The 144,179-nt window shown below is 36.2% G+C and overlaps 1 protein-coding gene across 7 annotated transcripts; it reads right to left on the bottom strand.

Annotated features, from left to right (window-relative positions):
• Positions 1 to 41,070: 41,070 nt before the first annotated feature.
• GABRG2 (gamma-aminobutyric acid type A receptor subunit gamma2) lies at positions 41,071 to 110,042 on the bottom strand. 7 transcript variants are annotated; one of them, XM_059825654.1, is made up of 12 exons: positions 86,829 to 86,982; positions 85,102 to 85,169; positions 83,909 to 84,129; positions 79,448 to 79,530; positions 78,630 to 78,767; positions 58,935 to 58,956; positions 56,928 to 56,937; positions 53,273 to 53,279; positions 46,967 to 47,119; positions 44,706 to 44,911; positions 42,818 to 42,841; positions 41,071 to 41,346 (listed from the first exon to the last, which is right to left on the bottom strand). In XM_059825654.1, exons 2-12 carry the CDS (start codon positions 85,141 to 85,143, stop codon positions 41,071 to 41,073), a joined length of 1,182 nt encoding a protein of 393 aa, XP_059681637.1. In that variant the 5' UTR covers positions 85,144 to 85,169; positions 86,829 to 86,982. The 7 variants fall into 7 exon arrangements, with proteins under 7 accessions (XP_059681637.1, XP_059681636.1, XP_059681638.1 ...); XM_059825653.1 differs by lacking the exons at positions 53,273 to 53,279; positions 56,928 to 56,937; positions 58,935 to 58,956 and adding an exon at positions 109,945 to 110,042 and having other exon boundaries at positions 86,829 to 86,977; XM_059825655.1 differs by lacking the exons at positions 42,818 to 42,841; positions 53,273 to 53,279; positions 56,928 to 56,937; positions 58,935 to 58,956 and adding an exon at positions 43,283 to 43,306 and having other exon boundaries at positions 41,071 to 41,342; positions 44,702 to 44,911.
• Positions 110,043 to 144,179: the final 34,137 nt, after the last annotated feature.

The raw sequence follows: 144,179 nt of genomic DNA, 5'->3' as shown, positions 1-144,179 counted from the left end.
TACACCAGTGTAAAAACAGTGAGGATGATATGTATGGAAGGATTAATTTTTATTACTATGTAGCGCTTATGGTTAAAATGCCTTAAGAGTTAGGTGAGGGACAAGTAATACAGAACCATCACAAAGAATAGCGAGGTGCCATCAGTTTTACTCGAATTTTCATCCATGAGGTGGCAAAAGGGATGTGTGGTGTGGGGAGCCTTTAACACAAAGAATCTCAGTAACAGAAGACTAGTATGTAAGTGTTGCCGTGTCCTGTACAATGTCAGTTGATACAGTAAGCTAAATATGTGGTGCAATACAAGGCGAATACCAGTAGTCATGGAAGCAGGAATAAAAGCATGAAAAACACCAAGAGACTTAGAGAAGCGTTATCTGTGAGGGGTAAAAAATAAGAGCTGAAAAGCAAGTTGAACAGTCAGAGAAAGTGCAGAGTACCAAATAAAATCCAGTAGCTCACAAGCCTATATAATAGATAGCAGTAATTGTGAACTTAATGAAAGTGTCACCATCTCAAACAATCAGACTAATAAATACAAGTTAGAGTTTTAAGGTGCACCAAACTACAACGCAAAATTATCTGCTAATAAGATGCAACTAAATCATATACTGGAGTAAAGAACATTCAGGAAGATATTACAAAAACTAAAATGAAAAGCAAAGTGCCATTTGTCCCAGTAAGAAATGACAGGTTTTTGACTAAGACCAAATTTGTATTCAGGAAAAAAAACCTTGGTGCAGGTAAATTATATTTGCTTATTCAAGCTCCTCTTTGTAAAATTTCCAAATCTATGTAAAATTTCCATGATAGTATACACTAAAATCATTTTCATTTGGTTATTAAATAATGAAAATTACTTCTATTGGAGTCTGGGAAGGTGGAGCTTAATTAGGAAGCTATTATATTCCATTTAATTATCAGGAAAAACTTTTAATAATCTGATTTATGTAAAATATATCAGCCTGTATGCACAGTGCCATTTTTACAGGGCAAATAAAGACATATTAATGTCTCTTTGTTAGTGTAAATAGTTTAACAATGTTTTTACAAAAACTGGTTTTGTTTGCTAAAGTAATGAAGTTCTAACCAGGAAATGGCAATCAAAGAAGAAGGAAAAGCTTACTAGTATCTAGATTTGTGGCCTCTATTCCCCTATATTAACTAAATCACTTGGATGTATAAGTGGAATAATTTTAAATACGAAGGGCAATACAGAGGAATTCCCCTAAATGCCTTTTATGTTTTAATGGTACTAAAATGATTTCTTTAGAATGAAGTCTAGCTCCATTAGAGACAAATCTTTAGTTTTTAATGAATCTGCTATTGATCAACCTGAAAGGATTGAGCCAAACATTGAAACAATTGTCTCTATGTTTGCAGGTCCACATTTTTGTATGCTTCTAGCTTGGGTACCACTGCCTTTGTCTTCTTCACAAATGTGCAACTTTATTATTGTAGGTTAGTGTATCCTTCAAAAATTAGAAGTTTGAAGCTTTGGCATATTTTGGCCAGTGTTTGTTTTAAGTTGCTGACAGAAATAATTCGCTACTTTTTTTTAAGAAAGATTAATTTTAATCTTTTGAAAAGTTAAATTTTTTTTTTAATTTATGGCATTGAGGTTGTAATAGGAGATCTGAGTCATCAAAAAATCTTTGATTATATTGTGGTGAATTAGACTTGCTTAATTGCTCTGACACTGGACAGGAACAGAGGAGCTAGCAGTTCTTTTCCTTAGTCTTTTTTCAGTTCAACTGGTCAGCCACAAATGAAAGTACACTTGGACTGTAAAATGAGCAATAAAAATATTATCTCTTGATAGCTGTTAAATTCTTCCTCTGGAATCTGCCATATTGTGATAAACATGGCAGGAGCAGAATCAATTATAACACCTTTCAGAAAAATGTCAGATTTCAGAGATAAATATGAATATTCAGAGGGTGGGGTAAATTTACATTAGAAAACTTATTTTCTGGTACTTCCTTTTCATATCAGTGTAGGCAGGATTGGAATGATGGCAGCTGTCACGAAGCTTACCTACTATGGGGATATGATCTGATGAAAATGAGTATGTTCAGTGACTTCTATGACTTCGGCTTGAGGAGTCTTTGATCATAAATTGTAATTGCAATTAATTACTTATAGGTCTATAAATTTGTAACTATTGCTGTTCTGAAAAAAATATTCAGTACTTTAATAATAAGAGATTCAATGTGATATGTATCACAATTAGCATAAAATAATTCTGGAAAAAATCAGCTATATGACTAGAAAAATAACCTATAAGATATGCACTGATAAGATCCAAAATTCAACTTCAGGTATTATCCTGATTGAAAGTGAACCTTGTCAGCTATTTTACAGGCAAGGAAGTTGTCCATTAAAAGGGTGATAAATTTAGCAGTGGTTCACAGGAGTAAATCACTTACAGTGAGGGCAGCACTGAGTCTTCAGGAGCTTTGTCAGCTGCTCATGGTCTAGGATCATTTTTACTCTTGCTTCTGAAGCAAGTAATGCCTATATGCTTTATATCATGTATATCCATATTATCCTTATCAGAGACATTGTGAAGCAATCAGCTAATTGCATCTGAGTATGAAAGAAGAGGTCTTAAGGAATGAATTCTTTTGTAAATATCTTTGCTAGGTAAAACAATGAAGTGTGAGAAACACTGACTCATAGACCTTGACAAGAACAGTGATCAAACCTGCCATGACTGGGATTTTCACAATGTGTGGACTCTTTGTGTAATCAAGATTGCACTCCCACTACAGCATTAGGACAATTCAGTTTTGAAAAAACAGTAAGTCACAAGATACAAATTACTGAAAAACAGAATTTTTCATGCCAGTGCTTACAGGACTACATACTTAAAAGTCTAAGCAGTTAATACTGTTTGATAGCAGTGATGCATTCTAGCCTTAGCATGTGATTCTCACTGCACTATTAGCATATGCCTTCGAGCTTTACCTATTTCAAGAACATGTAATAATAAGTTCAGGCCACTGTAACTTTGCCTTTGACATTTATTTATTTTTTTTTGACTGCATATTTCATTGAGTTTACAAGTAACTGTACGTTCTCTTCCACTTTGTGTCCCTGTCCTCAGGGTTTCTGCCCTTTTACCATGCTCCAGCAGTAACTTATTACATTGCTATGAGTTCCACATTTTAGATTTCTACTGCCTGAATAATATTTAGGCAATTGCCCCTCTGATGCCTGTATGTCTTCACTAGAATAATGTGTGTGCCCCAAGTAGAAGTGAATAAACAATATATGAGCAAGAAGGAAAGTTTTCAGTTTTGAACAGGAGCAAATACCGCAGAGGCAGTCAGTCATAAAGTGGGAGGCTAAACATCACCAGTGGGATGTTGCCATTTTTTGACACCTTTTTTACCTCTCAGGTAGGAAACTTGCAAGAAACCTCAGAGAGATCACAGACAAAAGCTAAGGTAGTTTATCTGGAATAAGCTGGGAGGTAGAGATTTTTGGAAATGCCTAGAAGTAAAGATTCTAATCAACAAATCTCTTTAAAAAGATTTGACCTAACATACATTTCATGAACTAAAATATGTGGGTGAAAAAAGAAAAAATATTGCCAGAGCCATGCTGCAAAACCTACTGAGACTTTCCAAAGATAGGAGATTTGCATCACGCTTTGTAAAATTTTGTGGAGGTAAATTTGATCTGACAAACAATTTATTAAAACTTGGAATACCATGTCTCTCACTCAGAATAGCTGCAGTCAAATTAAGACACAGCTTTGGTAGGTATCATTTATTAATTCCAGGGGACCTATGAGTAGAAGCAGAAAGAAAATGGGACTGTGGAGAGAAGTTGCTTCCATACAAAACAGAGTAAATTTTACAAAGTGTAGAATTTCATTTTCTCTAAAGAGTTTCTGAGAACAATGTTTTTCATGAAAGCTAGAGTCATTTTTTTTGGCTTGCAAGCAGTTGAAAGCATGTTTTTCCATGATTTGGGGTTTTTTCGGCTGGCTGGTTGTTAGAAAATTCCTTATCAGTTAGTACTGCTTTGCACAAAGAATGTGGGCCTGCCTGCCTGCATACTACCATTCATTCAGGGAGGATACTACTCATTTTCTTAAGAGGTGTATTCAGCCAACTGTTTGTATTAAGTTGGAGAACTGAGGGAAAATAGATTTATTTTGCAGAAAGAATAGTTGTTAGCTGGGAGTTTTCACTCTATTTCCAGTGCAACCTTTTAAAATTAATATTTTGGTGCTGATTTTCCACTGACGTAAATGTAGTTGAGCTGTCTTCCCTGGATCTACACTGCTTTCTGGTAGCACAGTGTCTGGCGTGTGGTATGCACATCCTAAATGCATAGATTTATGCTCTTCAATAGTCAGTTTCTTAATTTCTTTCAATGTGTCCATTATTTCTATGTGGAAAAAAATAACAGGATTCTACTTTGTACATAATGTGAGGTACATAATGATTTTGAAATTCTACTTCCAATTAAAAGAAAGGTACAGAAGCCCTTTGCTGAAGAGTTCTTTATGGTAAAATGCAAAACTGCTCACGCAGTAGCTATTAAAGTTGACGTGATTATTGCAGAGCGTTGTCTCTTCTGCAGTGTTGAATAAACTGTTCTCCATCTCTTTAATTGTTCTTGTTTAAATCTTGCCACCCAACTGTTCATATAGATTTTGTACTGTACTGGATAATGTTTTGTCACCCTTTTTATTTGATTTTTCTTCATCAAATTGTTTTTTTGGGGTTCTGTTGTTTTTTAACAAAGAACCCCAACCCCCCTTATTTCTTGAAAAATTGATTTCTGGCCCCCTCAGATAAATTCTAATCGGAGTTATCTGTTTTAAAAAAAAAAATTACAATACAGTATACCACTGAAATATGTGAGTTTCAGTATTAATATCAGTGTTCTCAGAATCAGGAATTAAATGATACTAATAATATGTTTGCCTGAGATCCCAGGAGCTAAACAGGATGAGAATGACTAACCTTGCACTAGCTGTAAAAGTAATTAATACTACAAGATACCATACCTGATTTGAAAGGATTTCTATTACCTAGATATCAACTGGGTAACGAGTCAAATAAACCCAAGCTAGAAATGCTTTGTACTGAACTTAGTACTCATACTGAACTTTTAGTTCTTGGAAACAGATACTTGTGTTGCAAAGCACTTAAAAATGTGAAACAATTATTTCAGTAAGGCGGAACTGACTATGAATAATAAAAAAAATTTGCCAACACTGATGTGAATTATTTAGGCCCTGGGGAGTGTGTTTACATAGCAGAGGACAGGGTACTGCAGATGATTTTAACAAATCTAAGATAGCCAAGAAACACTGGACCACATTCTCTTTGTTAGGCAAAACCTTTATTGTGTTAGCAACCAGGGCAGTTGGTAAGTTAGATGTTACTGTAGAAATGAGTTATAGGAAGAAAGAAGCTTGGAATACTTAGTGGCTTAAATTTAAACCATAAAAGCAAGTACAATAAATGAAAGCAAAAGAAAAACACAATCCACATAAAAATGGGACGTATAGCTTCATGAGGATGTTCTTGGAGTTAAAAACCTCCACCTGAACAACAGTCACATTCAGTTAAAGTTTTTAAGGGGGCGGGGGGGAATAAGTACAACATAAGTATGGAATGAGTCAGTGCTAGCCAATGGGAAAAGTGGATGATCCGCTCTTGAGGGGGATGACATTGGTCATGACTCAAGTGTCTGAAATGCTGAGCTTCTGTTTAAACTCTGATTTTAATAGGGAAAACAATGACAAGAAATTGAGCTTTTAGGCCACGGTCTGAAACCTACTGACTTTGACGAAATCTTGCTTATTAATTTGAATGTGTGCTGAATTAGCCTCAGGGTAAATAAACATGAAGACCTAAAAAAAGCGTGTATGAATTGTAGCATGTCAGCCTGGTCATATACAAATGAATAGGACAGGACCTAGTTTATTAACTCACCGTACCTCTTTCTCACCTATTGACCATTTATATCCTTAGTTACCAGATATAATGAAGTAAGCAGGACACTGTACTTGACAAATGAATATTCATGAGGACATGACTCATGTTTTTTAACAATTTATATTAAGGAACATAGAGGATGGTGCCTGAATTTGTAAAGGTATTATGCAGTTCTATGACTTGGAGTACTTCCTGATGATAATGCTCATAGACATAGAAGAACACCACCACCTGCTCTTGAGAAGAGTGCCCTGCTTCTAGTGGCTCTCTTACTGTATTTTGATTACAGTCTAAACTTTTTAAAACTTACTTGTCTTCTAGTTGTCTGTTTTGTATTTTTGCGCAACTTTTGCTCAGAAAAATAAAATAGAAGAATTAAATAAGTTACCTGAATTTAAAAACAAAGATGCCTTTCTCCTCGTTGCTTCAAATGTAAGTTGTGTAGGACTCCTTTCTCCAACCCAAAAACATTAAGTGGAGAACAAGCTCTCCATGTCAAAACCTTACCCTCTTTACACAGAAACACCTAACTCCCTTTCAGATGCAAATGCTGTCACTAATGAAAGGCAGTTAATTTTCTTGTAGTGATTTATCACAGAGTCTGACTATTAACCATCAGGGAATGAGGAACAGTGAGAAACTTGTGATGATATAAAAGTGGCAGCTGTGTAGGTCTTTGGGTTTTTTCCTTTTTTTCTAAATGATAATATTCTGAGAGAAATGGAGACTGGCTGCACTTGTGAAATTGTTCCCTAGATTTTCTGATTTATTAGATGTATGTTACCAGAGAGTTCAAGAATCTAAAAGAAGAAAAACAACAAAATAAAGCATTACTTTTCAATGGGAACTTGTGGGTGGGGAAGAACACCTGCTTTTATTTCTAGAGTAGGGCAGGGGTAGAAGGGGAGTGGCTCAAGGCTATGAGAAATTTTGCAGTAGAACTGGAACACAAATCCAGGTTAGTACCTCTAACACATGTCTAAATCAATTGTCATTCCACTTTCTTCTGTTAATCTGTTGCCACAGCCTTACCCATCAGCATTTGGTTGCTTACATTGAAAAGCACATTAAAGTACATTACCAATTACATTTCTCATTATTTTCCCCTAATATTTTTTTTCTACTTGGCAGATCTGTTGTCTCACAGGTTGTCTGTATCTTGTTTGTTTTTTGGCAGAATTGGTTGTTCATCAAATAAGTCACTGGGAATTTTTTCTTCTGTATTGCCTGTTCCATCTGAGAGAACCTTCCTTCTGCATGTTCCACCAATTGATATTAGATGTTGAGCAACATTAGTGTTTAGCTGGTTGTATCAGGCATACTCATTTGGGGATTTTCAGTTACTCTGTTAGAAATCTTAGCTCCATTGTCTGTTTAATTTAGATTGTAAAGTCCATTGAGAAGGAATTGTACATCTTCTGGATATTCCATATCATTATCTGTAAGATTGGTCATCAACAAATAAAATCAAGAGTGTGCTTACCAATAATAACACTATGTTGCTGTTATTTGCAGTAGCCTGATACAGCTATTCTTTTCTAACTGATCCCCTTTTTTTCCCATCCCAGGAAACTGATTTTAAACTGATTTTGCTAGTCAAGCTACAGTTCAACAAAACTTACTTCTTTAACTTTAAATAGCAAAAAGGAAGGGGAAATGCCATTATTCCTTCTTAAATCAGAATATATCAAGTCTATTTACCTTAATCCATGACTATGAATCTCTATTCCTGTTATTGACTGGTAACTCACATGTATAGGGAAAACGCCTGCAAGTAAGCGCTCATCCATGAAGCAGGCTATTCCCTACTTTCCTACCTGGCTCACAGCCAGACAGAACTTGAAAAAAGGCTGCCCCAACTTGGCCACCTGTCAAACCTCCTACTTTATTGACTGTTGTAAGATAAATCTCCAAAGCATATTTAGTTTGCAAATGCAACTGGCATTGCATCTTGCTCTGTGGGCATTTTAAACCCATTGTTTTGTTCTATGTGAAAATGTTTTCTATTGCTTATGACAATCATTAATGTTTTATGATGTGCTGCGTTTATTTGCTTAATGTTATTCCAAATCTTTTCTAAACAGCCCTGAATCAGGCATGCCTGACTTCCTGGAATGCTGACAAATATCAGTGTTCATGGGTGGTTAACTAGGCAATGAGCTATTCACAACCCAAGTGTGGAACATACTGTATTTTTGAAAGGCATGAGAACAAATGTATTTCTCTCTCATGTAATACAGTATGTAAATTAGATTTATAGCTGGCAATAGCAGAAATAGATTAATTGGTATGGCAAATACAAGCTAAGCTTTTCTTAAGCTTTGGGCAGGGGCAGAGCATGGCAAAATGGCTTGTTTTCCAACAGAGAATTTCTGTTACACCTGGTAAATAAGTTGGTAAGTTAAGGGTCACTTGTAATGCGCCAGGATGTATAGGTGGTCTTGTATGTATTATACCTGCACTACAGCACCTGTGACAGACTGGAAGTTGGGTAAACTGCTTCTTTACCAGTTATATGAAATCCTACTTTACTCATGTGGAAGGATTTCTTTGCTTCTTTGGTCTCTTTGAATCTTTCTACAGCACAGCTCTAATTTGAATCTTCCTGGGTAATGATGGTGACTAATATATATTTCAATAATGTCTTTATTTCCTGAATTGACAGAAATATCTGAGATTAAAAATGAGTAATGAGGTACATCATTTAAACTGAGAATATGCTCTGTGAGAATGGATACAGTCATGAGAAGTTCACGTGTTTATTCTGGTGAACTTACTGCTTAAAAGCTGGGAATTCACCTAAGAAAAAATATATACCTGAAGTTGTATTTAAAAAAGAAAGTAAAAGAAATCAAAACAAACTCTGTGCTGGTATAGTTGGCATATATTTAAGATTTGAGATCTTGGTTCCCAACCAACCAGACAGTAGAGACTGGTGCAGCTTATAGCAGTCTTGTCCTTGAGAACACATCTTCCTACAATAACCAGAGTGTGTGGCAAAAGGTAATGGCATGGTCAGGTCTTAGTGCAGAAGCAGACTTAGAGAAAGCAGTAATGTAGTAAAGCTATGGGTTTTGTCAGTGACACAGGCTGCTGAGCTGAATTCGGGGTTATTGACTGAGGCTCAGTATCTTGCAGAGCAGAAGCACATGAGTGCGTGTACATAGCCCTTCACATACTAAATTCCCTGACCTCTTAAAATGTACAATTTTAAAGTAGCTTGCAGCATGTAATTTTACAAAAGAAAGGTTTATTATTATTATTTTTAGAAGCACTGTATTGACTTTGCTGCAGGCAATAGGTAGAAGGGTAATGGCACTGTGTCTCAAGAAAAGATTGTTAGCATTCAGTTAGAGTAAATGATTGCTGTTAGCATTCAGCTGGAATAAATGATTACTGCTAAGAGACAGCTATATTGCAAGGTCTTCAGCTGTTCTGTTTCAGAGTTACTGCATATAGTTGAAGAGCCTTCCAAAATCTTGCATTCAGTCTTCCAGAAGTGTTATCAGAATTTCAGATTTCAACTTTTCTGGGGGAGTGAAGGGGGGGGGGGCAGGAAATCTATGCGTTTGAATATTTGGAATAAAGAAAAAGCTATAGTAACTTCAGCAGCCTGAGAAACAATTAGTGCTCTAGACAGTTGCTTATGAAACAATCCGTTATATGTGGATTAGAGGAGAAAAAGATGGTGAGAGGTTAAGGGAGACATGTTTGCTTGTGCCTTTTTAAATGTGATACCAAATGCAATCGGCCACCTACAGACAGAATTCATTAATACCAAATTTTTTTTAATGTTGGAACAGCAGGAATTTACTGAAAATAATTGGGGAAAAAAAAAAGACCATTTAACTCCTTTTATAGAAAAGCTTTCTTTCAAAAGCTGCTATGAATTTAGGAAAAATATAGCTCTCATATAGTCATCTGAAGAAAAGGGGAAGAATGGTGGCCTAATCCTAACAAAAAATACAAAACAAGATAATGTTAAGTTATATTATCATGAGGCTGGAGAGTCACTTTGTGTTGTCTCATTTACTGGGAATGATGGCTTCTAAAGATTTCAGTGAACACACAAAATATAATCACATGGCCCTTTCAGCTTTAATCATGCAGGTAGAATGCACAGTCTTTTACAAACTGATTTTTCAGACCTTTCAAAATGTACACCTTTAGCTCAGCTTCTAGTGTAAGATTTAAAAAAAAGAAAGGGTTGGACAAAGGCAGTGGCTGTTGAGAGTGGCAGTCTGCCAGAGGGGATGATGGTTTTCCACCTGACTTTGTCTGTGTAGAATGAACCTGATTTTTCCAACAGTATAATCTGCCTAAACATCCAGTGCCCAGCTCCTGTCCATGTCCTGGTGCTGCTGATAGTGCAGGACAGAGCCAGAGCTCCTATTCAGAGCTGGAGGGTGGCTTCTCCCAGAAGCTGCCCATGTGACATCAGAAGCAAAGGGCACTGTTCACTGATTCTCCTAGCAGCAGCAGGAAGAGCAAGGAGCAAGGGACTGCTGAAAACTCTTGATCTGGTTCTGCCAGCAGGATTTGAATAGTAAAGTCCACAGTATCACTTACACGTGTTTTCTATAGTTACGTTGCTGTCTACTTGAAACCATTCTGAATCTAGGTCCTGTTTCTTTAGCTGTCTCTGCACAGGCTGTGATCAAAAAACCTCAGCTGTGTGGAGCCCTGGGAAGAACTGAAAGTAGACTTTTTGAACATACGTATATCTGAAAGAACACTTCAGGCTTGCAGGAGGCAAGATAGGAAAGAATAATGCAGGAATTCTTTAATAATTCAATATATGATTTGGTTTGACAATCTGTCAAATTTGAGGATTTTCCATTACCGTTAAGGGACAAAATTATTCTTTTGAACTCTGCAAGAAAAATAACAATGGTGTACACAAAAATGCAATTGTCATTCAGAGCTACTTCAGTGTACATGCTTATTTAAACTTCCTTACACAAGAAAATCTTGCCTGTTAACAGCTGTTGGTTTTACTGATTAACTTTCTGCATTTCGTTGTAAGAGTTCTTTTTCTATATTTAAGATTAAAATTCTTCTCCAGCTAAAAAAGTGGGTTTTTAAAATTTTTTTATTCTTCTTTAAAAACAACACAATGAATGTGCTTATAAAGGAGATGATAAGGTATCCAGCTAAGTTCACACAAGTATTCTTACTTCTACATCCAGCTTGCAGCATTAGGAAGGTAGGGAGAGTTGACTCCTTTCTGCAGCTCTACAAGTATGAGAAGGCAGACATTTTAGATACTGTCTTGTGCCTCCTCAAAACCAGGTATGGTATCTATAAGAAAAGGTAATGGTTCAAAAGCCTTTGTGAGTGTGCAAAATGTGTTACACACTGATTGGCTTATTCAAGAAAGATGATTGCCAGTTATTCAGATTTAATTTTAGGGCACCAGGAAAAAAACCCAAACCTTTCTTATCTTCACGTAATAGTTACAAGAACCCTAATGCAATCTATGTTGGTGTGCTCTTCAATAGGTTTTGAGCCCAGCAATTGATATACTGAATATGTCCTAAGTTTATAGCAAGCTCCTGAGAAAGAGTTGTAGTGTAGAAATGAATATAGGGTTATGAGTGAACAGTGCTTCACTGAAACACTGCCTTGCTGAGTCAACTAGAGGTAAAATTTTTTTGCATCCTGAAGGCAAAACATACTGCTTCAGACATAGGCATCAAAACAATGTACACAAAGGCAAGGTCATACATAGTGAGGACCACAGATCCTGATAGTTCTATTAAACTGTTCAAATTCAAAAAGCATAAGGCCAGATTTTTTGACTCAATGGAATTACTCTGTTCCCGGTTTCCAGTATATCCACAAAATTAGTTTTCATTTCAGGTAACCCATAGGATGTATTTAATTGCCTTTTTTCTGTCTTGAGTGGTAACAGCTGTTGCCTATGAGGGTTTTTTGGTTTTTTTTTTCAGGAAAAAAAACCAGAAAACCCACACAAAGACACAATTCAGGTGGGAATCAGAAACTCACTGTTCATTCTTAGTGCTTGGAGAAGTCATCTGCTGGAATCAAAGTGTCTGGTTGTGTGTGAGGCCTGACCAATGTGGTGTTGACATTACTGGGTGCAGTGATTAAGTAATCAATCTTGCTTTAGATACAAACCCAGAGGTATGCTAAGAGCATACTTATGATGTTGAGTAGTGGAGCATAACTGATGAACTAACATATCTATTCTACCACTGTGAAAGACATTTTAAAAAAAACGGCTATTTCCCTAGGCCCCCAGCTTGCAATGTTCTCTTCATAATGTTGGGGGTGTGGGGTGTGGGTTTTTTGCGGGTTGGTTTTTTTGAGGAGTACTAGGTACTATGATTCACTTGACAATTTGCATTTGCTCTGTTGCAAAAATCTTATAGTTAGATTTGAGGAAGACTTTTTTTTCCTGGTCTGTATCCTTTATGGTAGCTTGTTATGTGTGGTCAAGTAAGTCGTTTGCCATAAAGAGCAGACCAGAACTGAATGAAGTTGACTTTATAAATTAATAAACAGTATATGGATGCCAACATCATGTCTGTGTGAAGTTGGACTCCCAATTAAGAGATTGACTGGTTTTTTTATATACATACTTTCTATCATTTGATGGTAGATACATGGGTTTTATCTGGAACTTCTTGACAGAGAATAAGGTGAACTCTACCTTGCAAATAAGTAGGAGTGCAGGTTAGAATGACTAATGACTCACCTAAACAGTCAAATACTGAGATACCACATTGATAGCAGCAAGTACATTTGAAAATGTAAACTATGTATAAATGAGCAAACACACCAGCAAGAACTGTACTGTCCTGTTATGAATAGCATAATCTGTGAGCCAGTTATCTGCATTCTCCTGTGCACATTATGAAATAACTAACTAGTAAGAAGTCTCACAACTGGAAGTATGCAGCCTTGTCTGTACATGCTTTATGGATAATTTGGCAATGTACAGATAGATGAGAAAAATGTACACATCAAAATATTCTAAAGCATCTATTAGTTTTAAACAAATAGATTTTTTGAATTCAAGGTGAAATGTGATGGACAGGAGGGATTCAACATTTGTATAAAACATTTCCTCTTTAATAATCATTTTGGACACAAGTTTACTGCTGACTGCAGCACTGGCCCCCAGATTTAGTGAAAGACTTTTAAAGAAACAAAATAATTTTTAAGTAGTTTTCTTGTGTGCTAGTATGGAGTCTTGCAAGACAGATTTATCCACTTCAAATTAGATTATTCCATTTCCCTTCTCTTCTTAAATGGGAATGGTTTTTAATTTTTTTATTGGATTATGAAACGTTTGAATTTAACCTGCTTATAACACAGATGAGTCTTAGAAGTAAGACTTATGGTAAGGTTACTTTCCAATCTGTGATAGCTATGGGCACTACACAAGGCATAGATTTAGACCAACTCTGTTCCATCTGTACCATCAGAGAACTATGAGTGATGGATGTGTAAGCTAAACTAGAAAATGTAACATAAACATCATCTTTAAGTTGTGTTAGTATAAGGTGCTAGAAAAATGACTGAAACTTTTATTTGTTCACAGAAGATTAAAAAAAAAATAAGTCTGACAGCTTGCAATGTCAAAAATAAACCAAAACTACACCACTCTATAAGGCACCTGAGGAAGAAAAGGTACGTGTTATCTGGTAGCGATAGCAGTTCTGTTAGAGAGTTAATTAGAAGTGATGTATGTATACTTATATAGAGAGATCCTTACTGTTCTATGAAGAGGAACTGTATTTTCAACTGTATTTTGTTTTAAAAAATAAGATTCTTATTTTTGTCTAGTGTAAAACTCTAAAAAATACTTACAGAAGTAATGGACTGGTATACAAATGGCCTCAAACTGCACAGCAGATTTTTCATATGACAGATATACTACAAAATAGGCATGGTCCTGACCGAACAGGATTTATGACTGTGAAGGTCAGCTAACTTTGTAATAGTTTCTCTCTAATTTGAAATTTATTGTGCTTATCTAGGTTGCTCTGACTTCCAGATGGATTATAAATGGCAGTGTACAGATGTTCTCCCAGCTTGTAATGCACATTACCTTTTAGGTTATTCTAATGTAATTAATAGAGGTGTAAAACTATTACAAGATCAGTATCGAAGAGTGTTGATTCTAGAATTTCCTTCCTCATCAGTCCAAATACAGATCAAGAAGGTATTCTTTTTACAGACAGCACGAAGAATAGGAGGGTAAAGATGCATTGACTTGACATTTAAACACTTAATAATGCATTTGCAATTGGTAGCCTTGTTGGCAACCAGGTTTCTCCCAGACAGCCACAGTCTCTAGTTCAGTTGCCCCAAACAGAGAAAACCAACATAGAATAAATTAGCTGTGACTGATGCATCTGAATTTGCATATCATACTCTGTCTAACAGGACTTGCAAGTGGTTGCTTCTGTAAGCAATGAGCACCCAGATATTCTAACTCAGGAAATCACTGATATGAGAGCTGCAACTGATTTCCATATTATTAAACCAAGAGATATTTTGTAATGCCATAAAATTCATCTAGCCTGTCTAGATATTATTTGTTCATAATCACAATGGCTTTGTTATGGACTCTTAGAAAACAGCTAAGGAAGTGTAACATTGCCTCTCTTAGTGAATTGCTTTCTTATCAACTGAAACTGTGTTCTGCTGGCACCACTGCCCCTAATGGATCAGAAATAGTGTGGATTATTGTATTGGCTTTGGCTGGCATAGAATCAATTTTCTTCATAGCCTCATAGCAGCTACTATTTTTTGGATTTGTGCTGCAAACAGTGTTGATAATACAGGGATGTTTTTGTTATTGCTGAGCAGGGCTTACACAGAGTCAAGGACTTTACTGCTTCTCCCACCAACCCCACCAGTGAGTAGCTGGGAGTGCACAAGAAGTTGGGAGAGGACACAGCTGGGACAGCTGACCCCAACTGACTAAAGGGATATCCCGTACTGTATGATGTCACACTCAGCAATAAAAGCTGGGGGAAGAAGAAGGAAAGGGAGGGATGTTCGGAGTGATGGCGTTTGTCTTCCCAAGTAAGCATTACATGTGACGGACCCCTGCTTTCCTGGAGGTGGCTGAACACCTGCCTGCTGATGGGAAGCAGTGAATGAATTCCTTGTTTTGCTTTGCTTGTGCATGTGGCTTTTGCTTTACCTATTTAACTGTCTTTATATCAGCCCATGAGTTTTCTCACTTTTACCCTTCTGATTCTCTCCCCATCCCACTGCGGGGGAGTGAGCGAGCAGCTGTGTAGTGCTTGGTTGCTGGCCGGCTTAAACCCCAACAATTACGCAGGTAGCTACATTGTGCAGGTCTTTCTGGGGATCCTGAGTGGAAATAAGTAGTATTATGTTGACTTTGGCTGGCAATGACTAGGGAAGTTATGATGACATTGGTAGCTTGACAGCACACAAGCTATGCTGCAGCTTTTTGGAGTGAGATCTGGTTAGACTTCCAGGGAATCCCACTGCACTTAACATAGACACCTGAAAACAGAATCCAGACTTCTCAGGTGTAACCTAGCAGTCTGATAATCATAGATCACAATGAGCTATTTTTCCATTTGGATCATGTAAGAAGATGAGTTTAAAGACAGTGTGTGTGTCGGAGGAGTTGTTTGTCTGTTCCTAGTTAGGAATATGAAGAATTTGCTCTTATGCACTATTACAGTCGGAGTTGCTGGTCTGGTTATGGAACAAACTGATCTATAGCTATGAAGGAAACCATCATTTGTCATATGGGTAAAAGCTGCAGCTCAGTAATGAAGTTGAGAAAAAAAGGGGAAAGTAGAAGAACATTTCTACAAGTAGAGTTCAACCACTAGAGCTGTTAAAGCAGCAATAATTACATATTTATATGTACTTTGAAAGAACTGTTCTTTTTCCCAGTATTCAGCAAATACTTTTCCCAATGTTCAGCAAAGCAGTGAGAGAGGAAGAAACACAGGTAGAAGCAGTGAGCTAGAAGTGATGGTACTAAGGAAGTATAAAGTTTTGTAGACGACAATAATAAAAATAAAATGCAATAACTACTTTCCTAATGTTATTTTCCCAAATGACACAGGAAAAATACTGGATTTTGAGCATTGGGGTAGTGGATCATTGGGTCACATGGGCTAGATTGTTCCAAGGCAACTCAGAAGTAAACGCACACGCAAAGAATATCCAAGGAGTCTTGATGTGAAGTAAATGTAGAATATTAAGTAGATTTGGACAAAATCTGCTTACATATAAGAAACACAAACCCATTGTAAGTTTCTATTCTAATTTTTATTAAATAGGGGACAGTACATGAAAACACTAAAGTATCATGGTTTGATCTGATCCAAGAGAAATGTCAGAACAAGTTACAGAAAAATATTTTTATACCTTAAGTTTTTCCATTCCTTATCTTGTAACTAAAGTTTTATTCCATTTTGGAACCTGCAGAAATCATTTAAGGCAGTTTTCTTAAAAGTCCTTTAATACCAGCATGAATCTATTTAACTGTAAAACAGTTCCAGAGAACATGTGTTTTATGAAGATAATACCTAGACATGCCAAAAAAGTTTAATGATGTTATAAAACATTTCTTGACTGTTAATTTTATAATTTTGTAAGGTTTATGCTAATGCTGCTCTACCAGGATCCTCCTATGTACAAAGAGATTTAGAAACTTACTGACTTTGTGTCAGAGTAAATATTTGGTGGTGAATGAATAGGCTGGCTATGTTCTTGTCATAATGGGTATCAGTAATGGTGGCAGACAAAGTTTAGTGTTTTCATAGCACAGCACTGAAGGTTATTCTAATGTACATAAACTCATTTATTCCTTATTTTTAAAACTTGAGCTGATTCATAAACTATAGAGTATAAGGAAAAAGCAGAGCCAGTGAAGAGAATGAATAGACAGGACACAGTGATGTGCTGTAAGAATGCTATGGGGCTGCTATACAACTGGCTTTCAAACAGAAGTAGGTTTCTAACTGAGGAAAAAAACAAAGCAAAACCAAACAAAACAAACCCAAAACCCCCAGACTGCATCCTAAAGAGAGTACTGTGATAGAGGGGTTGGAGTCTGTTGTGGTTTAACCCCAGCTGGCAACTAAGCACCACACAGCTGCTTGCTCACTCCCCCCCAGTGGGATGGGGGAGAGAATCGAAGGGTAAAAGAGAGAACTCATGGGCTGAGATAAAGACAGTTTAATAGGTAAAGCAAAAGCCATGCACTCAAGTGAAGCAAAACAAGGAATTCATTCACTGCTTCCCATCAGCAGGCAGGTGTTCAGCCATCTCCAGGAAAGCAGGGGTCCATCACATGTAATGGTTACTTGGGAAGACAAACGCCATCACTCCGAATGTCCTCCCTTTCCTTCTTCCCCCAGCTTTATATGCTGAGCATGATGTCATATGGTATGGGACATCCCTTTGGTCAGTTGGGGTCAGCTGTCCCAGCTGTGTCCTCTCCCAACTTCTTGTGCACCCCCAGCCTGCTCACTGGTGGGGTTGGTGGGAGAAGCAGTGAAGTCTTTGACTCTGTTTAAGCACTGGTCAGCAGTAACTAAAACATCCCTGTATTATCAACACTGTTAGCAGCACAAATCCAAAACACAGCCCCATACTAGCTGCTATGAAGAAAATTAACTCTGCCCCAGCCAAAACCAGCACAGTCTCTTAGTAACATACATTATATAGGTAGGAGAAATAAGTAATTTTATGATTTAGAGGTAATGCCATGTTGCTTCTGCAAGCTAAGAGAGAAACCAGATCCATGAGCACCTATAGTCAAGGAAACACATAAAATTCAATCATTTTAGTGGGAAGCTGTTGTACCATTACAGTAAAAGTGTAAAAACCCAGCAGCTATGAATAACAAGAGAAGGAAGGGGAATAAATCATGTGACATGTTATAATAATGCAATTCTATGTGGGATTAGGGATTATAATGATGTTACTATCTCGATTTAAAAAAAATTACGTTCTTAACTGGAAAAGATACACTAGTACAATAGTACTGTTCCAGGAACAGGAAGCTCCTCTTCTTATTTTCCTTTTTTCATGTGTTTTTTTTAGTACCTTAGCTGAATGTACCACTAATCATTGAATCTACTTGGGCTTATTGCAGTGCCCATGGTTTATATTATAAATGCTTTATTTTATTTCATTGCGTTTAATTAAGCTTGGTTTATAGAAAAGGCCTATGTTCTCATTAATATTTTCACACAGGTCCTCTCAAAGTAAAAGAAGTTTCCTCAGATTCTTCAAATACCCCAGGGTAGGAAGCTTCTGAAGTCCATTCACAATACCAGTCTCTAGAGGAGAGTACAGAAGTATCCTTTCCCATTATGTGCATTAACAAAAATTCCGAGATTAGGAAAGACTGAAAAACTCATCATTGTCATTGGGCTGAAGGTAACAGAGCAGGGAATGGGAAGGAAGAAATGCAATACCGTTGCACTAAGAAAGAATGAAAGGTGAAAGTTGTGAAACAGTAGATTGATAAGACATTTAGTCTAATTGTGACATGGCTTTCAATAATACAAACTATCTAATGCTGCTCTGCACTACTAAACTTAGCACCTCATTAGTACTGTTGGTACTGTTAACATTTAAACAGGAGATTCCTAGCAGGAAAGTCTCTTTAGGCAATCTTAATCTCTCATGTGATGGGATAGGAGTTTATATTGTGACAGGGTGACTGGGGACTCAGTTTGATTTGACTTCCCAAATATGTTGATACGCTTTCTCATAACCAAAAACTGAAGTGAAGGTGCACCAGATAGCATTTAAACTAATATTATTTGCTACTTGCTAGAAATACTTAAGCTTTGTTATTGAAAACTAAAGTCCCAGCTCAACTTCTGTAATTTAACAGCATTCTCCCCTGGAACTTGCCTGATACGTGGCATTTTCCAGAGGCAAAATAATTACTCTTCAGAATTACTTTTATCTACCTCGGGAACAGAAGTTATCAGTGGCAGAGATGAGTCAGTATTGAAAGCAGTGAATGAGCAGGTATTAGCAACTGGGAATTTGCCACAATACTCCCTGTTTCACTGTTACTTTATGTTAACAGAGGATGCCCAGACCTTTGCCCCAACATGTAACTGCAGTTCCTGCAAGGAGATTCAGGGCATTGTCATACCTGTTGGATTTTAACCATTTTGTGTTTCTCAATAAGAACAACTGGGAATTTACCTTGAAAGAGAAACAAAACCAGAGATATATAAATATACTAATATATATGTATATAAAATATGCTATGTAATATATAACATACTACATAAATACATAATTTCTCATATTTTTAATGCTTGCCTACCATTTCTTTTTTCTGTTCACTTTTCTCTAATGTTCAAGATAAGAAACTTAATGTTTACTCATTAGATTTAAATGCTAAGCCAAAAGTCCACAGAAATGCATTTGCAATTGAAATGTAATTTGCAGCAAAGAGAATGATCTCACTTTAAGCAGTATTGGTTATTTATATGAACCACCTAATCAGAAATTTTAAAAATGACATTGCATTACTTATTTTATTAACAACTCATACATATTTTGAACATGAAGCACTAGTGATAACTACTCCAAATGAGATTCATAGACTCAGGCTTGTTTGCTAAGGGGTAGGATCGAACATTTCAATTGATAGAGAAAATCTCAGGCAGCTTGAGAAGGATAAGAGGAAAGGAGGAGGACTATCTTTATAGGTTGTAATAGCTCTCAAGAAATTGATTAAGAATTTACAAGCTCAAGTTGGCTAACTATGCTTGTTCTGTAGGAAAACAGGAAACTTCAAATTAAAATTTGCAATAGGACTTCAAACCCCACATTAGGCTGCGGTGGCTGCTAGCAACTTTTTTTGCCATCATTAGCCACTAGATCCAGTTATAGGAAATGCTCTGCCAGGAGGGAGGAGAGACAGCCAGCCAAACTGTTGCCAGTGATCATGCCTTTTTCCTTGATAAGGAGTAAGGAGACAAGCAGAGGCCACTCATTTGCTCTTGGTAGTTAGGAAAGTAACTTTTTTCTTCTTTTCTTTCTACTCCTTCTACTATTCTTTTTCTCTATCCTCCTACTTGAAGCTCCGAGAACTGATTTGGAATTTGACCTGTGATTAGGGATAAGGAAAGAGTTGGTCTTTTCTGTGTCCAGGCAGCCTGTATTATAGCTAGCTGTCAGTGTCTCAGTTGGAGGACCATATCCACATTTAGCTATTGTCCCTCGAGGAAGACACGGACCAAGTGCAGAGATCTAGGAGAGATCTTATAAAATCATAGAATCATTTAGGTAGGTTGGAAAAGACCTTTAAGATCATCAAGTCCAACCTTAAACCTACCACTGCAAAGTCCACCACTAAACCATGTTCCTAAGTGCCTCATCCACATGTCTTTTAAATACTGCCAGGGATGGTGACTCAACCACCTCCCTGGGCAGCCTGTTCCAATGTCTGACAACCCTTTCAGTGAATATGTTTTTCCTCATAGCCAGTCTAAACCTCCCCTGGCACAACCTGAGGTCACTTTCTGTTGTCCTTTCACTTGTCACTTGGGAGAAGAGACCAACACCCACCTCTCTGCAACCCCCTTTCAGGTAGTTGTAGAGAGCGATGAGGTCTCCCCTCAGCCTCCTCTTCTCCAGACTGAACAACCCCAGTTCCCTCAGCCGCTCCTCATCAGACTTGTGCTCCAGACCCCTCACCAGCTTCATCACCCTTCTCTGGACACACTCCAGCACATCAGTGTCCTTCTTGTAGTGAGGGGCCCAAAACTGAACACAGTATTCGAGGTGCGGCCTCACCAGCGCCGAGTACAGAGGCACGATCACCTCCCTACTCCTGCTGGCCACACTATTTCTGATACAGGCCAGGATGCCGTTGGCCTTCTTGGCCACCTGGGCACACTGCTGGCTCATACTCAGCCGGCTGTTGATCTTGGATCTCAAAAAACCAGAAACTAAACCACTGACCTGTACAATTTAGAGTGACTAAATAAAAGAGTAGGGAATTTTTTCAACTTAAAGATTAAGATGACAAATTCTCCAAAGTCACAGGGAGTTATGAGCTTAAAATATGGAAGTGGAGTTTCAGATTTGATGAGAGAAATTTTTTTAAGACCAAAAAAATGAAGCATAGAAATGCAGTGTCTTTGGATTTTCCATTACTGCCAATCTTTAAGAACAAACTAGATAAAAATTTCTTGGAATTACATAGCTAGACATAGATGATCCTGCTTTGGGGCAGGAGAACAGATTCTATAACTTAGAAATCCCTTCTTCCCTTACTTTTTTTACTATTTATGACTCTAATGTTGATTTCGTTGTCATAGCTTTGGTCAGCCTAAATGAGGAGAAAGACATTGGGGTGTTTTCCTGCTTTGCTTTGTTCTTTATCAAAACAATGAAATGCTTTCTCTATGCCTTAAAGGAAGCAAGTTTATTAGAAACTTTAACAGAGGTTTGCTATCTGTCAGCAGAAGTAATCTAATACCAAAGGATAACTTTACAGAAAGAGTTATGTTCAAACACATAGAAAAAGCTTTTGAATGCATGCCTCTGAACTTGTTATATATTGTGTGAAGATGTAGATGGTTTGAAAGGAGACAACTAGTATTCCTGAAGACCCTCTTTCTCCCAAATGCATGGTGATATTTATGAGGCAATGGGAGTAAAGATGCTTAGGCTTTCTTCCTGATATGTCTGTTTGCCAGTAAGTGAATTTTAGTGCTAACATAACTGCTCTGAAGTTGGCAGCTACATCTGTGTACCCATAGACTGTACCAGCTATGGTCATCTTGGTGCTATGTGGGAAGATGTATGAGTGGACTAGCAAAAAGCTATCTTTTATGATAATGAAGTGTAACAGTTTGGGAAAATGCCTTTCTCTGGAGTTGTCTGGACTGAAAACAAGCCAGGCACATCAAAGGAACTAAATCCCTGACTAGGGGTTTGAAAGATAGGTCTGGGCACACAGAGGAGCAAGAACCTGGCAAACATGGAAGGGAATGAAAGTCTAACAGATAATGTCCAAAAAAACTATGTTTGAGAATGGACACCTTTTTCTAGATTTCAGTTACTGCTATACTGAATGCTTTCTCTTAGAGGGGTTTCAGAATTCTTGAGAAGGTAACTCTAGTAAAATCATCAGTTTTCGTCAAAAGGTTGAATTTAGTATCATTTTTGGGTTATGCACAGTATTTTTGTCTGTGAAAGCAGAAGTCAGAAGTGATGCTTGAATTGAAAATACTCAGTAGCAGTGCAATGAGGGAGAGATCTAAATAAGCCTCCCTCCCCAAAATTAAACATTAAAAAATACATATTCCAGAGGACTTGGTTTTAAATCTCTGTTTCATTTGCTTGTGCTAATTCTGGGAAAATGGATAAAAAGAGAACTTGGAAAACAAGTTAGAAAACTGACTTGCTATGTTATTTGCAGTAGTTCTTACTGCAGAGAAGCAAATAGGAAAACTGTTTCTCTACTAATCCAGTATGTTTTGCTGAGCTTCCATTTAGATCTACAAGCCTTTCTCTTGTCAGCAATGTATAATCTTTAGTGTGTTTGTGCTACTGTGTAAGGGCGTTGTACTTAATCAGTTAGGGCAACATAATTCTAACCCAATCTTCTGGGATTTTAAAATTTTTTTCTTTAAATTTTCTCATAGCTTCTTTTTTTTCACCCCAAAATCACACCCTATTCTTTTCATCCAATAGTTTTTCATTCATATCCATTCCATTATAAAAGTATTTTAGGCAACTTTCCAGAAATATTTTAGATTTTTTTTTTGGCAGTTCTTATTAGAGATAATTTCTCCATCAGGTGCCTTTCTTCTATCCTGCATCAGCAATAATTTTTAATACCTAACTGTTACTGGGCACTTGGCCCAAAACTTCTTTTGGTTACTCTAGTGACCTGGATTTCAAATCTGAAGGCAGTAGAAGCTGTGGGGCTCAGAAGCTATGAAAAATGACAACGAAATTAGCTAGATTGAACATAATAGTCTTAAACTTTCATCTGCAAAAAGAATTTCAATTTTGTCTCCAAAAACACTGCAGTGACTTGTCTTTCTGACTACGGTCCATTTTGCAGTGTGAGTTCCAGGCAAGGCACCAGCAGACTTGTCAATACTCTCCTGCCCTTTCTAGGTCACTGCCAGCCCAGTAACTTGCGTTTTTTCAGTCCTTCTCTAACGGATTCGTGCAGCTAATTACAAAGGGCCATTTTCCTGGACCACAGCCAGAGTGTGAAGCTTTCTGAAAACCACTTTTCCATATGTATCTGAACTTTTTCCTCCCAAAGGGTGAGGACTGTGAAGTTTGCTGTTCATCCTCAGAGCAGATGGTAGCAGTGCCAATTTCTATCGGACCAACTTACATGAACCCTGACATGGAGGATCAGTCCTTTGGAATGAAAGGTTAATTAAATTTCTTATGCTTTTGAGTCCTACTTTTTCTAATGACAGTGCTGATTTAGACTCACTGCAAATTCAAATAAACCCAACTTGCCTGCAGCAGCACTTACCATGTATCTCCATTATCATTCAGAGTTCTAAAAGCCAGACTGCAATTCAGCTTGAGCTATTTTATTCTATTTTCTAGTGAAAAGTAGCCTTCAAGTTTGAAATATTCACACTGTGTGAGGCAACTTTGGGCCGGCAGAGATACTATAGAGGCATGTCTTGCGTCAGCAAAACGCTTGATCTGTAGTAGGAATTAAGGAGAGAATATGGTTAAAACCTTTTTGAGTATATTTTTTTTGGCTTGAAAATGGAGACAAAAAGAATAGTAGATTTGCGTTCAGTTGTATTTCCTTACAGAATATGATAATATTTTGGAAAGAGAAGACTGAACTGGCTACTCCCTACAACTTGGTTTTTATTTGAACATAATGCCGGTTCGCTAAGGCTTCTAACAGGAGTATAATTGTTGATTTAAGTTTTCAGCTATAAGCCTTTGAAAGACCTATGTTAGACTCTCAATGCACTTTCCATGGGATTGGGAGTATGGGGACACAGTTGAGAAATCTCACCATTTTCCTTCTGGAAATTTTGGGAAGATTTTACTCTGACATCAACAGAAATGAAAGCAAGCTTCTAAACCGTAAGTTTTGGTAGAAGTCATAACCCATCATAGCCTGCTTGTTTCTAGAGGGAGCTCAGTCTTATGAGAGATGACGGCTCATTTTATGATGGCTGTAAGAGGTTTTTGTCTTGCGCTGCATTTCCACTTAGCTGCTGAGATTCCCATCTCCATTGTTTTGAGAGGACTCAAGTGTTTGTGTAATAATTGCCACTGTTTCCAACACAGCACATTAATGTAGCCTAAGTCAGTACCTATTTACTGTGTGATGATTCAATAGTTACTTCATAAACAGCTGAAAAGTCTCTGCAGTGGTAAAAAGAAATTTTCTAAGAAAGGTAGAGATAGAGAGAGCCAGAGAGGAGAATTTCCCAGAATAAGCTGTTTCTCACTGATGAGTGAAATCCTTGAGTAACTTTATGATCTTGATGTAATGTCGATGTTGCTACTGTGAGGTCTGTGAATTATGAATTCTCAGTAAATCCATGTCTTGCACTTCTCCACTCTAAATCTATCCCTGATATTTGGTTTTTTTCCAATTAATTCAATGCTAGCAGATTTTAAGAGCAGAATGGACTACAGTGAACCTATGAATGAAATCTGATGCTTTTCCTAACTTAATGAATAATTTTGGGATAAAAATTTCTTCAAGAGAAAAAAAAATGGTGTCTTATTGCTCTGGCTTAAGGAAAGTAAAAATATATAGAAAATAGAAAAACATCAATGTTTTAAAAATGAAACATTACAAATTTTTGTTCTGGAGACAATTGAAATGAATTCTTAAATTTATTTATTTTCAGTAGTGCTTCAAAACAGATAAAAATATGTATACAAAATACTTAATACACATATAGGAGCTCTAAGATTACACATTTTGTAAAAGAACCTACTGAAAATAATTTACAAATTGTAGACAGAGACAATACTTGTCTACCTGTTGCATTTGGCTGTGAATACAATTTGCATACTTTCAACCTGAATAATCATCAACCTGAATAATCACAAGAAATTAATCTTTGGGATTTGGACAAACTGCTTTGTTACAAAAGTTGTAAAAGATTCCCTGTTGCCTTTTAGGTAGGAAATGTTTTTTTTGTTTTTCTTTAAAAATTAAATGTTAAAAATGAGGTGTTTTTTGTTTCAAGACTACTTAGACTCCCTACAGCCATATCTTAATTTTTTAAGTTTCCAAACAGCTGTTACAATAGAAGGACTAAAAGTCAATAGCTGAATTACAGGGGATGGATAATGAAGTCCTTATCCTGAATTTAATAGGTATATGCTGTTCTCCAGTCTAGATAACTTTTAGTGTTTCAGATGTTTCTAAGAGAAGTATTAACAACTTCTTTGTAGAGTAGAAAGGGATGTAAAATATCACCTGACTGTCTTCCTTTTTCTGGCATAATAGCTACTATCCTGAAACAGGCACTAACCTCAGAGTAATGAAATAATAGGGCTATATGGTGTACAATTCCCTTTTCAGAAAAAGCAAATTGGAGCTTCATGAGTAGGGTTAATATGTAGTGGGGAAAAACAGTTTCTAAATATTTTGAATTTTAACTAGAATACTATATGCACCATATTTGCCTTTCACATACTGCCTCTTCATAATCTCTTTTGCAAATGTGATTTGGTTTGTGTGAATGCTGATTAAATGCAAATTTGTAGTACTAAGATTTGTGTAATCAAAACATGATTTTAACAAGTAGAAATAGTTTACAAAGGTCAGATCACACAATCAGGAACAGAATCAATCTAATCTGAGTTTGATGGTCACAGTGAAAGGACTGAATACTTGAATAATCCAATACACATTTTGAGAGTTCTTTATAGGTTGAAATGCACAACTTGTAAAGAATTGATAAAACATCAACAGTTTTGAGAGAGAAAAAGAGTAAATCAATTAAACGAATTGTTATCACAGTGTTTGTGTATGGCTGTTCCATTCATAATGTCACCACAGAATTTATTTGATGATGTGTATTTAAGGAAAGGGATTTTCATTTTTTTTCAGTTGTGCTTTTTAGGTAAGGTTGCCTACATTAAGATTGGAGAAGCTAGAAAAAAAATAAGCTGTCATGAGTTTACTAAATCAACTTATTTTCAAAGCAAGTAATTAATGTGCAATACACACAGAGTTTTAGGTTAGTTCTAACAGCAAGTTAGAACACCCAACATTTTCTTGTTGGTATTGGATATTGAAAACTAACTCAATAATTAACAACAATTTATCAAATGATTTTAATAATTTACATTTACAGTGGCAATTGATGCCATTTAGTTGCATCATTGATCTTGTGTAATATAACTATAACCCATTATAATCTGAGAAATGTGTTAATTGTATTTATAGTAATATTTTTTCCTTGGGCATTTGTGTATTTAAATGACTCAAAAGTTTAGACTCTTAATGGCTACCGCAGTTGTAGGCTCAAAAAGGAGAAGCAGATAAGGAGCAATCCACTAATCCTCCAAACTGGAGAGTTAGAAAAAGGTTTGCAAACTTCTATATTCCTAATCAGATTACTGTCTATGCTAAGAACTTTCAGATATATGTGGTCTTTTAGTTTGATTCAAAGTAGACCATGATAAACTTAAGGTATCTTAGACTGTTGGAGAGTGCTCTCTGTGCAGGTTGATGATTCAGGTTACTATTCAGCCAGAGACCTTGGAGTAGAAAGGCGTGTAGAGTCAGACCCCTCTATATTTAGCACTATTAAATTACAATACAGTGGAGCAATGGTTATGACCTGCTGATGTTTTGTTCAGGAGAAAACTGAAAACAAATATATCTGCAACATTAGAAACTGATGTCAAAGCTTCAGGGAGTTGCGGAAGTATAGAGAGAAAGATGTAAAACAAAACCACAGGGTCTTTGAAACTATCACTCAAAATGATCCTTCATGCTTCTGTAAAAGGAAATAGTATTTGAGACAGTGGTGGGTAAAGTGAGGTTTCCTCCCAGTTGTAGGAGGTTGTCACCCCAAACAGATGAATGCCATAGTGCAACAACTTTTCCAAATCCCAGTGGAAGAAATAGGAGGAAACATTCCATCCAACCTCAGGGAACAGCTATGGTATTTTTAGGAAATAGAGCCATGGGATCCAAAAGAATCAAAACAGATGGTCTTGCAATCTCTCAACACTCCTAGGGTTTTTAGCACCCATACTATAAAGTGGAGAAGCAACCAACAAGATCTACAACTTGGAAATGAAATTATTAAAATCACTGTAGACAGACTGAAAAAGTTGGCTTGAGACAGCTCACCTTTTATTCTGTGTGGCCACAGTACACAACTGCTAATGTTCCACTGCACACAGAATCATTAAGGTTGGAAAAGACCTGTAAGATCATGAAGTCCAACCATCAACCTAACACCACCATGCCCACCTTCCAAGCTTCAAGGTGATTTTGAGTAGAAAGCAGATCAGGGATTTTGACTGGTAAGCATATGATATAACCTGATCTATTTTCTGCTATTAGTGAGACTTAACATGATTCCATTCTGACCTAGGGTACATGCAGGGTTGAAGTACACTATCAGTAGGCCTGGTAAGATCATAACTCCTGGTGGAAGTGGGAAGTCTTAGGTTTCCATGTATTGTGACAGACCACTGTTATGGTCTAATGTATGTGGGAGCTCCTCATAGTTTTTAAGTGCGTTACGTGAGGTACAAGGCTCTGTATCACATTGCCTTAAAGATACTTCCTCTCCAGATTTGCACATTCAGACATGGCGTGTCCTAGCACGCTTTTATCCACAATAAAGCTTTGTTTGCCTCTCTTTCCCCCCCATGAACTTTATTAGAGCTCTGTATGACTAAGACACCAAGAAAAGGGAAATGAACTTGCACTGCCTAATTGATAGCATTGTGAATAATTTTAGGACTCACAATGTGTCATTCTTTACTCCCAGGGAAAATTACAAGGGCTGCAGAATCTGTTAAAAAACACTCATTTATTCAGGAGCATTTGCAAAAAATATTAACTGCTCCCCTGTGAGGGATAACAAGATTTTTCACATATTTTTAATTAAACTGAAAGCTTCCACATTTGCATAATAGTCTGGTTTGCTTGCTTGCATACTCTTTTTGCTCTTTTTAATTATTTTTATTTCTTATGCAAGAATCCTCTTCACACCTTCTCTTTGCTCTCTAAGCAGTTTGTTTTTCACAGTTTGATCTTCTCTGACAGCTTTCTTTGCTGTGTTTTCAGTGCATAAAGAGCAAAACATACATTTCAGTCTCAATGACTTTCATTTTGGATTAGGAAAACTGAAATACAAAGTAAGAACAAATATAAAATCTTCATGAGAGAGAAAGCAAAGAATCTGTGAGATCTGTAGTTTAAAAACCTCTGTAAAACTTTTCATCTTTAATCCTCTTAAAATGCTGTCACTGGCTCACAGGCAGGTGGAGACGTTTTTCATTTTATGGCATAGAAAGGGGAGATTTGTGATTAAGGCATAGAGTGGGTCTCAAAGTATTCTAGTTCAGTTTACATCTTTTGATATAAACTTTGTAGGGGTGTCGGTTTAGGCTTCACACTGCCTGTATCTTTTCTCTTCCTGTTCTCTGTAATGATAGCATTCCTCTATCTATTTAGATGTTGTAAACTCAAAAATGCTGTCTGTTGCACCCGAACTGTTAACTTTGCTGTAATCTGAAATTTAGGCCTGATAAATGTTATACAATAACTCCAGTTCAGGGTTGCAGTTGTGCATGTGCCTAATGCCTTTGGAAAGTCAGACTAAGACATACTCGGTGTATGTCTCCATTCGTTCACCTAAACTGATGCTGAAGAAGGAAAACATAGAGTACATTTCAGAGAAATTATATGTACCAAACAATGTATCTATTAGCAATATGAAATCTGCATAGTGCAAACATGAAGCAAATATCTCTTCAGTGATGTGAGAAGGATGGGGATATGTTTATATTTCAGTGTGTTGCTAACTCTGAACTATAAGGACAAATAAATATACATCTTTTTGATGCCATGCAGACAGCAGTGGCTATTTCAAGGGCAACTTCAGTAGAATTTGAAATGCATATCAACATTTTAAAACACTCTTATTGGAAATTATTATTTTTACTCATGTTATCTGACCTGAAGGTAATTTATTTTGATGTTGTTCACATTTAGTTGTTGTGGGTTTTATGCTGTTCAACTCCTCATGAACTAGGTTCCTTTTCAGCTAAGAGTAACATGCCTCATTTTATTTTAGCCTGATTTTTGTGCACTGGGAAGCTATGCAAGCACTCACACAGTATTCAGTCTTCTAGACTTACAGTATCAGTCAAGTGAAGATTTCTGCACCAGTAAAAAAAGTGAATTTGTGATGGTTTGGCAAACAAAACAGTTTATTTTTTTTCCAACTTATGAAACTAGCAAGTTGGTTTTTAATTACCTGTTAAGCAGCCTTAAATGGTGCTTGAAAGCCATCTGATATCACTTGCTTACAATTTTAATATCTGTAGGAAAGGAGAGCTGTGTCTCAAGCTGACTTTTCGCTTCATCCAGAGCCTGTAAAATAGGCCCAGGAGGAAAAGAATCAACCAAAAGAGTGGAAAAAGAGAAGCAAGAAAAGGCTTGAACAAATGGCCATTGCATTTACCACCAAGAGTAGCACCATCAGAGAAGTTCTTGGTAGGAAGAATTGCTTGGCAGTGTGAACCAATTTATCTGCTTTTTGCTTGCAGATCATGGAGTCTGTATAGGAGGAAGGCTCTGTGCAGATGTACAGAATTGCTGCAATTGCTCTGTCTCCCTGATTCTTTTGTCATTTTGTCTTAGAAGGTATAGGAACTGAGTCATCCTCCTATTGTCCAGTGGGTTTACTTTCATTTCATGTTTTTATTCTTCTTCGAAAAAAGGTTTCAGAAATACGTTTTCTGTTCATCATTGCCTCCACATATGCATTTCAGTCTTAAAATGAGCAAACTCAGGGGATGTGAATAAAAATTTTCAGCTCAGCTGTAGAGTACGCATCCTTGGTTTCTATGGTAGCAAAAGGAATTTCTTAGATGATTGTCTGTACAAATTGATTTAAGGTTCAATTTATGTTATTAGCTGAGCGTGACTGCTTAGAGAAGGATTCTGGGTTTAGCTGTGGTTTCTTGAAACAGAAAAATCTTAATTTTATGTAACAATATTAGTCAATGGTTAAGGAATCATTATGGGGGTCATAGAGACGAAACCCTGGGATTTTCACTGCCCATGGGTGTGTTGTTCTGACATGCGAGATCATACTTGCCTTCTAGCAGCCAAAAATTAAGATCATTAATTTTGTAAGAGTAATAAATAAGCTGAAAGAGCCTGGGTATAGGCTAGAAGTTGCTATAGGTTTTGTTAACATGAGGTAAAGGGGCTTTTTAGATTCAAAAGAGAAGGAATAATGCAGTGTATCTTTAGATGTCATCCCCCAACCTGCAAAAAAAAAACCCAAACCAAAAACCATTTGAGACAAGTAGGGCTGCTGCTGTCTTGAGGTGACATTCATAGTGCTTCCCTCCTTAATGGGGTTAGGCAGTTTGCTAGACAGTTTGCAAATGCAAAGCAATGTTTCAGCTACTCTCAGAACATATCCAGGTAGCATGATGTTTCACATAGAATATTTGGGTAATGTTTACAAATATCATAAACCGGAACCCTTTTTTGCTTTCAGTATTTACTGCAAAATATGTAGTTTGATAAAACCAAAGATTACTTAAGAAGATGGTATACTCAATGATATCTTTAATGTTAAGTGGTAGAGCAAACACTTTAAAGGTGTGAGTGAGACACACACTAATGAATATTGTTGCCTTTTTATGCACCTTAATATTTAGTTTTATATAAGGAAATGTGGCAAGGAGAGAATGTATCACTGAACTGATAATTTTTTAATTCTGTACCTCTTCAATGGTCTGAGAAGAGGAAAAAATACTCATTAACTTATAAAGAACCTTGTAAGAGTCTCCTACGTTTCTCTTTTTATGCTGATCTATGTACCTCTGTTGCCATCTATGTATATCTGTGAGTTTGGGTGTAGTCAGCAAAATCCCTGACAAAATGCACCAAGTCACAACAAACAGATGGTTCTGTAGTTTTGGGGGCCATTTCTGCTAACACAGATTACAATATTCTCCTGCAGTTGCGTGATTGTGTGGTAGATCTCAGCAGGGATTTCTTTGATACCTCTAAGCTTATGTAGTTGGGCATGTGGGAACTTAGACTAATGACAAAAACGGGCATGTAGCAGAAAGTGACTAGGTCCTTTATCAGTTTAAAAGCCTTTTTTGTTTGCCACATATGACAATGAAATGTCAGTGTTTTCTCTACAAAAGCTCTGGAGAAAATGTGAAAATATGAATTCTGAGGATCACATAGACGACTAAGTGGTAACTCTCCAAGTTACATGGGTTTTTTAGTGTTCTAACTTCTCTCTTCAAGTTTTGGTTGTCTAAGCATACTAAGGAGCAGGTAAAATGAGATTCATTTTTTAAAAAAATAAAGTTTATGTTTAAGGAAAGCTTTAGAGAGATGATTGTCTTTTTCTGAACAAGATACAATGAAATAAAAATATAGATCTACAGAGCTAAGTACAGATGCTAACTTACCTTCAGGTGGGGATATATCTGTGACATAACTCTCCAATGGATCTGATTTTTGAATAGTAATATATTTCAAATTATAGGACAAGGGGAATGTAAACTTTTTCAAGTGTATTAACTCTTAAAAATGTAGCTAGTGAGTTATAAAATTTATGGGTCCCATTATTTTACCATATTTGCAGAGAGATGTATTTTCTTTTGCCTGCTTTCTTTTCACTTTCATTTCCTATGCAATTGTTTTCATTTTTTCTTAGTAAGTAAAGGACTCCTTTTGTATTTTAACTCTTTGAAAAGCATATTATTCCTCATAACTGATAATAATTGCCGAGCATCTTCAGAAAATGGCTATTGCTGTTTAGAATAAAACGCATTCTGTTTTTCTATAGCATGAATGATTTTGATTAGCAATTTGATTAGTATTTTGCTTGCTACCTATGAATTAAACAGAGCTTTAAAAGTTAATAAGATTTTTGTTACTAAAATTGAAAAACTGGTACTTTCCTTTTCTGTTTCAAAATGTTCATTGAACACATTTTCTAGGCAACATCAGAATAACAATCCATTTATTGGAACTGTGACAAATTGTTCAGACAGGGTTAGGATTATTTGACTGTACTAGTACTCAAAATGATGTAGAGATCTAATGTACTTCTCATAAAGACCATCATGACCAATCCTACCACGATTAGTTTTCTAAATTACTAGCTTCTTAATTTTCTAAGATTTTTAGTAAAAAAAAAATAAAGAACAGGAACTGGACTGCCAATACTTTTATCTTTCTTTACCTAGAAAAGTTAACTGCAGTGTTAATTTCAAGTTTTTATATTTTAAAAGTTCCCCAAATACCACTTTTCAGGCCTATGCGTGTTTTTTTTTTTCCTAAAAGACAAGGTAAAATAAGGGCATCTTTCAAAAGGAGCATCTTCTCACATTGAATTCTTCCTTTGCACCACATATGAATTCAAGTGTGCTGAGGGCTAGCTCCTTCTGTGCCTAGTTGCCAGGGAGAGCAGGAGGGAAGGTAGAAGGAGCAATAAAATAATACTTTGCATTTATTTGGCAAAATCCTCAGAAGAATTTTTACAATTATCTCAAAGGTGCATGGGATGTAAACTTCAACCTGTTTACATAATCAGAGCCTATGTGCATTAACTGCCTAGCATTATTGGTTGTTCCTCTTTGTACAGGTAGGAAAAAACAACTCTGGTGACTAAACTATATGCTCGCATAATGAGCTTGTATCCAGCTCATCCCCTAGGAAATTCCCTAGGAAATTTTACCACAGCATATCTTATTTCAGGTTTGGGATGAATTTTAAGACTTCTCAGAAAGATCAGTGTTTTATCCTTCAATTCCCTGTAAAGGACAAAATCATACAAAAAAAAGTGGGTCAAATGATTCTCAAAATTCAGAGATCTTGAGCAGAGCTAACCACTTCAATTTTACTGGGGAGGTATCCTGTATTTTTGTTCACTTCACAACAGCTCTAAATTATGCAATTACATAGATGATGTATGCTACCATTTACACTTCGGCAAATTTTGGTCCCAACATTACTAAAAGGAGCAGGCAGAAGCTAAACAACAGTGGTGTAGAGTAATTAACCAAAAACTTATGAGTCTTAAAATTACATGTAGAAACCAACATCAGTTTATGAATAGCTATTACTAGATAATAACACTGAATCATGATTAAATTCTGTTTATCATTGATGCTGTACCATTCTAATCATATTACTTTCTCTACATTATGCTTTTACATGCTGCCCCGAACTTGTGTCACTGCATTGGCTTAAAAACACTGGACCAGCAAACATAAGTGAGAAAGCCCCAGTAGCACTTGAGTAATAATTCAATAAGGCAACGCACAGGATATGCTAGTGGAACACACAGCTGCTTACACAAGCTGTAGCACACTTAAAGATAATCATTTTTCCATGATCTAAATTCCTTCCTGGGCAGGTGAGAAGGCTCTTTAGAGGATTTTGGAAGAAAGCTATGTTTTTGGTTAAAAGAATCTCACAAATTTTGAGTTCTGTTCAGTCCTACCCTCAGATATATTTGGGAACTTGGGTTTGTTTCTTTGCACACAAATGATAGGGTATGAGGTCAACGACAGCTGGAAGGAAGAACTGCCCTACCTTTTCTTTAAAGTAAACGCTCCAAAGGACAGAAAAGGCTTTCAATGCCTAAAAATGTTATTTTATTAAAACACAGACTAATGTACTAGAATAAGATGACTCTTCAAATACAGAAATTTCTGATCAACTATGGCAGATCACACGCAGTAGTTTGAAACAAGTCTCTCCATGCGTATTAGGAGTTTGCAAGGTGGTTTCTTTGACACAGTGCTTTCTACTCTACAGATCTTGGATAGATTTGTGATTTGAGCTTATGTGTATCCCCATGTAGCATTCCCGCAGGGAAACCAACTGTTTTGGTGGTTTGGACCGGTCTGTCCAAATGCTCCATGGGACCTAGAGGGGTGCAGAACAAATAGACAGTCGCAATCCCTGTTGCTCACTCACCTTTGTGACAAAGTCTAACTTAGGATGCTTCTACAGTAAATTTAAAAGTAACCAAACTATTCTGACGAATCAAAATTAGAGGTGTACTTGATATTTTTTGTAGTTTGTTTTAATACAGATATTTTCTTCTTTTTATTCTTGAGACTTGATGTTTCTTCTGTATCCCAAGTGTTTGGGCTGAAGAGCAAATGTTTTGATTCGAACATTGTAACATATAGTAAACTACCTTCTCTCATCCCTGTACAGTCTGTACCTGTGATTCTCTGACATTGAGACTCTCCCAAGGGCCAGCCAGGGTATGCTCAGCTATTGTATATCTTTCCAAAAGAGACGCTGAAGACTCCTAAGAAACGGGCAAAGCTACTGACACCAGGGAGGGCAGCCAAAAAATGCTCATGAATTGTTACTTGGGGTTTGAAGGAATTAATGACAGCTGTTTCATTGTGACCATTGTCTTTGCTTTCCAGAAATATTTGAGGAGTTTCAGCGTCTGTAGACAGCATCCTCAGGTGCTTGACACCAGCAGGAGTGCTGCTATATGGTGAGGGTATGGCTTTAGTGTGATTTATGCTACACCTAGATATTGTCAGGGTTTGCCGATTGTGCGAATATGGGTATTCTGTTGGCTATTACAACTCAGTGTAGAGAGACTGGGCCTTAAAGAGAGCTGGCATCAGCTCTCCTGAAAACAAGTAAAATGCAAGCTTGAATTTAGCAATAGGTCAGTCTTACCTCTTTTTAGCTTCCTAGTATTGAGTCCATTAACTTTACAAGTTCACCTGCAGTTTCTTTAAAAGTGATAGTTTTCAAATTACAGTAATCTTTCAGAGTCGAAATGGAATCACAAGTTTGGGTGAAGTTGTGAGGATGGTGATTTATGGGACAGAAGCATTACACATGCAAGAAAGATCCAGAGCTGCTAGATCAGCAGGAAAGCTATCAAATTCTGGTCAATGTTCAGTGAGGACAAAGGAATTGGAAAGAGCAAAAGGAAAATGCCTTTTTCTACAAGAAATCTCACTGTGGCAGCAGATTAAATAGCATTCATATAAGTAGAACCAGAATGAGAAGCAGTAAAACCTGTGAAATCTGAATAGATTGGTGAGATTATAGAATTGCTGAAATTGGCAGTCTAGTCTTTCACTTCTGGTCTTAAGGGAAACACAAATGAATTCTGAGAATTTATGAATATGCATTGTTTTGTCGATACAAACATGCAGACATTTATTTTTGTTTAGTAAAGGCGTGGTAAATTTACATGTTGGTTTTTTTCTTCTTTAATACAGCAAAGTATCTATCTATGCTAAATACTCTCTAGCAGGTCTATCTGACTTTCAAGCAGTTTATAACCTCATCTACTATTTTTATAGTCATCTTGTAAATATATTAGCTGAATAGATGTCTCTGTATGCCTGTGTCTCATTTTAGGAATGAAATGAGAAGTCTTGCTTTGCAGTTTTTTTGGGGGAGGTTTTTTGTTTGGTTGGCTTGGTTTGGTTTTTTTTTCTTTTCTTTTCTTTTCCTGTGGGTAAATTAAGGTTAGGCTTCTCGCAGCCAAATGTGAGAAAAGAATCTATAGTTAGGCTTATAGCATATACCTGAAAATTCTAAAGAGAATGATGGCTAATTAAACTTCATCAGATATAGATTTCAATATGCCAGTATCAAAACGCATGAGTCTGGAAAGATCAGTATTTCTAATATTTTTCATACTGGTTATATTAAAGCTATATTAATATTTTCTCATTTTTTATTTTCCCTTTTCTCATTTTGATAATCAAAATGAAATTTATGTGAATCCAAATGAGAAAATCTTACCCAGTTTTATCATACTGTACTTTTTTCCTACAAGAAAGGCAACCTTTTTTATTTTTTTCTGAACTAATTCAACATTCTGCAATGAATTATTCAAATGGGTTTGCTGACTTGTAAGCAAAGATTTTAGTTCATGTCTGTTATTCAAGATCTTTTAAAGTTCATGAACTTTCTTTTACATATTCAACAGATATGTTTTTCATTGTAAATCTTGACTTTAAAGAGAAAAACAGAGTCATGTTTGAGTAGGAATTCTAAATATATTCATCTATAGGATCCTTCTAAATAAGGAGGGAAAGTGCATTGGCTTTTAATTTTTATAAATGGAACAATAGATCTCTCATGGGTATATTAAACTGATTTACCTGTGAAGCTTTTCATAAGATTTACTTAAATTGTTTCTGCTAAAAAACTGAAATTTTTTTTGAAAGACAACACTTACATTTTAAAATGTCACTTTTTGCCCATGGCGTTAATTAAGTTTCAGTAGATGGCTCCTTTATATTTTTACTTCTCTCTTTGTGTTCATACTTAATATTGGATACTGCCTTGGATCCCTTAGCTCAACATAACAGGCTTTATTCTTCCAGCTGCAGAAGCCCATAAACAGGCTTTATTTTTCCACTAAGTCCTCGTCTTGGACCTAGCTATTCATTTCCAAATAACATTAACTTTCTGCCACAGCATCACCAAAATCTGGTTCTTCATCCATGTAGATGAAGCCTGAACCCTAAACGTGCTCTATTCAGTTCAGAGAACCGACACCTTTATTATTCTGGCCTTGACAATTATTATATTTTCTGTGGATCATATTGCCTCTGAATTCCTCCTCTTAGCCTGGTGCTTTGGGCTGTCTCTTTAGTCCATTAACATACATAATTCTTACATAATTAAGAAAATTCTTTTGTTTGCTTCTCTAATGCAGTTCTCAGCTGCAGGCTGGATAGAGCAGATCAGCTCAATACTAACTTCAGCTTCTGTGTCATAGTCATGCCTTAGTTTCATTCCTCAACTACCAGCTTCTCCCACAAAGACTTCCTTACTTAGTCTTGCCTTTACTCTGTAGTGTGAGAAACACTTCAGCAAACCTGAAAAAAATCCCTTGCTTATCCTCTTTCAAATCCCAATTTACAGCTCATCTCTACTATGACCTTATAAAACCCAGACTTTGTGGTAAGGCAGATAATCTGAAACTGTATTTTCCCAATTCTTTTTTGGTTCAATGTAAAGTAATGCTATCTACTAAAATTAATGCAGTTAAAGCTTTTTTGTCCCATTTCTCACATTATTCATTTGCTTGAGTATTTTATAACTACTCTTTTTCCTTTTTCTACAAGTGTTTTTAGACTGAAGGGCTTTGAGGGCACAAGAGGAAGGAGGTTCAAATATTTCGACCTCCAATATATGCCAATATTTGCTGCTATAGCTGTATCATTGAAACTGTTACACGTAGTGTATTTGACCAATCCATTCATGTTAGATAGGTTTATGTGACTGTGGGAAAATGAGGTAAAAATGAGCAGATTAAAAAAAGACCCCTTGCTTTTTTTTTTCTTTTTGTGTGCGTACATAATCTGTGCTGGGAACTGCACCTTTAGGAGCTTTAGCATTTTGTATTGTACAAAGGCTAAAGTTATTTATTACTCGCTGGTTAAAATATAGTCTTTTGTGGTTGCCTAACATTGAAAATAGGGGAACTATTGTTGAGTCACATTATCTCTCTGAATACCAGCTCTTTATTTACAAACTGGGGTTTGTAAATGTTATAAATGTGTAAAGATTTATAAATGCTTTGAGGGTGTTCTCTTTTAATATGTATATATGACATAATCCCTGGGACAACAATGCCTTGGCTCAGTCAGGACATCTACATACTCTTGGAATATAAATAGCAAATAAATAATTGCGCCACTAGTGTATACTTGACAAAACTCTTAATGACCATCTGAACATCCTCAGATATATCCCAGAGCAGTAATAGCTATTTGCAATGTGATGAGCTTGAAAACATTTTAACAAGTCTGTTGAATCAGTAGTGAGTTTCTTACCTAGAATGCAACTGGGAGAGCTAATATGTATAGTGTATATATTAATATAACATTTCATATAATATGTATATTTGAATATGTCCATATAGATAGGTTTCTGAGCACTTTTCTTCTGAATAATAACCTTCATCATACACAAACACTATTTTGCTTGCTATTTTGTTTTCTGTGGTGGAAGTCTGGCTTTACAATACAAAAGTCACCTTTTGATTCTGTGCTGAATAGCTAATATAATCTCTATTCAGAGGAACACTATACTTTTTGTTTAGTCAGCACTAGATTGTGCTTTGGTGTCATTTTCTCACTGGGAATCACATGTTTCTCCATGAACTGCCCTTTTGAATCTCATCCATTTTCCCCAGGATGAAATGACAATTCACCTGAGTAAGTGTGGCAGGAGCTGAGGTATTGGGTAATGACTGATTAAGGGCTTATTTACTTTACTTTGTGTAGTGATATATGGTGAGAAAAGTTCACTCAACTCCTTAACTACAGGTGTGGCATGCTCTTCTGTTTTGTGTGGTTTGCATTATTGAGATGGCAGTATATTGATCTTCAATTAAACTTCTCCATTGCTGGAAGGAGGCCAACTTGCACAGGTGAGGGACCTCATAATTTGTTCCTCATTGCATCTGATTCTTCAGTGTCACAGGCTTTCTATAGGCACATGTAATATGATGGCTAAACTAGAATAAAGTACTTGGTGTCACTGAATCCTTAATTTCACAGACCTTGATAAAAAAAAATCTAAATAGGTTAACTGAAATGCACTTGGACTGAGGGAATTAAAGGGCTGGTTTTGGCTGAGGTTCATAATTATATGTATAAAACGTATTTGGTAGCAGGGAAAACATCAAGGTAAAAATTGAAATCTTAAATGTATAACATCAGCTCCTCTTATTAACTGCAAGGAACTAACAGAAAGCTGTTAAATCCCTGACCACTGAAAAAAAAAATAATTAGTGATCTGCCTGGCACCAGCTGAAACATGTTTCCATGTGAAAGATGATTGACACCCATTCAGGGAGTGGAGACACTCTCTACTTTAAGAAGATAAAGAAAGGTTATCTCCCTTTATTAGGATATCTCCAGTTGAGTGACTTTTTAATTTTTTTTTTAACGAATGAGATAATCTTCAAAATGGTTTTAAAGATATAGTCTCCATCCTTGAAAGTTATGTGGGTGAGCCATTTGACTACAAAATTAGGCAATGCAGAGCGTTATGAGGATTATAATCACTTATATTTAGGCAGCTGATGAATCAAACTAGTCAAGCAGTCTAGTCCTTGAAGCATGTTTTTAAGAAACTAATCACAAGAAAACTGTAATTGAGTGCAGCAGTTTTATTGAAAAAGTCCACAGGTGTGTGCAATTCCTTTATTAAAATGTTTTCAAATACATCAGACAAGGAGCAATTGATGATAGTTATTCGTTTTTTTGCATTTTTATTTCTAAAACTATACAAACATTGGAAAACTTTCCTTTTCCTCCATTTTAGCTATTAATAATTTTGTAATGATAAGTTATATATCTCCCTTCTGCAATCTGCAAGCCCCCTTTCCTGGAAGTGACATTTTACATCTTTGACAATTAAAAAAAAGGTCAGTCATATTTACATGTGCTTAAGGTTGCATAATTGAGCATCATACGGGTTCTGAAAACCAGTGGATAAATGATTTTCAAGATTCACCCAGGTGGGCTGAAGGTTTTAAATACACATAAACTGCATACATGTGATTTAGTAGCCAAGACACCTTTTGTTCCCTTTTATTTTCAAGGCTATCTATAAACTGTGTGTGCTAGCCATGGTAAAGGTTTGTTTTAGTAAAGGTACTCACAGAGTGAAAAGCAACACTGACAACAACTATTGCTGATCAAGGACATGGATGGGCAGAAAATTGTATGTGTATATATAATACAAAAATCTAATGTTTTAAAATGAACTTGAAGCTTTTATGTAAAAATAATGTCTAGAATAAAAACTATTTCCTGGCCTGGATTAAAGAAAAAAAAAAGCCCACAAACACTTGTGTAAGGAAAAAAAGTAGAGCTCAACATGGGAAAAGAACAATAGAAGCACATGGATTAAATTGGGAAGCTGATCTTGTAGTGTATAATTACTGGAAATTCAGTTGAAATATAGCAACATTGTCAATGGAAAATGAAGGCTACAACTGCAGCAGACACATACAGTACACTTTATCAGCTATTATATTAGCCATACAGATTTGTCTACATGTTATTTATTTGAATCCTTAAGGCTTCTCTAATGTCTTACATGAAAGTGCTGTCTGCTTGGATCTTCCATGCATGAGGGAAAGGCGTAATTTTTCAAGGAAAAAAAAAATTGTCCACATTTCAATTACAATAGCACATCCAGAGACACAAAATAAAAGACAAAACTTTATGGTACCTTTGTTTCATTTATTTTGGCCTCCAAAAGATGCATGCACTAGACTTTAGGTACTACAAGGTATTGAAATATTTACAGCATTGTACATGTGCTCTTAAAGGGATGGCAAAGGGAAAGGTCTATTTTTATCTTGGTGGAAGTAGAAGTTACTTTCCTAGCTTAATAATACCTATTCAAAGTGAAAGATGACTCTTCTGAAAAGAAAAGCCCACAGAGAATAAAGCTATAGCATAATTATAACTAATGTTAACAAACTGTACAGCACTTTACCTGGGAATTCTCCTCTCTCTCACTTCTGTTTTGAAATAGCAGTATCAACTATTAAGTGATGTTTCCATGCTCCCCTTGCCCTGTCTGCTCTGTTTCTCTCTATTCCAGTAGGTATAGCTGTATATTACCTGTTTATATGATTTTTATTTCAAATTATTTTGGCATGTTGAACGGATGTTTAATTCACACCTGATGGCAATTTTTGGACAAATGATATGATTGATATTTACTGGGTTATGGCACTAAAGAATTCAGATCACTATAAAGCGCATCGGAAATACTTCAAGTGGACTTAGGAAACCATCTCTCTAAGAAATTCAGTGAGTAAGGCTCATATCACTGATTTCCTTCTGCTTTTAAAGGTAAAGGTATGATACCCAATACACCAGGTTAAACAAACAGAAGGCAGTTGGGAAGAAGATGCGGGCATAGGAGTCCATTTTGGCAATGCGGATATGTATTCTTCCATGCCTCCATGCTCCTGTTCGACAATCCTCAAAGCAGCAAAAAAAACTGGCACAGTCCTTGCCATCAAGACACTCATACCCGTATTCTTCATCCCTTTCTTGCAGGTGTGTAGCATTGTTCATTTGAATAGTAGCTGATCGAGGCCGGATGTCAATTGTAGGTGCCTAAGGTGGAGTGGCAAAAAAAGAAAAAGATGGCAGGAGGGAGAGACTCTGTTATTATCACCAGACCAACAGGGAAATAGGGACTAATGGGCAACATGTGACTGATGGTTCTGCATGGGGTACATGGGAAATTGCTGAGGAGTTCTAATAGTAATATTACCTTGAACTTATTAAAATCAGTTGTATTGTACACTTTAACTTTATGGAAAGCAGCACAAATCAATGTAAAGTTAACAGCTGTGAACAATTAGCTTTAAAGCCAAACTAAGTCAACATTAGAGGTTAAAGGAAACATTCAGGAATGTAATTGATGGTGTTTTTAATTTCTTTTGTGTTTTATATTTTACATAGCTCCTTGATATTTGAAGGCAATTTGTGTATTGCACATGGAAGGAACTGAAATAATCAATTGGAAATGCAGGATTTTAATATAGGGCTGGCTCGTGTTGAGACAGGAGCAAATGCATATATAGGAAAAAAGGCAAAAACTGGGTCTTTTGAATAAGGTTAGGAGAATCTCAGTAAGACTGCAATTGTTTAAAAATATATAGTTCACAGTCTACTAATGTACACCAACTAGAAGGTTCAACATGTTCCATATAGTAGCTATACATATGTATACATATATATTTGGAATTAATTGAGCAAATTAAACATTTAAAACACATTTGAGCACTTGGCGAACACTAGGATGGCAGGCATTGAAATTTCCTGATGATAGTTGTTAGGGTAACATACTGATAATTCCATTCCATAAGTCTGTAAATTTCTTGGCTTTTATTTTATCTGGTTTCTTTTTTTCCCCTGTTGTGTTTTGAGTTGTTTTTTGTTTGGTTTTTTTTTTTGTGAAATCTCTGCATTTCTGAATGAAGGTAAGGTTTAGATGTGAAACACAGCTAGATATATTTGCTTATTTGCTAGGAGTGTGTTGATCCAGTGACAGCATTAAAATTATATTTGCATATTAAACCCTTTCAAAACTCTGTTTTGCATAAGGAACAGAATTTGAGTAATTCATGAAAACATTGAATTTTGTTCAGGTCAACATCAGAACAGATTTGCGTTTATAATTTGGAGTGAAATCACAAAGGTTAAAAAGGCAGGGTTAGAGTTGAGTTCTAAAAGGGTGTATTGCAGGTTTCTGGTGTAGCTGGTGCTATTGGATCCCATGGCAAACTGAGAAAGAGAGGAGCAGAAATGTTTTAACTCAATTCATGTGATCCAATAATGTTGGTCACTCTTGAACTTATATAAGTTCAGAACCATAGTGAATCAGTATTTGGGCTGCTGAATCAACTCTACAAATTGTTTAGAAATATATAACCATTCTACTGAATTAGGAAGTTACCTTGAGTAGAATGCTTAGATGTCTCATTAAAACAAAAACCCAACAAAACACCACTCTCATACGCTCTAATAGTTAAATTCAGCAGTCGCATGCAGTGAATTTCCATTCCAAAAAGCATTATACCTTGAAGGAAAACATCCGAAGAAGCTTTCATTTTGTAGACAGAAAAGAGAATCAGAGGGGTTTGTTTTAAATTAAAGAAAGAAAGGAAAGAAAGAAAGAGACAAAAATAATGTAAATTAAAAATATATTTCTAAAACATAGTAAGTCAAAAAGAACAAAATTTATAGAAAGGTTGGGATAATAGCAATTTAAACAGATATCTGTAATATCAAACTCCCGCACTTTTGACTTGCCACTGTCTTATAACTACATCTGGGCCAAAGACATAAGATACCAAACTCCATTTAGGTGTTTTCATATTCCCAAGGGATTCCAATTTTTTATGATGAACTGTTTTGAAAAGAGACCATTGACAGTTTATAAAAACACTTTTTAGAAAAAATTCTTTTTACCTGCAGACTGGGTCCTGGACACTCTACTTCTAAGTTTTTTTTAGACTCTGTGATTAGGATTCAGGCAGTCATTTATAGTTCTGTGTGTCCCCAAATGCTTTCAGATAAGTAATGTAAAGAACAAGTACTCTGCCCTTATATGGATATCTTTAAGTGAGACAATTTGAGGTGGTTAATCTTTGCTCCTTTAATTGACTGTGAAAGACATACATGCACACAGACAGCCTTTTATTTCTGCCTAAGACAGGCCAGGCCAGGACGCATCACCCTCCAGAAGTGCCTCTTTGAGTGAGGCCTATGATCAAATCCAACCTTAGCATACCTGATGTTTGGTCAGAATTCTTCCTTTATAATCTTATAGATGTTTTTCTGGCTGTTTATCCACTACAGAGTACAGCATTTTAAATTATGTTTCTTTTTTAGAATTTACTTCTCAACAGCCTTTAAAGTAGGAATTATAGTAATCATGTGTAATAAAAGGTTCTTTAATTACTGTTTTTTCTGTATTCTTTTTGTGCTGTAAGTTATAACTAAAAGAGGAATATCTTCAAAAGTCCTTGAAGATTTTAGCAGAGCAAATCCAAGTGACTTCATTATTTCCTAGATGCCTGAAACGGATTTGAAAATACTCTCCATTAATGTAAAACACTTGTTCTTCGCATTTTTCACAGGCATATTTGGGTTTTTTTGTAGACAATTAGGCTACTTTTCCTTCTAAGATTTTACACTAATTCTTTTCACCTCAAGGATTCTAGACCACAGACTTTTCAGCTCAGTTGCAAAAGGCAAGGAGAAATCTGTCCTGGACAAAATAAGCAGCAAAATTTTTCCCAATCTGGGCAAAACCCCAAACCCCTACTGAGGGTATTTCCAGGATTTTTTTATTGTGCCTATTATATAAATTTTTTTTTTTATTGTGCAGCATGCATCCATAAGTAACATTGTAAACTGCTAGCCAAATCACTTTCTAAGGGAGAGAAGTAGATAAAGGAGGTAAGAAATACATGAAAAAGAAGATAAGGAAACAATGAAAAGGAAACAGATGCTTAAGGGGAAATTAGAAAAAGCACACTCCATAGTTTGAATATAAAAGTTAAACTGTAGTCTTAATAATAAGAAAAACAGTCATGTCAGTAATATGGGCATAAGTTAATGGCAGAGAATAAAGCTAAGACAGGGAAACTGACAGTTTTACCATAAAGGTGACAGCAAGAGCTCTATCTATAACATAAATAATGTTTTTGGTGATAGTTGTGGTTTGCAGAACACTTTGGTTAAAAGGATCCTTATTCTAAGAAATTAGTTTCTGGCATCCAGACAACTAATCTATGAGCTTTTCATTCTCAAGGTGAATGTTTGCACGCCTATTAATACAAAGGAAGAATATATGTGTAATAGCAAAGTCTGAAAAGACAGTGCAAGCATAAAGAGGGATTTAAATGCTCTCTCAGAAAACCTAATTGAATTTTAGACTTTGCTGGTAAAAAGATACATACGGGATTTTTCTTCTTTTTGTCTTTATCCTTGCTTGGCTTTCTGTTGCTGACAAAGTAGTGCAAAGTTCCATATTCCACCAGTGCAGAGAAAACAAAAATAAAGCAGACTGACACAAAAAGATCCATTGCTGTCACATAGGAGACTTTGGGAAGAGATTTACGAGCAATTGTACTTAGGGTGGTCATTGTCAGGACAGTTGTAATACCTGGTAGATAGAAAACAACAGAAATATTATTGCTTCAAGCAACAAACTGATTTTGCCAGTTATCTCTCTGACTGGTTTTGAAGTATGCCTGGAGTTCAAATATATAGCAAAGATATTAAACAGCACATCCCAGCAGTGAAGTGTGGATTCAATGAGAGCTTTGAGGATTAACAGGGGGTATAAAACATTTTTGCCTGGTCACTGCAAGTGCTGCTCTACAGAATACTTTAGTTAGATGGATTCTTATTCTAAGAAATTTAAATTAGTTTTTTAGTTTTGTAGTTTACTTCTAGGGGGCCTTTATTTTCAATTGAGAAATCTAGTTTTAGGGTTCATGTGTTCAAACCCTTAAACAGAGCTAGAGAGAAGAGAACTTGGGTCAGAGTGAGAAAATCATGGTGGAGAACAAAAATTGCTTTGCTTTATTTTTCAAAGTAACCTCAAGACCAATCTCAAACTTTTTGTGCTGTTGGGATAAGTCTTGCTTATTTTTAATTGCTGGGTAAAGATACCCACGTCAGTAAGAGACACACTTGCAGCCATTATGAGGTAGAAATTAATGAAAATTCTTAAGAAAGCACGTAATCCAGAAGGAACCTCAGGATAAAATGTGTGTAGATTTGTATGTGTGCTACATAAAGAAATAAAACTGTTTTGTTTCTCTTGCCTAAATGCATTCTAGTTGTATGCAAATTATCTGCTGCTTGTTATTTAAGCATGCAAGAAACCCTTGCACATGAAGCTGGAAGGGAGAGTCTCTCAGGGCTCTTTATAATAGTAACACTGTGAGGTCAGATTTCTCTCTGTGCTGGAGCAGTATCTCTTCTGGCCTTCATAATGACTGTAGTCTCTAACTGAGAAGTCGTGTGACATGCCTTACCATCCCTTCTCCTTTCAGAACATTATTCCCTGTACTGTGATGTGAAGAACATGAAAAATGCATCACAACAGTTAAAATCATCACATTTTATATGGCAAATTTCATACCACTGGTTTTATGTCTTCAGTGGTACAAATAGACTAATTCTCAACAGAGGGACCAGTCTGTTTTGTATATCCAAGTAAAATTTAAAATAACAGCTGAATGCCTTTATTAATTTTATACTTCTTTAAAGCAGATTTTATAACCTCTTTTTAGAGAGCACATGAAAATGGCTATAAAACACTTAAAATTTTCTGTTATGGAAACCACTGGTCCTCTATTCCCGGGTTTCTTTCAAGGGAGTTCTGGAGTGAAATTGCTGTCCCTCATTTTGCACTCCAGTGCTCTGTGCTGTAGTTCTGTGAAGAAATGAAAATGTAGAAGGAAAACCTAAAATGATTCTCGCTTGTGTGGATTTAATGCAGAAGTAGAATATGTGTTTAACTTGCTCTAGTTGAATGTTTCTACTTTGCTAATTCTTACAGGTACTGCTGCTTTGCACAAACAAGGTTAATTTGGTCCCTCTTCTAGTTTATTTGTGGAACAGTGGCTAAATGTGTAGAAATTGCTGATTCTGATTAGTTGCATGTCACACTTTCATGTGTAGGATTTTAAATACCACCACATTCGGTTGATTTTGTGCCCTGGAGGCTGCATTTGATTGTTGGTCCCTAAAGTAGAAGTCAGGGTACTACATTCTCCCCTTTTTCCCCCACTATGGCACACAGACAGCCAGAAAGATTGATTCCTTCTTGGTATATATTTCATTTGTATTGCTAATCACTGTGATATGGATGTAGAGCAAATAAAACTAATGGGTCCCTGCGTCTAATCCAGCAATGTTTCCCCATCCTCTTGATGTTTATAAAAAATACTGCTGTCATCAAAAAAGATGCAAAAGTTTTTATTGTAGGCAATCTACAATACTCAGAGTTAGGATCTGACATAGTAAAAAAGAAGAGATGCAAATATGGTTTAGGCTGTGTTATTCCTTGGAAAAGTCTGCATCCCTCTAAATGAGGAGAGCTCATGTGGAATTGTCTCTCCTCTTACATTTACAAACTGGTGACCCACAGAGGTGTCAATTAAACATTGTAATGCTTGAATAAAACCAGGAAGAAAAAACAACTCACCCAGTGATGTTCTGGCTGGAACTGCATCCTTATTAATCCAGAAAGAGACCCAGGACAACACAACAATAAGTGTGCAGGGAATGTAGGTCTGAATAGTGAAATAACCCATTCTCCTGCTCAGGTTAAAGTAAACAGACATGACTACATAGTCTCCTGTAAAAGAAAAGCATACTGAGATAGAATAATATGTTAAAAAACTAGCATAGAATTGCTATATAATAGTGTTTTCCTATTCTGTGTCTGGGGTATATATATTAAACTGATTCACCAGATATACTGATGGCAAATACATGCATACCTCTTCTTCAACACTGATATTGCTCAAGGACTGATGCATTTTCCACATTATCAAAGTAAACAGTCTTGCAGGTTCACTTAGGTATCTTTCACTTTAAGATTTCAAGGGTAACCTTCCTTGCATACCACAGCAAGCTTCTTTCTACCCAAGTCATTCCTCATAACTTGCAAACGCCTGGTATAGTTCTCTTATAGCAACTGAGTGAGTGGTGGTGGTGGTCTGGCTAATCTCCAGTCACCATGCTGTCCCTGTTAGGATGCTCTCAGCTCTGCTCTCAAATAATGCATGCTTTCAGATGTACTTTCTAAATTATTCAGGTTCTCAACTATTCTTCAGGGCTAGGCTGTGTCAATAATTAATTTTTCATTTGCCTGCAGATCTTCTGTTGTATTATCTCTTCTAAAAGGATTTGAACCCACATCTCTTAAGTGCCCAAAAAAGCCAGGCTATACATACTCTAGTGTGCATAACATATCATTCCTATTCAATAGTTTTGTGATTCTTTTTCCAGGTTTTTTCCCCTCTCAAACTACTAAGTAAATTCCATCTGGATTCAGGAATACATCAAAAACTGAAGCTAGTTCTCATCTTTACTTCAGATTATAGCACTCCTGGGAAATCTTGATTGCAAAAGAACTACAGAACCCCAGGCTACAAAAGACTTCATTGCAATTCAGTGAAATGCAGTCCAGAGAAATCTTAAACTGAAACAGAATAGGATTTGCAAATTTAGAGTGAGATAGTTTTCCAGCATTATCAAAGAGACTCTGTGGCTAATGTGTATTCTGCTTAGATCAGTACCTTTAGTTAACATTGAGTTCCCTGTTTTCAGGCATAATTAAAATTTTCATTTCCCCCAGAATAATCCCTTTGAACCTGGTCACAGAAGAAACTTCAGAGATCATTTTTCAGCTGGTGCTTCTTTGTTATATTATTTTTTTCAATGTGAGTGTCCATATTCCAGGGATTAACTGGTTTTAATTTAATTATTTTATGTTATAATTAAACCAAAAACTTAAACCACACATATATAATTTGTTTTTTACAAGGAGATGGGGCTGAATATGAGCAACCAATTTTAATAACTACAGTCTGATTATCCACTTAACTCACAGATAATTTTGCATTATATGTGGATCTTCTTCATATATTAAAAAAAACCAAAAAACACACAACTGATCAAGAACACTGTAAAATTGAAGCCATAAAAATTACAGTATGACTAATTCTTCATCTTTCTCAATCATGTATTAACTTCCTGAGAAGTGATTATTTTTGTCAGTTTGGGGAATTAACTTTTTTATTCATTCACCTTCATATATGCTATTAATAGCATTGGAATTTCAAAATTGGGGTATTTTTACTGTTATTCTATGGTAGAGGTTTCTTTAAGCAGTAGTTGTATTACTTCTATGCAAACAGTTTTAAGGAGAAGGCTGTTTTCATGCTCAGTGTTATTATATTACTGTAATGAGACAAAAAATTACTAGAAGAAGGAGGTGAAATATAAACCTGAACATAGAAATGAACATAAAAAAAGTAAAAAAGATCAGCACAAAATTGAAATTAAAAAAAAATCAGATGTTTTCTTTCTGTTATTGCATCTTTTTCTGAAGCTGCAACTGCTATAGACTCTTTTGAAGGAGCTGAACAGATAAATCAGATCCTAGGTAACTACTTTTTCCATATTTTTTTGTTCTGTACTTGGGCAGGTCTTTTTGCCCAACTATTTTGGTAGTTTTAGTACTCTTGCCTTGTAGAATCTTTTATTCAAAAGAACAAAAAATATCAGAATCTAGTACACAAGCCAGCACTTTCTTACAGGTATTAGAGTCAAATCCAAAACTCAGCACCTATGCTGAGAAAACAAACAGATAAATCCAGATGACCTAGGCCAAGGCATACTGCAAAGACTTCAGGCATTGTCCTTGTTCAGTAACAGTGTATGCAAACCAAGCCAAATTGTGGTGGGGTTAACATATGAATATACACATATGTGTATATAGAGAAAGTAGCCTTAGTCCTTCCGTTTTATACACTGTTTCCACATACATTGTTTTATCATGTTTTTTCTAGAAAGCTTGGTGGTGATCATCTGGTCTCCATGGAGATTTCTTTGGATTTTTCCCTTAATGCAAGGAGTGGGGTTTTTTATGGAGTAAGCTACTACAGTGATTTTACAGTATTTTATGCATTATTTTAAAATAAAAATATTTTTGTTCAAAATGTAATGCATAAGAGCTTTTAAAATGCTAACTAACTTGTAAAAGCCTCAGTCCCTTCAGCAGCAATGAAACATTACTTTGAATTCTCTGTCATCTCAAAGATGCACTTCGGAGAACAATCTATTTTCGTAGAGCAACAGCAGTGTCCTGTCACAGAGCATTTGCTACAAAAACTGGAGACATTCCAGGTGGAATTGTTTTAGATGTAATTGAACACAATTCCCTCTGCTTTTTTTTGCTTTTTTTTTTAATACTGGACTTCTTAACCAATTATGCTTAGAAATAGCATATCTCTACTAACATGTTCCAAAAAGTTAAAAAGTGATGTCATTGTTCTAGATTTTGTTCAATGCTCACAAATATTATAGTACCTTCCTTTATGTAAAGGCTTTCTTTCCTAACGGATGTATGTGTAAAAAAATCCAAAACACTCCAGAATGATATCCATAGGAAACACTGTATCAGCTCCTGATATTTATAGACAAAGTCCCTGGAATTATTCTGGCAGACCTTTTTTTTTTGTGCCTTGTAGAATTGGAAACATGAAAGCTCAAGGAAATAAGAGACCATATATACTTTACATGGGTTTTAAGCTTTCTACTAATGGAGAAGTTAAATCAGAGGAAGTAAAAACTTCAGTGTCAAGTGTAACTTGCCAGGCAGTGTGGAGTTGACCAGTCTGAAGAATCATTGAAGGAGGCATAAATTCTTTTAAATTACATGTTGCTGTCTAATCTGAAAGCCTGCTGGTGCTGCAGACACTGTTGCATTGTGGAGTAAATTCCACTATTTCAGAGATGTGGTTTTTTATTTCTTACCTTCCTTGGTTGGGATTTTGGGAGGTGGGACGTACTGATGATTTTTTTCAAAGTAAGAGTGAGAATACAAATATAAGTTAGGAAATGCTAAGACAAGGCAGGCCAATAATTCAGTAATGTATTGAATATCTCTTCTAGCCTTGAAGTACTATGAGCAATTGTAAATAAAGCATTAAGGAAAACAGAAGTAAGTGGTGGGATGATCCAGAGAAGCATCTTGCTGGTATTGCCTAGTTTACGTAAGTGGTGTTGGAATGATAAAACAGCAGGCCTTCTGAGATTTTGAATAACAAAAGTACTCTGAGCATACAAATTAATGAAAGACCAAAGATGTGCAATTTAGGACCTGGTAACAGTTGTCATAACACGTACATCCAAAATGTAAAATGTGTTAAGCCTTCTGTGGAACATGGACTTGCAGTACTTTGCTTTAATCGCACCTTTCATGATGGAATCTTGCCCCAGCCCTGTTTTTATCCATATTTGTTTTTCTGACTCTGTTCATGGACTTCTTTGCTCTTCAGCTGGGACCAGCTTAAATACTCTCTGTTATTTTCAGATTGTCTCTGTGCCTGAGGTGATTTTTCACTGCTGGTGTGATGTCTGCATGAAGCTGTCAAACTAAGACATTATTTTAGTAAAATTGGCCCAAGCTGATCCTTAGCCCAGTGTCATTCATTAGCCCTCACTTGGTAAATGAATAATCTTTTCATTATTACTTCATCCTCTTTCCCTGAGCTCTGGATCTTGTTTATCCAATATTGTCTACTACAGCAAGAAAGCTTCTCAGACTGCCAGATTGCTGTTTGGAGGGCTAATATACTCTTGGTTTTTTCTAGAAATGAATAATAATGCAACCTGGCAGTATCTTTGTAACACAACATACTTAAGTACTTAACATTTGGCGCCCTAATTAGAAGATTTTGGATTACTTAGCCTTTCGCTAGAGACCTCCCCGTCCTGCCGCCCATTCTGAGGTATATATAACTATTGCATATGTCTAGAAAATAATACCTAGATAATTTTCAATTCTTAAAGAAATACAAAATTTCCCTGGAAAAAATAATCTTATTACATTGAAGAGCATAATAAGTTATCCTTAATATCCTTAGACCTCATCTCTCTCTCTGTATGAATATATGTATTTCTCCTATTCCTCTGTATTCATCTACATTTCTATAGATAGACAGACATAGTCGTCTTCATCTTAAGATAAGATAAAGAGTTAATCCGTTTCTTCAGTGACAAGTATTTAAACCAGAATGAGTCCCTTGGGAAAATGCTATCCAGGTCATGTTTATCCTCATGTATAAATACTCATATCATGTTTTCTACTAAATGCATATTCCTGTCAATTATATTTGCAAGACCATGAGGTGCAGGGCAGGGTTCTGATTTGAGCCACAGCATCTTCATACTGCTACTCTGAATGGGAAGTTGAAGATTTCTCTTGGTGGCAATAATCCCTGCTGCACACAGAGAAAGTGCATGGGCCTTAAGTCATTTCTAGAGTAGGAGATATTTTGAAAAGGAGATTTATGCCATTAGTATCCAGTGATCGTGACCTTAGTAAGCCCTTACAAAAGGTTTTATTTCTAACAGTCCGTCACCATCCTAATTTACACAGACTGAAAAGTAGTCTATGTGACTTTGGAAATTGGGAAGCTCCTCCTACCATACATTTGTGTGATATAGTGATTTGAATACCAGGATTCAGGCTCTGTTAGACAGTAGGGGAAGTGAATTCCTGATCTGAGGAACCATCTGTGCATTTGTCCTGGCCTAAGTCCCAAAGGTTCAATAGAAGGAATTAGTCGTGCCAGGAAGCATAGCCGGGGGAATGTACGCTGCACTTAACTGATTTAATCAGCACAGTGGGTGTGATCCTTCATTGCTTCCTGGTTGTGGAATCATTTATACCTGTGCAAAGTGAATAGGAAATTATACCCATTAGTACTCTCTTTATGCATGTTTAAGTGACTGTGCAAAGTGTAAGGTACTGGGGAAACAAGCCTCTAATTTGTACTCAGAAGTGATTTGGAAGCTAGTACAAATGCTAGAGAAAAGAACAGCTTTCTAACATCACAGGAAATTGGTGTCTTAATTATAGTCCAGATAGCAACACTTATAGCTGATATTGTCTCACAGTTACTATTATAAGATTCTGTTTTCTGTTGTTTAAAACACTGCTAGATTTAAATTATTAAAAGAAGTGCAGAAGAGCTTCAAAAATTATATGTTGGCCACCTGGTCAAGTTATTTGTGTGTCATTTCAGTTCATTCTCATAGAGAGTTTTGCAGTGGAGACAATTCAGTGTTTCATTTCTGTTAAATACATGGAGTTTTGAACAGGGAAATTTGGTTAGGTGAAGGGATGGCCTTTTTACATGTTGGCATTTTTGTGAAAATCTTTCATCGCCAAGTTAAAAGTTTTGGAAAACAACCAATGTGTGCTTAGACATGTGTCCATAGACATGGGAAGTTTTTGGACAGTTTGTAAGAAGGCTTTATTCTGACTAGCCCTGTGCTATCTCTGTCCCTTACAAAGCTACGCACCACTCTGAAGGTGCAGCAAAAAACAGATGGATGGGAGATGTGGCTCTGTTCTTCTCAAACATTATTTGTTCCATTATACAGTCCACTACCTAAAATCTCCAGAATTTCTTTGTGCACTGAAAGCATACAGCACATGGGCTCCTCACCTCATGCTAAGTCCATGGTATCAGGGAGCTTCATCGTGGAGCTCTTTTCCTTCAGGAACTGGGTGTGTTCTAACCCATTGTCTGAACAGGATTTTTCATGAGTATTTGGTTACCTTAAATATTTTTGCTAGTGTTTAGTAGTATGAAAATCAATGTGTGTATAATTTAGCACTTTTTATGCCTATAATGTAAAAATCTGTGGAGAAAATAAATTATATAGGAGAATATTGATGATGAATTCATAATTGGCAGAAAAACACTACCAAGTGTCTCTGTTATATCTTTTAAAGACTTGAAGTTTTCCTCTACTAGATGGATTTATGAAACTGCTGAGAAAAAAAAAAAAAGATGACAGGAGAAGAGTAATGTATGAGTCAAGCTCTCCCAAAATTTCAGGCCATCATTTGTTCTTTAAGGACTGATCAAATGACTAGCAACTAGGATTAATGTAGGTCACTGTTTATATGGTAACTAACAGGCACAGTTTTGTTAGCGCAGCCGATAGCAGCCACATGGTTCATGCAGACCCAGACATACACCAGCTGTCCATATTTCCAACAGGTTTTTCTCTCCTAATTGTACACAGAAACCATACAGAAAAGAGCAAGAACTTTTAAAAGATTTGTTTAGAGAACCATGTGAAAATATAGATGGAAATGGAACCTTTTCTCAAAATTAACTCATAGAAAAAAGTACATAAATAAATGACTTGTTTATATATGGGAAACCTTATCCAGATCATCTTTCTGGATGGAGTATACATAGGAAAAAAGCAAATAAAAAAAATCATGCCACAGGAGGGCACTGTCACCTCACGATAGAAATGAGAAACGATTGCAAGTCTGCCAATGGAAAACCGAATTTTAAAAATGTCTAATTATTTTCTCCATTGAGTGTTTATACAAACACTCAAATGGCATAACTGACTTCTGTGGCTGTGTTAATAGGGGAGCACTTGTAAGATCTAAACCAATTCCTGTATGATCGAAATATTACCAAAGTAACATCACCTTTGTGCTACAAGTAATGAGTATAAACTGCATAAATTGTTAATGAAGAACAACTGTGGCAGCAGAATTTATCTTCTTTTCCTCATAAATAACCAACAGATACATCCTTGCTCTCTTTCTCTTTTACTGTTGACATGGCCAACAGCGTCTTTTTCTATTAGGCAGAGATCACAGCTAGCGCTGTTGTTTGGGTTTTTTAAAAGGACAAACAGGTAAATAGTAGTTTAATGGAAAAGATGCATTTTCTTGGTTTTGGTCATGGTACATGGAAATACCATTAGAATACTAACATATGATTTCTATAAATACCTCCTTTAAGGTAGGAGCTTTGTTTTACATTCATTGTTGTCAGTACTCTAAGTAAACTCTCACTCTGATCTAATTGTATTTAAAAAAAGACAGACACTCATGATGAATTTAAAAAAGAAGCTGTTAAAAATGTCTAAAACATTTTAAAAGAACTGAAAGGCTTTGATTATTGACCAGTTTGTTTCATGATGTACTCACACATAAAACAGGATGATCCCAGACCCAAAGGGTTTATTGGCTAAGTCTGCAATATTCAGATTTCTAGAACGTGTGAAAAACATCTGTTATTTTTCTAGAGCTGGCATTATTGCATCTTGCTTTGTATTAGTTCAGTGCCTTACATTTCTGGGCTGGAGCTACGTACCCAAATTCTACCAAATCCAGATGAACTGCTAATTCTCTATAGCTCTTAAAATGCCAACCTACTGGACCAGTACTGACTATAAAAATAATAGTAAATGGGACCAAAAGGATCCTAAATGCATCCTCCTTCTTTAAAAAAGAGTCAGGCTTGGTGCCATTTTTATACAGATATTCTGTAATAATCAACAATAACTAGTTGGTGACCTTGTGGGGCATTGCCTGTAAAACAACCAATTTCCTTCACATTGTGTGCTCTTCTTCCACTTCTGGCATGCTGGAGAGCAGCAGGGTTACCCAAAAACTGCTACAATTGGAGAAATAAATTTTTTTTAAAAAAAAAGGAATGGTAAAATATGGAGAAAAACTTTTCTCTTTCATGTCAAAACAGGTGATGGTACCTCAGCAGTGGCTGGATGCAGATTACTGCCTTCAGGAAAAGGGGAGAATGGGAGACTGGAGTCAGACGTCTCTCTCTCAAATCAGGCCAGTGTCAGACTGTGGACTACATTGTACAGTGCAGCTCTAATCTAGGATGAAAAATCACGTAAATAGTTTGATTGGTGTATTTGTCTTGATGCATCTTCATTTGGCTTTTGTCCCCATCTCTTCTTGCCTTGACAGGGTCTATATTTGGATTTCTGCTGGCATTTACTGTTTTGGTGAGGATACTGAGTCAGCTTGAAAATGCGGTTCAGTGAGATGTCTTGCACTGTCACGGTGCTATGAGGAAAACATAATATTTTTTCTAAACACACAATTTTCTATGAGGATTCAGATTTAACCTATTCAAATTATTCTCTTGTATAAAGTGAGCTATTTTTGATGTTTTTTTTCTCTTCTAACAGATCAGAATGTTCTTAAGTCTGTCTAGTTCAGTACTAATGAAATGGTACTTCTGAAATTGGTCATTTATCACATGAAGAGATGATATTAGCTCCTCCAGTGCAATATGTTTTTACATATATCACAGGAAAATAATTTTGGCTGAAATATTTGATCACTGGGCACACGAGTGAATTTTCATAACGATAGGACAGAAATTTGATCACAGTGCTCTTCATAAGCTGATATGTGTGAGATTTATTTGTGTCCACAGCCAGAAATGAAAAGCCTGGGGAAAAGGCAAAATCAGAAAGAACGCCGTCCCCTAGATACCTGACCATGAGACCTTCTCATTATCTCATCCTTTGCCAAATACCCTTTTCATTGTTTCTGTCCTTCCCAGTTTTTTGTTCTTTCATTGACTCATTTTTAGACTGTATAAGGGCCAGACAGTTTCAAAAAATAATTAAGTCTCTTTCTTTTCAAAAATGCTCAACGATCTCTTTCCCTCTGAGGTTTAACAGCAAAATACCACTATTGTGTCATAGGGAAGTCATGATGTGAAATGAAATACAGTCAATGTTTAGCCTTTAGGGTAAAGAAAGAAGGAAATTCTGCCATGTCATTGGAGGTATTTGCTTGCTACAGACTTGAAGCACTTGGAAGCGGTGCCATTCTCTACCTGACTGTTGGCACTCGCTCTGTCTGGGCATTACATAAAGAATGGGGCGATTCATGGTCATTGTTGATAGAGCACAGCAACTGTACTAAGTGATTTCACCCCAATTCTAAATATCCATTTCTAATCCATGATTATAGCTTGATAATGTGATGAGGTAAAACAGTATTAAGACTTTGACAAAGCTTGCACCATAGTCTGTTTATAGAAGATTATCTCTGGGATTCAGATAGCTGCAAGCATGGTTTTCAATTTACATTCCAAAGGATGAATCCTAACTACATTGTACAGCAGGGCAGAGGGCAGGGAATGGGAGATGTTCTCTTTTTTTTGATGTTTTTAAAGAGTAATGTGCATGTCTGTGTGTGAATGTGTCTGACATCAAACACCTTGATTTCCTGTGGGAGCAGGGAGAAAAGAAGTGGAATTAGTTTATCTTTGTGTGAAATGACAACCCCAGCTGATGAAACTCCTGCAAAATGAGATGAATCACTACAGCCATCCAAGCAAATGAAATTTCTCTATGTATGACATGACTTTCTGCCCGACAGCTCTGGATTTTGTTTGGTCCTTGGCCACTCATTCCACTTGAAGTGCTGTTTTCTCAGTTCATTTGACAGAATGTCTTCCACTTCTCATTAGTTTCTAATTATAGGAGGAAAGAATGTAATGACACTAGACAGTAATTAAAATCTATTACTGTTGTTCCCACCTTCCTTTTGAATTCACAGGGACAAGATTCACCCTAAGAATTTTTTGTTGTTGAAAAATGTCAGCATGTGGAAATGTATTGAGGGATTGAAGGGTAAACTTAGGTGTGTTTGTTTCTAAGGTTCTATCTGTGAATACTAGAAATTCAAAGGGAAAATTAACATTACTGACCCTATATATTTACATATGATGATTTCCTAGTTTGGGACATAATTACAAACAACTGATCTTTTTGGTTTGCATTTGAAGGCAGCTAAGATACTACACTGGCATTAGCAAACACAGGAGGATTTTTAGTGTGCAGGATTAGTGTTCAGATGTGGCAGCAGCATGATGTAATAGGTTGTAACTGCTGTGAGTGAACCATTATGCTCCAGCGTGTAAATAATCTGCAAATTATAGAACCTTCTGCTCCCTTTCCCACTCCCCTCCTGCCTAGGAAACATCAACCCAGGATGAAAGCTCAGCGTCTCATCTCTGAATGGTTAGGAGTGGTTAGGTTTCTAAATAATCTGTTTGACTTACTGTGATAGAAAATTGGAACAAAGAGATGAGAAAATACGAGGATGACAGAAATATCAAGTACCGTGAGAAAGTAGAGAGCCACAATTTCCAGGCAACACAACCAGTTGGGGTGCTGTTCTGTTAGAAATCTTGCTGTGCCTGACACAGTCAGGCATCCTGTGTCCTTGGCTCTTTTAGATGTCTGATTGTTGTTTGAATACCTAAGGAAAAGCTTCAGAAAAAATACACACCTATAGCTAAGGGCTCTGCGCATGTTTAAAGCAACGACTTGCTTAATTTTGAATATTTGACCTATTATCTTTATAATAATAAAGGTGTTGAGATATGGCGAAATCACCAATGTGAGCAAATAAGAAATATGTTTCATTCATTTGAAGGTATCCAGATGGTATACCCGCTTCCCAGCAACATCCAACCGTTCTGCCTGCTCTTACAGGGAGAATTGGAAATAACTTGTTTGTTTCCATACTTCAACGCATGAAGTACACCACATCCCTGGTACTTTAGATCAAACACACTATCAGGATTATGAAAAAACATGAAATAAGAATTGTCAAAGCTATGTAAATTTTATCATGTTGGAATTTTCAGCAGTTTGCATCAAGGAAAAAAGCACAAAATGGTGGCTGTTTTTGTTTCACTGGGGTGGTAAAGCACAACCTTTATACTGTATCATGGGTGTACATATTTGGACTTCCTTGACGACTGTGCAAAGGATTTGTGTGGAAAGGGAGTGTGGGCATCTCCAGGGGTAATAAGATAAATGTAAGGTGTAAAAATGGGAATTAGGTTAAAGATGGCACTTTGAGGCCTAGGTTAAAAACTGCTAACGTTAAGTACCTGAAATAACAAAATTAAAAGTGAATGGTCAATCAAAAAGGACAGACAACAGTTAGATCTTAGGTGGACCAATTCCCTTCATAGTGTCATCTCGGATGCTCTGATACTAGACATCAGGGCTCTGTTTGTGGTCAATGGATGAGTCTGTGGACAGAACTGCTCCCACATGGGCTGAACAAGAGACCCGCATGCCATCTGTGTACTCTACTGTAGGCTTCCTAAAATTTCAGAAGTACTTGCCAATCGGATACAGGCCTATTTGGTGATCACCATAATGGAAGAAAAGAAAGTATTTAATATTTTTGGTCTAAATAACAACGGACTTACAGACACGTTAGAAAACTCCCTTGAAATTAGTACTGTTTAATGAGCTTTGTGCATGTTCTGGTTGCTGAAATAACTGCACAGGACTAATGCATTTCATAAAACACTACTTCTTAGATTTGCTTTTACATCTTTATAAATTGTCTTGCATGTCAAAGGTCATTCTGGAATTTCTCTGAAAGCCTTTCATTCTGAGAGAAGAGGAATTGAGGATAACAGTACATTTAATCCTTGATCTTGATGTTTCCAGTTATTTTCAGAGCCAGGAGACAGTATTACATAACCCGAGGCTGCAATAAAACTTGATGTTTTCTTCTATTTCCTCTCCGGAGGAGAGAAGGCATGACTGTATGGAGGCTATGTTCTGTAGGGGAGCTACAGATTTCACAGATCCATTCTGTCTGAACCCCCCAGCAGAAGAAATATTTATACAGGAAAGTACCACTTGAACACCAGCATCTCGCTTCCACTGAATGCACAGGAAGATTACTGGAAAGATAGTACCATAAACAAAGAGCCCGAGGGATGCTCGGAGGAATAGAGCATGCTTTTTTGCTTGACTTCCAGCACTATTTTAAAATTTTTTTTTAGGACTTCAATTCCATTTATTTTTGGCTTCCTTTAAATATTTTAGAAGATTTCATCAGCGAATATTTAGTTTTAAACCCCCAGGAAACCAATCTAAGTAACCAAGAAAAGACTAAAATTCACCCGAGTATGAAATCCTGGAAGGCAAAACATCAAGGAGCAAAAGTAGTGCAGATCAAACCCAACTGTCTTCAGAGCTCAGTGTGATCAGCTACCAAATGTCATGGGCTTCAGAGAGTTAGGGCAGCTCAGTAATAAAAGAAGATGACCTTGAGCACAAGTACCCAACAAAGTTACATAGTAAAACATAAATTGGCTTGTTGGAAAACAACATAACCCCAAAATATCTCAAAGAAGCAGTGTGGATTATTGATTAGGACACTGAAGCAGCAGGCAAGATATCTCAGGTCTAGTCCCAGCTCTCTTACTGAACAGCTGTAGAGCTGTAGGACAACTATTTTTCTTCTCTCAACCCATCTTTCCCCCCATGGAGGTTATTTGGAACATGTGCACACTATGTGATTCAACAACATCTGGCAAATTCTGCTCTGAACTTATGTGGAAATATTTAATGGGGGTGGTTGAAAAAGAAAAAAAAATATTTTATGTAATTACATAATATTTATTATTTAAATTTATACTTATGATGTAATAATTTTCTTTGGCTTCTCACAAAAAAGAAAACTCAAAAATGTTTGATTATTATTCTGTTTCTGGTGACACTAAAAAGTACCAATGTAGGCATGGTCATGCAAAGAAGCAGAATAAAATAAACTTACAAATATTCCTATTTAAAATTAGATCCTATTTGTAGTCAGTGCTATAAGGATTGGTCTGAAATTTTCTGCATTTTTCCAAACATTTTTTTCTTAAAATACAAAGAAAAGAAAAAACTTCATTCAGTTTTGCCATGTTCATGTCTTGTCATGTATCTGGGTTGCCAGAAAAGGAGGCTGTATGCTTTGAAAAAATTATTATACAACATGGAAACAAGGTGACACGTATAGATGATAAGAAAATTCAGAAAACAGAATTTTGAATAAGAATAAAAACTCTCATGCATTGGGGCTTACAAAAAAAAAATTCTTACAAAAAGAATATTAAAGGTGACACATGCATAAGAGTTAGATTATTTCATTGTCATCTAGGATTGGATCACTGCACCTTCCACTGAAAAACTTGTCCATATTCAGAATCTGGCTAAACACTAAATGATATGGGTTCTTGAATTATTACGGTAATCCTGAATTCCTGATATTCCTCATTATTACAGGATACCCCTATGTAGTTGAAGGGTAACCAAGTCATTCATTTAGTAGTTAATTAAAATGTAAGTAAGCGTATAAACCAGGTAGTGATTATGCCACTGAAAGAGACAGTCCATAATCTTTTGTTTCTTTTGTCAATGACAGACACAGCTAGCAGCAATGCGTAAGTGCATTTTAAACTTCTGGTATTTGTCGCTGTTGAATATTGACTTAAAATGAAATTACACAGCAAAAGAGAATTCTGTTGCTTAAAAATTCATGGTTTTATTGTAAATGCTTTCAATGTTGAAAAGCTTGGGAGGATTCTGCAGGGAATCCTCCCAATCAATTTTTGACTTCTACTTGTTGACATGTTAAATTTTTCAGAAATCTGTTGTTTACCCAGGCACACAGGGAGGAAGAGGGGATGTTCACACACCTTGTTAAACTGAGTTCTAATGCTAACTTCTTGTTTGAGAGTCACTAGTACTTGTGTAGGAATTCCAGTACCTATCTTAGTATGTAGATTGGTTACACCAAGAGGAGTTGCTGTTTGAATGAGTCTTGAACATGTCTGTGTATGTGTATCATATGTAAGGTGAAAGGAAGAAGGGAGAAAAATAATACACTTGTAACTATTTGTGAAGTTTTATTATTAATTGATTATTTTTTTAAATCATGATAGCGATTACTATGGTAATCTCACTATTTGTATGTAGCAGTGGTCCATTTGTATGCTAGGAAAGTGAGCCCTGTGCTCCTTCTGCTAACGTTGTATGACACTTTTCAGAACCTACAGCCAAATGTAGCTGCTGTCAGGGTTCCCAGCATCAGTACTACTCATTTATGGGCAAGGTAATTTTTCTTTCCTACTTTTATTTAATGCGATGTTACTGTTTGCGAATGGAACAGTTACTTTTTTTGAGACATGGATGCTGGTAGAATGATCCTTAGAAACAGCTGCCTGACAGAAGTACCGGTTTCTTAGACTAACAAGTACAAGGAAGCTTCCCACCTATGTCTGTAACCTATAAAGCTACTTCAGCTTTGAGTCCCTCCCCAAGATGTTTTACAGGGACAATAGTGATATGTAGATTGTAAGTGTATTTGTTGTTTTCCTCTAATTGTTAATATGTGGCTGCCTAGAATTGAAGCTGAGATAGTTGCATTTAACTTCTACAAATAAGTTGAGTTCAGTTGCATTTAACTCTCACAAATAAAACCAGGAATTAAAATAACCCATGGTTAGTCCATGATCAGAGTTTGGTCATTCTGGAGGACATATATTCTATTTTGCCAATTTATGCATGTCTGCATATATGTATTTAAGCTTGTTTCATAGGTCCTAACCAGAATTTTGGCTTGTAAAGTTCCTCCATAGCAGAGGAAATGCAGTTTGGACTGGCTGGAAGAGCACCCTTTGACCTAAGAGAATAAGTGTGACTCAAAAGAAATCAGTTTTCTAATATCAAATATAGGAATCCTGAAAAATATGCTGTGTTTGGCTGTTGCAGAGGTCTACATTGCTCAAAAGAGCAAAACATTTTTCTTTATCTTGCATGGTCTGTTCAAGGCATGGGAAGAACAGCCTTCTCTGTCTCAGTGAATATATATATCTGTTGCCTACCTACTTTCTGAGCAGTACGTGCTGTCTCACACAAGTACATTCTCTCCCACATGAGCTGTACTTTTCTCCTGCTGTACATGCAAATGGCTATATTGGAGCAGGTTACTCCCGTTAATGTGCATGTTTCAGGAAGGTATGCATCTGCCTCAAGATAGTTGGCGACTACTAGGATTTAGAGTTCTAGAGTTACGGTTTGCCATGAACTAAGCTTAATAAAAGATCATTTATTTATGTAATATACATGACACAAAGTCATATATTACATAAATAAGTAATATATTACATATATGACTATATTACATACAGTCATACATACATGACTTTTAAAAAGCTTTTAAAATATCGTAAATCCTACACACAAAAGCTTAGAATGATTTTCATAAGAAGAATCTGGATATGTGTTTAGGCTCACTTGTTTGAGCCTAACTTTTTATTGTCAACATTTTGTAAACTTCTAAAATTTGTTAGAACCATACTTTAAACATCTAAACAAGCCATTTACCTCTTAAAACTGTATTTTTCCAGTGAGAAATGTGGAAGAATTTTGGAGACGTTTTGTTCCATATTCTTAAGTAGATAAATCCATTATATTGCTGGAAGAGATTGCCAAATTAGCTGGAAAAGAATGCTCCCCAGTTCACATCTATGACTATTAAAAATAAGATATTCGGAATCATACTTGTGGGGTTTTATAACTACTTAGAACAATTTTAAATAAAAATATCACAAATGTATTTGTTTTCCAGTTTAGATATTCCTCTAGAAAAGGCTATTGTGGACTAATGTTTGAGAGGTGAACAGTATCCTCATTCTCCCGCTATCGGTTTGCCTGAGCGCAATGCCTGCTCTGTATTCAGATTCCAAATTGTTACTGGTTTCTTAAGCATTTTGTCATGCGGAAGCCAGGTGCAAACCTTGAGCAATGTGCAAATTAATCTTGTTCACAATCACAGCTAACATGCAACAGCAGAAACATCCGCTGGCAAAAGCAGGTGTTGCAAAATAGTCTAAGGTGTGATTGGTGAGGAAATGAAATGGAAAAAACTAGCTCAAATAGAACAGTTACTTATATGCTAAGAAAAGAGATGGCAAGTGTGTTTGGGTGTATTTTTAACCTCTTGAGCTTTCTAGGAGGATATTATTGACATCAGGTAGAAAGTAAAATTATTGGAGGAAAGAAAAAGAAGCTGTCAAATCCAGAATCTCTAGCTATTAGAAGAGGGAATTTTTTTTTTTAAATCATAGAACAAGAAGAAATAAAGGCACTGAAGCAGAAGGAACTAAGTTATGGTTAAAATAGTAAATAAATGTAGAGTTTAAAAAGTAGAAGGTGTCAGAAATAGTGAGAGAGAAAGAGAGAAGCTATGAAAAATGGCACACAATGAGATGATGTTCTAAAATTATACTTAATACCAAGAGCAAGAGTAAGACAGGCCACAGGCCTGCATGCAGCAGGCCTGAAGGGAAGAATAGAAATGAAGAGGATGCTTAGTTTGAAGATCATGTCTCAGAAGACAGCTATGATTCATGAATAATTTATAACTAGTATTGCCATTTGGAGTCAAACAGATCAAGTTTAGAATGTAAAAAAATTCTATAAAGATTACAGATACCATCTTGAAGTTTCAGTTACCAGCTTTACAGGAATAAAGGTAGAGCTTCTAGGTGTATGTAATCACCCAAGTCCAAATCCTACAAGGTATTTAAATGGATTGCCCTTTTCAAGAGGAGACCTTTGAAGAACTATTTTTCAAATAGACATATTCAGGATAACGTTCACAGCTACTACAAAACAGATTCCCCTGGGAGCATCCATTCCACGTCGCAGTGTGAATACCATCACATTGTACGTTTTCAGGACAGGAAGAGTAACCTCTTAATCTTTTCTTAAAAGTGAGGTTATAACACTGTGAATCCCATGGGTTATGTCTTTTTAAGGCTTTCCTTTTTTAACATTTGAAAATGTTACGTCCTGGAAAGCTTTTAAAAATGAACCGGCAATTCCGGACCTGAATCACTGTGTGGCACACAGAGAAGGATGCATTTGGAGTCCCACAGGACTATGGTGAGGGAACTGTAGATTGAGCTTTACCACGTAGGCTGGAGTGTACCCTACACACCAGTGATGTAATATGAAGTCACTGGAAGCTAGACCTCTGTAAGGTCTCCTACATTGTTTTTTAGAAGTTCAGCTGCTGTGTTTGTAACTCCACAGAGAGATAAGGCTGAAAATGGTGCTAGGCACCAGGGAAGGTTAATATGCCTAAAAGACTCATCTAATGCTTTTTGCATTTATCTTTCTGTGGAGGTTGCTATCATAAAAGACTTAAGGGTTGAGATGATAGATTGACTGTAGAAATGATGCAGTGGTTATTCATATCTTGCAGGTGTATCTTGTTCAAGAGATTCTCTGTGAGACAAAGTCAGTCATGATGTTACCTCAGATGCTGTAAGAGAGAAGGATACTCAAAACTCAAGAGGCAAAGCAATCAAATAGCAAGTGATAACTTCTTACACCCGACAAAACAAAATTTGCTTTGAAGGGGCTCATTAATTTCCTGGAAGGGATGCGAATATGGAAATGCCATCCACTTTTCTTCAAGAAACCAACATTCCCATCAGGCAAATGCAGCAGGCCTCTTCCACGGCACTGTTCCCAGCAGCAGGCCTCCCTTCTGGTTCAGCTCTGCTGGCCCCATTCCCTAGCAAGCACTTTGCCATTTATATGCACATATGGCAGGTGGGAGAGAAAGAGTAGCCAGAGCCAAGAGAGCATTTAAAATACTGCAGTAGAGTGAAAAAGAGAAGTCGGAGGTTTGTTTTTTAGTCATGACTTTCAGTTTTTACCGTGGAAATGACAGCAGTGTTCTCAAATTTCTTCCCAACAGTTACCAGCCAGATGAATTTTAAACATTTTATTATTTCTAGAAGTAGAATAAGTTCAAAAGAAGATGACTGATGGTTGTTTTTGAAAAAGACATGTTTTACTGATGTACTTTCCTCCTTGTTTCTTGATCCTAACAACTCTATGTGAAGACCTTTTAAGCATAGTGAATGTTTGGAAGTATGAACACAGGTGTAAACAAAATTCTCCAAGCAGCTCTCAACATGAAACAATTTATTTGTTTTTTAATTGTATTACCATGAGCTAGCAACCTTGATCTTGGATTAAAATTCCGCTCTCATAGAAATTATATCTAGAAGAGTTTGTAACCCCCAAGTTTGCGTTCCCCAAGCGAATTATAGAATTACAGCTTTGCCATATCAAAAAAAATATTCCTCATTGCCTTTTTTTGAAAGTCCACTTTTTCCTTTAAATTTTTTTTAGCTTGTATTCTAAGTTTTGTGCATGGGTAGTACCTGTGGTACTGCATTCGGATAGGCATGTTAACAATTATCATACATTTATCTTTGATTTTAGCTAGTACAGGTAGAATAAAGCTTCCTCATTTAACTAACTTATCTGAAAAGTAGCCTCTATATCTGAAGAACTTTAGCTTGGGCTGAATTTTCTCATTTTCAGAGGTGCTACAGTCAAATATTACTTTAAGAACTTTTATGTGTAAAATTTTTGTTCTCAGATCTGCTAGAGAATCTTTATACAAAAGTTCAGTATATATTAGAAAATAACTTTTCTTTAATTCCACAAACCAAACCCAAACTGTTTAGCTGAACTGTGCATAAAATGATTGCCATTCTTCAATCTATAAATATTAGGTTGAACACTTCTCAGATTATTTCAGTTGTTACCTGATTTCACTTTAATTCCCAATATTCTCATTGGGATATTTTGGCTCGTAGAGCTTGAGTCCCATCCAGAAATAGGAATTACAATGGCTTGTGAAGTGTAATTAAAAATGAAACAAATAATGAATAGCCCTTTTTTGTAAGCCTCAAAAAGGTACTGTTAAAGCTTTTGTTAAAACTTAGAGAAACATATTGCTTTTTATCCTGTTCCTCTAAAATAAATCAAGGTTATATTACCTCAGGCCCTCCTTGTTTATAATTCTGAAAACATTGATCAATTATAACTATTAAGACAAAAGTTGCAAAGTGTCAAAAAGACAGGTAGGGGGATTTGAGGGATTATATTGTCATATAATGCTACCCTACTGCTTTCCACAACATCAGCCGCTCCATACACTCTTCCTCCCAAGAAAGGTTAAGGCATGAATTTGGTTCTTGTTAGACTCCAGAGAACTGACTTAGAGAACACCTGTGAGGAATGCTTCAGCTCCTGAAAAAGCTTAAATTGGCATTTACACATTCATTAGTTAGTAGGGAATTCTGCCATGAGATGCAAATCTATAAGAAATCAGCCCTTCTGCACACAGAACTATTCCTTTTTCTTACTTAATTCTCCCTAGAGAAAATCTCTTATCACACCAGGGAACAAAAATACGTTTTAAACTTTTAAGGACATGGCACTAGGAATGAGGTGGGCCAGAGAGAAAGAGGTAAGAGGCAGAGATTTTTTTCCTCCCAATGCATCAGCCTCATCAGCACAGCATTATGTTTAGGGGGTATGGTTAATTGTAAAGCTACCTAATGAAAAAGAGGTGGGTGCCAAAGCTGGCAAACTCAGCAGGGGAATTTCTGCTTGTGGTTGCCTTTATATTGACTTGTTTCAGAATGTAACTTGAGCTGTGGTAACTATTGCAAGTATAAAATGATTCACCCTCACGCACAGAATAGCCACTACCACATCTAATGACATGCCAGCTGGGTTATCCTAGATCAGCTGACTGGTAGGAAGTTCAACACCAACAGTCTTAGTCATTACAAAGCCCTGAAATAATGCTACCGCGACCAATGGAACTGTGTTCTAACACAAATTGCCATACTCTCTGTGGGAGGATACTGGGGTACCTTTCCTCCCTGGGGCACTGGTGGGATTTGCTCTTGGCACATAAAATGAACCAGTTCATGAGTTCAGAGAAATGTCATGTTTCCATATTCCAGTATTCCGAGGGTTGATCTTCTCCTCTTTCACTTTTCTTCTCTGATTTATAGAGCCATAATGGGTTTTTAATATTTGCACTATTCACTAGTAACTAATTCTCCCAGTGAAATTCTTTGCTTTTCTTGTCAACACAGATACAGTGTCTATCTCAGAACTGAAGGACATCACGGATTTCCTATACCTATACTTGAAAGTGTACTTCTTTTTTTCTGCAGTATTGCTAAATCTAGTCATACAGTTTTTGACAATTATTATTTTTAATAAGTAATAATAGCAAAAAGAAAAGTAATTTCTTTATATTCAATAATATTCTTGCTTTTCCCAGCATTACAACAAATGGAGAGAGTTATTCAAGAACTCTTATTTCATAGATCAAATCCTTAGCACTAGAGCAAACATAGCCAGAGTGACAGCATGCTGTCATGAATTGCCCTGGTTATTGCTGTTGCACTTGTACAACCAAAGTTAAGATATGCAGTTCCAAGAAATTGCTGTTTCACTTTATGATTTTGTAACTGAATCAATCTAATAGCTCTTTTTCAGACCAGTAGTTTGCTACAGTGATATAAGAAAGGAAATTTCAGTGAACAAGCATGGTAGGAAGTATTCAAACTTGTTTTATTTTAAGTAAATGTTACTGGATAACAGCAGAAAATAATCTAAGAAATCACTACCAGTTCTTTATTGACTGCATATTTTTGTATTTTGCATAACTAGAGAAATGATGTTAAGGTCAGATAGTTTTTGCTATCTGTAATTTGAATGGACAGGGTGTGTACTCATTTTAGGGCTTTTGGAGGGGGGCAAGGGAAGAGAGTTGTTTGGTTGTTTTTTTTTTTAACCTATACACTCACAGAACAGAAACAACCTTGTATGACTGTTACCTACACAGTACGACTCTACTTCGTCTTCAAACTCATATTCTCAAGATTAAAAGCGAAGAAATTGAGCTACAATCAATAAGAACACGTTATTTGCGATAATCGAGATTTTTGATAATTTTCTCAATTCTTAGAACTATATACAAGAGAGAACAAATAGCAATTTGCTGACTAGTTTCATGATCATTTCTAGTCCCTAGCATTAAGACACATGAAGGGTGTTGTGGTACTTTATGCATTAAATCTTGAAAAATATTTTAAAATTCTCCTATGTAGGGCATGATACAAGACAGTATTATTACATAAATTTTATCCTGCAGCTCTTTAGCCTTAATTATGCAGTCTTCTTGAGAGTAGCAAAGAACTTGCTTAATAGACTGTATCACTTTTTGAGATAAGTGGCATATTTATAGCTTTTATAATGTACATCAAAATGAGGACAATTATGCCTTGTTTAAAAAGCCTATGCTAAAACACACTCTATTTACAATTAAGAATCTGTTTTAACAATAAAAATTGAGGGAGTTAATGTTTGTGAAACATAAAATGTTAATGACAAATATTTGAACATTACTACCAAGCTTAATATTATGCTACTCTATTCCTCTGTGAGAATGTGTTGTCAACATTATAGGGTGGTTTTATGGAATTGTAGATAACACATATCTAAAAATTTAAGTAGAAAATTGTATAATCTCAATGTATTGCAGGAGTTTTAGAAATTTGTGCATACTGCACACATTTTCATTTAATGCCCTGGTCTATTTTCTTTTTGTTTCTCCTGTTTTATTTGATACAAAAATTAAAAATCAAAGCTCTCTGGGAAGGTCTGTTTAAACTTAGTGGTGTTAAATTAGTTTCATTTGCTTTTTACATGGGATATTTGCTGGATTATTATTAGCTCCCATCAATGCCACCTGACTTGCATACTCTTGTTATGCAGACTTGTATGTCTTACTTCCACTGAGCCTTTCAATTCTATCTATTCAAATACAGTGACAACCTCCCCCAACAACACAGCATCTTAGATAAGTAGGTTACTAAAAATGCTATGTAATGACATGAGATTGAGAAGCTAGAAATTGCACTTGCAAACTGAAGGGATTTAGCTGTGTGAGAACAGCCTTAGAGGCATATGCTTATTATTTAGGACATATATGTGCCCCAAGCAAATCCAAATGAACTATCCCTACACTATACACATCATCAACGTTAAGCTGTCACCACCTTCAAACATCCTTAACAAATATGTTTTTCTCCACTGAAACAGCAGGAAGATGATGATTAAGGTAAGACCAGTGGAAAAAATGTGAAAGAAATTATCTTAAAATCATTGTACTACAGACACATTTTTTGAACACAGAAAGGGTCTAGAAGTGAAACATCAATGAGGAAATCCACCATCAGTGCTGTGCTGATCAATTTACAGGTCCTTGGGACTCTACAGCTGAAAGGCTGAAGTGCTCAGGAACCCTCCAATTTATCATAGGATTGCTTGAAGTTTAATTATTTAAACAGCACAATAAAACATTTATTTATTTAAATCAATAATTTAAACATACTTATTCACTATGAAAAAAACTTCTAAAAAAATGCTTAATATTCAGAGTTACTTTAATGGTAAAATAATTGTGAATATACATTGTTCTTTAACTGTTAAGCCATTGTGTCTAATCCTTTTGAACCAAAGATTTCTCACCAGAATTCGTTATAATTAGATCTAGCTCCAGTTGCAAAGATTGGAATTACAGTAATTTTCTCTTATGATATTGCAACAGTTTCTGTGCAAGTCAATCAGTGGATGGGGTATGATGATTTCATTACCAAATAGGAATTAAAAAAGGGAGTTGGGATGTTAATATGCTTAGTGTCTCAAAGAGTCATCAGCACTTATGAAAACATATTCATAGGGGCATTACAGGCATCACAAAAAATTTGTATGTTTAGTTATTTACAGGAAAGGCTTTAAGACATAGACTCATTCTGTTAATTTGCTGATTTTATCATACAATTAAAACCATTCAAAATTATGTTTTTAGTTTCTTTTTAAATAATTTAAATTTCCTAAAAGATCTAATTATTTTCTTGCTATTAAATGAACAAATAATTATTTCTTAAAGCCACTGTTTTGTTATATCCACAAGACTATATTTATTACAAAACCAATCTTGCCTTTAACAGCTGTGCTTTTGCAATTACCCTGCATTAGGTTCAGTGGAAATGCTTGTAAGATTCCACATTATCCCTTATTCTCTGGTTATTTGTATATTAATCCTTTTTATCCTTAAATGACCTTTCTAAAGCTCAGTTTAAACTGTAGCAAGCTGTGCTTTCAGATATGGCAAACCTTCAGAAAGACAAACTCAGAAAAATAAACTTGACCCTCAAGAGTCTTTGTTCAATTGGGAAGTCATACTGGGGTGGGTTGAAAGAGGTTTCAGGCCCCAGCACACCTTTTCTTCCGGGACAGTCATGATTTTACTTTGCTGGGGTGACTCAGTTAACATCGAGTCTAGGAAAAACTGAGAGTAAAAAAGGGCTGAATTACTGTCATTGGAATTTTAAGAAAACCTTTAACCCCTCTCAAAAGGTAGAAAATAATCATTAAAGAGCCTTTCAACTCTTTATATGATTAGTTAGAAGCAGCTGAACTTGAATGACTAAACCTGAAGCTATGCAGATGCGAACCTGAACAGAAAAGTCAGATTCTTTCAATCTGTAAGAATTTTAAACATATTGATTCCAGAAGAATAGTGGGGCTTTTTCCTGCCCATTAAACCATGAAGATCTAGCCCGTCATTGTGAAAGAGATAGCAAAGTTAAGGAGTCTTTGGATGCTTTTTTGCATTAAGACCAAAGCGGTGATGGCCCTTCAATCCTCAGACACAGCTCCCTTGCTATTGCCATGGCTTGGCAGTTCTCACTGCTTACCATCAAGCTCTTTCCATGGAGTCTTTCAGCAGCTAACAGCATTATGGAAACGTATTTCACATGGGTGCAACTACACTTGCCACACAAACTGGAAAGATCCTTTTTATTGTGGTCATAACTGAGCGTGGAACAGAAAAACAGGCCAAAACTAGCTATTAATTATATGTATTACTTGGATCCACAGGTTTTCTTGTTGGATATGTAATTTGTGTTAAATTCCCTGCTCCTTAGCCTATACTGTTAAGGTGGCATGGATTTTCCTATTGCTCTGCTGTCACAGGAATGGCTCCATAGTAATTTCAAAAACAGCTACAGACTAGATGATGAACAGAGAGGTATTTGGATGAATAAAGAAAGTGGGAAGGCAACTGTGCAGATTGTCACAGGTCTCTTGGGATGCTGCCAAGGGCTGAAGCAGTGAGTACAGAAGAGACCCAAATGCAGTTGACTCAAGTCCTTCCCAGCCATTTCAGGAGAGGCCTCTGTCCCTCTTGTCTGCAAATCATTGTCCAGTTTCTCAGGAAGCTTTCAGCTTAACCCTGTCGTCTTGTCTGCCTTGCAGGGTTTATAGAAGGATAAATGGTTCGAAGGTGTTCTGATTTTGCCATTCTGAAAAAGTGCATGTCTACATAGATCTTGGATGTCTGCATGACAGGGAGGAACCAAAAAGCCTGCTTACTGAAGTAGTTCATTTATGCAATCATGTGAATTCATATATAAATCCTCATTTGCCGCACAATTAACCAACTTGGATGACAGCGTGTGGAGTATACAACAGGTATGGGAGGGAGGGAATTGCACTACATCTTTCCTCTTTGAAGACTTGATCCTGAAACATAGACTAATTATTTTCAATGAACAAACTTTTCAACAGTTATAACTTCAGCAAACATTTATTAATTGCTATGGTTTGGTGAATGACTGAACAGATATGGGTATCTGGATTATTTGAGATACGTTTGTTATTTGTATTCAATAAATGTTTGTTATTTATTATCCTTCAAAAAATATGCAGGAGTACTTACCTTAGACTGATTTTGTTCCCTGACAGCAACATCAAACTGTTGTAAGCTACCACCATAACAAAAATCCTCCTCCAGCTCACAAAATTGTCTGTAACCCTTTGTAATGGTGGTATTTGAAAGTTAAATAACTCAACTCCTCCTGTATTTTCTTTCAAATAATGGTATGTTGGGTACAGTATTGTTAAACAGTGGTTCATGTGAGTTTAAAATGAGGGAGAGTTTACATGAAAAGAAAAAAAGAATAATTTATAAGTAAAAATATTCCCTGGTGCTCTCTTTCTGGACAGTTGACAAGAATATTTATATTAGGAGTAAAATCTAAAGGTATAGTTATTAAGATATCTTAGAGTTACCTTAAGGATATTAGCTTAGACCTGAGTATTTCCTTTGAAGCAACAACGTAAAAATAGGCCTTTCAGTCCATTGTGTCTGCCTACTGCTTTAAATGTTTCACTGTCCTACAGAGACAGTATTCTTTTAGCACGTATATTTAAGGTAATAATTTAATATAGCTTTTCCAAAAACAAGGATATTGAGATAAATACCCTCCTAAACTATAAAGAGAACAATAAAGATACACAGAACAATTGAATTGTAAGCTGGGTTTTCTGACTTAAAGGTTATGCCATTATTTGCTGCTCTGCTAAGTAGATGCAAAGTATGTTTAAATTCTGCCAAAAGCAAAATGCAGGTACTAGTGTCTTGTACCTATTCACTAGATCAAAATCTTCAGACAGGGAATGTTTTCAATTCTCAGAGGGATCTCCCTGACAGTGCCATATGCTATAACCAATGCATACTAGAAGCTAGAGCTGTGTATGGGGCTGTAAGGGATTTCTAGGCACAGCAGCAATCCACCTATGGCCATTTTTTAATGTCAGGCCTATTTCCCAATACAGATCTTCAAATATGATATGTACCTGTCATATCATATTTTGACTTAATAAAGAAGCTTAGGGAGAAGACTCCTGTTTTTCTTGAGCATTATGAAACCTCTGAGGACTGCATGCCTGCCAATAGTTCAATTCATTATGATACCACATTAAAATAAAGTGTAAAAATCTGCAAATACATTCTCTTCCACAAAATAATAGTCTTGACCACATTTTCCTAATAAAACAGAAATCAGATCCAGACCTATTTATGTGGCTTAATAGATGTATAGCAAGATAAATATTTCATTACCAATTTGACACTGTTTATCAATTATGATCAATACACTGTCTCTGCTGCACAGCTCTCATTAGCCCTGCAAAACACAGAACAGGAAGAAAATAGAAAGGAATTTACAGATATTGCCTCACCAATGTCGTGGATCCTGTGCAGCTTGTGGAATTGCTATTTATTGATTAGTCTTGTAATGTGTTTGTATCTAATTAAAAATTCAGGACAGGCTCTGTGAAAAAGCAATAGGCAATGTCTGGTCTAAAAAAGGAACTACCCAGTCACAGAAATGAACTAGGAATACCAGAAGCTCCATCTGTCCTGAATAATTGCACATTCACAAACTGTTTTGCATAGTGTATAGTATTTTGTACATTCAAAAACACTGGAACAGTGAGTAGAAATGCAGTTTGTCTCATAATTTTATGAAATTCATAGCAACGTATTGATTGAAAGAATTTCAAGATATAAACTAGTTCTTTCCTCCTGGTCTGAGGTATGATTTCATAAAACTTCTGATTTTAGGGTTTCTACAATCTTCCTAAATAGTATGTGCCAGTATTGATTTTTATGGTTTAAAAACAATATGTTTGTTTTACTTTTACTTCTTTGATCACCAATTATATTTTCTTCCAGACTAGTTCCATACTTCCAAATATTTCCATAGGTAATGTTTTCTAAACCCTTTACTTGTTATACTCTCCTGTATTTCCCTGTCTTTCTTAAAATGTTGCACTTAAAAGTGAGGGGGTTTTTTAATTGAGCAGAATGAAGCAACCATTTGACATCAGTTTGTCACAGAGTAGAACAGTGAATATTTCTCCCAAGTTTACACACAACATCAGTAATGCATCCCAGAAAAGGTGTGTTTTTGCAACAGCATCACATTCTCTATCCTTCTGTTTTTGTGGACTAATACAGCCCCACGAATTTTTTTACACAACTACTGGTCTTTTTATATTTCTGCATTTGATTATTTCTTTCCTACAATCTTCCACTCTTTATTTAAAGTAACTAATTACAAATTTTGGAATTTTCCTGTTTTCCCATTCCCAAAGTGCAACATGTCCCTGTTAGGTGTCATCTACTTGGCATTATATTTTGCAGATCTTATACTTTTGTATCACTTGTTGCATTGCAGTAACAATCATAAAAATGAAAGCTTAACTTTCTTGCTGGTCAAATCTGAGTTGAGAAGGTTCTCTAGAAAAACTTCTTTGAAGTCCCTCCCACGTAATGGACACCTTTTGTTCTGTAATGTGATTCTAGCTAAGCTCTATAATATTTTCATTTTGACATCCAAAAAGTGAAGATCAGCAGCATTTACTGATACGATTCACAAGTGGTGGACTTGCTGGACTATTTTCTTACCTAATTTGTTTCTTATTTTTAATCCACAGTGAGTATAAAAGGTCAGAAATTAGATGTAGAATAGTTTTTAAAGCAAAAAAGAACAACTGACATTCATTTGAATTAAATGTATTATGCAATACTAAATGAGAATATGGAGGATGGAAAAGTATGTCCTGTGCTAGAGCAGTCATTTTTGGTTTGCTTCTCTTTATCATTGCTGCTTATTGTATGATAAAACTCTTTTTCTTTTTATGCTGTGTCCGCTTTCTGCCACATTTGCCAGCTAGTTTTACATTTGTCCCATGTGTAGACCATATGTCTAATAAATCACACACCCTTAAATAACTAAAGACATTGTAAGTATAGCATGAACTCTGAACACGTCAGTAAAGCAACTGGCTTTACTATACAACTTCAGCATTAGGTTTAAAGTAGGATTTTGTAAATCTGATGCTTTCTTTGTAAGGACTACTCATGGCGGTGCACATCCAAATTTCAGAAGTTGGTGAATTTTTATTCTCCCGACCTTTCCGTTAGTTCATCCCTTTTATATTGGAGAATCTCACTACCATTCAGTGTATTGGGGGCTTACACAGTGAGCAAAAAGTCACACAGGAGAAATGGTAGTTTCTTAATAAATGACCGAGATGGGCACTGTTTGAGCGTTTATTATGGACATACTTCAATAATACAATAAATCTTAAACCCACCTCAGTTTATAAGTGTGAGGTCAACTGTAGTAGTTTATATAACTCAGATGATATTATGTCTTAACATGCGCTTTATTGCAAATAACCTGAACTAAACCACTGCTGTTTACACAGCATAGGTTGTAGTGGAAAAGCAAAAAATATATACAGGTCATACATTATTAAATGTACAGACTATTTAGTAATTTTAATGAAATGTTCATAGGGCAGGAGGTTGAGAGTTAACTTTTCTTAACAGTCTGTGCTATTAATGGACAGTGGATTCCATTAGCTAAGTCATTTCTTATTGCTTGGTCTGTGACTTTCGAAGAAAATTAGAGTGACATGTGAATGTTCAGTTTGGAGAGAAACAAGCTGATAATTCAGGATGACTCACTTCAGATAAGAGAAAGAGACAGGATGGTTTGTAATATTCCAGTTGTTTTTTTTCTGCTGTTATCAGGATTTGCTAACTGATCAGGGACAGAATTCCGACATTTGGCCCTTTCAGTTAATCTTATATTTCTGCAGCGCATGCAAAGGAAGAATAGCAGACAAATGTAGTCACTTCAGCAAGTCCGTCAGGTCTTATGAAGCTTATGCTGAAACAATCTTTGTCCTTCTCTGCCCATAATTCAGCCCAGATCTCAAATGTTCAGCTATGACATGACAGAAGGAGAGGTAACGGAGTTTGTAATGACCAAGTCTCAGCCATCCTTTCCCATTCTCTTCTCTGCTCCAGTCACCAAGCCAGCATAGCCCTTAAGGACTAGAATGTGTTAATCACTGGGAGGCATGAAGCTGGAAACAAGAGTTTGTTCTGAAATAGAGTAAATGCGGATATGGAAAATTTACTCCAGTTTCAAATGCCTTAACACTACTGCCAGGCTCTTTCTGTTCTATAACTGTTCAATCTCATATTCTTTAATTACACCTTCTTGTGTTCAGGTTTCTCTGGTTTCTGTTGTCATATGAATTTAGTTTTGGGGAAGAGTTCTTGGAAGTATAGTATAGTCCTCTTTCCAATGTCTCGTTAAACTTTCCATTGCCGCCTCCACTGTACCTCAGCTCATATCTCCACCAAAGCATTGGCAGTGGTACTGTCATTAGTTAGTATCTAAATTCTATTATATGCAGCACTGCATTTGGTTGCATGAAGTCTCAAGACTTATTTTGGCTGTATGGGCATTCAAACATTTAACTTGTGTACTCAGGCTGCACATGGGTTGCTAATAAATCTATAAGCTTGAAATATTTTTCTTTTCAGGAAACTCTATTGAAAATATGTGCATGTAAGAGAGTAATTCTAGGTAGAGTATGGGTCTGGTTGAGGAATATTGGACTTAATGCAGTTCCCAGCATGCTAATAAGGCACTTAGGTAAGCAATGAACACTCTTTAGGCTCTGCCAGCTTTAGCAAAATATTTGTAGGAGATAGACCAGAGTAATGATGATCCCTATTTTGTTGGCGGTTTTTTCCACCTTCTAATTATTTAGATACTGCACCTAGATCAAAATCAAATCTAATTTTCCTGCATATCTGTGGTCATAAAAACAAGAGGAACAAGGAAAATCAAACATAAGATAACTGCAGCAGAAGAAATATATACACAGGACATTTTTCCAAGTTTTTATACTCAGCAGGTCTTTGAAAGCAGCTCAGCAGGCTGAGTAGCTTTCACAAGCATTTCTTCTTAGGAATCAAGTGATGACTAGAGTGACTCTTCGCTGCTTTAAAGTGCATGCTAGCTGCTAATTACTTTTTTAAAAAGCAAATTAAAAGGTGTCATCCTATTAAAAACTACTGATGCAATATTATGGTAGTACAAGCTTGAATGGCTATCTCCTGGGAAAAAAAAAAAGGTTTTCTTTGCATGGGAAAGTATCTTTTTGCTTTCTGCATTTTATTGTTTGTTTCCCAGTATGTGCTTTCTTCACATTAGCAGGACGTTAGAGAGTGCTTTTGATTCACCAGTGCAAGATGCATTGAATCAGTGGACCTGAAGCTTATAGCACGTTCAGATTTTATTACTTTCTATTTCTAGACAAAAAAAAAGTTTATTAGAGAATAGCTCAAACAGAAAAGGAAAGAAAAAGAGCAAATAAAAGAAACTCAAGGATGAAATAAAGTTAGTTTTCAACATGGGGAGGATGAGACCTTAGACCACACTTGGGTACACCGCTGCCTTTTGTGCTTTGCCTGTTGCAGGGGCAGTCTGAGGTGAGATGTATTCCTCTTTATATTTTTGCTTTGAGAGCAATTCCACCATGTCATGTGTAATGGTGGTTATTAGCAGCTATGGCTTGCACACACACTGCTCTCTTGTCCTCTTTTGCACCTTTATTTTTATTTTCCTGGGAAAATGAGAAAGGTCAAATGCTTTCTTGAATAGCTGACTAAATATTTTCCTCAGCTAAAATGGCAGAAGATGCCATAAGGCAAATGTGGTTACAGCTGGGAGGCTTCATTCCATTTTTGCTCTGCTCATAAGACTAAACATGTCATTGTTGCTTAATGTCCAGTGATTCAGGAGTTGGAACTTGAATTAATTCTCAACATCTTTCTTTGCACTCCAGTGTAATGCACAGCAGGCTCCTCTCAACTCTAGTGTAACTCACTCTCCTTTTGAATATAACAGCAATGCTGACCTTTTAGAAATAAAATGGATGGGGATACTTCTGAAGTCAGAATTGACACAGATGTCTGAATTGAAATCAATGTATTTGGCAGAACTATAAAATGAGGTAAAAATCAAAAGCAACCTGAAAAGGAAAACTGCTTTCATTTCACTGTTCTTTTTGAAAGAAATCAAAGATAAGGAATATCATGCATGTACAAGACTATTAATATGCAATTCCTCTTTACATCCTTTCTCATATTCACTGATTTTCTTTCCACTGAGAAATAAAACAATATATATGTCTAGAAGACTATTTTCCAGCTTGGTTAGTAGGGTTAAAATTGCTGTTTTTATTAAATGATGAGTACTTCCTCATTCATAATTTTAAATTCCATTACTTGTTTCCAAGGAGATAAAAATATACAGGAAAATCATCTGAGACTCTGATTTGTAAGGCAGGTCTCTTCAATGAGAGTTGAATGTGTCCTGTTTTAAGGAACAAAATAAACTTGGAGCTGCTGTAGTAAAGAGGTTGGGACTTCAAATTTCATTTCTGTGGAGACCTACTTTCTGCTTCTGGAAGTTGGAAGGGGATTGGGAAATACTCAAATCAGTATCAGATTATCATTTAGTGGTTCAGCTGTGCTATTTTCTACACTGAAGCAGGATAGGAAGTTCCCTCGCCCACCCACCCCTTGTAGTAATGGCTTTCTCCTGACAGTTCTAGATATTTCTTGGAGGATAAGAATGGACAGTAGACAACAACTTATTTTTCGTCCTGTGAGGAGTTCTTCAGAAATAGTAAAGCCTGGATGGTTCCATAGGTATTTAAAAGCCTGTAATTGTTTAGTGAAGTGCCAATGCTAAGTTCTAAACAGATCTTTCTTTTTTTCTTTCTGTTAATAAAATCCTAAATGAATCTGAAGGCAAACAGATCATTTGTCTTACCTGAAGTAGTCTTCACCACCTCAGTTGTATTTCTTAATCCTGTAAAGGAGAACTGGTAAAGCCTCCAGGACCTCGTGTCCCCCACCTCCACTGAGCTGCGCTTCCATTGGTAAATGATCTCTTCTCTTGGGTAGCCATCTTATTGCAATGGAAAATACAGAATGCTTTGTTTCATAGTCATTGCTAGGATTTTAGTGTACTTTGGGGAGTAAAAATACTATTTTCTATTTCTGGAAAAAACTGGAGGAGCATATTGCAAGTACATTATAGATATGTTTTTTCTCAAGTTACTTAGTAGTGCCTTTTACTTAATGTCACATTTGATTTTATTTATTATAAATTAAAATAGTACTTGAGATAAATTTTTCAAAAATTAGTTTTCTACTTTTGTGGACCCAGTAGGATGCAATTTTGCTCATCCTTCAATTATGGCCAAGAAGTCTGCAGCTGGACCAGGAATTCACAATTTGACCTGACTACAAAATGTCAAAATCTTGTCTCCAACTATTGCAATAGTAAAACATCCATGTGCAGAGAGAAAGTATCAGGCCATGAGACTTTGATGCTGAAAGTAAACACTTCTACTGTTATGCTAAGATATAAGCATAAATCAATCACATAGGTCCCAGAAATTGTATCATTTTTATATAGCATACCTCAGTTATATTTGTGAACATATATGATCCGCGTACTTGAAAATAAGGTCAAAATAAAACTGAAAACCACAGGACTATGTCTAGTTAAGTACATAAATATACATTTATAATAAGTGATTCAGTGTGGGTCAGAAAAGGGATATTTCTAAGCATGTTACTTACAGCTTGAAAATTCCAGGGGACAGGAATGGGCATCCATTGGGAAGTTGTGTAACTGTAGCTGACACTCAGCATCAATTGTCAGCCTGAGGAGAAAGAGATCAGGATATACAGAATGCATTTGAGAAGTTTGTCCTGAAAGCTACATCATAGCAAGCAAAATGAGATTCTTACTAATATGGAACCTGACTGTGAAATATGCAAATATATTATATATATAAAAAGCAAAAGTAAACTATTGATATATATGTATTAATTTGGATATTCCAAGCATAGGAAGACATCATGGTTACTGATAAGCAGTGTTTCTTTTTTGGTTACATAGGCCCTGATCATCTACTTTCTGGACTGTGTAATAGAATAAGTTATTAACGTTCTGTTCCTATGCATCTGAAATGGCAGAGTTACTCACGATTGGCAAATCCGTAAGTACATATACAGGTCATCTCATGAGCAGTGACAAATCTCTGTGTCACAACATGCCATAATGCACTAGGGAAATGTATTTTATGTGACAAAAATTCTATTTCAGAAATGATGGATGGGAGTCCAAATTTAGGCATCCTGCATCCACGACAGCCATCTAGACTACCTTCATAGCTAGTGGAAAGGCGCTGTGAGGATATACTTCATTTCATTCCAAAATAAGTCATTTAAATTTAATCAGAACAAGAATGTACTGAAAGGTGTTTCTCCCCACTGAATATCAGGAGAGTCGCCGTGATAGCTCAGGTGGTGTAGGTTCTATAGATCAGATAGAGGCACATACTTCTAGAAATCCAAAATTAGATGAGAGCTATCCCCTGATATACCTACTAAAAACTCTACCATTTTTCATTCAGTCCCTTAATTGTTGCTAGCCTATACATAGCCCCAGCCCTGCCAGAAGCTGCATGATACTTGAACTTTGGAAAGGAGGGAGGAGGTGGAGTGAGAGAGGGGAAAAGGAAAAGGAGGGAAAAAAAAAAAAAGAGCAGAGTGATGTTTATTTGTTTCATGAGTCTCTAGGAAAACCGTAGTTTTCTGGTCTTTGCTGATTCCTGGGTGTCCAAGTGAGCAACCCTGTGAACTGGGTTTGTCTCCTGGCTCCTGCATGTAGGTGCTGGATGCAAATGACTCTGTGTCTCATACTGTGCGATGCAGAGGGATGCTGTGATCACTAGCCACCAAGTTAATGAAGTCAAAAGGAAACTTTTCTGCATTTAGCAACAAATCTAATTTCCTTTGAAATTAAGGGGAGCTCTCTTTGTGACACAGAAAAAGAGCTGATTCTGTGTGCTAACATTATTGCCCTTTCTTTCTCTTCTCATTTCCATCATCTTCAGTTTCATTTCAAAATAATCATAATATGGATCAAAAAAATTAAGTTCTTTCTTCGATATTGCCTTTTCGCTGGTGAATATATGTAAAACTCTTTGAATTTGGGATAGGCTCAGATTTACTGCTGGTTTTTATTTCTTTTCTCTTGTGGAATTTAGTAGATTTCATTCCCCAGTACAAAACACAGTCCAAGCTTTGAATGTCTCCAAGCATGTGGTTTTCTGGGCAAACTGTTTCACTGTTTGACCATTCTCACAGTAAAAAAGTTCCTTCTTATGTTTAAACAGAATTTCCTGTACTTCGGTTTGTGCCCATTGCCTCCTGTCTTATCACTGGATACCACTGAGAAGATTGTCTTTGCTCTCTTTACTCCTTCCATCCCCTGTCTTCTTTACTCCCACCCACATTACACACATTGCTAAGATCCCCCAAGCATTCTTTACTCTAGGCTGAAGAGTCCCAGCTTCCTCAGCATCTCCCTGCACATCAGATGCTCCCAGCCCTTCAGCATCTTAGTGGGTCTTCACTGCGCTTGCTACAGTAAGCTCATATCCCTCTTGTACTGGGGAGCCTAGCAGTGGACCCAGCATGCCAGACGTGTCTCATGAAGGGCAAAGGAGAAGGATCATCTCCATCGACCTGCTGGCAATGGCCTTCATAATGCAGTCCAGGATGCTGTTTGCCTTTGCTTCAAGGGCACTTTGCGGGCTCGTTGGTGAACATCCACCAGAATCCCCAGGTCTTTTCCTACAAGATGCTTTCCAGCTGGTCAGTCCCCACCCTGTGCTGCTGCATTAGGGTTATTCTTCCCCTGGTTCAGGACGGCATTTTTCTTTGTTGAACTCCATGAGATTCCTGTTGGCTGATTTCTCCAGCATGTTGCAGTCCCTCTGAGTGGTAGCACAACCCTACGATATACCAATCACTCCTCCCAGTTTTGTATTATCTGCAGACATGCTGAGGGTGCGCTCTGTCCCATTGTCCAGGTCATTAATGAAGATGTGTATTGGCCTAGTACAAAACTGGGGAGTACCCCACTAGTGACTGCTTTCCAGTTGGCCTTCATGCCACTGATCCCAACCCTTTGAGCCTGGCAGTTCAGGCATATTCAATCTACTTCAGTGTCCACTTATTTAGCCCATACCTGATCCTCCTCCACTAAAGGTAAGTCATCTTTTCTTTACTTTCCTACTGGTCTCAGGGACCTGGGATTGCTGAAGGCAGGGTTTTACTAGCAAAGACTGAGGCAAAGACGACATTGTGTATCTTGGCCTTTTCGGTGTCCTTTGTGACAAGGTCCCCATTCCCATTCAGCAGTGAGCCCACATTTTCCCTCGTCTTCCTTTTGCTGGGGATATATTTATAGAAATCCTTCTTGCTTTCATGTCCTTAGTCAGATTCCACTCCAGATGAACTTTGGCTTTTCTACCCTGTCCCTGAGTGCTTGGACAGCATCTCTGTATTTCTCCTAGGTCACCTGTCCCTGCTTCCACCTCTAGTACATTTTCTTTTCACATTTGAGTTTTGTCAGGAGCTTTATGTTGATCTGTGCAGACTGCCTGCTAACTTTGCTTAATTTCCTGCTGGTCAGGACTGACTGTTCTTAAGCTTGGAGGGAGGTGATTGAGAAAATCAGCCAGCTCTTCTGGAGCCCTCTTCTCTTCAGGACAGAATCCCACATCTATGTTGATACTATCACATTTCAATTCAGGATTAATCCATGTTGAATCCTTACTGGTGCTTGCTGTGACTCACTAGAACAACTAGGTATACATTAATAACAGATAACTGTTTCTAAGTTCTATCAGATGTATCTCTTTCTAATGAGAGAAACTGAGGGGTTTGAAGAGAAAGGTGATGAAATCCAAAGAGACAGTAGTGTAGCTAAGTCCAAATTTCACATTTCAGAATTGGACCTAGGATCTTTGTCAGACTGGCTTTGATTTGCACTGGATTTCAATTCCGATCTTTCTCTTATGTCTTCTGGTGATGCAATGTGTAATGAATGTAAAATAACTATGAAATAAAACTCTTTTTTGAAATTCAGACAGTTGCAACATTAAAAGGTTGTCTTAACCAAAGCTTCAGATTGATTCATTAAAATTATAATTAGTGCACTTTTCTTCAAAACTTTATTTTTGGCACCCAGTTAAATAAAAGTAGAAAAAAAACACTTTGAAAAAAATACAGTCTAAATCTCAGATGGTCTTATGTCTAACATCTTTGATTCTGTACTCTCATTTTAAATTATAAATCCTCTTGAACAAATGCTGTCTTGATCTACCTTTTACATAGATCCTAATATTATATCACATGTAAGAAAAAGTAAAAAAAAAATGCACTTAGGATTGTCACATTTAGGAAGTATCTTACAGTCACTGGGAACATGATATTTGAGTTGTTGCATATTGCATGTGCTACACTTGAATGTAGGCATATGCAAAACTTAATTATTGAAAAGATAGTTTTTAAAGGTAATCTGTTTCAAAAGAAAAGTTATACACGTGACTGAGAAATCTGGAGATGAGCATATCAAGTTCAGGTTCACAAAAATTTTAGTGGAACAGGGCATAACTGTAGGTTTTGGATTAAATCTTAAATGACCAATGCTGAAATGATAATCCTTATTTTCCCAAGACATTTAAGGAATGAAATGCTTTTGCAGGGCAGAGCTTCATCTAGCTAAATTGTAATCAATTCAGAATAAGGGGCCTTTGATGTATATAACATCTCCTTTTATAGCATCTACTTAATTCAAGGATATTTTGGATTCATCGGTTTAACCCAATAAAAAGGTAAAACACAATATGGACCAAACCAGTGGCAAACAATAAAGCATACCTGAAAAAGAAGATGAATTACTATAACAATGTTTATATTCATTTTAGTATAGGAACGTGACTATTGTGGACAAAGACGGTACAATCTATGGGAAGAAATAAAACTCTTTACTGTGCCAATATAAAATAAATTGCATGCAAGTAATATCTTCTAAATATTTCCCTTTTTCAGGATGGTATGCATAATTAAATAAGAAAAAACAATTTTTTTTTCCTTCAGCTTAATGTCAAATGACCTGAATTCACAGGACCTTTCTCTTTGGCTTTCCCTGGAGAAATTGCAGTTAAAGCCAGGTATAAATACCTCAATGTGTACAACACTCTGCCGTCATTCCAGATCCTCAGCATCCTATTAGGAGTTGTTATCCAATGAGCATCAGCTTTCTTGGAATTTCGGAAAAATGTATCTGGTATCCAGATCTTCCCAACCATGTTGCTGTTTAATCTGAGCACTTTTATAGTGCTGTTGAACTTCAGACGTCTGTCGTACCACGTTTGGGCGAAAAATATATCAATTGTATATTCCTGTTGTGTTAACCAGAAATACTGATGAAAACATAGCACTCAGCATTTCACGTAACTCCTGATATGCTTTCCTTAATTTCATATGAAAAAAATGTGAACTGTGGAAGATGATACTAGAACTGATAAAAACATTTTTTTGTCAATTTTTGAGGGCATGGTTTACCAAAGATTGTTGTTTAAAAACAGTTTATTCTGTTATTTTCCCACTGGCAGGTGAAACTAAGACGCAATTGAGTGGTATATGCACCTTTCTAATTCTGTATCCCCACACCTCAACTCACGCCTGATCAGGTCAGAGAACAATTGCTTATTCCCTTGGATCTAGGACAGGAAAAATTTGAGCTGACTTGGCTGCCTTAATTGCCTGTGCCCCTCAGTTAATATCAGAAGTGGTGAAGTGTCACTTTCCCTGGCACCACTGGGAAGCCGGAAGCTGCAAAGGGAATTATAGAATGGAAAAGAGCAATCTGAGATTTCCTTTTACACATGAAAACTACAAGAATGAAGTAGACATTGTGCTAAGGCTTGACCACTTTCCCTCACCTGTACAAAGATATAATTAAATTTCTCTGTAGCAACTTTTGAAAAAGGAAAGGAGAGAGGATTTAGGCTTTTTTCTTTTTATCTTTTGATGGCAAGAGTGGTAATATCACTGGGGAATGGTTTTCCTTATTTTGTAGCAATCTGGAAGCTCAGTTTTACAGGAGTTAAACTGTCACAAAGCACTTGAAAGTAGAGCACATAAAAGTGTGATGATATGTTAAAACTATTACTATTACATTCTTTTCAGCGTAGAGCTCGGTTTCCCGAGATTCATAGCTCATATAGTTCTCACATCTATAATAATGAGATTTTAAAAATAATATAGGTATAGCACAACATTAAAACTAATGGAAGGTTTGTAATGTCAAAAATGATAGAGGCTTTGTAACAAAGTGAACATTGTAGGAAAGTTGGCAATCGTTTACCTACCATATTGATAGCATTCACGGGCCCAATGCTATTTACATACATGTCAGTATGAATTACTGTTGGTTTAACTGTAAGAGAAACAAGAAGAATCAGTAGCATGAGTGAAGGTCAAAACCAACTACATCAAAGTCAAACACAAGCAAAAGATTATTATAGTACCTCTCTTGTATGGGTATGGTTGCCTCACATTTAAATGTGCATATACAATAAATATTATTTTGCAATGATGTCTCCACTTTGACATTAGTTGGAGACATTTTGAGATGAATTATTATATCATTTAGTCTATCAGAACAAATTCACTTTTGCTATGAGAACAAACACTGAAACCAGTGTCGTTACCTTCGAGTGAGTCATATCTGACTGAGAGTATGTGTATTTTGTGTCAGGTCACAGCAACACATCTGACAAAACACTATAAAATGAAAGCAAACTTAATCTTCTTATGATGTCTTGCACCACTCATTTTACATTACAATGCCACATGCAACACGACTGCTGTTGCCTGCAGAGATGGTTGTAGGTAAGTAACAATTTCATGAGCCCAAAGCAAAATTAATACTCAAGGCTCTAATATGGGAATGAAAAACAGTTGTTAGATTAATTTATTTTGAAATTACTTTATTGTAGCTTTATTATTCTTATATACCTTGACTAAAACATTATTGTTTTTTCCTAGATGCTTTTATGAATGCTTATTTCCTTTCTGTTCTCTAAAGTCTTGGATTGTGAGAATAAGACAAATTCCTCTGTTAATTTACACTATATACATACATTGAAGGTTAAATACTCATGTTATTCCTCACTGTGAAAAATGCCTTAGTTTATAAGCCTCTATAAACTTGTTAGAAACAGCTTCCTTCATTAATCCTGCTGTTCTCTGGTTTCCTCTGCCTGTCTCATCCATGAATTCTCTTTGCGTTTTTCTATAATCTTATTACTGCTGTATCCTCTCCTACAGAGGTATTGTCTGTCTGTTCTGTGCATGCATGGGGCCTTCTCAGACTGACTTGCAGCAGCGCAGGGAGATTTATCTCTTCAAGCTCCCTGAGTAATCAGTGGAGAGGAAGATTCCTGCAAAAGATGATTCAGTCATATAAGACTTCCATTATGAGTCCGAGCTGGGGTCTATATGCTTATATTGGCTGTGGGGGAAATCTAGGGAGGTTAGCCTTACTTGACTGCAGTTATCTTTTGTGAACCTCTTCCTCTGTGCACCATTCCCTAGTCACTTCTTGCCCTGCTGTGCAAGTAAGCGCCCATGCCGCACCAGTCAATGCAGACCTGCTACTGTTAGAGGCTCTGTCTGTGTCCATCGCATCATTCAAGGATTGGGCTGCATTATCCTCCTTTTGTCCTTCCTTTCCAATATGTTATTTGTGGTTCTCTAACACTCTCACTTAGACATACAAAGAAGATAAAAACTTGCTTTTTCATTCTCCAAAAGTTAAATACCAAACTTCCTATGCAGGTGCATCATTACAAGCAGCCTGATTCGGCAAATCACCAAAGTCTTATTAGATGTCTCAGGATAGATTTAGCAATCTTAATTTATGTCAGCTTCCAAAACCATGAGTGCTTTTCGTGCCACAGATGTTTTACTACATTGTATTTTGTTTTCATAACTACTTGGAATGGATTCTGCTTCCTGTGTAGCATAATATGGTATGAAAATTTGTTCTCTTTACCACTTAATCTAAAGTGGTCTAAAAAAAACCCCAACATACCTCCTATGTCAGGTCTCAACTTGTTGTCATATCCTTCCAGCAAGCCATTTAAAATAAGAGTGACATCACTCTCATGGACTTTGGGAGTCAAAACCCAAGTCTTATTTGAAGTGTAATCTTCATAATCATCATCTCCCTTTTGGGTGGAACTGTTAAAGAAATAAGAATGAAGAAATGGAAAGCCTTGAAAAATAGGAATTTGTAGGCAACCTCTTCGCAGACAATACACACATAATTCAGATTTTAATAGTACTGTACAAAACATTGAAAAATTGCCTGCTTTATAAAAGGAGACTCACAGTAAAGATGTCACATAATAGTTGAGGTTACAGTTCACTTTAACAACATTTCCTTTTGGTACAGTTGAGATCATATTCTGTCTATTCGAAGGAACATCAGTGCTTATCACCTTTGGCATGCCTATTTTTTCTCTCACTGACTCAGGTGGGACCTGTTATGAAACAAATCTAATTGTCACTTAGCTTATGCAATTCTCCACCAAAATATCACTTAGTATGTACACAGTGTTGTTGCATTACTTCTCTTTGAGGGAACAATTTGATGCAACACATTACTGACAAGACCAATAATTAGATTCATTCAAACAAACTGTCACGCAGCTTTTCTCCACTCCACTCTGATGAACTTGAGCTTACTGTGCATTTGGAAAGTTCAGCACAAATTTTTGCCAATGGTTTTCATTTTCAGTTTTGCTAACTAGAACCCAGAGAGGATAAAAAGTCTGTCTACTGTTTTTTTCCTGTTACTGAGCAGTATGACAGCAGATCTAGTATAAATCAACCTGCTTAGCACAGTAAAAAGGGCAAGTTAGGAATCAGAATGTGTAGACTAGCCTTAATGGATGTTTTGTTTTCTTAAGATCTGTGCCACCAGTTCTAGAGGAGAACATAGAAACTACTTTAGAATATGACATCATCAGATATTTTCATTTCAGAATGTCAGTGGTAATCAGCTGAATGGTGCTAGGCAACTGTAAGTTTTTTGCATAATATGCCAGTGCTCTTCTTTCATGACCTGTTTCTGTGACAAAGTTTGGACACCGCTGGATATGAAAATGAAAAATTAAGATTACAAATGTCCTAAGCCAGTGGGTGGAGTTTGGATATGAATGAGTCAAAGCAGAAAATTTAATTATTTTCCTGTTTCAGCCAGAATCTGTACAGAAGTGGGAAAGAGGACAGAGAAGCAGAGTCTCATGGCGGCTGGAACTCATGCTTGGTACACAAGACTGAAAGCAGACACAGCTGACCATAGTCATGGGTGTGATACTGAAGGGATGACTAGTCCCAGAGTCTCAGAGGGCCATTCTGTTAACAAAGATCTTCGCTCAGCTGAGGTCTTGCCCACTCTGCCCCTGCTGCATCCTGCTTATACCTTCCCAGAGTGGATGGCCTGAAGGCTTTCCCATGTTGGACGTTTGGGAGCTGTAAGCCAACTGCACAAACACAACTTGACTATGAAAGAGGTGTTAGCGTCTTTCTTCCCCATGGGCACAGCCTAACAGGAAAGAGCCACAGCACATCTATGCCTCCCTGTAGAAGACTCTGCTTCCCAGGAGGTGCTGAAGGTATACTGAAATTTGAAGCAGCCTGAGACTGTGCGCATGGCTGTAGCAACTAGGAATGTATAGCATGCACAAAAGAGCCAGTCTTGCATTGCATTGAACTGAGCTTGGAAGCTGCTAGTGAAGCTAGGTACCACTGGCTGCAGCCTCCAGGCACCACCTAACCCACCCTGCGCCAGCGATGTGCATCTGGGAGCTTCAGCTTCCCAGATCAAGAATAGGCAACCCAACCTCCTCTGGCTACACAGGCCTGAATGTGTAGTGTTTTACTGGCAATCAAAAGCAGAGTTTTAATTGGCAATGTGCTACATAGTATTCTGCTGGTACTGACAAACAAGCCAGGGTAATTAAATGGGGGGGGGGGAAATTCATTTATTCAGCTGTCTGGAGTTCAAAGATCTAATTGTAATTCAAAGCAACATAACTGAAGCAAGTTTTTCCTTCCTGGAGGAAAGGAAATCCTTCTAAATAAAGTCTTTGCAAACAGAAGGCACTAGATTCTATGTTTTCAGTCTGTGCAAAGTGAATGAAAAAACCTAACTTTATGTGTAAAAAGCCATGTTTTATAACCAATTAAACATCCATTCTCCCAAAAGAATAGTTTTTCTGAACGGAAAAGAAAAAGTAAATCACCTACATTCTTTCACAAAGGCAATGTGTTCCTGAATATTAGTGTGGTGAGAAAGCTTCAAAATTCAGACAGCTAGTTAATAGAGTCTGGTGTACTGGACAGTGCAAGATTAGAAGATGAAAAGTATGTTTATCTAGGACTTGCCTCAAATCTAGAACAACCTTATTGAACAGCAGCCCACAGTCACTAAAACTTCCATTTCCTCGTGGTAATTATTTGTAGGAAAGAAATAGCTATTTGTTTGCTCATCTGCCATTTCAAGCCATTTTGGCACTCCAAATCTCAAAAAACAGCAAATGCTTTGTGAGAGAGAGGAGAGGGAACGCAGCCAATGTAACTAGGGAGAAAGGCCACTGAATTCCAGGTTTCCTTTGAATTCTAAGTGGAACATAAGTTAGCATGGGTACTCAATTGAATAAATGTCTCTGTGTAAAACTGCATACCAGTCAGAACAATCAGAGGTGCATCTCTATCCAGATGAGCAGGGTTTTAGCTGTGCAATGCCATTAATACTAATGAAAGTTATAATGACAAAGCCCTTTTCATCTCCTTAAGACTTTCAGATCAGCCCTTCTGATTATATGGTCTAAATTTTCTAAGTGCTTTTAATGTCCAGAACAAATTTGATAAAGGCCAGATTATACCCAAATGCATATTGAAATCTGGTTTTATTTTTATGACTGCTAGAAGTTTTCAAATCTAGTAATATAGGTATGCGAAGAAACACATATTTACCTATTTGCAGATTACAATATAATATTTTGAAAGTTAGTGTTTCAGACACCAATACAAAATCTCTATTTCATTGGCATAGCCTCTTTTACAGGCCCCTTACCAATGAAGGCATTATTTCTGTACTGGAAATATGTTGAAATAGTAGAAGATTAGTTCAATCAGTCCCAGAGGGCATCTCTGCTGAGAAATCACTGGTGCATTAGGAAAATAATATTTTTTCCATCTTCTTTTCTGAACCTTGTCCAGAAGACACAGCAAAGCCCATTAGTCAAAGGCTTCGTTAATGTGCCGATACACTATTCTTTTAGCAGTCCAAAACCATGGAAGTCCACATTACAGTTTGGGAATCCACTCCTCTTTTTAATAGATTCAGTATGATTTCTTTTCTTTTGTGCTTTCACTTCCATGGAAGTAAGATTGATACCTACATAAAAATGATCATAACTTCAGTAAAATTTAACAAATAATTATATTAATGGTATTTAGCTGTCTTGCATTATTATCCTTTCAAGCCCTTTGGCTTAAATTCCTTAGTTCAACATTCAAAATAAAGGGTGGATTATTTATTTCAAAGCTACTGTGTTTTAGTTAATTGCTAACATAAAGTCAGCATTATAACTTTTGATGATCTCTGCTATTCCATTACAACCCTATGTCAGAGATACTGTAATGTAACTTCCAGAATAATCATACGTACCCTTTCTTGGAAAGATACTACCACATGTTGGTAAAGATACACTACACATTATTTAAAATCACAGACAGCAGCAATAATTTTTCAGTCTAAACTGAGGGACAGACTGGACACATCTTATTTCATTAATGAGCAATAACTCACAAAGGATATCCCTTTGAAATAAGGTAAATATTTCCTAATCCACAGGAATGTGATTTTCAAAATGTGTTACACGTAGTAGAAAGGAAATGATACTCTTCTCTGATGCAAAAACCTACTATGACCGCTCAGTCTTTCAACATTCAGATGTGAGGTCATAAATTTAGCTGGTCAAAATCTCTATAATTCCAGTGACTTTAAATAAGATACGCCAATTTGTACCTACTGTGTCTCTGTTCTTTAACTTTTCTAAATATAGAAAATGGATTTTAACTGTTTCCAAGTGTTCTATTAAGAAACTTCACACAAGAGTCAAGTATCCCTCCTGGAATCTGCCTGCTATTGCATTGCTGTTTACAAGCAGAATGAGTAGCCACAAAGTGCCTAAAGAAAAAGACCTGTAGCAGTACTGAATAGCCAACAGCAAAGATTTCATATACTACTCACACATATAGTGAGTCTTCCACTTGAAGCACCAGTGTTTTCTACCTCTCAGTGGAGGACTGAAACACAGCTTGCTATTTTACCTAACAGCACTGTTTAACTTAATGAATAGTCAAGTTAAATTCATTTTCTGATTTGCATAAAAAATTACCATAATCTATAGGTCACACATTATTCATGAAGATAATATGGTCACTGCGAGGGAAGAACATATTCCAAGTTCCCACTGTTCCCACAGTTCCAACTGCTGTATGCAGTTGTATCGTACCAGTGTGTAGAGAATTGTGTATTTGCAGGAGAGTAGAGTGTCTGTGGAAAACTAACTGTATCTATATTCTCTCTTGTTGACTGCCAATCACATTTTAAGTAGAGCTGTCTCAATTGAAATAGAAAATGTTTTCGTATGCTGAATTCTTTCTCCCTGTTCATGTTTCTGTTCTGTCCATTTGTATTGTTTAAATCCTAAGGCTGTGCCCAGGACTATGCTTCTGTCTTTATCATAAAAATAGTACCTGTTTTCTCTTTTACTATTCAATGTTCATCACAATACCCAACCTTTGCTTTTCTCAGGATTGCAAATCATGTAATGTGAAGATTAATCTCATCCCAATTGATTCCCACATCAGAGATGGAAACTCTGAATAATGCTTTGATTAGAGAGGAAAAGAGGAGAACCAGTCAGTTATCAGAAGTTCCATAAAAGGAAATGGAGACAGTATTGAGAGATTTGGGCTAAGAAATCACAGAGAAAGCGTCTCATTGTCCTGCTCCCTCCACCTAGAGCTCTGGTGCTGGTGAGACTGCAATTCTGGTACCTGGATGGAGCTTTGTTCCAGAAGAGTCTGAAATATTAGATTTATCGTGTTTCCAGAAAAGCTTGTTTTCAGACTTGGCTACTAGGGAGTATTAGCTGTATTTTGGCCACTACTAAGTCATGTAGCGAGGGAGGCTGAGGAAGTTCACAAGGAGAAAGAAAACAGTTTTTAACTCTGCTTAATGTTTTGGGTAGGCTGGATTTTAGGTAGGTCACCTGTAGAAAATAGTTTATTTCCTACACAACTGCTGCTGCTACAGCTATCATTCCATGAACTATTCAAATCATGTCAAGTATTTAAAAACTTGTCATGAAATGATCGCTACTTAAAAACAAAACAAAGCTGAGTTTTTCTGTCATTCCTAAGTCACAGAGGTACTGAAGTGTACAAGAAAAAAATTATTAAAATCATGCTACAATTCTCATAAATAAATCGCTGCAGCTGAAACACCAAGATTAAGCAGACTGAGCACACAAGTCTCAGAATGGATATTCAAGACCCAGAAATCACTAGAGTAGCACAGATGAGTACTCCCAGCAGATGAGTTTTCAGTAATCTTCACAGTACAGGAGGGCCCTAGATTACCAGCAATCAAACAGTCATTTCTGAAAACTATGCCTACATTAAGAATTAAAGGCCAACCAGATTCCTGTGAACATTTACACTGTTTTCCACTGAACGAGATGATACCTGGCAACACAGCACCTAAGTATCATGCTGTGGATTTCACAGGCCACCTTCTAGTCATTCAGCAGTTCACAGTATCCTCACTGGTACTTGTCAGCCGTTTTGAGTAAAGCAGTCCAATTCTTAAACCTCTTTACCGACTTCTAAAATATTACACAGCAATAGTGTTTTTGCACTAGTTGCTATAAAACTAAACTGTTAATCGCAGCAGATTGGTTTATCTTACAGTTATTCTACATCTTCTCCAAGACGTGCACTCGCATTAGCTACTGCACCTTATCACATCATAAATTGTAGCCCTTCGTAGTTATAGTTAAAGCATCTGTTTTCCGTATTTGCAGATTGAGCTGGCTACAGCAAGTGTTTACACAGAAAGGTTGAAAATGAAAAATTTAACTTGGTTTAAGTTTTGTTTCCTTCCTGTAAGTTTGTGAAAACGCTTTTTAAAAAAGCCCTTTGGAGTGCATTTATTGAGAGTGCTAACAATAAAACTTCTGATTTTTAGTATTTACCGTGTTTTCTAGCTCTGTACTGAAAAATTGCAGTGCAATTTTTGCATTGCACAACTGATTGGATTCAAGTTGTGAGTGAGCCTGAGGATTCTTGTCCCTTTTCAAATATTTCTAGTACCAACAAAATGGGCTCATGGCCAACTGTCACCAAAATTACAGGAAAGAGGGACCAGTATTAGCAGTCCTGGCAAAGAACCCAAAGCTGAAAAGTAGCACCCAGTCTAGAATCAGTTTCTCCAGCAGAAGGTTGAGGCACATTGGTTAAATAAATTGATAAAAGATTTGCATCTTCAGACCTATCAGAACAGACCGATGTAATTGACCAAGACTGAATTACTCCACAATATAAAACTTGTCGGCAGGGAGAGGAAATATACACTACCCCCAGGGAGGATAGCAAAATGTAGAGGGATGAAACAAACTTGTATAGCCAGTAAGGAACAAGAGAGATAATTATAGAAACAAGCACACATCATTCATTTTGAGCAGCCTGGACATGAAGTGCAGTATTTATACTTATGAGAACTCTGGAGGAGTCTAAGATGTGATCAGATGATACAGATAAACCTCCATAAGTTATGATGATTATTTCATATTTTTTTGAGCTGGAATTTTGTATGAATATGTTTTCTTACATTTTGTTTACTGGAGGTTATATAATCTACTCACGTATCTCTTTGTACTGCCGTTGTGGCTACTCATTTTAGTGGCAAGCAAAGGAAAGTATTAGATAGAAACAAAGAGAAAAGGGAGAAATAGGTTCAGATATTCTTCTGCATCATATGGTTAGCTTGAGTTGATTTACTTTATTTGAAATTGTCTAGCTATATCTAATTGTAAAAGGTGTAACCTTGGAATTATGTGAAACTCAGACGGTTTATTTTTTGGTTTAACTTCCCCTCCCCTCCCCTCCCCTTCTCTTCTGTTTTTTCATTTCTTTTAAAACTGTTCTATGCACCTCTGCATTTGAAACCTAAGGCACTTGGGTCATGATTTTTGCCTGTTGCTATTATTCAGCTCCTGCAGATTTCCACTATAGCTGGGAGAGCTCTAGAGAAGGAGTTAAGTTAATGGCCGTTACTGAAATGTGATCCAACTAAGTCTTTTTTAGTGTGAACTCTCTTCATTTGTTCTGGCTGCGTTTTATTGTATGTAATTGTCATCTGTTACTATTATATATGATTTCTCTTCCCCAATAAGGTATATTGCTTTTAGAAAAGATTGTTTTAAAATCTCACTATAAATTAACAAAAGGAGCAAAATGCTTAATTCTGTTCTCAGTGAGTAAGATTAGGAAAACATGGATGCCCTCCAGCCATCTATTTAAACAACATTAGCTCAAAAAACCCAATCCTACTGCTCAATTAGATTTGAAAAATGAAAGAACAAAGATTCTTGTTCTGTAATACCCTATGAGGTACTCATATTCATGGCTTTTCAGAATACTTGCACAAATTTTTTCTATATTTTGTCAGCATTGTAATTTCACCCAGAAGGAGGGCACTTCTGGACTCAGTCATTCATGATGTAGTCATCTTCACATCACTGTCTGTCAATGTTTAAAAACAAACATGTGAGGTGCTAGAAATGTCAGCAGTTTTTCTTATTGAGTAACCCTCCTGAGCATTTTTTTGAGATTTAGAACACCTTTTTTTTGTCTACAGATGTGAGCTTTAAAATTCAAGTTAAACTGAATGTAAATCCTCGTTAGAATTAAATCTGTCATGTACGTCTCAGTACACAGCAAAGCACTATAATGTGGTGTTCCCAGTGTTGGGCTGGGAGTCAGGAACATTGAATGCTTATCCCAGTTAAAGAACTAGTGTCCTTCTACTTGCTATGATAAGCCAAGTTATATCATCTCTGCACGTAAGTGTAAACCATTTTTACAGCATAAATAGGCACATAAATGTGCCTTATTATTTGTGTTTGGTGAAAACTAGGTGTGATGGTAAACCATCTTATTACAGAGGAAGAAAAAAATCACTAACCGTGCCTTAGGAAATGACTTTGCATTGCTGGGAATCACACTTCCATTGCACTTATCAGCAATGTTACAGCCCATATCTTTGGTAAACCAAGAGGGTCAGATCAACCCTGAATGATTAGGGAGCCAGTCAAAAATAAATTTAAAACCAGTATAGGTTTATTCTGAGTATATTCTTAATTCTTGCTTCTTTCAGATCATGGAAGTATCATTACTGGAATGTTTATTAGACAGAAATGTGTCTTGAAGAAAGAGCTGAATGAACAGAAAATAGTTGCTTGATACACATCTTTAATTAACTCATCATGAAGCTAACTCATTCACAAAATGAGTGTAAGTAAATGGTGAAAACTAAACTGTTTTTTGTTGTTTTTTTTAAACAATGCTTCTGATTTAACTTTATTTTTAATGCATGGTAACCAATAGTAACCCATGTGTTCCCACATAAACCAACTTATATCATGCAAGACGCTGTTTGCACTCATGCTCATAAAACAGACTGTGCAGGGGTGGATGTGGAATTTAGCTCTGATAACAGGGTAGATGTGTGATACATTAAGAATGTAAGTAGCAAGCTAATGTCTCTATGTCAGCTGAGTAGGAAAATTATCAACAAGTGTGCCTGAATTTCCCCTATGGAATTTATTTATTTTGACGAAGTGGCCTATGTTGATTTTGTTGTGGAATTCTAATGAACTTCTCTTGGTAGTTGGTACTATCAGGATGGCTCCATGTCAGGGTCTCCTGAATTCTGTGAGGCATATGAACATCTTCTGGATAAGGATCATTAGCACCTCTGCTGTAATATGCTCCCAGGTGTACCCAATGGCAATGTCACCCCATGCTTGTACCCCTCTACGCTGCCTCCCGTGTCCACTTCTCAAGGCCTCTGCTGTCGTACTAGGCTTGTATTTCTCTGCATTACATAACTATGTAAATAACACATTCTTCACAGAGTCACTGCTTGTTACTATTGTCTATATAAAACTATGGTTGTACGATACAAAAAGTCAAACAAATTAGCCATAGACGCCTGGTCAATTAGAGAAATTGCTGTGGCAGCTAAACCAAGTAAAACAAAGCTGTGGGCAGGTCAAGAAAAGTTCAGACCCAGCAGGCCAGACAAGCCTCTGTCCTGAGGCCTTGCAAGCTCAGTGCAAAGATTGTGGCCTGTCATTAGCAATGGCAATGTTGTATTTCAGGGCTACATGCTACAATTCACAAATGTTGCTTCCCAGGTAAATATTGATGCAAAGCTGCTACATCTTCTTTTCCTGTTTATGCCCCACTATGACAAATGATTTGGAACACAATTTCAAGAAGAAATGATGGGGTACAGAAAAAGATGAAAAAGCACATACTTTGGATATCTATTCCATAGAAAGTAAATCTCACTATTAAGTATATTGAGCTTTTTATGAGAGAACTTCAGAATCTTTTTCTGAAAAATGGTAAATTTTTTTAATGGTGCTAACTAACAAATAATATGGTGACTCTGCAACTTTATTTTAATGAGAAGAAACTGTGTATGGGTTCACTCAGTGTCTTATTTCTCTCTTTTTGGACTTTCTATTAGTCTCCAATAAGTAAAATGTAAGGCACTTAACATGCAAATTCTACCTAGCTCTGAAATTTTTGACATTTGAGTGGGCTAGGCATAATGATGCAAAGCCTATCTTATCATCCCTTATATTTAAATGTGATTATTAAGGCTAGTCAAAACACCAGGAAAATAGGAGCAATTTCTATTTCACACACATACAAACATATATTTCCCAGACTTTTCTTTTTCCTCCAAAAATATTTTGGCGTACCTTTTTTGACTATCTCTCATCAATATAGTAGGATTTTATTTTATAGATTGTCATTGTTCTGATTATGATCAGAGAAGTTTGTCTTTGTAAAAGGAAAGAAACTTTTAAAGAGAAAGCTACTAGAAACTTATTTTATAAGTAGATGGCGATAGAGAAAGATGGATGCCTCATAACTCAAAAAGAGGGCAAGAATCAGAACAATAACCGAGTACAAGCAGAAGCTAAAAGTGGGTTTGATTAATGTGTGGAACCAGCTACAAGGGTCAGAAATAGCAGTAGATGTAGCCATAAACATATTCCAAAACCATTATTTTGAAAAACTGCATTGGGAACCAAGTTTATAAGATACGATTATTACTGATTTATTTCTGAAACACCTCGAGTGGAGAAACCACTTTAAGGTCTAGGAGGTGTAGACTCATGTAACGAGAGTTTCAAAATTTGTTTAACAATGGTATAATACAGAGTGCAGAAGTTACTACAGAGAATGACACAAGGTACAGAAAGACATACGGAGGTGAAAATGCTTCCTTCATTTTGAAAGACTATACAAGAGGATTTTTTTTTCCTCCTCGTCTTCACTGCAGCTCTATACTATGACTAATTCAAAGGATCCACTAAATGTGCTGCAGAGACTGTTTCAGATGTAAACCAAAGCATCCATATATTCAGGCCACAATGTCCAGATCCCAAGCAGGTTTCCTTGGCCCTTTCTCAGAGCAATATGGAGCATCCACCATGGCATGAGAGCAATAAGCTTTAAAGGTGAATCGGTACAAGACCAAGCAGTGATAGGCAGCTGGTACCATCTGACATCATCTTGAACTAGTCCATTCACAGCTGTGGGGGCTCTGTTTAAGAGATGTGAGCACCAGCTACCTGTGCTGTCATTTATGGAGATTGTACTCTTTGTGAGCACTGAAGCAAGATCCATGAAGATATTTAGGGTAGCCGCACAAAGTATCATGGCAACTAAGAATAATTGGCAAAATGCACATGGTTTCAGACCCCATTTTCTATGGGTACAGAGAAGGCACCACGATGCTTCAGAGATTTTGTTGATCCTTTGTGGATCTTATCCAAACTGTATAATCAGGAACTTTTTAAAAACGGGAAGTCTTTTCATGACTAGAGCAGATGCCAGATGCCATCAGGTGGGGATGGAGACCTGAAAACTCTGAAAGAGGGCAAACCCCTGAAACTAATGGACCATGAGCAGGAAGGATGAAGATGTTTTACTAATCACAGCATACATCCCACATGGATAAATTAATCTTCCATTTCCATTCCTACAGCTCCAGCAGCTTTTTATGAGCTACAGATATATGCAGAGTAACTGGCAGAGTATTGATGAGAAGAAATTCCACTGGAAGCCACTGAAGCAAAACTTCTACATGCAATTTATCCTTCTGAATCCCTGGGGAATTTGGCAAACATACCTCAAAATAATATGTTAAATAAAGAACAGGTGCTGTTCCAAGCCCTACAGTTTTCCAGGAGACATTCATTACCAGGAAAATAATTTAGAAGAGAGGACATAACTGGAATACACTTGCTGGCCACGTTGGCATTTTTAGCTTATATCTGTCAGATTTTCCAGGATTATGCTTTTTGTACGGCCAACTGCTTAGTATTCTGATCCTGGTGCAGAAAACCATGTCAGTAAACATTTAAACACAAGTGAAATTGCTTTCCTGGATGAAGGCTTGAGTGCTTAAAACCTTACAGAATTGAACCCTAGTTTAGCTGCCTCAGCCAGTTTCCAAAGGTGTCACTGCAGACATGATGTCTCTGTTAAAGAAATAGGTTCTTCACATGCTGTTTGGAATTCTTGCAGGTAAACTAAAATGAGAAGTCCTATTTAAAATACATACTATTTAAGATTGGACATAATTTGACTATTAAGCTTCTAGGTTTTTTCATTAAATCCTTTCATTACTATTTTATTGAGGTGTTTAGAACATAGCATATGCAGGTAACAATTGCAGATAACAAATGTTTCTCAATTTTTAATCTGAATGTATATGGCATTGAATTTAATCACCTCTGCTGCTTATCTACTATAGAGAGATTGAAAGAAATAGTGCTTTGGGGACCATAACAGAGGAACTGATTTTACAGATATAGTATGTTTCCTCTTTTTTTTCTTCCTTAACAAATTGTATAATTACAGCTGCAGAAAATTTTCTCTTCTAATACTCTTCAAAAGCTTTCACATGCTCAGAACTTTTTCAAAGTTACCATGTAAGCTAAAATTCTTGGTTTCTGCCCAAAGATTAATTTTATTTCAAAGCTTAAAATATAATCCACTTTTTGAAATCTCTAAGGCTAAAATTGTTCCTATTCCCTTTTAAAATCAAATCTATATAGGGTTTGTTTTCACACATATAATCTCTAGATGACTGAATAGTAAATTCTGGAACTCATTATAGAAATAATCTGTATTAAGAAGTATACCCAGAGTAAAAGTGATTGGATACTAAGTGGTTAAAGTGTATTAAGTGGGTATAAAAGTGGTTAAAAGTGGTTGGATATTAATAGTAAATAATTTGGAATTGATTAATTTAATCTCTGAGAAATTAACTCTCTCTAGAGGCAGTGGTGGCATGTTATGAGAGGAAAGAAACACTGTCCTCACCTGGACAAAATACAGGTATCTTAGTTTTAGAACCTTTTGACATCAAGGAGGCAGAGTTGTGGATCTGTATCACAACAACCAATGGCAGAGAAGAATGTTTTCGTGTTGCTCACCATTGCCTCTTAAATATGTGTTCAGGGCCTCATTAGTTATGCTGGACTTGTAAGTTAAGAATTTGGCCCTAAAGTTTTGTGGCAACTTTATTCTCACGTGCAGTATTGGAGCTTTATTAAGGTTTTAGGTCATTTTAAGTGCATGTTTTAAGTTTTTAAAGCAGCTTAGTGAGGTTTTTTAGCATTTCCTTTAGAACCACAGAAATAAAATGAAAAGAGCCATTATTATTGTAATGTTGATTGTCCTTGCCCCAAAGAGCTTAAAAATATTGAATATGTTTATTTAATACAATGCAGTCTTTGATACTAGTTAATTATTTTGGTCCAATAAAAGAGCAGCAATATTTGTGATTGTATTTTAGGATCCTCCAAGTATTTTACTGCTGGTAACCTTCCCCTCTTCCAAATCCTTGCCTTCCAAAAAAATAGTGATCCCTTTACTATGTTACAAAACAAAATTGTAATACTCAAACATATTTGGATTCACAGCCCTCACAGGCTGTAGGAGCAAAATGCATCATTTCAGTTATGTATACAGAAGCCAAAAGGTGTCTTTTCAGTCTTCAAGTTCAGCTACTAAGACAGTTCTTGGTAGTGTAGATATTATTACATGGATTACAAGCCTCATCTTCTTTTCTAAGCTATTTTACAGCATGAACACTCATCCAGCCAAAGTTACTTATTGTAGTAAGGGAGTTACTTTCTCTGCTTCTCTCTCCTTTTACGGCATAACTGAGAGCTACTACCAGCTTTCTCACTTGTGTTCTTATTTGAGTGGCATTTCCCTGGCCTCTAACTTCCAAAACATATACACAGGCTATCTTCACTTCATGCAAAAGGTTGTCCTGCATTTGTCATCTTTGTTAATTTGATCATAATAACATCTTTCTGAATGCCTGCACTGGTTTTCTGTTTGAAGTAATAGCAGGCTTTTTGTCTCTATGTTAAAAATGCTGTATAATTCCAGCCTTCGTACTACACTTCCGTATCTCCTTCAGTTCTTCCTCCTATTTAGAGTAACTGTACAGCCTTTCTGGGCTCATAGCTAAAGTCCTTACTCTCTGTATTAAGTAACTCTAAGAGCTATCAGTGATTCATCTGTAGAAGGTCGAGCTGACTGTAATTTTAATTATATATCAATTATTTGGTGGCATTCTTTATCCACTGACATTTGTGTGCTTGTTTGCCTTTGGTGTGGTATCTATTCAGGCAATGGTTTCACAATTGTTTTGAAAATGTTGACCATTACCACAAATAAGCATGAGCTAATGATCTGCACATAGTATTATACTATTGATTTTGGGGGGTCAGGTGATTACTTTTCTGCACACAGAGGCACTTTGAATACTTAAATTTTGGAAGAATGGCTCTTAGCCCTGTAAAAGTAGAAACCAGAGACGTTGTTCAGCATAGCAGAAGGGTATAGATGATTGCAGACTCCTTGATGAACTGTTCTCCCTTGTGTGCATCAGTATCTGCTGTGTACCTGGTTGAAGCCTTTTTAGTGTTAATCTACAACATGAAGTCTTTTGTGTCTTCATCAGATTTTGGAGAGGAAAAGCAGAGCACATCTTATACCACCCTTTCATAGGATATATGCGAAATGACCAAGAGATGACTGGTCTCTTTGACCATTATGAGTATAACTCATTCTGGTTTGGTGGCACAGTTTCTCCAGCTTTTTCAAACATATGCATGGATCAGTAGGTCCCAGAAGTGCATTATCACTTAATAATGTATTGAATAATACATTGATTAGTTCAGTAAGGCTTTCTAGCATTATCTCATTAATATTAATTGTTCTCTTTCTCATTCTTTCTTCTTCTATCTCTTTTTCCCTCTCTTGAAAAATAATCTAAGGGAATTAAATGAAAGTGGAATTCAGTAGATAATCCTCAATCTGTCACAGCAGGCAGATTTCTGGTTAGATCTGAAGATGTCTTACTACAGATTAACAAAAGCTTCAAATGACCAGAACATGCTATTTGTGTTACACAATATAACATTGAACCACTACTGAAGGAAAACGTTCATTTTCTCATACCACCCGCTGTTTTCCAGGGAATTCTGTCATAAGGTTATTTTGGGTATGCACGAGATCCTCTTTAAGATACATTTCTCATCAATGTATAGAACATAGGTATTTTTCTGTAGAGCATGGAACATTCAAAAAGCTTAAGATGATAAATAGCTCAGAAAAAAGCCAGCCTTTCATCTCAAGGGTTCACACCAAAGTCCAAGATGACATTCAGTAAAAAATACAATTTCATACATGATTACCTGCATCATTTGGAAAGAGCTAATGCAAGCATAGAAAGTAGATAACTTCTTCTCATTCCATTCCTTCCAAATGCTTGTTATTATCCTTCGTATCTTTTAAATAAGGTTTTTTTTCCATATATTGATCTTTTATTTCTGGTAATAACCTGTATGTGTTGGCTTAGGTTTTGCAAAAATGCTATTTCTTTAATGTTTTGCTGGCTGTCTGCGAACAGATGAAAAATCTATCTTGTAAGAGTAATATTTAGTTTCATATACAATGGCCAGATTTCACAGCTAGGCCTACGCATTATGTTGTACTTTACTGAATATGTGTGAAAATGTCCTTCTACTAAATCTGAAAAAATAGAACTGATGCTGTAGGTAAGAAAATCTGACTTACACATTAGTGATTTTCTTCCTTAATGATAATCATTTGTTGCATTGAGATTCTTGTATAAATTACCGAAGTTCTATTACCTGCTACCACTTTGCAGTAATCGTAATGTAATGCTTACGCTGCGTCACATCAGCTGTATATTGTGCCATGTATTTTGCATCTGGCAGATGCCAATAGCAGAAGCTAAAAGCAAAAGATCAGGGCAAGAATATAACAATGCTTCCCTGGTAAAACCTCTCTGCTTCCAGAAACATGCAGCTAGAGATTTCCTGTAATGAAATGCTATGACTGAGTTTAATGGATTTTGAAGTATTTTTCTTCTTTTTGAATGTATAGAAAACTTTGGTCTCTGCATTACCTCACTGATTAGAAATAAAACCATTTTCATAAGTTTTCAGGAAGCCAATGATAATTTCATTAGGTACTCTATGCCCTTTATTTAAGAGAAAACAAGTAATGCTTCTATAGTCAACATTTTCCATGTTGCTTAGGATGTCATATGAAAAAGCATTATGCAGCTGAGGTAGTCATTTACATGGGAAGGTGTTTGCTACATTTCTCTTCTGCTTATGCAGTCACTGGTGGTTTTCAGCAGCATTAAAGCCTCCTTTTTTGACAGTAGCTATGTTAAAAATATTACCCGCTTATATAAATAAGAGGATATCACCATGTGTCAGACTGAGTACCCAATATTCAGTCTGACAAGACTCGCATATTAATTTCCTGTCACAACTACACAAATACCCCAGAATCACACTAGATGTAATCCTCACTTTTCTCTCAATAGCTTTCTTCAACCTACCACCATCACCCCTCTTTTACCTCAGTTTATCTCAGCCAGTTGGCAGGTGCTGGGACTTGTGAAAATATGTACCCACTGCCTCCCTCTTCCCACTCTTTTTTCATATGGATGAAAAAAAAAAGATTTTTTTTGTAAATTTCTCACGTTTAAGGAGATGGTTACACATTCTGATATAAATGAATTTCTAACCACTTCATATGACAAGTTTTAAAGCAAGTAATATTATTTTCTTGTTTCCAAAGATAAAATTAAATGCTGTTTTCTCCACCTCCTGGCTTAGTGCAAAGCTGAATTTCTTCTTAATTGGAAGAATCAAACAAGCTTCTGGACATCACAAATAGAAAACTGGACCCAATTCAAACAACAGCAAAGCTCCTACCTTACTGCATCAGAGCTGTTCTGAGCCAGGAGCTCACCTAAATAAAATGCCTGTAGAGACAATATGCCTCTATAGGTGTACACACTAGGTGAATCCAGACTCTCATGGTATGCTCTTTATTAGCATCATGACAATTTGTGCCATAACCCAGTATCAAAAGGAAGCCTGCAATGATTGTTGAGTTTTAAGTCATCAGAAGTCACTCATCATATTGAGTCTAAAGTCTAAAAAAATCAGTGCATTTAGAATGGACACTTTATGCTGTTCCTTTCTCACCTCTCCTTCAGCTAAAATAAAAATAGCTCTTCACCCTGTTTTTTGTGCTTTGGATATATTCACTAGGGGCAATTGTAATCCCTAATTTCATTAGTGCTCAACAAGTTTGGTTTCAGTCTCATTCTATGAAATAGGCTCTTCCTTGCCTAATAATAATTACAGTCAGCTGCCTATGGTGATGGACTCTTTTTTCCTGCAATTTATAGTTCTTTCCTGGTACTTTCTGCAGTCTTTTTATTCATCATATAATGAATGTATCTTGTTCTAAGTAAACAGCCTCCACCTTTGAGCCCAGAAGCATACCTCTACTTCCATTGAAGTTACCTGGACATCTATTTCCATCATCAGCTGTCACGTATTTTCTAAAAAGAGATAAATAAACATCTCTGTCTCTCTCTTACTGCCACAAGGTCTCCCTAGTTCTTGTTTAGAACTTCTATTCACAGAAAACAAGCTCTGTTCTTGAATGAAGAAATTCCTTTATGTCCAGAGGGCCAGGACAAGACCTATGTGCCACTTAATATCAATTTACATTATTGTCTATGGGCTGAAGTCGAGTGTAAAGTTTAAGCTGATCTTCTCTACAGAATAAAAAAAGAAGGAATGAAGAAAAAAAGTGTTTAGAGCTATTGTAAATCAGTTCGCTGGAATGTAGGTTGAGAGCTTTCTGCAAAAAGTAAAAGCATTATGCAGTGTAAGAAACACTTCTTGAAGATTCTTACTGAGTTATAATTTAACTTTGGGTTATTTCGCAGTTCTTACTTATGAACACATAACTACCTGTAAGAATGTATACTGTATAGGTCCTGGCTTTTGCCTTAGCAGCAGGCTGACTTCAATGGGTCAGGGATTACTGGGAGGATAAAACTAGGCCCATCACATGAGGAGATTCCTAAAACTGCCGAAATTTTCAGCATTAGGTAGAAGATACGGTGTTGGTTTCTTACTAGCTATAACTGGGAAAATGGACAATCAAACCTTATCATCCGTTTTAAAGGGAATTTATATTGCAATAAATGTCCATTTAAAAAGTACAATACTAGATAGGCTATGAAGCATGAAAATTAAAAAAAAAAAATTCAGTTTTAACATCCCTATGTCAATTATTTTTTTAATGTGTATATTTTCTAAGCCTGAATTCATATTAAGCAAGCCCCCAGCTACCATTGTATTCTTCACTGCCATTCTCATGTAATCTACCCCTTTTTCTGTATAAGACTGTGAATGGGGCTGCAGATACAATAGTTTGTAAAGCAGTAGTTCAGACTGTACCAATAAAGCAGAGAACCACAGTACGCTCTAGTTATTCTGTTGAATGTTTAAAAAAAGAAAAATCAAATTATCACCCTAATAGTATCTTTCTATCTAGGAATATATAGAACTTTTATATTGTGGTTGAACATAACAAGGGAATGGCTACAGGGTACTGAGCTAGCTTCCAATGACCAGGTGCATCTCCACATTGCAGGACAGTGCCAGTCACAGGTATTGACCTTAAAACTGCCTCTGCTTTGGAGTTTACTTCAATGTATCTCTACAACATACTGTACTGGTCAGTACAGATATACTCTAAGCTGGCATAAGAGGCAGAATATAAAAAAAACCAACCTTCCTACAAGCATGTGCCTCTGTTATTGCTCACCTGTGTCTAATGCTTTATCTAATCCTTTAATAATTCATGCTTTCAATTCACAATTCAGTTCTTTGTTGAAGAAAGTGGTGGTCATTACCACCATCAAATATGTAAGAATTTAATTGTACTGGGGCTGAGACTTGGAATGAGTTTCCTTTGACCAGACATTTGCTGCTTTTCCCTTCATCTGTTCACTCCTATCAGAGTCGTCTTCCTTTTTAAATTTTTGTGCAACTGTTACAGAATTTCTTGACATATGCCAACAAAGCAAATGTAGCATAAAGAGGAAAACAATATGACCCCAATCCAAATCAACAAGATATTTTTTCCAGATCAGCCCTAATCAAGAACAGTTTAAACTTAAGACCCAAAAGCATGATTTGGATGGCCATGAAGAAGACATATAGTATGAATCATATGGGAAATATTATATTAAAAGACTAGATTAATTTCCTAATCTATTTTTACTGTAGTTAGTTTTTATAATTTTTTATTAACAAGTTTCACTTCTCAGATTTTTAAGGATTCAAACTCGAACTTTCTGAAAGGCTTTCTTACATCACTTTGCATATTCATTAGAGTATTTTGGAATACCTTAATTTTGGCATGCAAGTTATGGTTAGGTGGTATAGTCACTAAAGCAGAAGTTAGTTAAAGAGCTTAATCCACACCTCCAAATCATTATATACTGGCAAGTAGGGACACATCATCTGTAATCTTTTTTTGCCCCATCAAGTTATTAATAATGAGATACTGAGAATTTTATGTAATTGTTCAAATCTACTTTAGATCAGTGGTTTTGGTAGTCTTTTTATTACAATAATAGTTGTTCCAAGTTTGTACCCCAGCATTACAGCTGATAGCAGTCAGAAATGTAGCAGGGATATGAAAAACTCAAAGGCAGTCTCACTCTCCTTGCTACCCCTGAAATGTTCAAGTAGAGTGCAGGTCCTGTGTCCACACAGCCTCAGCTCTCCTGAAACAAACGCTGTAGTATATAGGCCAGTCGACACTAAATATTTGGTTTGATAGTATCATAGACAAGGATAAAGTCATCATTTAACAGCACGTAGATTCACATCTTCTATCATGACACTTCTTTAAAAGGGACCATTCCTTGTTAGTTGAGAAATTGTCTCTTGCTGAGCAACATCTTATTCCAATAACGCTCCGAGTGACTTCAATGGGACTTCTGACAATATTAGTGCTATATGCTGCGTGAAAGTATTGGAAGCTACTGTATGAAAAACTACAGCTGCTGGATTAATACCACACTGATATTAGCAACCTTCACAGTAATTCTAAATGACTGTTCAGCTGAGGTATATTCATTTTAATCATTGTTATTATATCACTTATCACACAGTGCAAGAACTCAACTGACACTGCTAGGGCTTTACAAGAGCAAAACAATTCTATTTACTCCCGTGTTCAGTAATTTACTAGTAAAAATACATATATTCACATATGCACCAAACTATTTTGTTGCTAAAATGGTTGCTTTATTTATGCATTTTTCTGATCAGTCTTGACAATTTTCAGTTTTAGGTATCTAGCTGCAGCATAGAAACATTGCCATAACACTACTTGGCCACTAACGAGTGAAAAAATAAAAGTAGCTAGTGTCCAGCGTTTCACATCTGGACATTGCTTTGCGCTGTGTTCATGTGATTTTTACTGACAATTTGTTAAAGCTAAGGACTATGCAGAAATAACTAATAAAACCTATATGTAAATAGTGTGCAGAGTATAGCTTTAAATCTCTTTGAATCTTTGCTGGTGAGTGAGCTTTATTACGTGTAACATGTTAATTACCTATTATATGTTCAATAAGTGTAATCAAATAATTCCAATTAAACCCCATATTGAGGTATGCAAATATTAAACTATTTCATTTACATTTTTAAAATGTTTCTAAACCTCAAAATTTTGATGCACAATTTTCAGAAATTTGGAGTTTGGTTTGACTCATTTTCACTGAAACACAGCTTCAGTCAATATGAAAGACTGCACAATGCTGTTACACTAGTCTGAGTGATAAGATGATGGGGGAAATTTATGCAAGAAGTTTGCAGTACGGTTATGAATGTCAAGAAACAAATTGGAAGAAAGCACTTCCTAAAACTTTAGTGTGCACATTTGTAAGGATGTACTCTGTGCATGTGATAAAAATAATAAATAAAATTATTGTGAAGGTAAAATACTGCAGTGCTGTAATATGACATTTGTTCTAAATTCATTCAAATTATGGTTTGCTGAAGTCAATGCCAGAATTTTAGCTACTTCCGTTAGTGCCTGAATGATGCCTTAACTTTCCTCTTCTTTCTCTAATCGTCTAAATATCAACAATAGTGCAACAATTAATTTCTCTACATAGTAATCTTTTGTATTAATGAGGGGAAAACTACTGCACAACATTGGTAATCAATTTTTATGAGTTCAATTACTTTGATCAGATTCTGCAAATACTTAAACTTTTGTGTGTATTCTGATTGATGTCAACACGTTTATTCACATGCGTAACATGGAGCACATAGGTTAGTGTTAAGTTGTGTTGGCCTTTAAGAATTTCAGTGTCCAAGACAAGTGACACATAATACAAAGATATTCCCCTCCTTCTGAAGTGTTTGATGAGTTTTTGACAAAGAAAAACTTTCAGCCTGGCTGTAAATAAACGGTATCTAAGTTCAACTTTTGTAACTCTGTCTTGGTCCATGAGCTTCCAAAACTAATAGTAAGGTTTCTCCCACAACAGAAGGAGAAAAGTGTCCTGATTATTAGAATTAAAATCATTTTTGCATGTTGACTCATTTAAATTATTTTCATAAAGCACTAAGGATAATACTCCCCTTTACTTGTAGCTTTTAAATACTGTTTCTCTGTCTATTATTTATTCTTTAAAATTGTGAGGTCAGGAAGCTGTCAGAGGAAACCATCTTGGCTATCAGATGGCTATGAACAGAAGACAGAACCTTTTACTGAGGTAGAACTTTAATTTGCATTTTGAAGAGTTTCTTTTAAAGCTTATGAGATAATTTTGGCAAAACTGCTCTCAGGCTATGTTATTCTGAAAGATGAGTGAAAAGAAGGAAGTGTGTTAAAATAAGTATCTGGGATTATTTTGGTGGAAGTTTTATGTCAAAATGATCTGAGAATAAAAGCTCATTTTCTGGTGCTATATTCACATAGTAATCTTAAATGATTCTGTAAGAATCAGAGACACCTTACACCTGTCTTACTTCCAATAAGAAAGTATCCTTTGTGGTAGGTTCACCAAATTTTATTTCATTTTCTTCTCCATTTTCCACCATTTTAAGTTTCTTTTCACAGGAATTCTTCACAAAGTGTGAAGAGAGTTAGTCTAAAACCCAGCAACTTTTAATTTCCCTGGCCAAATAATTTTGGCCTTTTATTTTGCTTAGAACTAAAATCCTACCACTGCAGCTACAAAGTCTGGTTTTTCTTAAACAAATAAAAGAAAAGCAAACAGAACCCACTTTTTAGTGTGGTAGTGTCCAGGTACAAGGAGGGAAGAAGGAAAGTACATTTGAATGAGGAGCTTGTATGAATACAGCATTAATAGTAGAAAAGAGAGTGGGCACTAACTTCTCTAATGTATCAATGACAACATGGCTTATGCAGCTGTGAGGAAGACTCTGTTAGCACTCGAAAGGCCAGGTACTCTGTAATGCAGTGCTACTTTCTCATCTAACCTGTTAAATGCACAGTCCACAAATTTTTGCAAGAATGTCTGGTTCAGCGTAATGCTTGGCACTGCAGCAATACTCACTCCCCCCCCTCCACTGTCTACTCATCCACATATAAACTCCTTCTTCCTCCGTTGTTGAGATTTTCACCTCTTTACGTTTATGCATACAATACACATATGCAGCATGCACAGGTTGCCTGCAAACCGTACATGTGCAGTGGGGGGGGTAACTGCTGTTGTAAACATTCATCTCATAAGATCAGCGAACAGTATTACATCCCATTGCTGGTTCCATGAGCATGAAAAGCATTTCAGTAACTGGGAATGCCGGCAGCGCCTCTCCGCCTGCCCTGGGCGGGCTGGGCAGAGCTCCGCATCGCTGTCCGCGGCCCGAAGCCCTTGCGCTGGCTCCCGGCGGCGGCAACAAACCTGCGCCGCTTCGGCGCCCCTCGCCCAGGCACAGCCATGATGTGGCTGCTTAGGTGCAAACAAGCGTGAACGCACTGCCATTCTGCCCACAAAACACAGCTGTATTATAACTCCATGCACAGTAGCAAACAATAATTCAGAGATAAAAGGCTTCATTAATATGGCATCAAATTCTATGAAACACCCGGCATGTACCACCATCACACACACCCGCTGCTTACCCTCCCTGGCCATTTCAGAGCGACAACAATTGTAAGAGAAATAAAACATTGTAAGATCTCAGCTGCTAGGAGATAGATGAATGTAATGCCACTATCCAAACCTCTGGCATTCTCACCACAGCTCTGCAAATTTGCAAACAGATTCTTCACCCCCCAGCCCTCCCTCTCCCCCCCCCCCCCCCCCCCCAACAGAATCAGAAAGCACATCTTACCACTGGATGAGAGAGAGGAACAGAAGTGCCCACACCATCATTTTGAGAGAAAATGCAGGATTCAAGAATGCAGTGCTCCCCAGGCTTGTTGGATTTGGAGGAATCTTTTTCAAACACCACCACCACCACCCCCCCCAGTTTTTTCCCCTTTCCTCTCAGTTGCAGATGGATCCGTCCCCTTCTTTAATTTTTTTTTGGTAGTGGTTCTCCCCCCCCTCCCTACCAGGTCCCGTCAGTGGGATGATACATTGCGCCCAGCTGCGGGAATTAATATGCAGGGGGACAGAAATTAGATCTGCACAAACCCTTTGCAGATATAATCAGAAAACGTCAGCTCAGGCAGCAGGCAGCAGCTTCCAAATCTAGGGGAATAACATAATTGGGAGAAAAGAAAAAAAAAACAAAACCACAGACACTCACAGAATAAAAATAGTCAAGGAAAGACGAAACACATACACATACACACATTTACAGAACCACTCACACACATGCAAGAAAATCCGATAAAGCAATAGAAATAGTAAACGAGAAGAAAAAAAAAAGAAAAGAAAGAATAAAGCAATGGAGCTTCTGCCTGAATGCAGATTAACTCTGAGGTCAAAGTGGAAATGATGCACTCTGCTGCAGCACAGATTAACACATGCGTGGTGTCAGCCGGGGTGCTTTTTAACCTTTGATTACACATATGCAGGCAGCCTGGATTTCCATTTTGGAGGCAAGAAGGATTTGGCAGGCATAAAAAGGGAGGTTGGAAGGAAAAGCTTGCCCTATGCTGCTGAGCATCCTCATTTTTCTAAACAGCCTGGAAATCGTGATTGCAAAGGGAAAAAAAAATGAAAGGATGGATGGGGGAGTGGTAAAGGGAGGGATGGTTGTTGCTAAGTAACTCAGGAAATGGGGGAAGCAGCATTGGTGGAGTCAGTATGAATGAGGTGATTTAGTCTGTGATAGGATTAGGGGGAATATGCAAGGTTTTTATCTCCCCTCCCCCTAATAAAATCAGGCTACACATGCACAGAAAATGCTTCCTGGCCAGAGGGGAAACACTAGATGCCTCTAAAAGCTGGACCTTGCCAAATTTTGGAACCAGAATCCCAAGCTCCATTGTCCAAAAATGCAATTTAGCAGCTACTAGTGAAGTAAAAAATTCAGGGAATCTCAGGATTTCCCAAAGTAAGAGCACCTCAGTCTAAAATAGGTGCTTGGACCGTGACCCACAAGAACAAATTTTTTATCTCCCCAATTTTTTCTGCCTAAATCCAAAGCAAACATAGACAGAATCAAGCCTCCCTAATGCTGTTTATAAACTGGGAGATTGATGTGTAAACATAATCATCAGGAACTGGGAGATGTGACCTGACACTGTTTCTGTTCAAAGCCCATCTTTCTAAAACTCAAGAGAGAAATAAAGAAATAATTATTCTAAAGAACACTTAAAAGGAGAGAAAGTGAAATGCTCCTAATAGAATAAAAGCATCAAAATATCCCTCTGGACTGAGTCTAGTCTGAACCAAATTTAACACTTGGATCCTGCTCAAACCTGCCAATACCCAGACCAATCTGGTAATTCACAGTGTCCAAATGCAGAATGAAATTTATCCATCAAAAATAGATAGTTACAGTAGTTGCCGTCCCAAATTCTCAAAAGACATAGATTCAGCCTTCAGCCATCAAGCTAATTTTTTTCGTTTCCAAACACTATGTATTTACCTACAACAATAAGCTGTAGATTAATGCTATTAGTTGAATGAAATACATCTTGGTCCCTGGATAGTTCTGTGATAATTCAAGCCTATATCTAACACTGTCACTGTATTTTTATCAGTGTTTCCAAACACAATAACAAGTTATGAACGTGGTTCTTAATATTTCCAGTCAATGGTCCTATTCTTAATTAAGTCAATTCACCAACTTGTGAAATACAGCCACTTCAGAGATAAAAAGCTATAAAATATTCCAAATGCTCTACCCGTATCTCTCTGTCTCTCAGTGTGTGTATGTATATATGCATATATGTATATTCAACTATCAACATTTGCTCATGGTTCACTACATTATCTGTGTACAGGATACTTTTGTGATTTTATTGCTGTAATCTCTCTTATCAGTTATCAAAACATTCCTTTGAAGGTTAAGAATGCTCGCTATATTTTGATGGGGGGATCAAAATTGTTGATAGCTAAGAATTTGAAATGTGCAAATAGTTATTGTCTTAGCCACAGCAACTATGTCTGCTGTAACATGGGGAATATCAGCTTTACACTGCACTTTATTTACTGAAATTTGTCCCATAGCAAAATGTTTCACATCCTTCTTGTCTGAAAATAGTTCTGGGACTTCCTGCAAAATTGTTATGCAGTTTCACTCCAGAGGTTCAGCTCATTATTCTTGTTGAGAGACACAAGGGGTCTGCAATAGAAGGAAAAGCTCCTGGTGTCAAATCTTAAGAGTTTTTTTCCAGGCTTCCCATCATGTAGAGGGTATGTCAAAAGGAGTTAGATACTGTAATAGTAATCCGTGACTGCTTAGAGTTCATTAAGATGTACAGAGACATAGCCCGTTGATAATATTATTCCTGTAGGTATTTTATTAGTTGTACCTTCTATTCACATTGTTAATTGGATATCAGTGGTTTTTGATGGACAAGCATACACTGAAGGTTGTGTAGATTGTTCTGCATATTAAAACTTGCATCATCATTTTATGATCAATTTTTAATTTCAGATGCATCTACTTTAATTTTATTTTCAGATGTGTGCAACTGACATTTAGGCACCAACTTAGGTAGTGGTAATTAGGGTCTTAGGCCTCTGATACAGTCACTGGACCACAGAAAGGCCAAGTCAGGTTTTTCAGAGCTCCTAGGTAGTAGATATCAGAGCTAACGTCATTTAGATATCAAAATACTTGACCATGATACATAAAACTCATCCACCAACAATCAAGCAATGGCAATTTTCGTTGCAAGTAATTTCAAATGCAAAATTGTCCTTGCAGTTCTTTGCAACCTTGGCCTGAAGGAAGAGAAAACAAAACCAGGTTTTATGCTTAATGCATTTCAATATTATAATCTCTGGTTATGATTATAACCTTTGCTGGGAAAAAAATTGTTTATCTGTAACAGATATAACTGCTATAGAAAACAAAAATCAAATAGGCTGTTTTCTATTTGAACACGTTGTCTTTGAAGCACAAGGTTCTGCCTTTTGTGCCCACAAGCTCGAATCAGACAGTGACGTTTTAGAATTCTATCATAATAAATTATCACAAAGGACTAAATTTACTTGAGGACACTGCCTAGTGTGAAATGTTTTCCTGACACCTTTTGCGTGATAAACCAATCCCACATAGTAATTTACCCCTCAGCACAAATGTGGTATCGTCACAAGAAATGACTTAGGTTTTCTGTGGAAAAAATATCTTATGAAGAATAATTAAACACAGAAGTGATTGTTCCAAAAACATGCATTCTATATCAGACCAGAATAATATTCACAAGAGTATCTTACTATACTTTGGCAGACAGCTTGTCCATTTACAAGGAGGTTCTCAGCTCCCATTGATTCCTGTAGGTGTCTGTGTCTTTAATCCCAAAGAAAACACGGCTCTTCCTTACTCTAAAATTATTTTTTCCTGTGTATTAAATATTACAGCAAAAATAAAAGTGTTATAAAAGATAAAGTAAAAAAAAAAAAGGACACTATCAATGACACTATATTGCCAAGCTATCCACAAAAAAGATTACTTATTTTTTTCTTTCATCACATGTTCATATCTGCAAGTTCATTCTGTTTCAGCTTGTAATTCCTTGTGGTTTTTTTAGACAAAATATCAAAATAAAATAAAAATTTCACTATCTCTCAAATGGTATAAGATTTGTGTAAGAGGTAACTGTTTTTTATGAGTCATATTAAAGATGGTTTCTTAAAAGCAAAAGAAGGAAACATGTAGGTAGCTAAATTGTCTAGTGATGACTTAGGAGACTATTAATTACATATCAAATAATGTTTTTGTGCTTAGAAAAATATATTAAATGTTTTGCAATATTTTTATCCAGAAATAAAATATCCTGGTTATAAAAAAAAGCCTTTTGAACGGCATGAATCCACATATTTTAAAAAATAACTTATTTAAAGCTATATATAAATATGTATTTTATAGTAGTAGTAACAACATTGATAACATTTTGGTTTCCTCCAAGATTCTCCTAGCAAATTCTAGCCCTTTGGAAATATATTAATACTGAATTCCTGAGGAAAATAGCATCCATTATAAACATTTTCTTAGATGAAATTCTAGGATTTGATACAATCTCTCACTTTTCCCATGGCCTATCTTCTAATACATTTTCTGCTCATCAATACGGGTATAAATGTATATTAAAAAATGGAAAAAAAACAAAAATGAATCTTGCAAAACTCCTAGAAGAAAGGTAGCTCATGTTTTTGTACATTTATTAATGTACATATGTGCTTGTGGTTGTGTATGGAAAGGTGTCTGCGTTTTCCTCCTAGCTTATTAGTTTATTATCTCACTGATAAAATTCTGTACTAGAGCAGGAACTGCCAGGTCTGACTGCTTACTGGCAAGTCAAGGGACTGTGGGTAGACATTTCATTTAGAAGACCTAGACGTCTAGTTGTCTTTTAATTCATCTGCACAAAATACAGAAATTTTGTGAAGGAGTGGTATGGAGGTGAACTAAATAGAAAATACATTCTTTAGTGCTAGACTAAAATCATAGTTTAGAGATGGTTATTGACTTCTTAATGGACCGGAAATCTGGGTCTTTCAAAGATTTTTTTTTAATTAAGTCTAACTGAACATTACTGCAACTGCACGGATTTATACATTCATATCAGTAGTAAGTAGATGAACTCAAAATATTGAATCTCACTGCTACTTTTCCCTGGTAAATATTGGATGAAGGGGTCAGACAAACTGCATATCATTGTGTAGAATATGGATATTCTAGATTGGCAAAGTGGGACTCCAGATGGATTTTATTATTTAACTGAAAAAGTATCATTTCAGCATTGTTTCAGTGCTATCTATTAGAATTAAGATGATTCATTTGAGCTGTCAGAATAAAAGAAAAAATCAGACTGAAAAGGCGAAAATAATAATTCTTTCAAGAAAGCCATCAAGCTGAAGACAACTTCTTAAAGGATTCAACCTACTGCATTTTTAATAAAGCCAAAATCTTGTGCTGCTTGGGAAAATATACTGCAAATAATTATTTTAGAGCTTAGGAATAAAAAAGGAATTATTTCCTAAAATATGTATATAGTGGTATTTCAGGTTTTTATGCAAAGTGAACATTTTTTCAGAAAGATTTTTTTTGAAACTGTTTCTTCAGGTTTCTCTTCTAAGCAATCACTTTCTGAGTATTTGACTTACAAGAAAAAATGCTGGTAGCCTAAATACAACCAAAACACAAGCCCAAAATACTGTGGTTGTTTATATGCTTTGATCTTGTGCTAAAACAGTAAAGAAAACAAGTTTTTGGCTAAGAGCTCTATCACTGTACTTAGATTTACAAGCTCCTGCCAGCAACAGACTTAACAAATGCTATTTAGTGCTGTAAACAGCTAAGATTCTCTTATCATAAAACTCTTACAGCAAACTGCGTTCCCCATCTCCCTGCTACTGACCTGAGAAAGCTTTCTTAGCCTGTAATATAACCTAGAGGACCCAGTTCCATTACACTAAGTTCTTAGGTGAAGAAATCACCATGCTAAGATACTTTCTGAGGAACACAGTAATGCTTGTTTTCTGAACAATTTTATTAATGCTTGAGAAGTGGCTGCTCCACAAGAGTTTCAAAAAGCATGATTTTCAGGAGCCTTATATTGAGAGAGATATATATTCATATATATTAGTCTTTAGCAGGGTTTCTTGTACACAGTATTTTGAGTGTGTTTATGTTGTAAAAAGAGCTTAGGTCAAAACCCTGTGTTCAAACTATAGCTTTCTCCCCATACCTTGTGCTAAATCTCTATGTTTAAGACGAATGTCTTTTGAAACCATGCCAGGACAGCAGCAGTCTCTGCTTCCTGTAGTCAAGCACCAAACCAAAGGGGAAAGGAGAATGTTAGAGTTGTCCTCCTCTCACTCCTGAGAGTAAAGAGTGAGGGATAGCAGACAGACAATGCTGTTGTGACTTCTGGGATGATGCCAGAATCTTTACGTGGAGGAATGAGGGCACCTATTCACATAATATGTACTTTCAGTGGGATGAGTTTAGTTCAATTGTTTCAAATATGATTATCAGCAGCAGTCATTCAACCTACTTGCATGCTTCTTTTGGAAGTTGTCTTCCAGTACCTGCATGACATAAGTAAACTTGTAACTGCATGTATTCTCTATTTAGCAATGACAGAGGAAGAAATAAATGTGTTCAGAAGCAGCACTGAATACCAAAGGGAAAGACACATTAGAAATTTGAGAAAATAATTTTGAAAGGGTACTTTTCAATAACTATGTTCTGGTACTTGAATATATGTGTATTGGAATGAAACCAAACAGGTATTCTTGAAATCATCTAAGAAAAAGCACATTTGATGGACCAATATGCTTGCAAATATATTTTCATGTGTGTGTAGTCACAATGGACAGGATTAATGTGTTCTGTAAATGATTTGTTAATGTTCTAAAGCACTGTATATATAACAGAGAGCTATCAACACTCAGTTGTTTCACACTGCTAATGGCCAGTTTGCTATTATATTGAAAGCATTCACTATCACTCTATTTTGTATTAACATATAGGTGAGTGATAAAGTGAGGAATAGAGTCCTGCATTTTTTCTTTAGCTGTTCCATTCAATCTTTTAATTTTCTTTATAGAGCAAGATTTTTTATGCTTTTGAAAAATTAAAAATTTAAGAATTTTTCTTATTTACTCTTACCAAAAAAATAGCACTCCTGAGGATGCTAAATCTGGTCATTTAAGCTGTGCACATCTACAACATCATTTTTATTCCCAGATGAAGAATGAAAATTCTCATAGACCAGGAAAACGTTTCATTCATTTATTAGTTTTCCCCAATCTATAATGCAACAAGAACAACATCAACACTAGATACTTGGTTTCCGCACAAGAAAAAGACCTTGGCTATCTTGAAAGTGATTAGTTCTTTCAGAAGGAAGTATTTCATCAGTGTTTCCACAAATAGATATATTTTTCAGAAGAGTAAAGTCTGCAAATTCCTGACAAGAGGCCACAAGAAGCAGCTTGAAATGCATGCTTAGAATAAAGCCCAAACTTAAGTCTCACAAACTTTGATGAGAATTAAGAGCATGTTTAACTCCTGTCTATAACATCATGGTTATCTAAGTCCAACTCTTTGCACACGGAGGTGCAGCCTTTTTTTTCCTTAATGCAAGAAAAGGCCATTCCTTGTCAGAAAACAGTTCAACTTCAGCATGTCAGTTTTCACAACTGTAATCACTATTTTCTCAGTAAAGATATTCTTGCTGTTTCTCATTTGCACTCATACCAGGAAAGTGAGATCTAAAAGTAAAAAGGTGAGATTTAGCAATACGAAACCTGACTTTGTTCATCAGTGAGCATTTTAAGACACCAGTCTCCAACGTCTGTGTTATGGCAAACATTCAGAGCATGCCACTCTTTCTATCAGACCCAGCTTCATTGACTTTTTCTGTGGTTGTCATCCCTTTCGTATGGAAAATCTGATTTGACATACAATGCAGGTTTGACATTTTACTTAGTGTTCACCAACACAGAGCAAAAAGCTCTGTATTTCCATGCCAGATTTAGTATTTCCCTTAGACAGTTTACATAATCTTAAGATCTATTTTGATGTATCATTATTTCCTATGACTGCGTTATTCAAAGTCTATTTCCATCAGCAAGGCAGTATCTCCTCCCCAAGTAAATGTGAGAATAAACTTCCTGCCATTTGTGTAAGAACACATTTGGGCACAAATATGTTTTTGTGCAGGTTGAGTGGAGCGGGAATACGTACATCAGGAACGGATCCAGAGTACTGAGGTGTGTGCAGGCTATGCTGTGAAAGTCTTGCAGGCAGCCTTGCCAAGAGAATGATATGTCCATTCTGTATAATCATTACAAATGGTTTTTGATCTCTTCCTCCAAAATGTTAATGGAAGTAGTAGGTCGTAAAGAATGTTTTTTCCTGCAGAAAAGAAACAGTCCGTTCTCTCCTTTTAAGAAAGAAGAAAAACCAGAAACAAAATCTGTGCTAAAGTGTTATGTTAATTATGCAAGAGTAAGGTTACACGACAGTATAAATAGTTATCAATACAGTATTCAACATCTGCTTTTCATGTCTATGTTTGAGTTACAAGGTTGGCTTATTTTTTGTTCATGTTTTTGCCTTTATATAATGCTGAAGAAAAAGTCTCATAGTATGACCACTTTTTCTGTTCAGGGTAAGTTCTTTTGATCTCTATAAACAAACTTTCAGCATTTTGAAGGATCACATTCCATGCAGTGGGTGCAAATACACATTGGAAGTGATACCTGATAACAGTCCATGTGTGCTAGCAGGCAAGGAGTACACATTTTGACTCTGGACTTCTGATATTGTGTATGATATTCTTGTGAGCAAACTAGGGATATACGATCTAGTTCTAGAAATTTGTTCTCAGTTATTTTCAGTGGTTTGCTTTTAAAATGCAGGTGGGTACTGAGTAGGATTCATCAGGTGTTTATTCTGGACTTTTTATTACTAAATCTATTAATTAATGATCTGGTTGACAATATGAATAATATCCTTACTATATTCAGTAAGAATGTCAAGCCAGAGGCAGGAGGGGGTTAGGCATGGTAAGGAATAGGGTTAGACCTTAAAAAATTAAAAGTGGATCTGAAAAAATATGATGAATTTCAGAACGTTCAGAAAGAACAGCCAGAGTCTTGAAAAATATTTTCAAAGGAAAAGTGAAAAAATGAGGTAAATGCAGTTTAGTCTGAAAGGAATTATGCCAAGTTGTCAAATATGTAGTGGTGGAATGAGGAAGGGAATAGCTGATATTTCTGTTTTGTAGGATGATAGAGAATTATCACAGCTTCTTAGATTAATTATCATTGGATAACTCGGAAAAAATTTCCTATGGTAGGAATCCCAGAGCACTGGAACAGTTTACTGAGGTCAAATATACATATGAGGTCCCTTCGATGTTGCTTTCTATGACTGATAGATAAGTGCTATGTGTAAGTTAAATAGTGGGCTGAAATTAAACAAACAGAGAATTGTTCAGTTAAGCTTTTAAACACAAAAGTAAAAGGGTGGTATCCTACATACCTTTTTATCTGTAAGAACTGATAGAAATTCATTCATTTAATAGGTTAAAGAGCAATGAAAACATTTGATGCCACAAAAATAAAGGCATGCATTTTTCATGATTTAGATGAGAAAAAAAAAAAAGGGAAACCACACATATTAAAGGTAACGAGAAATCAGGCATATGAGTTAAAAAGCAAATGGAGAAAAAGTAATGGGAAATTAGGAGTATTTCTTACAAGATCAAACAAAAATGAAGGGGAGAAAAAAAAAAGTTATTTCCAAGGATGTTATATAAAGTTTATAGCCTTTCATCTCTGTCTCTCAAGTTCAGTTTTCTGACATGAAAGTCCACTGCTAAGTAATGACTTTCAGGAAAATATCCCTAAGAAAAACCTGAACCTTATTTCTTTTCATGTTATTTGATCTTGCATTACTTACAACATACTCAGAACTATAACTGCATTGAAAATCTCTTCAAATTCTTGGGACTGCAAGACACCTGTAAGGCTTTTATTCCTCTTTCTTGTTTGTTTGTCTGCTTGTCTTCTTTGTGTGTTTGTTTTGTAAACATTAAAGAGTAGCATCATTCTCTTATAGTGTCCTCTTTTGTACCTATAAATGACATGGACCATATAATAACAAAAAAATGAGACCTGAATCATTCCTTCTCCACTGAAATGTGGATTGTATGACGATCTCACTTGTAGACTAGATCCTAGCTTTTATCTATGTTAACAGATTTCTGTTTCAATGTTTCTCTATGGTTTTAAGTTTACAAGAATCCTAATGCCCCCAAATATAAACTTCCTAATATATTCTTAAGAGTGACTCGTCAAGGGAAAATGAAGTGATGTAGTTCTATATCATCCATATAAGCCACTTAGTAAGTCAAGTGTATACTGAAAGAAACATTTCCCCTACTGTGAAGGCTTATACTCACATCTTTGTCCTTAACTGGCTACCACAGTTTATTTTCTCAGATGAAATGAGACTTCAGGAGCTTCTTTGAGGCCATACAGTGACAGGAAGTACAGAAATTGTAGGAATTTAGGCACTATAAAGCTCTCAGAACTGGGACTGAGAACACAAAATCTCTCTAAAAACCTGTCATAGAAAAATGTAACTTACCGTCAGGCTGAAAGCTTGAGGCCTGGGTACATTGTTGGTACGTACTCAGATGACAGGCAGGAAGAGACTGCATGAGGTCTCTCATGCAGGCTCCTGCTCAAAAACAGTGTCAGCACTGACTGAGTTTAAACCAGACTTTGCCTGGCCAGGTCTAGAAAAGCTTCAAGGATAGAGATTTCACAACATCTCTGGGCAATTAATTCCAATCCTTAATTATGCTCATAGTGAGTTATTTTTTACCCTGCTTTGACTAATGACCCTTTTCTTGGGCACTGCCTTCTCAGCCACCTCCCTGGGCATCCTGGGGAGCTACTCCATGTGCAGCCACTTTCATGGCCCTCTGGAGGCTCACTCAAGTTTGTCAATAACTTTCTGGTATCAGGGCCAAAGGATACAGTGCTCCAGATGTGGTCTGATGAAGGCCAAGTAAGGGTGAATGATGACCTCCTTACTGTTTGCCCTCATCACTGCCAGGACACAGTGCTCCCGTTTCTTCCTGCTTCCCTGCCAGTCAGTCCCCAGCCCTTAACTCGGTGGGGGATTAGTCCATCCCATATGCAGTACTTTCTATCTGTTTTTGCTGAATTTCATGGTGTTCCTGTTGGCCTGTTCCTTCAGCCTACTGAAGCCTCTCTGAATGGTTGAACAGTTGGCTGTTACAACTAATGAGTTCATGTTTCAACACAATCCCATTAGAACTTCAGTAAATTAAACTGCATTTTAAAGCAAAAATAACTAAAAAAAAAAAGTAAGTTCAAATAAATTTAAATGTACAAAACTCTAGAACATCTCGTCAGGTTAGGATACTGATTATTATTAGCAATGGTAATTATTAAACAATTGTGCTATTATTAAAATTGATCATGAGATTATCATGATTAGGCGGCATTGCCTAGTTTGAAATCAGAAGGCCTTGAGATGTGTGTGCTATTATTCCAGGAGTTTGGACTAAAATTAATATTAATGTATATATTAATAAAAAATAAAGCAAAACAAGAAAAATGGAATTAAACCAACTACTATGAGAAAGCTTTATTTTTAATATCCCTGTATCTACTGTCACTGTCAGATATATACAAGCAGGTAGATGTTAAAATTTGAGAATCCAAAAATTTATCCACTTGAAAATGAAGTGTACTGTCCTCTGACACAGTAATGAATCCACTAGTGAATTGATACTGCAGGAAACTATTAAAAGGAGGCTTTCAAGTACTTTTTAATTATTGGTTAAATGTTACACACTCTTCTTTTGTTAGAATAGTATCTCAGAAGCTATAAACCAAGATTTATTTTCCTGAAACTTTTGATCTTTATAATTTAGCAAATATTGATTTAATTGTTCATACTTTTCCCAAAGAAAAAGCCAAGAAACTAATGGGCTGTACACTTTCATCTTTGTCAGATGATGTCAACAACAGAGATGTCAGAGTGAATCCAGGAATAAAGGCTAACCTGCTGCTTTTATATCTGGATGTTTAGCAGTAGGCACCTGCACCGTTATTTAAACTAGAATTCAAAAGGAAATGAAATGGTTGGGTTTTTTCAGAGATGCTTCTTAACTAAGTTTTGTATAATTTCAGAGCAATATTGAGTAATGACAGAAACAACTTTTTATGCCTCTGAGGTAATCCGTTTGCATAACCACCAGTAAAACATTTACTTATTTATGTATTATTCATTAGGGTCTATGAAACAGATTCTAGGAAAAACGTAGAGAGGTGTGGCAAAGCTCCCAAGTTTAGATTCAAAACTGAAATTTCACAGACTGCAGTGGAGCTATGGGAAATAAAAAATTCAGAAATTTTGCCTTGTTTTAATGCTGATTATCCTACTGGCCCTGAAATATTTTTTTACACGTGAAATTTTTCTTTCTGCTCTTGAAATAGATAAGCTCACCCTACTGCTCAGAGTTTGGCTTTGAAGTACCCAGGCAGGGAAACATGCAGCTACCCCAGCGCTTCTTGGACAATTTCTCCCTGAAGGGTGAGAAAGAGCACTGCTGTGCTACTATGCTACCAGCTCCCACTCTTCTCCACTAAGACTTCACCAGCGAGGAGAACAAAAAGTGGCATTTCTTGCAGGCAGACTGCATTGTTGAGATATGAAGGGATTTAAGCCACAGGTTACAGTGTGTTGATAGATGCACTCTTTGTTTTTATGAGTATAATTTTCTATCTGGATGTAAGACCATTCTTACTTTCAGTTAAACAGACGTTGTTCTTTAAGACAGCTCCACTCAGCTGCATTTCCTAGGCATTCATTCCAGGCTGCTGGTGCACAGTGGTAATGGAATATGTGGAGAGTTTTTCCAGGGAGGAAAAATACTATTTAACGCTGTTTAAAGGAGACAACAGATGGGGAGACTATTTCTCAAAATAATCCTCCTTAATGGACATTGCACTTACAATCCTGCAGAAAGAAAGTGGAGAAAAAAATCTCTTTGCAGCATCTGTGAAAGAAAATCCTGGGAAAACAAATAAATTAGGCTCTTTCAAACAGACAAATGACTGCACAAGGACCCAGAGTTATTTATACATAACAACATGTTCTTGGCTTAGTTACTTCCTTCCATTTTGTTTATGGATGGTTTAACTGAATTTTCAGATGTGTTTGGGCAGATCACGTTCCCAACCTTGGTTCTTTTACACTGCTTCACAGTACGGACAGAAATCTACTTAAGCAGCTGGGAAAATCTTGGCATCAAGATCCCAAAGGTAATGCCAGCCAAGCTGAGGCCAGTTTTTTTGCCACTTATTCTTGTCCTTCTCACCAACATAGAAAGCAAAATGTTGAAATAGAAAATTCTCCCTTTTTTTGCTTGAAATGCCATCCATATATGTAAATATTTCTCGTCACTTCTGTTCTCCTTTTGGCAGTGAATAAACTATTAATCTGTAAAACTTCACAGAGTTTTGGTTCTGTCCTCATTAATTTTTTAGTGTAATTAAATCATATTTTCTTTATTCTATTTGTTGATCTGGACAGTGTCTCGTATATTCCTTTGTAGTGTCTAGAGGCTAATTATAATACTTGTTCTGTGTCCTAACATTCGTTACAGTTGCTCTCTAACATTTCAGTTCTGTATTTGTCAGTAGACAGATTTCTTTTTTTTCACAGCTCTCTTTTTCAAAAGTCTTGCTGTTTCTAGAATTTGCATATTCATTGTTTGATTGGGTCTATTACATTGTATGTAAATAAATATGGATTTTCTGTATAGCAAAATGTCACAGAATGAGCTCCAGTACTGCTAAAATGAGTTAAACTAAGGGAATGAAAAAGCAAAAAAAAAAAGTATTCTGGAAATAGGAATAAGAACAGATGGCCCAAGTTAGCATTTTTAGATATTATATTACATAAAGTGGTAGGAGGGAAACTAAAAAGGTAAATAGGAACCTTTTTAATAGTAGAAATGCTCTGTTGATACTCTCTTATCCAAGCTTTTCTACAGTAATGAAGTAAATAGATAGCCTTAATAAATGGTAGTTATTCTCTCTGCCTTGTATGGATATGAAAACTGAAAACCACACTGCTAAATAGTACCGATTTCAACATGAAACTGATTAATTAGTTAAATCAGAATTGCAAGGATACCTAGAGTAATTATGAGTATCTGATCTTTGTGGCTTTTTGATACTTTTGCATTTACTTGAAAGAAGATATTTATTATTTGACATGATCAGATCTGCACGACTCATTTGCAAATTAAATTCACAAGAATATCCATCAGAGATACTGTGCCACAATGTGTCTCCAAAGGAAAGAGGAGTGTCTCTAGTTTCTGGCTCAAAGCTGTCTACCACACTTCATGCTTGATTTCTCCAATATCTAACTCTTTCTTTAGGAGCTCAGTTACTACCCAAAATTTTGTAACATTGCCAAGAAACTTCTGGTTGAATTCAGGCAACTTTTCTTATTTTACTGTGTGAAAAGAAAAACAGAGTAGACTCACTTGCGTATTCTGCGCAGTGAAGGGTTATTCAACATAGTGACTGGGACTAGACAAAAGCTTTTTTTTGTGTGTCATTATGTAAAATGGAAACTGGACAGATCCTCAGGTGATTGTTAAATTGTCATTTGCATCAGATTAAAACGCAATTATATATATAAGATTAAAGAATGTAGGTCATGATTAAAATGTAAAGAGTAGTACCAGAGATGCAATGATTCTGAAAATGGTCTGGGATAGCAGTTAATCATTGTACCATGCCTGAGAAAGTTGCAATCCAAAACACTGAAATATTTTGAAGTACTTAGCTTTTAGGCAACTGGTTAGGATATGCTCTTTGGAGGTATGTAATGTAGATTTGAATTTATTTAGGCAGAAGAGGGCCTTGAACCTGTAACAGAAATGAATGTTTTAAAGCTGTTTTTTGAATGAAAAATGCAGGCCTGCCTGGTTTAAAGGAGAAATCAGCCATATCTGAAATTTGTCAAAACACTCTTCATTACATATGGTCCAAAAACATTTACCAGCCTGATTAGCTAGGACGAGACTGGGAGCAGAACATAAAGTGTACTACTTATGATGATGTTTCGGAAGAGTAGGTACAGAACTGATCAGCATGGTCAAAACAGGTACTGGGAATAAAAGCAGAATCAGGAGCATCAGGAATCTCTCGCTGACAGCATCTGGGTCCCACCAAGGTCGCACAGAAACTGAATGACTGGTGTCTATAGTCACGCATCAAAGCGTAGGTGCCTACACCTAAAATGAAAGTTCCCTTCAGTTCCTTGAATCCTTTTCTGAGTCTGGACAAATACACTGAAGATACAAATAAGAACAGAGGATGAAGAAAGGGTAAAATGAAAAAGAATTTCTAAAATATGTATTACCTACCAAAGATTGAACATTTTAGTGAATCCATTACGGCCCAAAACACAGTGAGTTACATCTTTAGATGGTAAAATTTAGTCTTGAAGTCAGATGTTCTTCACTAATTTATTAGCTAAGAAACTTTTCTTACTTATTCATTTAAGACATGCTATCTCTCTATTCCTGTCTAAAAAATTTTTGATACAAGTATTAAACACTTTTCACTGAGCCATTTAGTTTGGCTACAGTGCATCTTTCCAATTAGATAAGACCTGAGCAGCTGTTCAGAATATAGCCATAAACCTCTTTATGACTGTGCCTACTTCATATGGAAAATCAGACAGTTTCATTATATTCACAGCTTTGAACAAAGTAATGCTCCCCTACATTATAAATAGCCATTTTCCTTTACCTTTTGATGTCTTTGCCATTCAAAGAATGTCATTTACAATATGCTAGTCAAAATGTCAAAGTTCTGTGAGCAACTATGGTGGGTCATGTTCATCTGTGAAATGAGAATGAATGCATAAATGATTTATTTATGTAATTTTATATTTTGTTTTTGTAATTATGTTTAATATAATGTTCTTATTGTATATCTTCAAAGAAGTATTTTCAAATAGATAATGGATAATTAAATTACATAATTTCTTAAGATAACTTGATTTTAAAGAGTGCTGTAAATGAGGCTTAACATTAACATATTTAGCTGCCTGAATAAACTGTCTCTCTACTTTTAGAAGCTTTGTCTATACCAGGAAAAAAAGAAAAAATCGTTTCCTCTGCACTTGCTTCCATTTATGCCAGCAATTTTTGTTTAAAAGGATAGGCAAACATTGATGACAGCATGATTCAGATAAAACATAGAGAAAGCTACTGCTGGCAAATTCAGTTTAAGAGCTATACTTTCACATGCATTCAATGACTTTTCTTACCTTACTGGATTATATTCCTGCAATAAATTCTAAATTTCTTCCTAAATCTTGCTGTGAATATTCTGTTGTTTAAAGACCAGGCAAGAATCTGTAAAAAATAGCCACCCTGATAAAATCAAGCACACCATTAATTTTGGGGGGATTTATGTTGCATCAGAGGTATAACAGGAAGAAAGACCTCAGGAAATGAACCTTTAAAAGCACACAACTCACTGCCTAGACTCAACCAAAGGTTTTTTCTCTCTCTGCAGCTTTTTGGAAAGTTTTCTTTCTATACTTATCCTCACTTTCTTGGACAATACTGTACTCTTTAGCGTTGAAATATCTCTTCTTTGTCAGTGATGTCTCAGAGTAGATTAAAGGAAGTGATGTTGGTTTTCCATGTGATTATTAACTTGTCTTAGCTTAGCTGAAAAATGCTTGTATCAGTTCCAGAAGTATGTGCACCAAATGAGTGATCAATTTTCATCATATTCCACATGAATCTATAAATAAATCTGTCCATAGTGAATTAGTGTAGGGATTAAATGTATTTTCACGTCTGACCTGATATATCAGTCTTTGTGCCATATTTATTTTGTTTTATTCTTGATACAGTTTTGTAACACTAGAAGGAATACTATATCATAATTAAGACAAATATATATATTCAACTGTTATTTTATGTACAGATGCTCACCTCCTAGAAGGCCACAATAACGTAAATGACTCATTTCCAGGGAGGACAATTTTATTTTGTTGCAAAATAATTCTTATTTAGGCTAGTGATAGAGAGGAAAAACTGAAGTCAAGAGTCAATCAATAATTTTCCTGTAGCAATTGAACCAACTGTAAATAACACTATCTATTAAATATAACTGGTTTTGATAGAAGTGTTCCCATAAACTTCTTTCAGGCTCTGCTGAACTGGCAATGTATGTTAATTCTACCAGAGGGAGAGAAACGCTTGTGGAAATTCAATAAACAAGCCTTAGGGCAAGGTGAAGATATTACTGAATCTAGAAGTGGGTCTGAGTAGGAAAAGGCCTTTAAACGGTCAGTTATCATGCATAGAGTAACTGTCTAAATTGTGTTAGCTATTGTAGTTGTATCTTCCTTTTTGAGAAGAGTGTTTCATTGTAACAGACCATTCATATCATGATACAAAAATAATATCCAATGATCTTTTATAAACTGTCTTATAATTTAGGAACCATATACTCTATTCTTTAATTTTAATTGAGTTCATTCCCCTTGATTGAGAAGACATTGAAAGAAATGAAATTAGGTTAAAAGGATGCCATGAAGGTTTTCTCTACTGAGTATTTTCTGTTCCTGTGTTTCTAGAAACTTTTCAAACTTTTTGCTGTGTGCATATACATCAAGTATCTGCTAGGGTCTGGAATATCTCTGGCACCAAATCAACTAGTTTTTTCTTTTCCTGTAAGCTTGCACTGACTCAAGGTAAATCATACAGCTGTAAATATATTTCTCATGGGTTAAAGGGTTTGTAAACACAATGACAGTAAATATGCATAGCTCTATATGTATTATTTGATGATTAGGCTATCTAATATAAGCAAGAAAAGTGAAAGTAATGTACTGAGTCTTTACATGTTCTTGGATATTGATAGGATAACACTGGTAAAATTTAACTTCTAGTTGCTTTTGAATTCCTACCTGCCTTTTAGCTTTATTTTCACTCTCATCTTTTTTATTTTCCCTTGGTATTAATTCAGTTTTATTAGAAATAAGTTCTTTTCCACTATTTTGAAAATAAGATTCAATAATAAGAATAAGGGAGACATAGATTAACTACAAGGATTTTTCATTTTGGGCTAGTATAGTGGAGCTTAGCAATAAGGTCATTTTTTCCCATGATTACTTACCATTCTCATATGAGCTCCAGTAGCAATTATGATGCAAAAGGCTGATATTATGCAGGAGGGTCAGAATAGAAAGTTTTAAAATGTTTCAAAGTACCCTAGATGAATCATAATTAAAAAATTTTAGTAATATAAATAAACTTGTTCTTTGTGTGCATTGGGAAGAGAAACTGGGTACAGCAATTTTTGTGACAAGTCATATGCTTCAAGAAAGAAAACAAACTATTGAGAGGAGTTATAGGCATCAGAATACTTTATGAGCCAACTTTAAATCAATATTAACGTGCAACATTTACAATGAATACAAAGGAACATGTGAGTTGATATAAAACTTTCCTCTATTAAATAATTTATGGTATTTTTTTTCCTGTTCATCTATCCTACTTTCAGATTATGCTTATACTCTTTTAAACATGTTCACTTTTTTTAGCAATGAATGGAGAACTTCTTTGTATACAGGTTTTATTACTAAAACTGTATAAATAAGTGATGGTTTTAGTTCAGCTATTGAACAGAAAACAAAATTTGAATTAGTCCAAATAAAATCTTCATATAACCCAATTTTTTTTTTTTTTTAAATTATCAAACATTTGAAGCAATAGCAAAGGCAATGAAGAGTTAGATTCACAAATTGCCAAAAGCACAGGGAAAAAGAAAAAAAAAAAAAAAAAAGAAAAAAAAGGATGTTTAAAACTGATTTATCCAGCATTGTGTAACACCTAGGTTTAATTCCTTCTACTGCATAAGGGGATCTCAACCTACAGCACCTACAAAAACTTCCTAACCAGTGCGTTGTGGGGTAACATGGAGTAAGGTGCTTACTCAACATTTCCCCTGTGTGATGTTATTGATTGTTGTATATTCTTTTAAACAGTTACTAAAGTGAGGAAGAATAGATCTGTAGTGTTGCCATCAGTCTCTTTGTTTCTAATCCCCAGCCTGGATGAGATAAAACTAGAAAAATTAATCAAACTTGAATCACCTACATTCTGTGAAAGTATCTGGTAAATACCAGTTTATTATATTAATCAATAGGAACAAAGATGTTCTACTTCTAGGCTTGATCCAAGACTAACAGATGAAAGAGGTAATATACAAGCAGGTAGATAACTTGGGTGCTACCTCTTCCACGACAGACTTTGTATGTCTCATTTCCCTGCCTGTAAAGCACAGTTAAAAAACATCTTTCTCTTTATTTTTTCAAAGTATATGTAAGATCTCAGAAGAAATAACCAGTTCTTGATGTACGCATGAACTACATGTACCAGCTCTGTTCTCAGCTGTAAGCGCTATTGTAATACAGGTAAATTAACTAGCAAGAATTTAAATCAGATTAGGCTTCTAAGTGCTACAGAAATCTTAGTCAACCATTTGCATTTTCCTCTTGTGCATAGGATCACAGTGGCTCTCTCTTTAGCTCAAAATCAAGCTGGATCCTCTTAATAAAACTATGACATCATGACAGGAGTTACTGTATGCAGATTTGCCACTTATAATCAAATCATCATTTCCTCTATCAGTTTGGTAGCATTATTAAGTGACACTTACAAGTAATCTTGATGATTAAATGAGCTGTTCTTCACAACAAGCACGTAATTTTCCGTTTTCCATGAAGAATACAAATCAGGACATAATGACAGAAGTTCTGTACTTGGCGCATCTATGCCAGGTGTAAGAAAATTGATCTGGAGTTTTACTTCCTTCTTCACCTGCTTCTCAAATGTTTCCAACACTTGTAGTGTATCTTTCTTCATGTTTTTATTTGGTAGTGAGGAATTATTTTGCTCCCAGAGGCAATCCTGACAATAACCATGAATAATTATTTTTGCTAGTAAAATGGGAAGAAAAGGAAGGTAAATATGCTGATTCAGTTGGTCCTTTTGGTTTCTTTTGGAGTTGTCAACCATCATTGTGACATCACATGGTATGTCAATTTTTAAAATTTATTCTACAAGCCTCACGTGAGCAAATGGAAGTGTTACTCTTTTCACTCAGGCCTCCCACACAAATGTTATTCACACTATATCTAAATGCCATTCAATGTAAGGAAAGTCTATCTTGTTAGCCTTCTTGTTCAATATGATTGAAGATACTAAGAAAACATAAGAGTTATTTGAGATTATGGCATCTTTAATAAATCATTATATGACTAATTTTCATTAAACACAAAATATATGGTCTCTTAACCCTCTTAGTGATAGGTATATGTAAGAAATGGCAGCAACTCAGTTTATGGAGGACTTTTCAAGCATGGATTTATTTGTTTTCCTTTAATGCACAAGTGTTGAATTTTACTTTCTGCAAATAAGGGGCTTTAGTTGCTACAGTGATATATTCTATTTATTACTTTGACAGGTGAGACTTAATTACAGATGGAAGGAAACCAGAGACATATTTTGTCAGCAGGGAACCATATTCACAGCTTCATCTGTATACAATTTATAGTCTTGGAGCACTATATTCCTGTTTTGTAGATGTCTATTTTGTTCTTTGATGGAAAAACTAGAATTTCTGGTTTTATACAAGGAATTATTTCAAATTCTCAAGTCAATTTGAGAATTGATTGCTACCATACGAGGGTAACCGACCTACAAAAATGCTAGGAACCTGTTTGTACTAGATATTCAAAACTCTAAATCCTAAATGTTGGTGCCTGTAGCAATAACATTTGCAACATTCATAAACCTAGGTTTGTTTCTGTCATTCAGTATTTATATTAAAATAGTAGTCAGGCTTACGTGAGGTAGTTCCTACTGAAAAAAACCCACAACGGAACATGTGGAGTAACATTATGGCCTTGTTTGCAGTAGCAGGAGTTTGACTTTGATGTCATTCATTGCCCCTTTTCTAGATATCAAACATACCAGTCACATGGTACAAGAACATTTACAAAGACAATTGTGATCATGACAGCAGTACTAACTCCCAGTATCTGCAGGTGATGGCCAAAGAGTTGATAACATATCAGACTGTGCATCCTTCAGGGAAGATGAATGAAATGTTTCACTGTAAGGGGACAGCAGTCAAACTGTCAAGCGGGCAAGCAGAGGACTAGCAGTCTATGAGTGGAGCTCTCCTAGTCCAGAAGTACAGTGGGGAGGAATTCCAGCTTTACAGGTCAAAGGCTTGCACACAAGAGAGCAGTTCAGCCAGCCTGATTAAGAATTGAAAGAAAAGAAGTATATAATGCTATAAATACATAAAATTTGATGAATTTAAGAAAACAAGTGATGTGTTCTACTTATCAGTGAGACTTTTCTTTTACGTCACATAATCCTAAATTATTTATTAGTCTGCACATCTTTATTCCTGTTTACACATTTCAGTTACAATATGTTTGGTTTTCTGTTGTTTACTCAACCTTTGTTGCTTTTTTCCTTAAAGGCAATTTTATTTTATTTTTAATAATGTGTTTCAACAGAAGCTTTTGGAAAACTCCAAAAATTATGGAAGGAATTTCCAAAATGACAAGTGCTGTCATACTCATCAAAGAAAATTTCTATCAATTCTAAGTGCGTTATTAAGTCTATGTCTTCAGAACTGACTAGTCAATATCTAACTTCAACAGTTCTTTTAAAAATTAGAGAAATATATACATATTAAAAATTCTGTTCTGTTGGCTGGGAGCGTGGTATTATTGTTCAAATGTCTACAGCAGTATGTTACTTGATGGTTCTTTTTGTAGCTCAAATTCAATTTTAGATTATGTTTAAAATTATCTGCTGTATTCTTGGTATTAACTGCAAAGCATATGATATTCTGGAAAGCTGAAACTGCTAAACCTCTTAAGCAGATTTTTTTTTCTAAACGTTATCCTTAATTTTAGCACTGTTAACATTGTCATCTTGGAATTATACAGGGGCATATACAGCATGACCTGCAAATAATGTATCAGCAAAGGGTTTTCCCTCCTACAGGCTTCTATTTCAAATGCTTCATGAAATCAGAAGGTATGTAAAAGTTATTCTGAGCTACTAGCCCACCTACAACATGTCACTGTGGATTGCTGAAAAGTACTATTAAATGAATTTAAGAAGGTGAAGAGGATAGGAGTCATTATTACATTTGTTGTGACGAAATTTGTAAGCCGTTCAGCTTTATGAGTCAGTTAAAAGCAAAAGAGAGAAAGAATGTAATATTTCAATCCACAGCTTCACCCAAGTAGTTTCATGAGTTATTCTGTTGCCAAGTGCCAGATGGCCAGTGACTTATCTGAAGGCTTAGATAATTTATTGAAAATCACATTCATTCGTTTCTATCAAATTTATATTTATGAACAATTTGAGGACCTTCTGTTTTACTGTCTTTCTTCCTATGCAGCGAGAAAGTGAAGAGATTTGACAAGTCCTTGTTGCTTTGCCCTGTCCTTGGGCAGGAATTCATGGGGGTAGTTTCACCTTCTGGTAGATGGCAAGACAGGATGCACAATGAGTTTCCATTTCTGAGGCATTAGGAGACCTCTAGCTGAGAGCAAGGAAAAGAGTTGAGCTGGGCCTAGCTTGTACAAAATTCAATAGCATATCATTCAGCAGACATTAACAAGATCAGAAGTTTGCAGTTCAATAAGGAAAACATGCTTCTGTGCAAGGACAGTTACAGTTTCCCAAACAGTGGTCCAGGTGAACATGTGAAGGATGGAGGGAACAAAGAGGGTCTATATGACAACTGACCTTATTTTTGCCCCCCCCCCAGCTTCCCCCTTTTGTCTAATTGCTCAACTCTTGTTGAAAAAGGTTTTTTTAATTTCTAAGAAGTATGGGACTAGCACTATTAATTGCTACAGATACCAGAGGTCTGATACGATGGTGTATTAAAAGGTGGCAGTTCGGAAATTTTACGTAACTGAAAATTGAAGTCCTGGATGAGGCATAAACTTTTAAGACTTGGACACAGCTATGGAAGGAATTGGCAAAACTCATTAACTTCGATTGCTTCAGAGTTTTCTCCTGAGTATTTTCTTAAAAATCCCACTCTACAATAATGAACGTTAGTGAGGTTTTCCAGCTGAGATTTTCTTTAACAAGGGGTTTTGAAACAGAAGTAGAAATTATTTTCACAATGCTCTGAAACAAGTCCAGCCCACAGAAAGTGCAATTTCATCATATCCTATATAACTGTTCTCTCAGCAATACCCTTGTTGCCTGAGTACTTGTCCAGCTGTACTGCACTCAGATGATCTTCAGTCTTGCTTGAACTTGGGAGATGATGTACAAGGAAGGCAAATGTAGAGTTAGGTAATTAATTACTCTGTTCTTTAAATTGCAAGTAATTTCTCTTAACTGTTGGCTCTTTGATACCAGTAGGTAAATGACAGTTCTTTTTCTCATTAAGAGAAAGAAGAGGGAAAAAAAGTAAAAGACTAAAATGATATCATCAGGATAAACCAAACAAAAACACCTAACAAAATAAGAAGGGAAGCTGAATAGCCAAGAGATAAGGCACATTAATGAAGAAGGCGAGCCTGACTGATTTAGAGCCATTATTTAGGGCTGGGGAGGAAGGGAAATTAGAAATAGACCCTATTTTTATTTCATTGCATAATAACCTCAATGAACAAAGTGGTGCACTGGAAGTTACTTAGGAAATCTAAGAACTTGAGGCACTTAAAGCTCTTAAAGCTTAGTAAAAGCATTTCAGGGCATGATATCTCCCTGTTAAGGCAGAATGTGTCTTTTCTTATGCTCTTTCATTGCTTTGGATTTGGGATTAAGATTTTACTTTAGGTCCCAAGTACTAACATAACATGGAAAAAAAACCTGGGAAAGTAACTACCTGCAACATTCATTGGGTCTCCAATACTCTAATAATTGTATGTGCAGATGGGATGTACTGTCTATCACAGGAAAAACAGGACATTTTTAAGCTTATCTCCATATTCACAAAGATACTATCATCTAGTAGTCTATTAATCTGTTGAAATCAGTAGGAGCTAGACAACACACTAATACTGGATATTTGGGGCCAGTGTCTTGCCTTCAGTCACCAGGAAGTCAACAGCAGAGAATGTAATTGAAATCTGGCTCCTCAAGGCATAAACTAATAACCTAACTGCTGGCCTTTTCCTCTGAAGTCTAAACAGCACAACTGGAGTGAAACAGTCTTAGCATGAGAGAAAGATGCTACGTATTACTAGTGGGAACAGACGCAACCTCTAAATCTTTGTAGTATTCAGGTCTGGTGGTTTTATTTATGTTAGAGCATGTTGCTTAGTTCAGTGTGGTTGCCATTCCCTGGTACTGTTGTTGAGCTTGCACATATGGCAGTAAGTGCAAGAAACCTGCTTATGCTCTAGAAAATTAAATCCTGCACTTATCACAATAGAGTACTGAATGAAAAGCGCAATAGTTGAATTAGATTAACTCCATTGAATGTTTCATATCTTAGCAAAAAAATACAAGTAACCAGAAGAAGAATCCTGCAACCTTGACTCTAATAAAAAGAGATACAAGGAAAAAATGTGCTGGCTCTAAAATTAATTTTTCTAAGGACAGGGGGCATAAATGGAAACTGTATGGTGTTACATAGCAATATCACAACCCATATGACATTATGGTGCCTAAGGATAACAGGGACATACCATTCATTAGATATGTGCTTAATGGGAAACATTGATAGTGCTGATGAATCTATCATATAAAAGGAAAAAAAAATTGAAATAGACTTATCCAAATGAAGAGACAAAAATAAGTAAAAAATTTCTGTGCAGAATAAGGTATTAATCTACCATTCTGTTGAGTTTGTATTCTAGTACTGGTCTTAGTAAAACACTTTGTGCCAGTTTGGGGTATTTAGTGTAATATTTAATTTAAAGCTGTGATTGACTTCTGGAAAATCTAACTAAGCATTTAGTTTCATTTATTAACATCTAAATATGCAGTATTCATCGTCAGTGATTTTAATTAATGTTCCCCTTCAGCAATGACATACAGTTAGGTGACCTTGATGAGAGAACATTCCACACTATTAAATAATAGACATGCGAAAGGTTATTTTGATTTCTGCATCTGCCTGATTCATTTATTCCTTTGGCAAAACTTGTTCTTGGTAGAATAGTGTCATGCATGCAATGAGACAATTCTTTGAGTTTTAATCCATTTTTCTTTAACTTTTAAATTGAAGTTTAGCTTCCTTTGGGGGGGATTATCACTAGATATTAAAGGTCACTTCCTGATGAATTGTTTTTGTCCAGTGACTGCTTGTGCTTTGGAATTTTTCTTATCTTTTCCAGATAATTCTTATAATATATAGACCAAAAGTCACAAGTATTAATAACTAAATAGTACATATTTATAAGACAACTTGCATAAATGCTCCTCTAGGATACTTTGGATGAAATTATTCACTGAACTTAATCAAAAGACTTGGGGGAAAAAACACTTTTACCTGCCACTTAATATGGAAATGATCCAAAGGTAGGAAAAAGTTCAATGAGGCTGAGAAACATTCAAGAAATGTATTTTTATGGTTAAGGATTTGATTTAAGAAATTATGTTTAATAACAAAGAAATTCAAGGAGGGATAAATGATTAAGTATTGCAGGAGAAAAACATTTTGTCTTGAAAATTTATTCTTTAAAGTCTACAATTTCAATTCATGGCCAGTTCCAGTCATGACCAGTATGGGACAAATTCATTTTTTAGTTATTATTGCTATGCTAGTCACATGGAAGAGAGAAACCTTATTCTGGACACAAATACATTGGGCATAACTTTCTTGTTAGAGTAGACTCTCTTCTGCATCTGAGTCCATTGAAGGGCTTGTGATAAAAATACCACGAATGAGGACACACAGGACTGGATCCACTGTGCTGAAAATAAATTTTCAAGCCTTCTACTTTTGATTTGCCCCTCACCTGCTGAAATAAAATTTATTAAAGATTCTGTGCCAAGGCAAGTTTGAATATTTGCTTTTAGTTATATCAGGATTTGCCCTTACCACATTTTCCAGGAAGCCATTTCTTAATTCACTTCAGAAGTACATAGGTTTTACTCTATTTAAAGTTGTTAACTATTTATTTATTTGGTGCTATTGTGGAAACAGTTAAGAAACAGCAGTGGTGGTATTCACTTAATACCAGAATGAACTCTGTCCTCAGATTGCTCCTTATGTTCTGTCACCAGTTTAACTTCTTAGATTAGCTCTGGAAGTTGCCAGCCACATGCCATGAGGCTGCTCATGCTGACAAAGTTAATAGCAGCCATCTCATCTTACTCTCTCTTAAAACAGAGACAATAGAGATTTTGAGTTTGGCGATGGATACTATGGCCTTTCTCCTTGTGTGTTTTACCCGGAAAAATTAATACAAGCCAAATACTGAAGTGCTATAAGCAAAGAAAACTATGGTGAATCAGTAGAGGTTTTTTTTTCTACATTAAAGTCTATCTTGAATTTGACCAATGGAAATTCTTTTTAATCTCTAGCATGTAGACTTGATTGAAGAAGAAGAAAAATGGGAAAGTTTCTTAAGCAAACTATCATTAGAGGGGATAGGGATATTCAAATACCAAACATGGAGAAGGTGAATAGAACTCACCAAAAGGAAAAGTAGAGAAATTGACACCTTTTCACTTATACTGTAGCTACTGCTTTCCTTTCAACATCTCATGAATTGAATTTGCTCAGGTCATGGAGTATCTGTTCCTTCTTGTTGAATTATAAGGTCAATATAAAATAAATATGAGGTCTTTTTGCTTCTAAGGTCTTGAAAAGAACCTTTCATTAGTATCACTTGTTTGCAGTTAGCTACACATCTGTCCTTGATTTTGCTGCTAACAGAATTGATGATGCAACAGGTGAGGGAAAGTGCTTTGGAAAGTGCACTACATATATATTTATGTCCAGACTCCTAAATACCTTTGAAATCCAGCCTCTGATCATTTGCAGTGGAACTGATTTCTGTAGAGTTCTGGTTTATAGAAATACTTGTTGGAAACTCAGAGGCTGTCTTTTAAGTAGTAGTCTCTGATCAGGAGACCATGTCTGCAATTGGTTAACCGTGTCCTCAGTGAAAAAGAAAGCATGCTCAGGTGTGGACATTTTGGTAAAACACCAGAGTCTATAAAAGACTGGTACCAGAACAAACTGGTTAGTAAATAGACATCTGGGTTGAGATGTTAAGAGGAGAGAGACATGTAAGTGCTGTGATTGCAATGTGGGGCTTTGGGGAACTTGTCTAGAGGCTGTTAAAAGGAAGCAAGTGTTCAAATTTCAGTTGTCATTCTATGATACTTGTTAGTAGTAGTGTAATGGAAAAACCATAGAAGCCTACAGTAAAAAGTTTTTTGTTGATATGTTTTACTTATATTTTATTACTCTTTAGGTAGCATATGGGTCTATTCTCTACCTTCATACAGAGTGCAGCTAAGACTTCTGATCTGGACTGGCTTATTTAGAAAGTGATGTATTAAGCTTCACTAGTTTCTCAAAAATCTGTCTTCAATTTTCTTTCTGAAGATAATTGCCTGGTTTACTGCGAATTCTTGATGAAAGAAGGTTCAGTAGTGGCATATATCTGAAAAAAATGGTAGCAGAATTACTGTTTCTTTGGCATGAGTTTGCAAATTATGGTATTGGTAGCTTTTTAAACTGTTCTTTTGAGAAACCAGCACAGTGTGAGCAACATTTTTTAATGGACCTGAGGCTACCCAGGACTACTTACTTGAGTAGCAGCCAGCCTGTTGAATCGAAGAAGCGGTCATTATCGTAGCAGTAGATTTGCATGTTAAAAAGCCTGATAGCACATGCATTCAGAAGACATGCAGACATTATAGTTCAGGTATTAGTCGAAAAACCTTATACAGGTGTTTGAAACCAATCAGTTCTGTGTTATACAAGAAGTTTGACTGTAGCTCTTAAAAATAGGTCTTATCACTGCTTTCTCTCCCTATCCTTTTTGGCAATTTTTTTTTTTTTTTTTAAAAATATAGATAATATGCAGATAGTAGTTAATACCTGCCATTCTGGAAAGTAAAGCCACATGATCAATGTTAAATTATGGCAAAATTTATTTCTTTGAAGCTACTATTACAGGAGAAAAAGCTGATTAAATTAATGGAAGTCACAAGTGCATTCTCACATTTTAAAAATGAAATAACTGCATTACATATTTTTTGAGGTAATTCTGTGCTTGTTATCTTGGTTTAAGTCTTATTTATTTTTTTATGGTGAAATGTATTCTGATATGAAAGCTAAAACATCTTTGTTTCATCTACTGAAGATCCATGAAAAATTTACCCAAATGCTCTCTTTCAAATTTCTCTAATCTCTTCTGGTTTTTTCTACTATGACTTCTCTTCCTCCTCCTTTGATCCATAGCAAGCAGAATTATCTACACCTTCTGAAAAGTCTCACTCTTCATTGTTTGTTAAACTTACAATAATGGTTAAAGCATTCCTCATTGTGACCAGTAGTTTACACTCACTGACAGAATTAAAAAAGACCAAATAAAAATGATGCAATGACTGAATAACACATCATGTGGCCATGCTAGGATGTCCAGCCACAGCCCTCATGTGCAATCAAGCAGTAGAAAGTCTGACTTGCTGTGGTGGGTTGACCTTGGTCAGCAGCCATGCGTCCACCCAACCGCTCACTTGCCCCCCTTCATCAACTGGGCAGGGGCTGAAATAGGATGGAAAAGTTCGTAGGTGAGGATAAAGACAGACTGCTTACCTGTTACTGTCCCAGGCAAAGCAGACTCAACTTGGGGAAAATTAATTTATCGCTGATTAAAAGGGAGTCAGGTAGTGAGAAGGTCACAGAAAAGAAACCACTGCCTGCAGTTCCTGCCCCTGCTCTGGCACCTGGCGTGCCCCCGGAGCCCTGCTGATGGGCTCAGGGCTGTCCCCGGGGTCTGCTGGAGCCGCCCAGAACTGGCTGGAACTGGCTGTGTCCGGCGTGGGGCAGGCCTGGCTGCTTCTCACAGAGGGCACCCCTGCTGCCAAACCCTCGACACCTACAGCCCGGACACCCGCGTGGTTTTAAAATAACGCAGATGAGCTTGAGACAAGATTAGACAGCCTCTTCTGATCAGGGAATAGGGTAAGCGGTTCTCAGTACCCAAGTTCAGGGTACTTTTTTATACCAAGTCCTTCGCTTAGCAAGGAATATCCACTTGGGTAACCATGGATAACAACTCCCTCTATAGTTTTTTAGATAATTGTAAGCTTAAAGATAAAATTATAAATCTTAAAAAGTAAAATAGCCAAGTTTTAGCATTAATATAGCAAATCAAAGAATGCTTAGAAAGAAAAATAATCTTGGAGAATTCTGTAGCTGGTGGTTTGACAACAGAATGGTCAAACATTTGCTAAAGAGATGGGAAATTTTAAAATATCATGCAAACCAATGAAAATTAGACTTGTGATATTACGTCAAGGATTTAGCAGCACAATTTAACAAAAAAATAAGGGAAATTTTACTTCTGAGTTTCATAGGTGATTGATTTACCATGGTTTGTTTGAAATATATTATGATCTGACCATAAGAATAGTGATATGTAGCTTTATCAACCTTTCCAAACTCTTGTAAGATGTATTATATCATAAATCCATTTTCCTCTACTTAAAAAAAAAAAAAAATGTAATTACAGAAAAAACAGGTCTGCTGTTGATTTAGGAATCACTTGAACTCTAATGTCTGTATACAAACTGTCTAGCACAAGCACTGTTTCTGTTACACTGACTACCCTGATGATATCCAAATGTAAGAACGTTTAAGTTACTTGGTAATTTTGCTGTCACTCTTGATGTAAACACCATGGATGAAACTTCCATTTAAATCAACAGTCTTTCTGCTCCCATTCCTATTTTTGCACTCACTTGCAAGTATAACTTAACTGGGAGTAGGTATCTCACCAAGTTATATTTAATGGTGTAACCTTTTCATTGCAACAAGCTCTTAAGTAGGATGTTTGAAGGAAATGTATGTGATTGTATTCAAATGTGTGAAATGGTACTACAAGGAGTTTTGAGCTGCATTACTGTTGAGCTCTTATGTTTTTCCTGGAAGAGTGATTGGCAGTGGAGGTGGTGTGGGATTAAGATCACCGAGTTTAGGTTTCGATCCAACTTAAACTCATTGGTTAGATTTAATAAGACAGTGAACTACTTCTGCTTTCGTTTAGTTATCTGTAAGGTGGACATAATAGTATCCATCTTACTAGGGTTTTCTGAGGCCTCATGAAGAAGAATACTTAAATCTTTAAAATTCTTACAAGGCTGTACATCAGCAGCATTACCCAGCAACACTACAATAATTAAATAGATTCAATGTGAAGGAAATTCTGTATCTAAGTGGCTTGCCAAGTGCTCTGTGCAAGGTAGAAGGAAAAAACTTCAGAATTTAATAATGTATCTATTGGAATGACATTTGAAAACAACTGGAACAGGAATATTACCATTATAAACAGTTTAGGAATATTTGATGAAATATTAGGCCTTTTTATGCATTCACATAGTTAAATTGGCTTAATTCTAATAACTATTTTAGATTTGAACTTCTGTTTTTAAATAATTTCCGAAAAGTACATGATACCTTCTCTATCATAACTTCAATAGTTAGAAAACTAAAAATAATTTTCTGTACAGCACAAACTGACCATCGTTTTAAAGAGAATATGAGAAAAAAACACTAGAAAACTTAGAAAATTTACCTTTTGATGAATAGATAATATTTTTTGAAATTTGTAAATGATGTCCCTATACATAGGTTTGGAAATAATAATATTGAAAACTTGGTTCCCATATATGTTTTAATCATGCTTGTCTTCAAAATGTGTAGAGCTGTGCCTATTTTCTTTTTTGACTACTTTCTACCCGTGCTTGTGCCATAACTCTACTTTCTTTCTCTGGATGCATATAGTCACTACTGGACTCTGCAGTAAGGTTTTTATAAGAGACCAATCCATTTTCTATCATGCTGTTTTAAATCTAGTGTGTGTACAAGCTGGCCAGTATCATGGAATTACATGTTGCCACCAGGGTCAAGTTTAGTATGAGGGAAATACAAAGTCATATAGCCAAGGTCAGAGAATTCATACTGATCTGTCACTCGTGTCTAGGGATCATAGTGGCCATTGAAGAAGCAGCTTATCAGCTGAATCCGATCTGATCCCATTCATCTCCTTTAGATTTATAAAGGATTATGTCTAGCCACTAGAACAGTTAACATTGCTTTTACAAAAACATCTCAATGTCTGAAGAAGTCTACATTCATTTTCAAGAACGCGTTCAGCATTTTGAAATCTAATTCAAATAGGCTAGCTCTAAGATTATAACAAACGGGACTTCTAAGAGATTTCAAGTTTTTGTATGGTTTTAGATATTTGTATCTAAGCCTTTGCAGATTTTTGCTATAATGGGATTCAATTGTTCATAAATTTTTCTTGCGGTATTATTGGTTTCTCTTTTATTTTAACTTAACCCAGTAATTGAATTTACCAACATGTTTTTTGTAGCAAAATAAGAACTCTCAGGATGTCAAAATATTTTTCAAGGACTCGTGTTCAAACAGACATTCATGAAACTCAGTTCTTCAGGTCTCATTTAATTTGACTAATCATCTCTTTCCACTAATGTCAGTTTGCCCTTCTGGAATCTCCCACTGAATTAATGAAGGAAACTTTATCAGGGATATTTTTGGGCCTACAGCATTAACAATATTCTGGAGACCTTTCTACCAAATGCTAAGGTAGTCATAAGGGATGATTTTGCTGTTTTTAGGAATGTGAAATCACAAATTATGAGTATATGCTACTACCCTCTGTGAATATCTATTTGGGTAAACAGATTTGGGTATTTTTTTCTTGAAAGCCTGGCCCACCACTGCAAGTCATTACCATTTCATTTGCAATCGATGTCACTTGGGCAATGTCCTTTCTCTTGAAGACACTCAATAAAATAATCAGAGAGTTATATCTTATAAATGTTTAGGATTAATGAAATGTTTTGAAATAATTTGTTTGAAGGTTTCTATGTATTTATAATGAGCAAGTCTGCTCATCTTGTATAGATTTAGGTAGCTCATACATACATCTACCAGAATAAATTCTGATACTGCCTATGTACACACAGGGACTGATGATACATTTTACACCACCATTTACTATAAAACAGCAGCATAAAGTGTTTGATACCAGAAAAGAACTTCAAGTCAAAGCCTTTGATTAGATTTTTGCAGAAATTAGATGATCTAGCTTGGAATTAATGTCATTCAGTACTAATTAAAAGGAGTGTGAAAAAATTAAGCCAGTTGGTAGGAAACAACTTCTCTTATAGTCAGCATAAGTAAGCATCCTAGTAGATTAGTACAGGAATGTGACAAAGCAAAACATGTCTTTTATTTACTTCTATCTTTCCTTATAATAAAAATTTATCATGCTATTTGTCAGTGTCATCTTATCTTGACTTGTAATCGACTGTCACTCATTTCCTTAGCATCTTTTTCATATTTTCCCCAAACTCTTGCTATTTTATTTTTCTAGCTTCATGCCATATTTCTGGACGTTCTTATTTGCAAGCACAAACATTTCAACCCCTGTCTAGAATGACAGTGCAACATGATTCTACCTGCTCAACGTAAAATCATGAGATGTTTTTGTGACTTGTCCTCACAGATGAATCCATCTCCTCTTTAGGCAAAAGCATACATGTTTTCCCTTTTGCTATTGTCTTTCTCAAAGACTACATTTGTCTCCTGTGCATCACTTTTTTGCTCAGACTTGTATTTAGGCCTTCATATCTAGGTTATCACAATCGTTGTGAACAAAGATATGTAATATAGGCTTTTCTTATCTAAGCAATCAGTAAGGCTCTTCTCCACTCTCTTCCTCTGGCATCTGGTTGCTGTAATCTACTTTTTCTTTGGCCTAAAACACTTGGTCGAGTTATCCAGAACACCACTGTAAAAAGTAATTTGCCTTACAAATTGCTTTCATTACCTTGTACCTTTCTTGATCTGCTTTTTGTTCTCTGTTTCACCAAGTACAAGCTGCTTGTCTCTATTTTCACTTTACAGTCACTTCTTCCATAATCTGCTGGTCAGAACCAAAAGATCAGTCATCGCATCCTGCACTGTGATGGCAGCCTCTAATCTACATGTTTGAACAAACAAATGCTCTATTCTATGGCTATTATTGTCTTTAGGAGGGAATCTTTCAGCTATAAATATCATGATTTGAATGCAAAATGCTGACACATTTCTTTCTACTGTCACCTTCCCGATATTTTGTTGGGTGTGAACTTATTTGCACAATTACTTCTTCAGGCAGACAACTCTGGGGATCCGACACCTCTGTCTAAATGCATATTCTCATATTTGCATGATTTTTCAAATTCTTTCATACTTGGAGACAGATTTCTGTCAAATGTTTATTTTTAAATTTTACCAAATCAACTCTGAGGTATGAAAACTGTTGCAGAGAAAAATATCATGGCTAAATAGCCTTAATTTGCTTCATAAAAAGATTAACAAGAACACAAGGTTTCCTAAAATGCTGTGACTATTGATGAACTTGCAGGGTAGTATTATCCCACTGTTAGTTTGTCTTCAAGCATTTCAGACTCAGAACCTATGAAGTATGAAGCAGTTATGTAAACTTACTTTGAATTAAGTTTTAAAAGATCATATTTAACTGTCTTCACCTTTGCTCTTTGAGACAGTCATTGAATTGTCCTAATACTTCCAGTAAGTTGCTAAACTGTTTTATTCTAAGCCTCTGTGGAGGTTATAGTATAGTATAGGGTACTATACTTTATCATTCTCTGTCAAAAGTTTTAGTTGTCAATAAGCAGCAGTGTGTCACTGTCCTCTTCATTTTGGAGGGTTTTGATAAATCACAACATAATAATTATTCTAATGCTGCTATGACTGGACATTTTACTTTGATAGTACTTGATGTTTGACAGTGGCACTACATATATTACATATAAATCTAATTAGAGAAGAGCCCTGATTACAGAAATGACTGGGCTATTCTTTTAACTTGTCTCATAAGATACTATCTCTCATAAGGTTTGTCTTTGAAACATTTATTTAATTAACAAAAATGGTGGCTCTGAAAAATATTATCAAGCATAAAATTACCCTGGATTTTCAAAGGAATAGTACCAAGTCAGGGAGAAAAATGGCACCTAGGCAATTCCCATTCTTCATAACTTGTCATGCAAGAAATGATGTTCAGATCATTTAATTATATGAATAATTTATGTCTAGCCAATATAG

The sequence above is a fragment of the Gavia stellata genome, chromosome 16 (genome assembly GCF_030936135.1).
Source record: "Gavia stellata isolate bGavSte3 chromosome 16, bGavSte3.hap2, whole genome shotgun sequence".
Classification (NCBI taxonomy): Eukaryota; Metazoa; Chordata; class Aves; order Gaviiformes; family Gaviidae; genus Gavia; species Gavia stellata.
The sequence above is the reverse complement of the archived record's forward strand: the minus strand, read 5'-3'. Positions and strand labels throughout refer to the sequence as shown.

Excerpts from the sequence above, each read along its gene's own strand:
- GABRG2 (XM_059825653.1), bottom strand. The coding sequence starts at position 109,985 with ATGATGGTGTGGGCACTTCTGTTCCTCTCTCTCATCCAGTG. Across the intron at positions 79,531-83,908 it reads AGAGTGTTGTACACATTGAG|GCTGACAATTGATGCTGAGT; the intron begins GTATTTATACCT and ends CTTTCTCCTCAG. Across the intron at positions 44,912-46,966 it reads TCCAGCCAGAACATCACTGG|GTATTACAACTGTCCTGACA; the intron begins GTGAGTTGTTTT and ends TCTATCTACCAG.